At 47.1% G+C, this 143,184-nt stretch overlaps 2 protein-coding genes and 4 non-coding genes across 6 annotated transcripts; 2 read left to right on the top strand and 4 right to left on the bottom strand.

Moving 5' to 3' along the window:
* Positions 1-2,911: 2,911 nt before the first annotated feature.
* Positions 2,912-32,330, top strand: LOC124516102 (neuroblastoma breakpoint family member 6-like). Its single transcript, XM_047085258.1, is given in 17 exon segments — positions 2,912-3,043; positions 3,045-3,206; positions 9,027-9,074; positions 9,175-9,385; positions 11,645-11,741; positions 16,184-16,398; positions 17,398-17,458; positions 18,294-18,508; positions 19,498-19,549; positions 20,452-20,510; positions 21,570-21,621; positions 22,463-22,638; positions 23,698-23,749; positions 24,531-24,712; positions 26,295-26,534; positions 28,742-28,956; positions 32,091-32,330. Coding segments are annotated over 16 exon segments (2,160 nt in total). The 3' UTR covers positions 28,948-28,956; positions 32,091-32,330.
* A 7,694-nt stretch (positions 32,331-40,024) lies between these two features.
* LOC124516867 (U1 spliceosomal RNA) lies at positions 40,025-40,188 on the bottom strand. Its single transcript, XR_006963253.1, has one exon. It is a non-coding gene; the product is annotated as a U1 spliceosomal RNA (small nuclear RNA).
* Positions 40,189-45,630: 5,442 nt separating this feature from the next.
* LOC124514262 (myomegalin-like) lies at positions 45,631-105,030 on the bottom strand. The gene is made up of 23 exons (XM_047082292.1): positions 105,013-105,030; positions 84,948-85,157; positions 79,651-79,883; positions 76,021-76,456; positions 75,002-75,194; positions 73,552-73,668; positions 72,477-72,951; positions 70,114-70,349; positions 69,076-69,127; positions 67,806-68,029; positions 67,008-67,160; positions 61,097-61,348; positions 59,342-59,473; positions 58,539-58,658; positions 56,971-57,160; positions 56,279-56,403; positions 52,717-52,938; positions 50,533-50,649; positions 49,495-49,721; positions 48,222-48,365; positions 47,021-47,159; positions 46,677-46,723; positions 45,631-46,435 (listed from the first exon to the last, which is right to left on the bottom strand). The coding sequence occupies exons 1-23, from the start codon at positions 105,028-105,030 to the stop codon at positions 46,400-46,402; spliced, it is 4,098 nt and encodes a 1,365-aa protein (XP_046938248.1). The 3' UTR covers positions 45,631-46,399.
* A 2,540-nt stretch (positions 105,031-107,570) lies between these two features.
* TRNAQ-CUG (transfer RNA glutamine (anticodon CUG)) lies at positions 107,571-107,642 on the top strand. Its single transcript has one exon. It is a non-coding gene; the product is annotated as a tRNA-Gln (tRNA).
* A 3,949-nt stretch (positions 107,643-111,591) lies between these two features.
* TRNAN-GUU (transfer RNA asparagine (anticodon GUU)) lies at positions 111,592-111,665 on the bottom strand. Its single transcript has one exon. It is a non-coding gene; the product is annotated as a tRNA-Asn (tRNA).
* A 5,077-nt stretch (positions 111,666-116,742) lies between these two features.
* On the bottom strand, positions 116,743-116,814 carry TRNAQ-CUG (transfer RNA glutamine (anticodon CUG)). Its single transcript has one exon. It is a non-coding gene; the product is annotated as a tRNA-Gln (tRNA).
* Positions 116,815-143,184: the final 26,370 nt, after the last annotated feature.

Raw genomic sequence — 143,184 nt, 5'->3', positions numbered from 1 at the left:
CATCCGAACTTCCCCATTGCTGCATATTACCAAATGACAAAACAGTGGTTTCTGACAACAAACATTTGTTATCTCCCAGTCCTGCAGATCAGAAGTCTGGATGACGAGGCTGCTTCTCTGCTCACAAAATTGATGAGTATGTTGCCCCCACCTGAACAGGTCTGACAGTGACCTTGTTGTGGTTGTCTCTCCCATGAGGGGCCACCCTCACCATCTCCCTCCTCTGGGGTCCTCTTCCCTGATCTGATTTCCATCTGTCATGATTGTTTCCACTTACCCAGATGGCTTAGGAGGAGCCTAGATCTTTGGAGTCCCAGAACTGATCTCTGCCATCTCCTCCAGGAAGAGAATAAAAGGACAGAGGTCTTCATGAAGAAATGACCTCCATGAGGGAAGACATCCCCCAGTGAATGGAGTAGAGGAGGAAACTATAGGGCAGTGGAGGTGCTAAAAGCCCAGATCACGGAAGCAGGACCCACTTCCCAGAAATGTCCCCATTTCCCATTGAAAGCCATCTTGAATGAGGGACTTGATCTCAATGCTGAATCAGTCTGGTGAGCACTGGGGCTTTCAGAGTCTGCATCCTATGCTCATTGTTTACTAATGGGCTTCTTCCTTACCTGGGAATCTCCTTGGAATTTTTGTCTGAGATGCAGCTTCTTATCCCCATGGGATTTGAACAGGCACCACAGTGACTCTGATGTAGGTGACCTTCAGCCCCACAGCTGGTGCCCAGGGTCTGGAGTCCTGTCTGCTGCACGATGTCACATTTCACATCCAACACCCGAGTGGTTGATGCTGCCTTCTATTTACAGTATACGTTCTCTATTTTACATGAGGAAAAGGTGCTCTAAAAGATAATAAATAAAATCATCCACCAAAGTGTATGTGACGTGTGGTAAAGCTGGTTTTGGAATCCTGGAATGCTTTTTTAAAGTTGTGCTTTTATTGCTTTGTCACAGATCTGGGATAGGGTTTGTTTGGAATTGTGGTTGGGACTAGAGATCAGTAAAAGGCAGTTGTTCCTGATAACTGTTATTTATCTGCTTGACAAGTATTTACTGAACATTTTCCCTGGCAGGCTCTTAATGGAGGCGCTGTGGAGACAGGATGAACAAGGCAGACAGAGTGCCCGCTGTTAGGAAGATGATTTCCCAGCCCAGGAGATCGGTGTCTTATACATAACCACATCAATACATTTTAATTTCTGCTGTGATGAATTTTACTTAATTGTTGAGTACCTTGGGCTCATTGTGTGAAGCAGGCTTGAAAATCAAATGAATATAAACAACAGGACTGTAGAAGTGTGACAAGGAAGTGTCCCAGGAAAGTTCCTTGCGACATTTTTGTTTTAACAGGGGGGCAGGGGGGGTACTGATGTTTGATCAGTGTCCTCTGAAATTCAGATGTGGGTTCCTGGAGGGTGTGATAGGAGAGTCCAAGAGAAGCTTGCGGCCAAGACACCTGTTGGTGTGTCTGCTGCCATCAAGCGATGAGGGAGTTTGGGAAAATCTCCTCATCGCTCTGGGCCTCAGTTTCCTCATCTGTAACATAAGGTTGTTATTCAACTTCTCCAAAGTCCCTTGCCGCTCAGTCTCTCTGAGAGCACGAGGGACTGAGGTGCCTGTTAAATGTGTCCTGGGGACTGCGGCTGAGACCTGACTTGGTCCCTTGTCTGTGTGTCTCCTGCAGGAGCCCGGCTGAGCCCACACTGGAAACAGAGGACCGAGGGAGCCGATGGAAGACAGAAAATCAGCAGGTGTGGAGCATGAGAATAACCCGGAGAAGGACAAAGGTAATGGTGGAACAGTGGTTGCCCAAGGACCTGAGGATACGGGCAAGTTGAGCTCAGAACAATCTGGAGAAACTGAGGAATGCATACAGTAGCATCCAACTCTGCAAGGAGCAGCCTGAGGCGAGCAGTGAGGACTGGGGGTGTAACGCACTCCACAGTGAACGGTGCACCTGCCAGGGAGCCCCACAGGACGGACGGGGGTTGGTTTGCACTGCCGGGAAGGACCGTTGCTAAGGGTAGGATGGTGTGACCATGAGGCTCTGCCCCAGTCCCCGAGCTTCGACGTTGGAGCTGCCCTGACAGTGGATGGCCTCTAAGGAAGTGTGGGTTTGGAGGGATCAATGGCGTTTGGATCAGATTTGGAGATGTCCATTCCTACCACAAATCGTTTTGCCCTAAGGCCAGGAGGGGCCAGGGAAGCGGACCCTTGGATCTGAAGTCGTAATGGTAATAATATTCTTCTGAATTTCTGGTCAGGAGTGTGGAAGGCTTTACACATAATATCTGTTGACCAGTGATTTTCTTGACTATTGGTTGAGTGCTTCATTTTCCTGAGGCTGTGTTCAGAACTTGGAAATCAGTACGATTTCCCGAGGAGGACAAAGCAGTGGGAGAACGATGCAAATACAATGTGGTAGCTCTCCTACACTGGGGTGTTGTGTTGTGACAGAGCAGAGGATTGGAGTGGGGGGCCAGGCCCAGGACATCTCTTCCCAATGACAGAGTGAGCCATCGAGAGGAATCCCCGAGGAGAACCCCGTCTTCATCAGAGCTCACCACAGGGCAGTGTCCTGGGACATGGAGAGGGTAGGGCAGGTTCCTCTCTGAGGGAGGGGATTCGCTACCTCTTGGGAGAAAGCAGGGGACCCCTGAGTGGACATTTGTGACTGGAATGGAGTTGAGATGGTCAGAGATTGGCAGCAACTTGTATTTGATCAGTGAAAGGAAGTCCCTGAGGGCCTCCTCAGTGCTTGGCTCGGTGCTAGGAACCCCGAATACAGTGGTGAATAACACATTCTCCCAACTGTCCTGGGGATCTCAGTCTGGTAAACAGGAAGTCATGAGAAGTGTAGTGGTGGTGGGTTCCTTGGAGGAAATGGCCAAAGCTGCCTGGCGATGACCTCGGTGATTGTCCTGGTCTGCCTGTGTGTTTTCCAACAGCTGGGTGACCTGCCTTGGCCCAACATCCCTGGAGCCTCAGCCAGATTTCAGCCTTTTAGGACACAACTGACACCCGGGGTGCATGGTGGCTCCAACCAGTCAACACTGCCAAGGTGTCCAGAGGAAACGGCTGGCATCTGTAGCTACTACCCACTATGTCTTGGCCAGCTGGAGAAACAGAGGCAACTTCACTAAATCTCACAGGGTCATCCTCTCCATAATGACCAGTGATGATCTGTCTTCCTCTCTGGTAAGTTAAATGCTTTCTGGTCTTCCATATTCTCTCGCCACATAAAAACTAATATAAATATTGGCCAAATTTCAGAACAAGGAATTCACGTACAAAGGGAGTAGAGCAACTTCCAAGCTTCAGTGAGAACGTACAGAAGCTCTTACAACTGAATAATAATAGGATACATCACTCCGAAATTGCGTAAAAGATGTGTATGGCCATTCTGGAACAGGCACTTGAGTCATCCACCATTCTTCTTCTTTTTAAAATCACTGTGATAATTCAAGATCCTTTCCATTTCCATATGAAGTGTTGGATCAGCTTAGAAATGTTTCCTAGCATGTCTGCTGGAATTTTGATTGGCCTTGTATCAGATCTGTAGATCAATTTGGGAAGAATTGACATGTAAACCATATTGAGGTCTTCCAATCCACAGCAAATTTTACCTCTCCATGTGTTTAGTTCATTAATTTCTCAAGGTAATGCTGTGTAGTGTTCAGTGTACTGTTCTGACACGTATTTTGTGTGATAAGACAGTGCAAGAAGAGATTTGGTCAAGACTCTTTTATTTTTATGTATTCTGAGAGGGCTATAGAGAGCAAGCAGGCAAGGGTCAGAGAGAGAGGGAGACAGAATCCCAAGCAGGCTCCACACAGTGAGCACAAACCCTGAAGTGGGGCTCGATCTCAGGAACTGTGGGAGCATGACCAGAACCAAAATCACCAGTCGGACACTTAACCAGCTGAGCCACCCAGGCGCTCCTGGTCAAAAGTCTCGAAGAAGAAATACCTCACAAAACACGATGTACAAATGGCCACAAAGCACTTGAAAAGATGCTCCACTTGAAACCACTTAAAGTTGAAGAAAAACCAAAATGGCTTCCCTGATGTTTCCGCAGCGTTCGATTTTAAACTAAGTAACCTTTTTCTTGTCTTCTGCAAAGCTCCCCTCCTCCCTTCTTAGCCTTGTGTATCAGGAAGCAGGTACACCCCAGGACATGAGGAAGGAGGGTAGCAGCATGTGCACAGTTGCCGTCACCACTGGCCACACCTTGATTTTCCCGATAAGACCCCCAACCCCTTCCTCCAGGGGGCAGGGGGCAGGAGCTGGCAGTTTTTGAAGGCCCTAGGCTGCTGTCGTCCTCTTTGCCTGGGAAAGCAAGAAAGCTGTTAGTGTTCCTCCTTATCTCAGACTCTGTCTTTGTGGTATATTTTGGCTCCAAAGCACGGAGGTCAGTTTTCCAGAACACACTCGGTCATCAGGAGGAACACAAGTTAATGCTGCCGTGAGTTAGCATTACACGTCCATCGCCATGGGCTAAAATGAAGAAGACCGGAAATGTATGTGGTGAGGATGTGAAGTCACTAGAAGTTTCCAACACTTGTGGGAATGAAAACTGGTCCAGTCCTGTAGAGAGGCTGAACCATAGTTAAACATTGACCACTCACATGAACAGCCATTTCACTTCTAAGTATTTACACAATATGTCCACACACCGATCTGTACGTGAAAAGTCCCCATCGCTTTCTTCACAGTGGCTAAACCCTGGAGACCACACAGAGGTCACTAGTAGGTGACTGTATAAATCGACAGGATGTAGCCATTCGGAGGAATACTACTTAGCGATAAAAAAGCACGAACTGGCGATACGCGCGGTAATATGGATGGATTTCAGAATCCTTATGCTGCACCAAGGAATGTAGGCACCAAAGCGTTCCACCTACCTAGAGTTGTTAAAAAATGCAAACCCACCTGTAGGGTCAGTGGTTGCCTGGGGCTGAGGCGGAGACAGTGATGGACTGCAAAGGGCCGCAAGGGAAGTTGTGAGCTGGAAGAAATGCCGTGTCTTGATGGTAGCTGGAGTTTGATTTTGCTGTGCATTGAATTGTACGCCTTATTTACTTTTTTAATGTTTATTTATTTATTCTGAGATTGAGCAGGGAAGGGGTATAGAGAGAGGGAGAGCAAGACAATCCCTAGCAGGTTCCACACTGTCAGCACAGCACCCGATGTGTGGGCTTGAATCACTAGCCGTGAGATCATGGCCTGAGCCAAAGTCCAGAGAGTCAGATGCCTAACTAACTGGGCCACCCATATCCCACATGGTACACTTTAAAAATGCCGTCTAACGTACCCAAAGTATCCCTCGGTAGCATTCGTGTGATAATCTAGTGTATTTCTCCATACCAACCGTGAGCATTTAGAAAATGAAATTTAAAAACAAAATAAAATTAAACTCAATAAACACAATAGAGATGCACATCCACACAATCATTAAATGCATAAGAACACATATAAGGAAGACTCCAGACAACTATTGCTGAGGGAAATTAAAGGAGATCTAGATACATATAAAAGTGTATACAGCACCTTCATAGGTGAGAAGATTCAATATTGTTGGAATACCAAATCAGTATTACCCTGATTCCTATTGGAGCAGGCATTTTGGGGGGAAGTTACCAACGAATTCTAAAATGTATGTGGAAGGGTGCCTGGATGGCTTGGTCAGGTCCGCGTCGGCACTGGATTCTGGCTCAGGTCATGATCTCACACTTCACAGGTTTGAGCCCCGGGGGCATTGGGCTCCATACTGACAGTGTGGAGCCTGCCTGGGAATCTCTCTCCCTCCCCCTCTCTCTCTGCCCCTCCCCTACTCACTCTCTCTATCAACATAAAGAACTTAGAAAAAAAGTATAAAAACCTGGATTTCATAAAGTATTAAATCCTTCGTTGATCATAAATCACTACACACCCTCTCCCTCTCTCTGCCCCTCCCCCTCTCAAAATACGTAAAATTTAAAAAGTAATCATAAAATACACAGTGAAAACACAATCCACAGTCCAGGAATAATTCCTTGCAATACCTCATATATGGCAACGACCTTATCCAAAATACAGAAAGAACTTACACACATCACAAAGAAAATTACAGAGAACCGAGCTTATTGATGAGGAAAAGATCTCAAAAGGCGCTTCATAAAAGAAGATATCCAAATGACCAAGAGCATTCGAAAACTAAACCGAGCACTAACAGCTAGCAGAATGGCTAAAATCAAAAGGACCGAGAACACCAGGTATGTGGGAATGTACAGAAACTGGGACTGCCTACCTTTGGGCGGAAATCTAAAAGGAGACAAAGCCTTTGCGAAAGTGTGTGTCAGTTTCTCTGCTTTCCCCGAGCATTTTATTCCTAGGATGTATACCTGGGAGGAACCAGTGGGTGTCTCCACAAAACACAATTTGTACATGATTATTCGTCCTTACTCTATGAGTGATAACCAAAACTAGATCTGTCCAACAGGAACACAGATAGTCAAATTGTGCTATAATCCCCAAGCAGAGTATTTCTCGGCAGCATCAGAACCAATGGCTGACACACAGCTAATCAGGACGAAATCTCAAAACCAGACACCAAGTGAGAGAACACAGAACATAGGAGAACATACGACATCATTGCAGTTATATGAAGTGTAAGAACAAGCAAAAGTCGTCTAGGGTGAGAATTCAGAATGTGTTTGTGTTTGGAAATGGGTATTGACCGGCAAGGAGCAGAAGAGAACTTTGCGCCTCGGAGGAAAGTGTTCTATATCTCGATCTGGGTGGTGACAGGATGCATACGTACGTTAAATTCATTGAGCTGTGTGCTTGCGGTTTGTGCATTTTGCTCTAGGTCAATTCGACCCCAATAAAGAACTGTTAGAATTGAAAAAGAGAGAGATGACCGAGCCGAAAAGAGAATGACAAATGACAGGAAATCGGTAACAAATATGGAACATGCACATCACAATAAGAATGTCTTGAGGAGAAACCCAAAGCGATTCAACAGAACAAACACTAAAAAGTATAATTTCATGAAAAAAAAGGATAGTGAGAATGACAAGTTCAAATAAGATTAGAATGGCATGTTGCTGCCTTAGGAAAGTCACTCTAGAGCAATACACACTGAGACGTATTCCAGCAAAAGTACTGTCAGTCGCTTTGATATGGGGTACAAGGTTGGCTTTCGAGGTCATCCAAGATTCCTTTGGCTCTTTGGGGTCTTTTCTGGTTCCATACAAAGTTGAAGATTGCTTGTTGTAGCTCTGTGGAAAAGGTTGGTGGTATTTTGATAGGGATTGCAGTCAGTGTGTGGATTGCTTTGGTTAGCATCAACATTTTAACGATATCTGTTCTTCTAATCCATGAGCATGGGAAGTTTTTCCATTTCTTTCTGCCCTCTTCAGTGTCTTTCGTAAGGGTTCTCTAGTTTTCAGAGTGCAGACCTTTTACGTCTTTGGTTGGGTTCATTCCTAAGTATCTTACGGTTTTAGGTGCAATTGTACATGGTTTCAGCTCCTCGATTTCTCTTTCTGCTGCTTCATTATCGACGTGTGGGAACGCAAGAGATTTCTGTATGTTGATTTTGTGTCCTGGGACTTTACTGAATTCGTGTATCAGTTCTAGCAGTGACGTGGATGGAGCGAGAGTGTGTTATGCTAAGTGAAGTCAGTCAGCCAGAGAAGGACACATATCATATGATGTCACTCATCTGTGGAATTTAAGAAACTCAATAGATGAACAATGGGGGGTTGGTAAAGAGAGAGGCAAACCATGAAACAGACTCTTAAGTATAGAGAGCAAACTGAGGGTTTGTTAACCTCCGTTCTCTTAAATATGAGGGTAGGCCAAATGAACGTAATCAAATAGCCTCAAGTTTATAGATGTTTCCAAAGTAGGTGGTCACTACGTGTATTCAAGGACATACGTATAACTTAACATTTTCACAGTTCGAAAGAGATCTTGTGAGAGACACATGAAATCCGTAAGTGACAAGCATGAAATATGGTTGTTTAGTGACATTATAAAAACAACAAAAAAAGCAACTCACACGTAGAGAAGGAGTCGAGGATATAGGGATATCCAACATCAGTTTAATGGAAGGCCAACATGGTGCCCCAAGAGGGGATAAGGAAGCCTCATAACACAGGAAAACAGCCAGAAGAACAGTGAGAGTTGGGACAAAACATTTTTCTCAAGTAAATATTTATTCACTTAGTATTATACTCTGCCTCGTGTCTTACACTTTTTAATGGATAGAGGACAAACTAGAGAGACCCAGAGAAGAACATCATGACAGTCTAAGACTTTGGAATCTTTCACTCACTGGAAAAGCCTGAAGGTCTGTTTGACCTTAAAGAGAAGTGGGGTGGCTTCATGACAGCCCTTTAGTAAAACCTGGGAAACTATTTCTGCCTTGATGTTTTTATGCACACACAAGAATGAACAGTGAGAACGATGCTGAGATGTGTTTGGAAAGAGATGGGGTCTGTGGCACCTGGGTGGCTCATTGGGTTGAGTGTCTGATTCTTGATTTTGGCTCAGGTCATGATCTCACGGTTCATGAGATCAAGCCTCCTGTACGGTACTGTGCAGATAGTACAGAGTCTGCTTGGGATTCTCTCTCTCTCCCTCTCCCTCCACCCCGTCCCGCTCACGTGCTCGTGCTTTCTCTCAAAATAAGTAAATAAACTTAAAACAGAGATAGACAGAGAGAGATATAGGATCTGTGGTATGAGCACAAGGGTAGACAACTGCTGAGAGTGGCCGCTGAGGGGTGGTCCCCATCAGTGGTGACCTTCAGGGGAGACTAGGCAGCCTTGGGTATCCGCGTAGCCTTGGCACCTGGTAGGCAGTGGGTCCCAAGGTTCCATGACACCCCCCCGCGTTCCAATTCTGTTATTGCAACTGCAGACCGTCACGTGGCGTGCCGGGTGCTCGGTCTGTCATTCCGGTTGGAGTCTGAGCTACAGGCAGTGCCTTGGGCTCTCGACTCTGGCATCTCGAACCTTCTTTTTGTAGCTGCTGACTCTCCAGTGCTGTGGGGTGTTGTTCAAGTTGTTCCCAATAGTAAGTAAAGAATTCCTGTATCCTCGCCCCTCAGTCCTGATTGAACCTACTTGATTTCACTTGTTTTTAACCCGTCATGTGTTTGGTTTCTTCTCCCCAGTCCCCAGCTCTACCTCTTCTGCCACATGTCACCATGGCAGCACCTCTTGACCCGGTGTCTGACCCAGGGACAGAAATGAGCCTCTTGGAACTCAACCAGGAGCTTCAATCCAAGCTGGAAGCAAGCCAGCAGGACATCCGAGACCTCAGAGAGAAATTCCTTGTATCCGAAGCTACTGCCTACTCCCTGGCCAACCAGCTGCAGAAATATAGTAAGTCCTACAAGGTCAGGGTCACCAAAATGATGACTGTCCGTATTCCTGGAGACAGGAATTGGCTTTGTGTGGAGAGAAAACGAAAGCCCTCTGCGGACTTTGGCTTCTCTATTTCCATCGTCACGATAAATTCCATTGTGACCACAATCCAGGAAAAGTAGCAGTGGGTATTTTTCTTAATGTATGTTTGTTGGTTTTGAGAGAGACAGTGTTAGTCGGGGTGGAGCAGAGAGAGTGGGAGATAGAGGATCCCAAGCAGGCTCGGTGCTGTCAGCACAGAGGCTGACGTGGGGCTCGATCTCAGGAATGTGAGATCATGATCTGAGCCAAAATCAAGAGTTGGGCGCTTAACAGACTAAAGCTCCCGGGCGACCCAGTAGAAGTGGGTGTCTTACCCTCATTTTGCTAAGGATGGGAAGAATGGGGAAAGCGAGACTAGCAGTTTCTCCAGGTTGGTTTGCAGTGCTGTATAGGGCGGGGTTCGAGTTAACTTTCTAGTGATTGATTCCTGACGCAGACCCGGAAATGCCTGGTCCTCTCAGGATCCTCTGTGTGTGTGTGTGTCACATCCTGCATCACCGTTGGCCTTCGTGTCTCGGACTAATGAACTCCATCACGTCACACTTCTCTGAGGTTCCATTGGCAAAGCAGCGAGCTGGCTCACTGGGGAAACTTGCTGATGGTGCACACGGGGCGCGGGTGGGGACCAGGGGACACGGCCAGCTTGCAAGGAGCTGGAAGATGGGTCTGCTTTCCCTGAAACTGCGGTATCCACGAGCGATGCCGTCCAGACAGTGGCTCCCCTGATGAGAGGGAAGCCGTGCTTCGTGGGGCACAGGCTCTGCTTCCTGAGTCCTCGGTAGCCATTGACACCCTGTGGCGAGGTAGAGGGCATTTCAAGGCCCATCAGACAATCTGTGCTCCCTCCTGTGTGTCTCCCTGAGCTGGGGAACCTTCAAGGATGCAGGATGGCCAGCAGGGCCAGGCCTGGGCCAGGAGTCAAGTGGCCCGGTGAGAATGAGGGTGAGCGGGGGAGACCACCGCCCCGGTGACCGCCCAAGCCAGTGTGTGGAGCTGGCCCTCCCCCACAGTCAGCCTGGAATGGGGAGGCCAGCTGCCTGCTCATTCAGAGGGGGCTGCCACGGCGGGAGGAATCCTGAGTTAGGGGCATGTGTGCAGCGGGGCAACGGGAAGGAATCCTGACGACTCTGAGCCCGAACTGTTGCCGTTTCCTTACCAAGAGTTTTCCATGAAACGAGGGGAGGTGGGATTACAAATGACTGATGGGGAGAAAAGTAATGTTGGAAGCGGCTCTTTAGCAAGGTGAAGAGATGATGAGCTTTGGGGAAAGGACAAGCAAAGTTTTCTTTGCATCTTTCCTGATAACCATGACACAAGTGCGGGAAACCACTTGTGAAGACGACGAAGGAAGACATCACCCAGGAGCTTGGGGTGGAGGGAACACAGTATGGCTCTGGGCCAGTCTTCCTGTGCTCCCCCCCATGCTGCCCTGTCCCGATTTCTGTGCCTCACATTCCTCCTCTGTGATCCTGCTGCTGTCATAGTCCCTGCTGCTTTGAGTGGAGGGGACGGGCAGTGAGAGAGGGACACAGGATCCGAGAAGTGGGCTCTGCACTGAGAGCAGTGAGCCTGCTGCAGGGGCTTGCACTCAGAAACCACGAGGTCATGACCCGAGCCCAAGTCGAAGCTCGCCTGACTGAGCCACTCAGGCGCCCCACCCCGTCTGCTGCTTCTGACACCACAAGCTTTGTTAGTGTTTGGCCGTATCGCTTTCAGGTCCTTCTGGTTTTACGCACCATAGTGCACACAAGAGTATGCGGGTGAACTTTTTGCCTTTGAGATATGTGCTCATTATCCAACTCAAGGGAACCATGAGTCAGTCCTGTGGTCCTAAGGGCCTCAGTTCATGTCCCTGCTTAGTGTCCTACCTGAGAGGCTGCAAGCTCGGGTGAGTGGCCATGATCAGGGTGAGTGTCAGGGGGTGTGGATTCTGATTCTGCCAAATACCAGTCATTCACCTTGTCTAGTTCCTGTCCACGCCTTGGAGCTGCTCTTCCCTCAGCTCTAAAACAGGGAGGTATCAAATACTGTGTAGCTGGGGGGCTGAGGAATGAGATGCTCCGAGCCCGATGCTGGGCTTACATTGTCCTGGGGTACACCCCGCCCCCTCCCTGGAGGCAGCGAGCACAGCGGCCCGTGTAGCTTGTCCACTGAGGCCGGTGTCTGTGTTCTCAGAGTGTGAAGAGTTGAAAGACATCATCGAATCCGTGCTGGGGGAGACGCTGCAGTGTAAGCAGGGGAAGTTGGCAGAGACCTTGACCGAGAAGCTCAGGTAAGGAGGGCTCCGTGGCTGGTGGGAGGCCGTAGGCATCTCTGACTCCTGTCAGCGACAGGTCTGGGCCAGGAGAAGGGCAGAAACTTGCCTGGCACACAGGTGCACACACACATCTGTCAAACAGTGAAGATAGCAGTATCTGGTGTATTGCGGACTCCAATTATTCGGGGCCTCGCTCAATGTTTGTATTTTTTTTTTTTAATTTATTTAAATCCAAATGAGTTCACATACAGTGTATAAATGGTTTCCGGAGGAGATTTTAGGGTATCATCTCTTACAAGTGACACCCGGTGCTCATCCCGAAAACTGCCCCCCTAATGCCCATCTCCCATTTAGCCCATCTCCCACCCAAAACCCCTCCAGCAAGTCTCAGGTTATTCTTTGCATTTAAATGTGTCGCTTCTGTCTCTGTTTTTATCTTAATTTTCCTTCCTTTCCCCTCGTGCATCTGGTTTGTGTCTTAAATTCCACATATGAGTGAAATCATGTGATCTTTATCTTTCTCTGATTGACTTATTCGGCTTAGCATAATACACTCTAGTTCTATCCACAGTGTTGCAAAGGGTAGATCCATTCTTTTTCATCACCAAGGAATGTTCCCTTGTATCAGTTTATGTACCATGTCTTCTCAATCCATTCATCCGTCGATGGACATCTGGGCTCTTTCCATCCTTTGGCTATTGTTGATAACAGTACTATAACATTGGGGTGCAGGTGCCCCTTCGAATCAGCATTTTTGAATCCTTTGGATAACTACCTAGTAGTGCCATTGCCGGGTTGTAGGGTAGCTCTTCTCTTAATTTTTTGAGGAACCTCCGCACTGTCTTCCAGAGTGGCTGCACCAGTTTGCATTTCTACCAGCAAAAGTGCCAAAGTGGTCCCCTTTCTCCACATCCTCACCATCTGTTATTCATTTTAGCCATTCTGACAGATAGGAGTGGTATCTCATTGTGGTTTTACTTTCCTTTTCCCCTGATGATGAATGATGTTGAGCAAGTTTTCATGTGTCTGTTACCACCTTGGATGTCTTCTTTGGAGAAGTGTCTGTTTCTGTCTTTTGCCCATTTCTTTACGGGATCATTTGCTTTTTGGGTGTTGAGTTTTGAGTTTGATCAAGGTTGTTTCATAGATTTTGAATAGTAACTCTTTATCCGATATGTTGTTTGTAAATATATTCTCCCATTGCTTCGATTGCCTTTGAGCTTGTTGTTTGTTGAAGCTTTTTATCTTGATGAGATCCCAGTGGGTCATGTTTGCTTTTCTTTCCATTGCCTCAGGAGACGTGTAGGAAGAAGTTGCTGCGGCCAAGGTCAAAGAGGTTGCCACCTGTCTTCTCTTCCAGGATTTTGATGGTTTCCTGTCCTACAGTTAAGTCTTTCATCCATTTTGAGTTTATTTTTGTGTACGGTGTAAGAACGTTCTCCAGGTTCATTCTTCCACACGTCTCTGTCCAGTTTTGCCAACCCCATTTGCCGAAGAGACCGTCTTTTTTCCATTGGATAATCTTTCATGTGTTGTCGAAGCTTATTTGGCCATACATTTGTGGATCCATTTCTGAGTTCTCTCTTCTGTCCCCTTGTTCTATGTGTCTGTATTTGTGCTGATACCATACTGTCTTGATGATTACAGCTTTATAATGTGGCTTGAAGTCCAGAAATGTTAGGATTACTTGTTCTAGGTCTGTGAAGAATGCTTGTGTTCTTTTAATAGGGATTGCATTGACTCTGTAGATTGCTTTGGGTAGTATTGAAATTAAAAACATTTTTTTTTTTTAGTATTTCTTTTATCTTGGGAGACAGAGAGACAGAGTGTAAACAGGGGAGGGACAGAGAGAGAGAGAGAGAGATCCAGAATTTGAAGGAGGCTCCAGGCTCCGAGCGGTCAGCACAGAGCCCGACGTGGGGCTCGAACGCACGAAGCGCGGGACCATGACCTGGGCTGAGGTCAGATGCTTAACCGACTGAGCCTCCCAGGCGCCCCAGTGATGACATTTTAACAATATTTGTTCCTCAGATCCAGGAGCATGGATTGTTTTTCCATTTTGTGTGTGTGTCTTCAATTTCTTTCATAAGTTTTCTACAGTTTACAGCTTTTTATAGTTACAGCAAATCTTTTACCTCTTTGGTAGGTTCATTCCCATGTATTTTGTGGTTTTCAGGACCCTAGGAAATGGGATCAGTTCCTTGATTTCTCTTTCTGCTGCTTCATTATCGGTATACAGAAATGCAAGCAATTTCTGTACGTTGATCATATTCCAGCGAATTTGCTGAATCCATGCATCAGTTCTAGCAGTGTTTTGGGGAGTCTTTCCGGTTTTCCATGTGGAGTATCATGTTGTCTACAAAGAGTGAAAGTTTGACTTTTTCCTTGCTGATTTGGATGCCTTTTCTTTCTTTTGCTGTCTGGTTGCTGAGGCTAGGACTTCCAACACTATGTTCAACAACAGTGGTGAGAGTGGACCTTCTGTCGTGTTCCTGACCTTAGGGACCTCAGGTTTTCCCCACTGAGGTGATATTAGCTGTGGGTCTTTTGTAATCAGTATATATGATCTTGAGGTATGTTCCTTCTATCCCTACTTTCTTGAGGGTTTTCTCAAGAAAGGATGCTGGATTTTGTCAAAAACTTTTTCTGCATCGATTGAGAGGATCATGTGGATCTTATCCATTCTTTTATTCATGTGATGTATCAGGTTGGTTGATGCGCAGATATTAACACAACCTTGCAGTCCAGGAATAAATCCCCCCCTGATTGTGGTGAATAATTCTTTGTTGTTTTTTTTTTTTTTTTTAATTTTCTCTTTATTTTTGAGAGGCAGAGAGAGACAGAGCGCAGGTGGGGGTGGGGCAGAGAGAGTTGGAGACCCAGAATCCAAAGCAGGCTTCAGGCTCTGGACTGTCTGCACAGAGCCCGATGGGGGCCCAAACTCACGAACCTTGAGATCATGACCTGAGCCGAAGTCGGACGCTCAACCGACTGAGCCACCCAGGCACCCCGTGAATAATTCTTTTAATGTATTGTTGGGTGTGGGTGGCTAGTATCTTGTGGAGAATTTTTGCATCCGTGTTCATCAGGGAGATTGGTCTGCAAGTCTCCTTTTTAGTGGGGATTTGGATGGTTTTGGGGTCAAGTTAATGCTGGCCTTGTAGAATGAGTTTGGAAATTTTCCCCCCATTTCTATTTCAAACAGCTTCAGAAGAATAGGTACGGACCCTTCTTTAATGTCAGGTGCAATTCCCCTGGGGAGCCATCTGGCCCTGGACTCTTGTTTTTTGGGAGTTTTTTATTGCTGATTCAGTTTCTCAACTTGTTATGTATCTGTTCAAATTTCCTATTTCTTCCTATTGCAGTTTGGGGAGTTTATATGTTTCTAGGGATTTGTCCTATTCTTCCAGATTGCCCCATTTGTTGGCATGTAATTGCTCATCGTAATGTCTTCCTTTTTCTGTGTATTTCTGCAGTGTTGGTTGTGGTCGCTTCACTTTCACTCCTGAGTTTATTTGTTTCGGCTCTTTCCTTTTTCTTTTGATAAAGCTAGCTAGGGACTTACCGATAATGTTAATTCATTCAGAGAAGCAGCTCTCGGTTTCATCGATGTGTTCCGTTTTATTTTATTTCCATATCATTGACTTCTGATCTCATCTTTATTATTTCCCTTCTTCTGCTGGTTTTGGGCTTCATTTGCTGTTCTTTTTCCAGCTCCTCTAGGTGTAAAGTTAGGTTGTGTATTTGAGACTTTTCTTCCTCTTTTACGAAGGCCTGGATTGCTATATGCTTCCCTCTTATGATCGCCTTTGCTGCATCCCAGAGGTTTTGGACTGTCGTGTTTCATTTTCATTGGCTTCCATGTATCATTCGCTCTGTGGCAAATAAATATCATTTATTGAGCTGAAAGTCACCAAATTCAAGTGAACAATTTGTGGCATTGGCCACATTCACAATGTTGTGAGATCACCGCCTCATTTGCCTGTAACACAGTCACCTCCTGAGGGATGACAGCTTGTCGGTCGTGTTTTCCTTCAGACAATGCTGTCCTCTTGACCCTGCCGTTCTCCTGACCTGTGTAGTCCACACCAGCTGTCCTGTCCACATTTCTGTGGCTGGCGCTGGGTCCATGCACAGCATGATGCACACCGTGTAGGTTCTCAGGAAATGGCCGTGCCGCAGCGAGGGGCTGAAGGGACATCTCTCTGACGGGTGTTGAGGAAGACACCTGGCTTTGTTTACAGAAGAAGGAGCTGCAAAGGAGGTCAAGGAGCCTCCCCGACACAGAGGAGCCTTGTTTTACCTTCTTCTTTCTGTGTCACAGGCAGGGCCCCACACACGTGCCAGAACGTGGCCTTGAGGGCTCCTTGCGGAAATTCTCACAGAAACGTCCGTGAAAGCTCTTAGAGAATCTATTCAACTCTGTGTTTTAAAATTTTCTCTATGTCCCACCTTAGGCAATATCATATCCTGATTAAAGCTCAGGCTGCAGAGCTGACCCAGTTGTGGCAGAAGTTACGGGAAGGGAGAGAAGTTTCTGAGCCAGTCGATCAGCACCTCAAGGACCTCCTCACCCACCATGACCCCGAGCGTTCCCAAGGCCAGGGCTTCCAGGAGCAAGTGGCCGAGAGACACAGGCTGGCAGAGTGCCTTGCCCGCCAGCTCAGCCCCGGTAAGGCGGCCACAGGCCCTGAGTGCACTGAGCTGCTCCGAGGTCCTGGGCTCCCCAGACATCTCCCGCCTCCCCTCACATTGTTGGCAGCCGCTGTCTTGGTTTCCATGTGACACATGGGGCCACCAGAGGACCCGGACTAGCAGGTGGGAAAGGAGAGGAGAAGTGCACAGGGTGGAGGTCACGGTGCTCCACCCATCTGTGTCCTCCCCGAGGGAACTGCCTTTAGGGCAGGAGGCAGCCTCCACCAGTGTCAGAGCCCAGAAGGGAGGACGAGGAAGGAGGCAGCTTGTTCGAGTGTAGGGAGCCCTGAGCTAAGCGGGAAGTTCCAGGCTCCCGCCCAGGAGCTGTCTTTATGAACTGTGGGTGAGAGAGTGATCTTCGCTTTCTCCATAACTGTCTCCTCATCTGTCTATCAAGTAACCTATCATAGCTGTGGTGATCACATGCAGAAAATTCACGAATGCACTTCAGGAAAAATAAAGCCCCTGACTGTGTGGAGTTGAATGAGGTATTGGATGTAGTAGGCCTTGGAGGTGGAACGTCGTTTAGACTGAAACACTTTTCATACAGACGGCCCGTCCGTAACACTGACGTCCACTTGGGAACCCATGAGTCCACACGTGGAGGGACTTGGGACCGGGTGATTGTGCTGTCCTCGGGGCAAGGAGGAGACTCTACGTGAGCACTGGGAGCACACAGGGCCTGCGCCGGTGGCATGACTGTGGCACCTGCAAGACACTGTTCGCAGAAGTCGGATCGAAACTGGACAGGCATCCACGGATCTGGCCAAGAGACAGTTTAAACTTTTGCCCAGTCTCAGTCATGGTGAGCCTCCGAATCAGAGACACTCCCTGCTGGATCTGAAATCCATACCGCAACAGTTCTCAAGGGCAGTGCCCTGGAGCTTCAGAACAAGAGTTAGTCATGCATAGATAATTATGTCGCTAGTGGTGATGTGGGAGCTCGCTCACGGGAGATTTCTGAATTTCTTTGCAGAAGATGAGGAGGAGGAGGAGGAGGAGGAGCATGAACAAGCAGAAGAATCCCTCACCGCCAGGTAACAATGAATACTGGGGACCCGGTAATGTGTGGGTGAAAAAGGATAGGGACTCAGAAAGAACAGTAGGTGAGGTCACAGAGTCCAGGTGGCAGATGCAGGGATCAGCAGAGCTGCGGATGGTAGTGATTGAATTCCCTCAGCGGCAAATGGCCCTGTTCCCTCGGTTGTCTGCTGTCGCGGGGCTGCTTGTCTGGGGGAGCCCCAGATGAACTCAGCCGCCTTAGGATTCCCCGTACGCACAAAGTACCCGTTCTCTCCTGTAAATGAACACCAGGAGGAGACGCATCTCTACACAGTTCTCAAAGGTCCCTGGTAGGAAGGTAACCAGCAAAGGAACTGATAGACAGAGAGCTGGCAAAATTAACACGGAATTACCTAACCAAAACCAAAAAGTTGGGGTGTCATGTGACACTATGAATAGAAAAGTGCCTGGAGGGCACAAGTTTCTGCAGTGCACAGTGACTCAAGAGCTGTAACCGCTTGTTCAGTCTATGTTAAATTCAACATGACTCAGGCACGTGGCGGTTGCCCCTGGCATGGACTCCCATTTGTCCTTCGTCTCGTGACTGTACCATACTGGGATGGTCGAGTCTCATTCCTCATTGCTCGTTATGTGGCCAGGGGACTGAGTATCTATCTGTTGTTGCTTCTCTCCCAGCCCTTCCTGGCCACACTCTGCCTCTTGTAGGATAACCTTTTCTCTCTCAAGGCTATGGTCCCTTTCCTTTCTGCAACCACTCCCTTGCCTCCCATCAACACCAGCTAGGTAGCAAGCCATGGTGTCTGATCCTCCTGGTTTCCTCTTCTGTCGTTCTTGCCCCACCTGGCACAGCATGGAGCTTCCGGAAGCTGAAAAGAAGGAAGTCCTCCAGGACACGCTGAATGAATGTGTTTTGACTCCTTCCATTGGCCAAGAAGGGCGTGACTGCTACCAGCCTTACAGGGATGGCACGTTCCCATCGGATAAACAGGAATTCGGCTCTGCTCTGGATGTAGCCTGTGAATGCTCCCATTCCAAAGGGGATGAAACTCCACCCGGTTCCCCAGGTAGGGTCCATAATCTTTGTTGCACACACCCTGTGTAGACTAAGAGATTTAACCCGCAGAAGTGGACCACGTACTCACAGACAGTTTCTATCCAGGCTCTAGGATTGAGTTTGAAATAAGACATTCCATGAGTCAGTGAGCTTTCTTCGATTCATGTCTAAGCCATGGCACTTTTATGTCTGAGCCGCCGCCCATCGCTGCTCTGAAGGTGGTCCTGCCAGACTCCTATACCTCTCTACCCCAGGCACAGGAGGTCGCTATCCGACCTCCAAATTTTGGATTAATCTCTTATCTCTCTTGCCAGGCTCTGATTTCCATCCTTGAACCATGTTTCTGAATATCTATGGCCACCCAAGGCTGTTGGAAGCCTTTTCTGTATCATGGGAAATGTCACGATCCAGGTTCACTGTCTCTGCCTGTTCTGTCTCTTCCTTTTCTTCTTGTCTCAAGTCAGCTGAGAACCAGGACAGGACTACGTCTATCATACGTTGTATGTTTCTCTGCAGCAAGGCAGGGCCCTGGAACTTCCCGACCTCATGAACGGCCCCTGGTGCTTTGTAGCTTTGAAGATTATTCTGCTTTGATGGTGTGTAGATTCCAATCGTCAGTTTAATCTCAACAGCTGATTGCTCAAAACCATTGGCCTGCGGCGTTTCAAATGGAAAAAGCCTGAATATTGCAGCAATGCTCTAGGAAGCAGCCAGGTCCTTCCCCAAGATCTCTGGGAAAAAGGATAAATTTTCTGTGTGTGTCGACCCGTCTTAGGACACTGTGATCATGGCCTGTCATATCAGGGACATTTCTTTGCTCAAGAAGACAATCCCAGTGATTTTTTTCCAGGGCGCTACTGAATCCCTCCTGAATGATTTCTCTCACAATTGCCTGTTATGACTGTGCTTCTATTTCTGTTTTCTGCTACACGGCACATGGGAGTGAGCATTTGTGGAGGGGAATCTGCCTAATGGAACTTTCTCTTCATTTATTTGCAGACAACCAAATGGGTCACGAGGGGCTGAAAGGGCGAGAGTCAGATGCCCCCAGGTAATTCTGAATACTTGGGGGCTGGGAAATCAGTGGTGGCGTCTGCAGACCTCAGATCCAAGGAAAGGCAGAAAGTGCTGGATAGAACCATGTTATCCATTCGGTCAATGGCCAATTATCCGCTTTCACAATGGTTTCTGTTTTCATTGTGGTACTTGTATCGCTCCCATTTCTTAATTACGACTCAAGTTGAGTAACACACAGTCAGCTGGCCCAGGTGAGCTAAAGGCACAGGGATTCCTGCACTCACCATTCTCCCCAGCATTCGAGAGAAAGGCAATCTACTTTCTGCCCCGTTCGATTTAGCATGTGGGCATGTATTTCAGAGCAAGAATGTACGTAGACTAAAATGTGCCATCATGCCGTGATACTGAGAGAGACAGGCCTTCATGGCATGAGAATTCTGAGACAGTAGCCCGCCCCCGAAGCTGCACGCACTGGGCCACTCCATGCAGGACTCAAGGGCATTTGAACGGAAGGGAGGGAGCCACTGCTGTCCTGTGACTCTGTGTGTTTGAGTCAGGACTGGATGGCACGGTGCTCATTCAGGCTCTTTCCTCATCAGCTTGCTAGGTGGCCAGTGTACAGAGCACTTACTGTCCTTTCTGTCTGCCGCCCCTGTGACAGACACACCTCGTCCCACACAAAAAGAAGAGTTGTTTCTCTCATTAATGAGGCACTCTCTTTGCTTTTGTGAAAATGCCTTTTGCCTTCCATCAAAGCCAGACAGGACGTAGGATTTCAGATCCCTCTTTGGTTAATCTTCAGTTTTGCCCCTGCCTCAGGCTCAGTAGACAGCTGCTAGAGGTGGTGGAGGAGGAAATCACATGGGACTCTCTGGATGAACGCTACTGGACATATTCGGTTCTTCCTGACCTGTCTGACTCCTACTGGCCTTACAGGAGCACCGCCATCTTCTTCCCTGAGGAACTGGAAGTCTCTTACGCTCTGGAAATGGCCAGTGAGTACTCCGCTGTCAGGGTGATCAAGCTCCAGCTGGACTGCCCCGTACATCTCCTGGTCTTTGTGCCCCACACCTGTGCTGTGCTGAGAGAGCTCATCCCTGTGTGCAGGCCCTGTACACACATCTTGATCTGAGCCAGGCTCCAGGATGGATGGAGTTTCAAGCACAGACATCATGTGGGTCAGGGAACTCTTCTCCCTTCCTACTCCCAGGACATGCCCATGTCCCCTGGGCTTCACTGTCAGGTCATTGGACCCAAGGGCGGCATGACACATACAACTCGCCTCAGCAACACGACCATAGAAGGTGTCTGTCAGACCTTGGATGCAATGCCTCTTCTCACCTTTCATGCTCCACATTTCATCTCTGAGCCAGGTCCTTTAAGAACCCATGCCTGCCACAGTCAGTCGGAATCCTTGTCCAGGGTGAAAGATGTAACCTTGGCTTTCCTGTTCTTAGCCTCATTCTCTATCTCTTTGCTTTGGCTTGTCTTCCTAAGCCTCGTGTGAAAACCCACCCTACTAGGTGCCTCTACTGTTAGCTCGTTTGTGTGTTTCCAGGAGTAGAGCTGTGCGTTGGCATTCCCTCATCACAGGAATTGCGCCAAGGTTTCTGTGTAGCTCCAAAGACTCATTTTAATTTGAGGGTTTGTACTTGCATGCTCTCTGTTCCATCTCAGTGTATAAATTCCACTAAGCCGTCACCAACCAGGTATCTCACGAGAGAAGGATGAAAACTGTAGTAATCCTTTTAGAAGGTAGAGAGGCCAGGTCCCCAGAATCTGTGTGAAAAAGAGAACTGAAAGTGTTTGCACAGACTCAAAACAGAGGAAATTGTGATGATGATCTCTTGGAGAGAGCAAATTTCTCCCAATGGCTCAGGCCAGGAAATCAAGCCAGTTGTCACACTATCCGAGGCACCCTGAAATATCCTTCTCACTCAACCTGTGCTCTCATTGAGCATAGCTGAGTCCCCGGGTGGCACCGAATACTGGGTTACTAATGTGCAAGCAGGGATCTGTTTAATGTGACTGGCCCCGTCTGTATTTATTTGCAGAAAATCAGACCCATCAAGAGGAGGAACAAGACCAAGACCTGACATGCGCCAGGTAAGTCTGAAGAATCATGGGATTTTATTTCAGTGGTTCAACTCTACATTTCACAGGAAAAACAGAAACCGCCAAATTTACCTATCTCATCCATTCTCCAGTCTCAGAATATCTTTTTTGGCCATGACGTGTGTCTTCATGTATTATGTGGATAAGTTCCTTTAATGATCCCTCAATTTGGATAACCGGCAGTCAGTTGAAGTAGGTGAATTGTCACTCCCTGAGGTGCTCTGTATTGCCCTGATCTCTCCTTTGGGAAACACCAGAGTGACAGACGTGTCTACTTCTGTCTCTCTGGTGTTACCTCTTTGAGGATCTGCTGTAGCAAATGGAAAACTGCAAAACAATCAAAAAACCTCACATGATGTCACGATAGTAAGAGAAAGAGTCCTTGAGGACGCAAATCTCTCCATGTGGATGATGCCTTTTAACATGTGTTCACTTAGCCACTGAATGTATATCAACAAAATGTATGCAAAAGGGTTGAACTCATGTTTAGGATTCTCCATGTGTGCTGTGAGTCATGACATCCATTCCACAGTAGTTCAGTTTGGTGCACAGAAGTTGGTTCCGTGGCCAGTGCCCTGAACACCTCTGTTCTGTGTGTGTGTGTGTGTGTGTGTGTGTGTGTGTGTGTGTCTCCCTGTCTCTCCCTCTCTGCCTCGACTTCCCCCATAGCATCCCCACTGTGCCCCTGAAACAGGAGGATAGTTTTCCCTGTCAATAATAATGGGGTTGCCCCTACGTTATGACTACACTTCTCGGCTTCCCGTGAAAACCAGTAAGATGCTGTGGTGTCTGCTTTTCCTGTTGTAATCTTCAGACCTCCCCTCCCCACCAGGCTCGGCAGGGAGCTGCCGGAGAGTGCAGAGCAGGATGTCCAACAGGACTCACTGGATGAACGCTATTTGACTTACTCAGCTCTTCCTGACCCATCTGATTCCCCCTGGACACACAGGAGGGCCAACATCAACTCATATGAGGATCTGGATGTCTGTCCTGCTCTGGAAGTAGCTAGTGAGTCCTCCACTGCGAAGGTGATAAAGCTCCAACTGGACTCCCAAGTCGACCCCAGAGTTGGGTATCCCTACTCTGCTTATGTTGGAATTTGTTATCCAGGTGTTTCAGCCCCGTAGACATATGGATCTGAGTCAGGCTCTAGGATAGACTTCTAAGCACAGACATCAGATGCATCAGGGCCCTGCCCTCTGTTCCTCATCTCAAGCCATGCCTGTGGCTCCTGACACAAGTCAGGACATTGGGGTCAGGGCGGGTGTGACAAACTCACACTCATCTGTGAGGCACACGCAGAGGAGTCTGTCTTGTTCCTGATTTCCACACAATGTGTCTCCTCAACTGCCATCCTCTCACTTTCATCCCAAACAGTGTTCCTTGAAGTTTTGTGCCTGTCAAGGCGATGTCAGCCTTACCCATGTCTTTGGGTTTGTTGTTTCCCTGGTTTCACTGCTCTGGTCCCCAGTGTCCGTGTCCTCTGTGTTGGTTGTCTTCCCTAAGTCGTCGTCTGAGTGTCAGGACATAACCACCTCTACCATCAGCTTGCTTGTACGTTTCCCTGAAGCCTAGCTGAGCCCCGGCATGGCCCCACCCCGTGCATGGCCCATGTGCCTGTGTAGCAAAAGGGATCACGGACAAAAGATTTCCTTTGACTTGAGGGTCTGCAGACTCCGTGCATCCGTCTGGCCTCTGTAGAAATTCCCTAAAACCCTGCCACCTAGAGTATCTCATGAGGGAAGCTAGTGAGAGAAGGTTGCAGTAAGTTTTGAGAATGCAGGTAAGCCGTTCACCAGAATCTGCGGTAAAACAGAGGTTGACCTCTGCAGACGGACTGTTGAGATGGGGCTCTACCAGATCAGGGAAATCCTGCCCGATGCTTTAGGAAAGCTAGCCAAGGCACATTCCCAAGACATTGCTTGAGGCCTCTTGGATTATTTCTCTCAATGCCCTGCTGCCCAACTAAGGACATTAGTGCCCGTGTGCTAGTTGCGTGGGACACTTAATTTTCATGTCCAAGTGCTGCTCTGTTTATGTGACTGGCCGGTCTGTATTTACTTGTAGACAATCATAATGATCTTTGCGATGAAGAAGACCAGGACCCGATATGCCCCAGGTAACTCTGAAGAATTTAATTCAGTGGTGACATCTGGGGATCTCAGATCTAGGCCAATCTAGAAAGTGCTAAATGCACCTATTTCATCCCTTCCGACACCCACAAGGTGGTCCTTCAGCAAGGTCCTCTGTGTCATGTGGTACTCGCATAGGCCCCGTTATTAATCCCTCTCAAATGGAGTATCTGCCGTCCACTGACGCAGGTGGACTAAGCAGTCCCAGGATGCCTTGCACTCTCCCGGTCTCTCCTCATATTAGGTCCCGCGTAAGATGCACAGCTCTCTCTGCCGGTTGCCATTACCACATTGGCGGGCATTCACAGCAAGCATGGTTTGAGGAAAACAGTTTTCACGTCTCAGTATTTAGACACGTTGGCCTTGGGCCCACCAGATACCCAGGAGTCTACAATGCTGCCTTAGCCTGGGGTTCTCTTGGTGCTTTGTGTAAATCTCCACACAGTGTATGCCAAAGTGTTGATGCTGCTTTATCCTCCTCTGGTGTGCTGTGGGTCATGACTGTTGTGCCCTGGGGTGGTTCCGACTCCTGCCCCATAAGCTGGCACTCTGGCCATGCCCTGAGCACCTGCCTGTCCCCGCCCTCCCCCCCCCCCCGCACCTATCCCGGGTGCACCCACACTGTGGCCCCAGCTTCAGGCAGACTGCTTCATTTCCCTTTGTGGGGATCCCGCTTGTGTTCTGTGACCAGTCCCTCCGCCCTGCCCTCAAAACTAGCTGGCACTGCATGTTGACTAAACCTTCTTTCTGCATGTCTCGTCCTCCCAGCAACACCAGGCTCTGCAGGGAGCTGCCAGTGGCCCCAGAGGATGAAGTCCCACAGGACTCAGTGGGGGAATGTAATTTGACTCCTTCCGTTGGCCATGACCTGTCAGACACCTATAGGCCTTATAGGAGTGCCTCATTCACCTTTGATAAACAGGAAGTCTTCTTGGGCGTGGATGTAGATGGTGAGTCCTGTTCTTGTGAGGGGCACGAAGTTCCTGCTGGGGCCCCAGGAAGCCTGTCCTCTGGGTCTTCAACAACCTGAATCGGCTGAGAGTTGCATCCCTGCCAACAGGCCCTGTAGGCTCGTACCGGTTTGAACTCTGCTCTCGGATTCACTCTTTAAAAGGCATCCTGTGGCTCAGAGCCCTTTCCTTCCTTCTGTCCCAGGCTGCCCTCTGTCCCCCGGCCCCGTCCAACATGCAGGCTGTTGGTACCAAGTGAGGCTCGAGAGGAGAAATGGAGAAAATGGAAAAAAGGGTTCAGAATCTCAGCCACCGCTATCTTACCCGGAGACAGCTGGGTGACAGTCCTCCTTTGTTTTTTCCTGATTTTGTTTTGTTCCAAAAGGTGACCTCTGCTACTTGTGCAATTCTGCTGCCAATTGTATTTCTTGTGTGGCTTCCTACAAACTCCCTGGCTTTCCACACAGGTTTGTGGTCAGCTCCACATTGGCTGCATCTGTTAAATCGTTGCTGAGATGCTAGTTGTTTCTCCTGGGGCGCCCGCCTCCCTGTGTACCAGAGCACCCAGTTCTACCCAAATGATCTGAAACAGTCGTAAATGCAAAGAGAACAGTTGCTAGACGCCCCAACGACCCCTGTGACCCTGCAGGAGTGCCAGCTCCTACCCTGTCAGTGCACTTTGTGGTGTGAGCAGAGCCAGGGCTCATCCAGCCCCTCCAGGAGCTCAAGGTCTCCAGGAGACGCTCCATGAAAAGCAATCAGGGCTGAGAGGTCCCAGACAATTTCTGTTCTCACTAGGGTTCCCATGGCGGCTCTTCACTTGGCTGCCTGGCACCCTGGTAACCCTGCAGAGCTCTGCGTCAGAGACACTGACAGCCAGGTCTGGGTTTCCATGGGGGCAGGGATGGGACAGGTTAAGACGCGTCTCAGGAGGGTGATGTGTGTGACATGGCCTTGCATTAAGCCTGGGCCATGAGAGGCTATGAGGATGGGCGGAGATGAATGAAGGCAGCGTCTCCATTATGCACAGCCCGTCCCCAGTGCAGGTTCTGGTGGGAACGTGGGAACAGTGTGTGTGGGCTGTGATTGCCGCAGGGGGCGCCCCAGGAGGGCTGCCCTGCCCCAGCCTCCCTGCACTGGGACCAGCCAGGGAGAAACAGGCATCTGAAGCCTTGAGGCCAAATTCTCCCCCTCTTCTTTTTTCTTTTGGGGCACATAGCAGCAATTCTTTCTCGTTGTGCCCTGAGGCCTCTCTAGAACCTTCTCTCTAGGCTGTAGGACGAAGGGTACTACTACAGAATAATAGGCATGAGCCCGCCTCCCATGCAAAGCCGTCTGGACTCCAGGGGGTGACCTTCCCTTCAGGGACTTTGCGTCCTGGACACTTGCCATCTCAGCATGCCCAGGCATAGACACAACGGTGACATCGCCTTCGTATCCATGATGTCTGCCTTTGTACCTGCTCACTGGCTGGTCTCACAGACGGTGGGGGACGAGGCGGGAGGACATCACAAATGGAAGTTCTGGCAGTGCTGAGTTAAGAAAACTGGGGTTTGTCCATTGAAGTGTCTTCTTGCTTCAGCCCCGATGCAGGTGCCCGGTCCCCAAGGGCCATCGAGTGGAAACTTGACTTTCCCAAGGCCGGAGGTGCAAGCTTCACAAGCACCGCCACAGTCAAATACCCAGGTGGCCAATTCTGTGCCAGGGCAGCCGGACCAGCAGTTGGCTTGTGGTGACGGCAGAGCCAGGCTCCGCCCCTCCCCCGCCATCAGGAGACTGGCAGCCACGATGGTTTCTGGGAGCCAACGGCCGCTCTTCCAAGGTGAGAGGTGCGGGGGGAGTAGGAAGCTCCAGTCACAGGGTTGTGGGCGGGGGCAGCAATGGGGCCTCTTGCAGGCTTGCTTTGCCCAGCTCCAAACTCACAACGCTCCAGCTCCAAAGAGCTTGGGGCTGAGGGTCAGCTCTGTCTGCCCAGGTGCCATGGTTTCAGCCTCCTGGCTGTTTACTGGCCAAGTTATTCATCATCTCATGTATGTCCCCCTCGGTCCCTTCATCTGAAACCATTGAAAATGGGATCTCCATCTCGTCAATGCTGGGAGCATGAAGCTACATAATTTCCAGGGACCCGAGTGAGCAAAATGGCTTGAGAACATCGATGAATCTGTCATGCGTAATTCTTGTGTCTTTGTGGCGTCTGAACACTTGGAAAATGGTTCCGTGGCATTGTTTCACGTGTGCTAGAGCTGTTCTTACCTGGCTCCGCTTTCGCTGGACCCCATCTTCCCGGACTCTCTCAGCAAGGCTTGTGGGCCAGCGTTTGCTCTCCTTCAACATCCATCAGGCAGCCAATATTCCCTGTTAGGCGCTCACAGTAACAGTGGAAATAGTGGCTCCACGACAGTTTCCCATGCATTTGCCTGGTTTCCCTTCTCTGCAACTATAAGGGGCCAGTTTCCTAAAGTGCACACTCCGTTCTCCAATACTTCATCTAGTTCCTCTTGTCCCCCCTCATCTCCACGAGCACGTCCCCAGCTTCGTTGTCATCAGGATCCGCGTCAGCTCACATTTCATGAAGACCGAGCGTTTCAGCGTTCCCCTGGGTTGTGTTGTCTTTACCCCCCCCCCCCACCCTTGGTGTCCCCTCCTGGAGCCTGGGTCTCCTCCTACAGGCACCGACTTCATCTGTGAAAAGAGGAGACACAGTTCCCAAGTGAGGTGATGAGGGCGCAGCCCTGTCGCCCCGTCGAGATGCTCGAGAGGACGCCTCAGTGGGAGTTCAGGGAAGCACAGCCCTGACAGGTGGCTTAGGACGGGAGGTTCTTACTGTCTTCCCCTCTTGCCTCTCTGCCACTTCTCCCTGACTCCCGTGGTCCCGGCCCAGACTCTCCTGCTGGCTCAGTCCCTCTCTGTGGCTCACCTTCCCCCCAGGCCTCAGCAGGAAACGGGGCTCCATGCCAGACTTTTGTCCAAGGAGGGTTTCTTAGTCCATTCAGGCTTTGATAACAAAAATGCCATAGACCGGGTGACTTAGAGCAGAGATTTGTGTCTCCCGTTCCGGAGGCTGAGTAGAACCAAAATCGAACAGTGGCACATTGGGCGCCTGGTGGTACCTCCTTCCTGGTGATGTGTGGCCGCCTTCTTGCTCTGTCCTCACAGGGTGGAGGGGTGAGGGAGCTCTGTGGGGTCAATTTCATAGGGCACAGATCCCTTTCATGGGGGGATCTGCCTCCCATAGGCCCACCCCACCCACCATCACGTTGGGAATTGGGTTTCCACAGATGAATTTGGGGGAAGACAAACTATCGCTCTGGGACAGGTGGTTTTACTCTGTTTGATTCTCAGCCTGTAATTCTTCCCTGGTGCTTAAAAGGTCACCTGTTTCTTGCCACAACTCTTCTCATCCTTCTCAAATTTGTATATATTTTCCACTTGCAACTGACCAAAGAGTGTTTAGAACTTTATGCTCAATGTCCCCCAACCCTTAACTGCCCATTTACTCAATTAGATAAGAATGTGCTCATAGACACACATATTTACGTCTTATGTCACACACATTACGTATATTCGGTGTGTATGCTCTGCATAGTGTACATATATGAAATATATCAAATATTGGGGCGTGTTCTGTAAATTCCCCAGCTTTGGTTTCCCCGGTGACTCTCAAAAGGCTTGCCTTCAACTTTGACTCCTCCCTTGAATAGGACAGCCTCTTTCGAGCACCATCTCCTGGCCTTTGTCTCTTCTTTGTCAGAACTGTGTGTTTTGACCAATTCTACTTTTCTCAATTTCACTTTTGGCACCGGGGGCATGTTGCCCTCCCCGCACTCTTATCCTTACAGGGTAGCTGAGAGAGGTCAACAACACAGGCGGTAATCAAAGCGTGTCCCTCGGCGCCCCTCACACGTGAACTTCCCGATGGCCTTTCTCGTCCTGCCCACCGTCCTTATTCGATGTCACCGTAGGTAGGGGATTTAGTCACAGGAAGACCATGACTAGCAGTGGATCCTGTTGATGTGCTTTTATTTTCAGAGCAGGGTTTGGAAGCTTCCATGGGTGTGAAGAACCCTCCCAAGCTGGAGGGTGATGCTGCTGAGGGCTTGGTGGCCAACCAGTGTGCAGGTCAAGTCTTTGGCCACGTTAATGCCCTGGGTGTGATGAAACAGAAGATGATCAAGAGAAAAGTGCAGTTCGGCGAGGGCAGACTCGCGTGCAGATTCCGTGGCCTTCAAGCATAGGGCACAGAGGTAATGGTGTCCGGGGCTCTTGGAGTATGGATTCCTGTTGCTCTGTTAGATTATAGCTCCGCCCACACCCCAAACTGTTTTTCTCTTCCTCGTTTGGTCCCTCCGCCAGCTGCCGCTGCCTCTGTCTGTTCCTGCCTCTGACTGGTCCTGCCTCTGTCTGGTCCTGCCTCTGTTTGCCATGGGGACTGCCACCCTGGGGGCCCTCCCATCTCCATCAGCTGTGGCATGTGAGCTGTGCTGTGTCCCCACGGGGGCTGTCCTGGCATTCCCTCTCCCATGTCCTCACGGCCGCGGGGAATTAGGCCCCACGGCCCCCCTCAGCAGACCGGCATCATTTACACGTGTCGCCAAACACATGGCACTTTGGCACAAGGCACACACTTTCGTGGCTTCTTTGACTTCCTTCCTTGCTTCCCCAGCTCCATGACCTCTTTCTCCCAGAGCATTGTCTTTTTTTTTTCCTTAATTATTCTTTTAAAGTCATTTATTTTCAGAGAGACAGAGACAGCACGAGTCGGGGAGGGGCAGTGAGAGAGGGAGAGGGAGGGAATCCCAAGCAGGCTCTAGGCTCTGAACTGTCAGCACAGAGCCAGATGCAGGGCTTGAACCCTCAAACTGTGGGCTTGTGACCTGCGCCAAAACCAGGAGTCAGACGCTTAACCGACTGAACCACCTAGATGCCGCATCAGGAACATCGTCTTAATGTCTCTTGCACATGGCTTCTCCTCCGGGGTGTTTCCGGGAACACGACCTAGAATGACACTTACCCCTCAGCTTCTCCATGTGAATTAAGAAGTGTTAAAACTGAGGAGAAAGAGCACCCCGACAAAAACTGCACGACAACATGGGTCACCTCTGGGACTGCCACACGGCCTGCCTGGGGTCAGGTTTGTCCTCGGCCCCAGGTGAGCAGGCCTGTGCTAATGTGTGTGGGGTTTCCAGGACTCAGTGTCCACCCACACCTTGGGACCTCAAGAGAGCTGGCATCAGGTGGAGGACAGTCATGGCACTCTACAGGGACACTGGCCAAACAGATGCAGAGGCCAGGTTTCCAACCTGCACAGACATGAGATGTTCAGGCATCCACCTGTCTTCCCTTTTCACTGCCGTTACCGTGTCTACATGCTCAGCTGGTTCATAAAAGGATCCACCGAAAGGAACTGAGTTGAGTCTCAGGCCAGAGCACATACGCGAGCATTGACTGAATTAACTTTGGGCAGCTCTGTGAAGTCCCCGCGAGATCCAGGGGAACACGAGACAATCTGTGCCTCATACAAGTCCGGCTCAGAACGGGGATTCATGGGAGGGTGTCCGAAGGAAGACCAAAATCTTTAGGGCCGGTATGGTCATGGTGGCAGAGATGAGGACAAGAACACCGTGGTCTGAAACAGAGTAGCTTAGCTAATAGTTCTAAATCACGCTGTCGTGAAAGAAACACTGACTGAGCTTTGAACTCACGTGAATGCCGTCACCCAATCCCTTGAGATTTTGATTTCAACATTCTGGGCTGGGGTGTGGGTAACGGGAGATGTTTTAAAGCTCTGCAGGTATGCACCTAGGAATCAGAAGGACTATGGATCTATAGGATGTTCATCAGCCATATAGAAGGGTCCCGTGTGTGTGTCACTCATTTTGTGGACAAGCTGAGTACCAGCCCCTGATGGAGTTGACATTCCTCCCTCAACAGAGCCCAGAGAAAGAAGAGGACAAAGACACATGAATGAATTCGATGAGTACTCCCTCTTCTGGATCCAAGTGTCTCACAATTTTTATACTATAGGATGCAGTAAGAAAGAAATGTTGCCTAGAAACCCAGTGTAAGAACAACTATCCGTTCCCTGATTACCAGTAATGGAATTCAGGGCTCTTTTTCCTCCTCATGCAATGAAAATCACGGTTGACTCTTCACTAAATGCGTTTCCCAGCCTCCTGACAGGTGCACTGCAGATGGAAAGGAAATGTTTTAATCAAACTTTCTCCTTATATAAAACCTCAGTAAAGAAGCTTAGGTCTCCCTCTGCCCTTTGCAGGCCCTCGTTTACATTAGTGTCAACACCGAGAGACTCTCTCCTCAGGGAAGTTTGGGAAACGTGCGAGGAGAACCTAGACAACTAAAAGGAAGGCTCTTCCGTTTTCTCTGCAGAGTTCCGAGTGTCTCCACTGAGAATATTCCTAGATGTTCCCTCAGGTGTATCCTGGCGTGAGGTGCCCTGCAGGGGCTGTTGGGGTCCCTGAGCAAAAAGGGGTGAGGCCGTGGGTACTACACTCCCTGCTCTTTTTGTCATTCCCCTTGGAGTTTCTCCCTTTGGGGTTCTTTTCAGCCCCTTTGGGGCAGGATTTCTGTGCAAAGCCTTATTTCCGTCCAGCCAAGCGGCCAACAGCATCTACTGCCTGCCCACACCCCCAGATCAGAGGCTTTCGTCTCCCGACCCCCACACAGATGGGAAGGGCCCGAAGCCTGGGTTTCAGTTCCAGGATGTCAGGCACAGGTCACACGGCTACAGGTGGTCCTTATCAGCCCCTTGGCCCACGGTTCCTCATCTGCACACGGCAGGACTGAACTGGGACATCGTCTGAGGCCCCTGTTGCATCTCACATCCTGGGGCTCGTTCCATAGCCTGGCCTCCCCCTTCAGAAGACCAGGGCAGGGTGAGAAGGGGTGTGTTTGTCTGCAGAGGGGCCCCTCCTTCCTTCGGCAGTCTGTCTCTGAACGTGTGTGTCGGGGGCTAAGCACATCCCTCCGTGGGACACATGAGAAAGCCATCACTTTGCTTCTGATGAAGGGGGTTCCAGGGTGAGGTGGCTGCTGAGGGAGGGATGGTCGGGACCTGGCAACAGCTCAGGGCAGCCTTGAGCTGGGATGCCACCAGGCGCCTGCTGCAGGGAGCACAGGGGTCCCTGCATCCTACAGTGTAGGCTGGATGCAATTGAGGGGGCTATTGCTTCAGACTTGTGGCTCTCACTCTCCCCCTCAGCCTGCCTGCAGACCCCCCTTCAGCTCCTTCTCTGCACGGGGGCTCAGCTCGCCCCTGGCCTCTGTCACCACGGAGCCATCCCTCCAGGCTCAGCCGTCAGCAGGACCTGAACAAGACTCATATTTGATTCCTCTGTCTCTCTCTGTCTCTCTGTCTCAGATACCAAGGACTCCAGGAACTAAGAAAAGATACTCCTCATTTAAACGAAACCCCATCATAAAACCCCATCATTCTGCACTTACTGAAAAGAACTCTAAAGCAGCAAATCAAGCTAAAGCCCAAACAGAACATGCGAGGGATCCTTTGCTGAGAATCGACATCTCGATCACAAGCCACTCTCTGGGATTTTTACTCCAAAAGTCTGGTTTGATGAGAGGAATGCTCGCTCTTCTGACTCCAGTCGTGATAAGTCGCCGAGGCAACCAATGCCCAGACCACACGCCCTTGTGAGACACCTTCAGTCTGGCTCCTCTCCATTCCATCCTGCAGATAAGCGGAGGCTGGAGCAACGTGACAATAGACCCCATGTCAAACTGGACATTCTGGGCCACCTGCTGGGCTGTGCCAGGAGCAGACAGCATTAAGTACGCAGCGTTCTTGCTGAAGAGGCTTAGCCTGAATCTGAGCACGAGGTAGGGATCAGACAACTGCAGAATTTCGTCCATCGAACAAGACAGCGGGCCTGTCTTTCTTCAAACAGCCAGTGTCCACAGCACAAATAAGACGACAAAAAGGAGAAGAGATATCTTGGGTTCCAAAGGACTCAGAAGATTGTGCTATCGTAATTTTGTAGTCCTTTCGAACCCCAAACATCTCCTCACCTTTCTGTGGCTGTCTCTGGTGGTGGTGACACTTCCTTGTCTGTAGGGGACAGGCCAGATGTCTGGCTTGATGGTCTACATCCTGAAGGTGTCTGATCACTTCCTCCTGATTAAATTCAGGCTAACCTTTTTCCCGGGCGTTCCCTCGTGAATGCTGTGTGTCCCAGCCCCGCCCACCCAGAGACCCAGAGCCTCCAGTGTGCCATCACCATCATTGTGAGAGCAGCACTGGTTGCCTTCTATGGGGGGCCTATCAGATGGTTCATGGTCTTCTGTTTGGGTGTGACATCTGAGAATGTGCGAAGATGCTGTCTCTAAAGTCTGTCTCTACAATGTTACCATCTTTTAGTGATCCCTGCAGTGTGTCACAACCGTATCTGTTTGTATGTTGGAAAAACTCTAGTTGTATCATCCTTGTGTATGTGTATTTGCTGGCATTGTGCTGTGGAAAAGAACACTCCCTCCCCGTTCTATATCATTAAAGTGTTTATTTTGACAATCACTGGGGACTGGTGAATTGCGTTTCCTTCAGGGCTCCAGTCCATCACCATTGTGATGTAAATGTTCTTGGTTCTCTTCTGGTATTTACTGCTGAGTGTCTGTATCTTTTAGGCTATATTTCCCCTACGGGCAAGAGTACGTATGTGTGTCTGAATGTGCACCTGTTGTTTAGAAAGGTTGTATATGTAGGACTGAACACTGCATCACAAGTGTGGGACATGTTTGGTTCTGTATTAACTTGTCAAACTTGTCACATTGCCATTCTAAGATTTAAACGATCTCGGGGTGACTGGGTGGCTCAGCAGGTTGAGTGTCCAACTTTGGCTCAGGTCATGGCCTAGCGGTTCATGAGTTTGAGCCCCGCATCTAGCTCTCTGCTGTCAGCACAGAACCACCTTCAGATTCTCCGTCCTCCCCCCTGTCTGCCCTTCTCCCGCTTGCATGCTCTCTCTCTTAAAAATAAATAACCACAGCGTCACCTGGGTGGCTCAACTGGTTGAGTGTCCGACTTCAGCTCAAGTCATGATCTCACGGTTCGTGAATTCGAGCCCCGCATCGGCCTCTGAGCCTGGAGCCTGCTTCAGATTCTGTCTCCCTCTCTCTCTCTCTGCCTTGCCCCCACACTCACTCACTCTCCCTTTCTCTCTCTCTCTCTCTCTCTCTCTCAAAAATAAATGAAAACAACACAAGTTTTAAGTGATCTCCCAAACTCAGACTTCTGACATTATTCTATTTTCTCTTCTGTCTCCACCTGCCACTTCTTATAGTATTGTTCCCGCCCGGTGAAACGGATGCCATTTACATCCTATTATTCCCACTGGTTCCACTCCCAGACTTTTGTCTCAGATCTACAATGAAGTGTATTCAGTGACAATCAGTTGTACAAAAGTCAAAACTTCTCTTATTGGGCAGAGTTCGTCTTTAAATGACTCCTAGTGACGGAATCAGGACTCCCTGAGTGTTGCATATTTAGGACTCTTTATCTACTGCCTTTGTACATGGACATCTTAGGTGAATAGAAAGTGCTTGTACAATGAGTTTTTGCTGCGGTATTAAAATATATGGCCTTGCTTTGTATGTTTAGTGGGGATATAGACTATAGATTGATTTTTCTCTCCATGCGATATAAATTGGCTTCTTTGGGTGGTGGGGAAGGTGTATGCAGCATCAGAGGTTTTCTCCTTTTTCTGGAAAATCTATTAGTTCTAGGGGTACCTGGGTGGCTCAGTCAGTTAAGCGTCCACCTTCAGCTCAGGTCACGATCTCACATTTCGTGAGTTCAATACTCAAGGTGGGGTATCTACTGCCAGCACAGGGCCCACTTAGCACAGAGCCCACTTTATATCCTCTGTCCCCCTCTCTCTTCTTACTTGACACATCTCCAAAGGCAAGGGAAATACAGGCAGAAATGAACTATTGGGACCTCATCAAGATAAAAAGCTTCTGCACTGCAAAGGAAACAATCATCAAAACTGAAAGGTTACCGATGAAGTGGGAGAAGATATTTGCAAATGATAGATCGGATAAAGGGCTGGTATCCAAAATCTATAAAGAACTTACCAAACGCAACACCCCAAAAAAACAAAAACTCCAGTGAGGAAATGGGCAGAAGACACGAATAGACACTTTTCCAAAGAAGACATCCAGGTGGCTAACAGACACGTGAAAAGATGCTCCACATTGCTCATCATCAGGGAAATACAAATCAAAACCACACTGAGATACCACCTCACGCCAGTCAGAGTGGCTAAAACGAACAACTCAGGAAACAACAGATGCTGGCGAGGATGTGGAGAATCGGGAATCTCTTGCAGTGTTGGTGGGAATGCAAACCGGTGCAGCCGTTCTGGAAAACAGTGTGGAGGTTCCTCAAAAAGTTAAAAATAGAACTACCCTATGACCCAGCAAGAGCACTACTAGGCATTTATCCAAAGGATACAAGAGTGCTGATGCAGAAGGGCACGTATACCCCTATGTTTTCAGCAGTGCTTTCAATAATAGCCAACTTATGGAAACAGCCTAAATCCATCCATCAACTGACGAACGGATAGAGATGTGGGTTATATATACAATGGAACACTACTTGACAATGAGAAAGAATGAAATCCTGCCATTTGCAACAAGGTGGATGGAACTGGAGGGTATTATGTTAAGTGAAGTAAGTGTCACAGAAAGACAGATACCATATGTTTTCACTCACATGTGGAACTGAAGACACTTAACAGAAGACCATGGGGGAAGGGAAGGGGAAAACATAGTTTCAAACAGACAGGGAGGCAAACCAGAAGAGACTCTTAAATACAGAGAACAAACTGAGGGTTGATGGTGGAGTTGGGGAGAGGGGAAATTTCGTGATGAGCATTGAGGAGGGCACTTGTTGGGTTGAGCACTGGGTGTTGTATGTAAGCGATGAATCATGGGAACCCCGTCCCGAAGCCCAGAGCACACTGTTTTGACTGTATGTTAGCTAACTTGACAATAAAGTATATTTGGAAAACAAAACAACAAAAAAAGAATGAGGCAGATGATAAAAATGCTGACGGCAGAGGACCGAGCAGAGCTAATATGTGCTGAGTATTTACTCCCTGCCAGGCACTGGGCTCAGTGCTTCACCTGCACCTCTCCTGTAACACCGGGGACGACTCGTGTAGAAGAAACCCCATTGGCCCCATTTTGAAATGAGACACTGAGCCACAGAAAGGAAAATTCAAAAGTCACACTGTAACTCAGCCAGGCTCGCACCTACAGCTTGTGAGCCCAGAGTGCTCTCTTTCTTGACCTCTAGGTTAGGGATTTCCAGGGAGAAAGAACAAGTCCAGCCTCTGATGTCCTGAATGGCCCTGCTGACATCCCGGCCTGACTGTTTTGTTCTCACGCTGGGAATAAACAGTCTCAGATACAGGATCTCAACCTCAAAGAGACTCTGAACCCTGAGACAATGAGACACAACAAGACTACCTGATTATTCCAAGCAGGCCCCACAAACACCAGGTCACCGTGCAAACTACAACGCCCCGAACACCCTCCTCTTTTCGTAAGGAAATGACTGCTGACTCTCACCGCAGTCAAGACGGGCCCGTGCAGACTACCAGTGTTCAAGGTAGAGCAGACCCTGCTTCCTTCCAGCCTCCCCGCCATCAACCAACCACAGCCCTAATCCTGTCATGTGTGGTTCTTTCTACCACTCTCTTACTGAGACCGTGGGGTGAGATCTTTCCGGCTGCAATGATTATAAACCCCCACTTGTTTCATGGGATGTACGTTCCTGCTGATTTGGCTGAAGAGAAATCCGAAATTTCTCCTAAGGTTACGTTTCTCTAAGATTATGCCAGGGGAGACAGGGAACAATTTTTCACTCGTGGTGTGGCAGATTTCCCCAAGGTCGATGTACCTCCTCAAGGTAAGAGTGCTCACTGTACTTGATATTCTCTTATCTCTGCTCCTTTCCTAATATGGGAAATTAACATTTACTAAGGGACAGAGAGTTACAATATATGGGCTTTCTCCTGTGTGGGATTTAATGAGAGCTGTCATCATCCTGAACTTGTAGGGAACTGAGGACAAGGACTACAGGGTGGCAGGGAAAGGTGGCTCTGGGCTTTGGGAGTCACAAATGGGCACACGCAAAAAGAACAATACGTGATTTTGGAAGACGTGCCAGCAAGAAATGTGGCCATAAAGCCCGCTACGTATTTGATCCATGATCCACCAGTCACTTTGCTCACAGATTATCCCTGTTTATCTTGGTCATGATGACTCTTTTTTTTTTTTTTTCAACGTTTATTTATTTTTGGGACAGAGAGAGACAGAGCATGAACGGGGGAGGGGCAGAGAGAGAGGGAGACACAGAATCGGAAACAGGCTCCAGGCTCTGAGCCATCAGCCCAGAGCCCGACGCGGGGCTCGAACTAACGGACCGTGAGATCGTGACCTGGCTGAAGTCGGACGCTTAACCGACTGCGCCACCCAGGCGCCCCCATGATGACTCTTTTAAGAACAGTCAGAGAATTGCATCAGAGCACATCCATCTGAAAAGGACACACATAAAATACTGCATGGCCAAATCAGACCCACCAAACCCACAAATCTTCTCTGGTATCAAGTTTGACGTACATTTTCAAGGATAAAATTAACTGTGTGAGGCGCAAGCAAAGCAACAAGAAATCTCGGACAACCAACACTAACTGCAAGAAACTTCTTCCCACCTTAGGACGTGTTCTGGCCCCGAGTTAACATACGTGCTCTCTAAGTGCTGCATGAAGTCGTCACTTGTACCCAATGAATCTGGTTGAAGTCGATGAACCTGGTAGAAGTCACCTGCTAGGCTGATACTCACCTAACTGATGCGACAGTTTCCAGGACACTAAGCTACATAAATCCACGGGCATATGTTTGAGTCCCTACAGGGTTCTGCTCACACGAGATCCCTCCCACTTACAGGCATGTCGTAGGTCAGGACTCTCCCTACAGTAACTACCATGAGTGTGTTTGCCAAGAGGTTCCTCACTCGATGGTTATGCGGAAAGTTGACTGGGGTACCTTTCTTTCTTTCCAGGCCAGCGTCACTGAAGGAACTGAGCAACTGCAAGGAACCCAGTTCCTGTTCTTCTGTCCAAATTGTCTGGGTGGAGTTTTTAGGCTGAGCTTATAAATCAGCAGGAATCCAATTTTCTTCCTCCGAGAAGAGATACAATGGTTTCTCCCAGCATTGCTCATTGGGCAGTGCAAGTTTGCAGAGAGAGACAGAGAGAGAGAGAGAGAGAGAGAGCGAGTGAGAGAGATATCGCCAGGCATGTTATTTTAGCATTGCCATAGTCCTCCCACATTGTCCATCCCACTCATGACAATGCCTGGTTTAAGCATCCTCTCTCCATTTCCCTTTATTACCTGCTTGACCTACATCCTTCCCCCAGTGAGGGAGCCAGCTCAGAGGGTCTGCTTAACCTAGACTAGAGGTGGGGCCAAGGAGAAGTGTGCCTGTGGCTAGAATGGGCTGCCTTCAGAGTGAGCCATAACGTGGCTACAAGCAGTTAGAAACCAGCCTAAAACACCGTTAGGAATAAGCAGGGCCAAACGCAATGGTATGGATTTTACGTTTCGTATTGATAGCAGCTTTCTTGTACAAATACATTTAGACTTACTCACGGGAGCAGGGCATCAGACAAAATGAAAGAAAACTGTGTCAAGTGTGAAAGATACTAAGTTACCAAAGTTACATTGAGTTGTAGAATTGTTTTTTATCCTTTAGCCCCTCATTTCCACACTCAGAACCTAGAAAACGTTCTTCACTGCCCATGGAATTCAATGTGGACACAACAATGTAAACTATTAACCCAAACTTTCCATTTTTTTTTTTTTCCACAAACCTCGTTGAATACCACGTATTGAAACGCCCACTCCCATGTTCAGTGAGACTAGTGAGGGCGGTAAGTAATGTGGTATATCCAGGTAATATTCTGTTTCTTGGCCTACTTCTGTACTCCGCGTGTCAACTGTTCTCCGCCAGGGGACCTCTGGCCACACACGGGAAACCCAACAAACTTAAAATTGTAGGGTCTCTGCGTTGATCTTGAATTGGAATGTCGGTCAACATGTAAGATTCTCTCAGGGCTCAGAATGGCTCTGGATCTGCAAGGACAAAGGTAGTTGCCCCATCCTTTCCTCAGGGAGAGTACCTCCAGATTTCCTGATTCAGGCACCTTATGACGGCCAAGCACATACCACGATTTCCACGTGAGGCAAAATGTTTACAGATGTGTGAAATGCCTTCCATATGCTCCAATCCCTGTGTGCATGTTTCCTGAGTTCCTGTTGTGTGCGAGTCCCCTTTCCCCCAACCCATGGGGACCCTGTGGGAACCCAACCAAATCCCCCTGTGATCCTTTTTGTCTTTTCCATATAATCCCCTCCTTTCAGAGTGTTTTTCTTCTCTTTTTTTTAATGGTTGTTATTTATTTTTTGAAAGAGAGAGCGCGCGCAGTGCAGAGAGGGAGACACGTAATGCAAAGCAGGCTCCAGGCTCAGAGCTGTCAGCCCAGAGCAGGAGGTGGGTCTTAAACTCAGGAACCCTGAGATCATGACCTGGGCCAGAGTCGGACGCTCAACCACTCAGCTACCCAGGCAGCCCTGGAGTGATTTTCTTTTTTCTTTTTTTTTTTCCCCCAAAGACACCTCTGAGCAGCACTGGCCTTAGGCTCCTGGGAGCTCCCTTGCACCTGCTGGCAGAAAACGGGGAGGCCAGGCAATGGTTGACCACTGCAGCCCCACTTCCCTCCCCTCCCCTCCTCTCCTGCAGAGAAAGCACTGAGGCCATCCCTAGGAAATACGAACACGTGGAGCGCCTAGGAGGCTCCGTTGGTTAAGCATCAAGACTGCAAGCATCCCAAGCATCTGACTTGGGCTCCAGCTCATAACCCAGCTGAGGTGAGGTCCTGAGCTCCCACTTGCAGTCCTGACGCCACACGTGTGGTGAGAGGTCAGAGCCCTCCCGCCCTTTTGACAAAGGCAAAACCCGTAAAGAAGCCTTTGTATGAGGATCAGGGTGACAGTAAGGAACAGTTCGAACCCCCCCAAGGGACATTGCTCCCACCGCCCAAAGTGAGAAACAACCAACCACACAGGAGACCAACACCGAAGATAGGACAAGTAAAGAACCGCCTACAACAGCAGCAATTTACTCTGCTGTGAAGAGACACATCGAAGTAAGAAGAGAAAGAGGAAAAACAAGGCAAGGAAGCTCGCAGACACATCTGACTTTGAAAGGCCACTGACCAGGGGAGAGCGCGAACGCAGTCCCCCACTACCACAAATTATGCAGTCGAGTTTCCCACATTTGGGGAAATCGCAGGGGTCAGCACGCCCGCAGTGCAATGGGCAAGCCTCGCCCTGGGAAAACCACCTTCCTGATCATGGTGTCGCCCCTGCCAGGTAAGTATGACTTCCTCCCCCTCCGCCCCAACCCAGCCTCACACGCACCACACTGTACACACACGGTCACTGGCCTCCCCGCACCCCAAAACCCTCCGCACCCACTCCCGTCTCAACCATCCTCACCCCACACACGTCGTCCTCAGACAAGCCGAGCCACAGCTCGGCCACTTCCACAGCCCGGGGAATTCTACCGCCCGGTGGAATTCTACCGCGCCCACCGCGGCCTCATTTCCATAAGGCCACGCCCCGGTCAGGACGCAACGGCCCCGCCTCACTCCCCGCCCCTCCCCGCGTCACCCGGCTCCACGCGCACGCCGTCTCCCTGCCCCCAGCTCCGCTCCCGCCGGGGTCTCAGCGCTGAGGCGTCTCCTCTTCCTCCCGCCCCCCGCCTCCTTCCTCTCCTTGCGGGTCTCCTCCGTCTTCTCCCCTCCACACTGATTTGCTTCCCGCTCGTCTTCCCTCTCCATGCAGCTCCCGCAACGGCCCCTGCGCCCGTCGTGGCGCCCACGCGGCGGGCAGCACCGGGCCGACTGCGCCCGCCTGAGAGGAACACGAGGGAGGACGTCCCCCAGCCGGAGAAGCGCCCACACACCTCGCTCGCTCTGTCTCTCGCTCTGTCTCTGCCCAGAGCCCGGTTTGAAGGAGACACACTGCGATGGCTCCACCTGAGGGGCTCAGCCGCCAAGCCAGTCCCCCCGCACCAGGGCTGGACACCAGAGCGGGGGGACCGAACGTCTGGCAGCTCGGGGCGCGCGAACCCACACCTGTCGTTTGAGAACTGCCGCGTGCCTGCTGCTTTACAGGTGCGTTCGCGGGGCGGGGCGGGGCCGCGGCGCCCCCTGGTGGACGCCCGGGGGGGGGCGCACCAGGATCCCCGCGTTGAGGCGGGGGCGGGTCCACGGACACCTGCCTTGAGCTCACTTAGACCCTCCCCCCACTGCCAGAGGTCACAGCAGGGGTTAGTGGGGTCCCGGGCGCCCCACTCTGCCTCTGCCGTCCCTTCCTCCCCCGCTGCGCGCTTCCCCTTGGAGGAGATTTCCGCCAGCAAAGTCCCCCTTCCGTGGGGAAAAGCCAGGTCTGGAAAGCCAAGCAGCACCTACTCGGAAGAGACTAGTCCTGGGGCAATTTCCTGGTCCTGTCCCTCGCGTTCTGGTTTCTGATTTGCCTTTGTCTCCCTTGGGCCTTGACGTGTGCTTGACTTTTACTAGACTGCTGAAATTAGAAGAGACCTGGGGGGGGGGGGCGGGCGTCTGACATTAGTTGTCACCTGAGTCAATACTGTGGTGGTCCGCGGAAGGATGCCCCCTGCCTGGGAGGTCCCCAGCCTCATCCCGGATCCTGTGAAAATGATCCATCACACAGCAAACGGGCCTCTGCGAAGGTGCTTAGGTCAAGGACCCTGAGATGGGGAGATCGTCCTGGAATATCCGGGCGGCCCCCTGGAATTACAGGGGTGCCTTCAACCTGGAGGAGGCAGAGGAGGAGATGTCTGCCTGCTGTAGCTGGTGGTGCGGAAGATGGAGACAAGAGGAAACCAGGGCGGGTGGGACACAGGCGCTCCCTTGCCAAAACCTCCCGACTGCACTGTAGTGAGGTTTCCCTGGATTAAATTGCTCGGTCTCCCTGAGCCTCCAGAAGGGGCGGTGGCTCTGTTGACATCTCCATCTGAGTCTGGTGAGATCCTTTTTGGGACTTGTCACCCACAGAACTGTCAGGTAACAAACGTGTGTCCTTTTAAGCCTCTAAGTTCGCGGTGAGTCGGTACCCCCGGCCACAGACAACCCATGTCAGGTGTCTGGCTCATCACGTCAGCGGTAGTTAGCTCTGCGGGATGGAACCAATCCTGTATAAATGCTGCAGGTCGTGAGTCTTAGGTGGTCCGGCCAAGCGCTGCTTTTCCACGGTGAAGTGTTAGGTTAGGTACCTGCCGATGTGAGGTGCGCCAGGAGTGAAAGGTTCAGAAAGAATTCTCGGGGCACCTGGGTGGCTCTGTGGCTTCAGCATCTGACTCTTGCTCTTGGCTCAGGTCCTGATCTCACAGGTTTGTGAGATTGAGCCCAAAGTCAGGCTTTGTGCTGACAGCAGGGAGACTGTTGGGGATTTTCTCTCTCTCTCTCTCTCCCTGTATCTCTCTCAAAATAAATAAACTAAAAAACAAAACAAAACAAAGACTTTGTGAGACGTTCTCGGTGCAAAAAGGTGTTTCTAAAAAGCGTGAGGACGGGACAGGACAGGGGGACAGGAAGAGCTGCACTGGGATTGGGAGGTGTGACTGGTTATAAAGTTTTAATTTGGGGGTGGGGGAGGATGGGGGCGTAGAGCCCAATGAAGTTTCCGTCAGGAGTTCCATACGTTCCAGAAGGCTTACAGGACCCTGGAGGTCTGGTTAGCCTCAAGCCGAGGTTGGTTTTTGCGTCCAGCAGAGCGTTAACATTAAGGCAGTTGTGAGTTCCTTGAGGAGGTCCTGTGTCAGCTGTTGACCAGTGGGCTGCAAGGTGTAAGGAAATTGAATTGCATCTACATTTCTTTTGCCTTTCTTCACCTCATCACCCGCCATCTTTTTTCTTTCCCTTCTTTTCTGTAACATTCAAAGTCTGTTCCCTGCACACAGGCTCAGCACGTTCTTATGCAAAGTGGAAGCCACTGGTGGTCACACACATTGACTGTTCACTTTTCAAGAGTGGGCTGTGCTCCTTTCCCAAGGAGGGCAAGGACATAACTTACAAAAGGAAAAATACGGGAGAACCCCCTCCTCTCACAGCTACGTTTCTGTTGCGCGAGTTCTCTTAAGGCACAGAGCTACTTTTCAGCATGTCACAGAGAGCGAACATGCAAGCATGGCGTTTACGGCTTTCCCCCAAAAGTGATCTGTGACTGGATCCCGAGCAGACCTGAGCTTTATAGGGCGTCATAGGCTGTTGCTTTCGTAAATGTCACGGACATAAAACGAACTTTGTGGAAGCACCGAGTTCTCATGAGTACTGATTCTGCGACCAGGCCCGGCAGCACAGGGATGGGGGAGGAATTGTCCGGATCCTGGAATAATCACGGGGCAGCACAGCCTCGCTCTGGGCTTCTGTGTCCTACTTGTTTACAGACTCGTCATCCGTTCTGCGGATTGGGCCAGCGAGTTGCTCTGTTGACAGCCAAAGGCACTCATGGGAAGACTTAAACAACCAAGTGTGACAGCACACGTGGGGTCACTCCATCTACCGTGAAAGTAGGACCCGTGTCTGCCTCGGGTGTGAGTCTTTGGATGGATCTATTTGTTACTGGAGGTGGTGGGGAGGATGGTGTTTGAGGGTTTTGTGGTTGCTGCTGTCTGTGTTGTTGAACTCTTTCTAGGAAATCATTGTGGAGCGATAGCTTTGTGTTAGTTCCTGGAAGGACGTGACTAAGGACACTTGCCGAGGAATAGTTGCAGATCTCGGTGCCACATTTGTGGAAGGACTTCCACGCTTTGCAGTTAAAGATGCTCCCTTAAAGGAAACCAACTTCATTCATACCTTTGGGTCAATGTTAGAGAGCAATATGTTGGAATTGGTCTGCAGCCCACTTGCATCAGAATCACCTGGGTTTGATGTAAGAAATGCAGATTCTGGGGCCTCACACCAACTACATCTCTTGGGGTTAGAGCCCAGGTGGTAGCTTCTGTGACCTCCATTGCTGACTCTAAGGCTTTCCCAACCTAAGAACCACTCTCTTTTACTTTTAGATTGGGGATTCTTACACAATGATCAAAGAAGCCCAAACTTTTTCCTTTACTCCAAAGACTTTAAACACTGGACCGTGACCTTCTTAGGGACAGTGTGACTTTGGTCCTCTCTCACACTCAGCCTAGAGACGGTGCCCAGATCGGAAATAAAGCAGCTGAAGAAAAATGTTTGATTTCTTTATACACGTTTTACTTTCATAGCCATCGAAAAGACTGTGTTTCATTTCCTCTAACAGACTCTGTCCACCAGTTATGTTGCCCAAAACATATCGCTATAGCGACAGATAGAAATATCTATGGTACATTTATACACACAGACACGCGTTCTAAAGCACTGCGAAGATACAGACGAGGCTTTCACACAACTGGGGGCCTCTCAGGTGCCACTTAAGTATGATCACTGGGTTGTCTTACAGAGGACTCTCGATGGGCTTGGTCTGGCCACGAGTCCCAGGTCCCCAGAGAGGACTTATTTAAAAGGGGACAGCGTAACTAGGCCGCGGTCATCGCCACACTTTGGAGGCCATAAATGGAAATAGGAGGCGCCAGGCTAAGCGGGACATTGCACGTGGGAAGCCACCACTTTCGCCACGTGGATTCAAAGCACTCGGGTGCTGCAGTGTAGACGGACGCCCAGCCCACGCTGGCCGGGCTGAGCTGGCCCCGAGCAAGCGTACATCTGGGAGTAGTGCCGGCTGAGCCCCACTGTCCCTCAGGGCACCGCTGTCACTCGTGTGCTTTAGAACTTCTGAGGAGCTCCCGTGTGGGGACCGCGTGTCCCATCCGTAGGGAGCAGGGTCCTGTTTCCCCTGGGTGACCACGTGAGGAAGGGCACTGAAGCGAGAAGTGGCCATTGCGAGTTCCCAGGCCAGTGTGGCGTTTAGAAGCAGGGTCACAAGGCCCTGTACAAACCATGCCTGTTCTGCTCAGGGCTAGGCCCAGGGCACCCTGGCTGGTGGTTCTCTTGATGGTGCTCCTTAACCGCAGGACAGGCTCTCTACCTTCCGCCCTCCTGCACTGGGCCACGTGTCTGGCTCCTCCTGCACCCTCCAACAGGTGTGCAGGAGTGGGGCCCAGGTCTCATCAGCAGGTGGGAGTTGCACCAAGGGGGGGGTGGGCCCATCCTTCTTGCTGCTTGATGGATCTCTGCAGGCTCCTCTTCTTGCGTGACTCCTGGAAGGCAAGGGTCACAAGACTGGGGTGCCTGGCAGAGCCCTCAGGCACTTCACCTGGAGACAAAAGTGCAACAGGGTGAGTCCATTGTCAGGCCCTGCTGGTGGCTCCCTGAGCTGCAGTGAGCACTGGGCGGTGGCAGGGCCATGGGCTCAGTGACAGCCTAGGGGAAGGGCTGCCATCCTGAGGAACCTCTGGTGCCACCGGGTTAGAGGGAAAGCTTCCCACCACCTCGGGTGGTGATGGCCCTGCTCAGAGCCGCTGCCCGGATCCCACACTCCCTCTTTGGGACCCAGTTCACTCCCCAGTTCACTTGGAGCAAAATGATGGCTTCTGTGACCTCCCAGGAATAGAAGCGCCTAGCATGAAACATGCATGTGTAGAAATAGCCTGTTGCAGGATGGATAGCACACGGTGCAGGGAAGTCCCCTGTGAAGTTCATGTCTAGCACTTAATGAGGAGAGGGAGGGGCAAGGCAGCTGGGAGCTTAGAGATCCCCTAAGTCTAGTGTCACCTCCTACAGAAGCACGGTGGTGGACTCACAGAGACTGAGGGGCCAGCCAAAGCCACAGGGCTGGTTGGTGACAATCCCAGGATTAGAACCCAGCCCTGGGCCCTTTCCATTGTCTCTCGGAAGTGTGGAGGAAACTTCCATACAAGGGGAAGCCAGTGGGTATGTGGGGCTGTTGGGTTACCTTTGCTGGGACAGGAATAAGGCTTTACAGAGGCCATCTTGTAAGTGTTCTTCTAAAGAGGCTCAGGAAAGAAAGGAATTATCAGAGAAAAAGGAAAGGGAATTAGCCAAAAAAGAAAAAAAAAAGGAGGGTGACGTCATGGCCCGACCCATTTTCACACTGTGGGATCAGCTTTCTCTCAGGTTATAGTTAGGGAACATTCCTAGGAATAGGCCCAACTGCTTCTGGCAAAGCTTTGAGGTCCAAGTGAAAGGTATAGTTTCTGATTTACAAGCCATTTCCTACACTTCACGTGTTTGGTGGGCATATTTGCTAGGGAAGGTGTTAGTATTTTAAGTAAACCTACAGAATGTCTGCCATATAGATAAAATGTTTCCCTTCAAGTTCCATTTTTATTTATCATCAAATTCTCTTTTAGGTGGATAGGACCCAATGGTTTTCTTTGGGATGAGATATATCAAAGTCGAATTGCTGTCCTCAGCGCAATAGGGGGTGGGATGGACTCAATCAATTAGATGGCATCTTGGCTTTACTTTTCATGAGGTGGAAAGTGCTCCAGGAAACAGCAGAACGGGCCCCAGCACCCTCTCCCAGAAGCTCATTCAGAGGCGGACTCCCCTCTGACCTTGAGAATCAACTCACTTGCTTTCCTCGGACTCCTGACTTGGCCTACAGGAAGGAAGAAGTGGGGTGAGGAAACAAGAGGGTGACAATGTGACAGGGAACAGAGATGGCAGTGGAGGGGTTGGGAGGGGAGCTAGAAGGACACTTATTGAGGACCTGAGTCCTACAAGTGGATGGGAAATCTGGAAGGTCAGAGCAGGTCAGGGATCACCTGCGGACTCTGAAGACACATGGAGATGGGTGTGGGCTGGGCTCTGTGGCTCTGACTGGTCAGTGTCCCCCTTACCTCCAAATTTGTCCTTGCCTTCTTCAACACGTCATGTGTCCTGGTCACTGAAAACAACAAAACAGCCCAACAAGGCAGGGATCACCAGCTGGGCCCATACCTGCCTTGGGTGTGTGTTCTGAAGCGTATCCTTCTGGCCACTCAGCTCAGGGTCTCCTGCTGTCCCCACGTGCCCCTCCCTCCACATCCACAATCACTGGTGGCACGGGAGGTTTGGGGATGTCACATCAGTGTGCCCCCTCCCCAAGTCTGTGTGGTCACCGTCTATCCGCAGCACAAGTGGGTAGGCTGGAAGCCCCCCCACCCCAAATTCCTCTCCCGTCCCTCGGCTTGGGGGCACTCACACTGGCTGAAGATGAACCGCTCCATGGTCTCCTTCTGCTGGTTGGCGGTCTTCAGACGCTCAGCTGTGCTCTGAAGGAGATTCTCCTGTGCGGACAGTTTGGTTCTCAGTTCCAGAAGTTCCCTTTTCAGGGACTGTCCCTGAGGAAGAGAAACAGGCTCTCTGTCAGTGGTCAGAAGGCCTAAGCACCCCATGCTTTGTGGCTCTTGAAAATCGAAATTGGGATTCTATGATCTTCTCAATTATTTCTGGCCCGGGTTCCCTCCCTGAAAGCCTCTAAAACCCTCCAGCGGAGGCCCGCCTAGGGTGGTCTGGAACGGTAGGATTAGGAAGCCTCCCTGAAAACCTGGGAGCCCCACACAGAGGAGGCCTCCAGTCCTGTTGCTGAAGAGAACCTGACTCCGGGCAGTGCCAGAAGTCCTGGTGGTTGAACAAGAAAGAACCCACGTTTGGTGCTGACGTCATGTCTGGTACCCTGGCATCACAAATATGACTTGCTAGTTGGGAATGTGACACCCAGAGAGAGAGGGCTGGCCTGAGAGAGTCTGAGATTTTGTAGATATTTGTGCCAACTTCAAGATGGCAAAACACCCCCTCCCTTGGTGCTGGCATACTTAGGTCTCCTAAGGTGTCAGTGACATTAATCTGGCTTCAGAATCCCGGGGTGGGGGGCAGACGGAGAAACCTTCCTGTCCAAGGTCCCAGCAAGCAGAGCCCAGGCCTCGGGTCTGAGGGCACCTGGCGGAGGTGGGGGCAGGGCTGACTCTCTGGGGCCTGGCCCAGGGATGCAGAGGTAAGCTGTGTGTTGGGATGCGGTAGGTGGCTTCTAGAGGCTGGTCCTCTCATGGTGATATTCTGTGGGGTGGCACAGGGACACGAATGTTGACACGTTCACATGCCCCTAAACTCTCAGCTCAGCCAAGTTTAGAAAGTGAAAGAAAGCGAACACTCCTGGGCCACCAGGGCTCTGCTGCGCGCCCTCTCCACAGCCTCCTCTTCCGTCTTCACAGGGGGAGGAAGGAGAAGGGATGTCGTCAGAGCTGTACTGCATGCAGCCAGCACAGATGACAGGTCTCCCTCGGGGACACTCCTCTGAGGAGCCTCTGTCCCAACTCAGTGTCTGGCTCCTGACCTTCAGGACCTGCGGGACGGAGGAGAGGGGTGACATCTGGGGCAGAAGCAGGGAAGGATGTGCCACTCACCGAGTTGCCAGCCGGTGCAGGGCTGGGGGGGCTTGGCAGGGCTGCTCGCCAGAACATGGTGAGGAGGGAGGCTGACTCCTCCAGTGCGTGCTGCAGGGCCTGTGCGCTGCTCCCGAGTTCATGGATGCCTTTGCTGCCTGGCACCTGGGAGAGTGGGTGAGACGGGCGCGGACATCACTGGGGCCGAGCGATCCCTCTCTCCCATCCCTCCCCACCCCAGCACTCAGGGCTCAGGCTTCCTTTGTGAGTGAGGCACAGACATGGGCCTGCTTGACCCTGTGAAACCGTTTTCTAACCTGGAAGCCCAGGGTCTCCACCTCAGCAGTGACCTCCAACTTGCAAGGATCATCAGATTCCGGCTTCCCTCATACTCTCTGTAAGCTTCTAGTCCTGATCCGAGCTCTCAAGTCTAAGGTCCTTGGTTTTTGCACTGGCACCACTGGGCAAAACCCTAAATCACACTTTCCGCTTCAACTGGGAAGCAATTGTAGCTCCAAGGACTGAGGTGCCGGTCCCTTTACCTGGAACGCCACCCTCTATCCCCCAGAGGATCTGTGTTCCCCCTAGTGGTTCCTCTAGGACCATGTGACTTTCCTTGCCTGGCACAGTGGCCCCTTCTGTGTTCATGCCCTCACAACTCAGAGGACGGCTTCTGACACTGAGCCCAGACCCGCTGTTGTACTTATCTACACGGATGTGTGGCTCCCTCTCTGGGGCGGAGCCTCCTGTGGACCGGGCTGCCCCCCATGTCCCTGCATCTCCTGTGACTCGGACAGCACAGGAGCTGGTGCCTGTTCCCCAAACCAGGAGGCACTGTGAGATGGCTCCTGCCTGCTTCCCTCCCCTGCTCAGTCTGTACGGAGAAATCCCATGGCTGCCCGGCTTCTCGCCCCTTCCACAACATGCGGCCCATCTAGATGCAAATCTGGAATTTCCAGCCATCTGATTAAATGATTTTACTCTGCCCATGGATGGCCATGTGCCAGCATGACTGGACCAGATACCAAGCGACCAAAGGGTGCTCAGGACAGCACCCCATGTATGCCAACACCCAGCAAGTACTCTACAGATGAGGATGGTAATGTTGCACAGGCATTTCTGTGGTTCTGAGAGGAAACATTGGTCAGAGCAGAGTTTATAGCAAAAATAGGGGATGGAGAAAAAAGGCTTGGCCGGGTGTAAGTAGATGTGTCCTCAGCTGTGGGGCGTGTACAGCATGGGAGAAGGGGCGAAGATCAGAAGGAGGAGCACCTAAGACCTACAACGTGATTACCTCTGTGCCCTGAGCTTCAAGGCCAGGGAAGGTGCAGGCTGATCTCACAAATGCTGCTATCTTTTTGACCAGCAGTGTGCCCTCCCCAATCTGCTGTCTTAGGGCACTATAGTCATCAACGTGGCCAATTACGTGGCGGCCATGCTTATTGGCAAAGGAACCATCAGTAGCTTCACCCTCTAGCTTGGCGGGGTTCTTCATTACTGGAGAAGCGTCCAAACCCAGCTCTGAAAAACAAAACCACAACAACATAGAATCCACAGTGAGGAGCATATCCTCAGGCCACTTCCCTCTAGAAGAGTCATCAAATAGTGTGAAAGAGGCCAGAACAGGAAAGGCACTCTGGGAAAGTACAAGCAAGGTGTGAAGTCCATAGATTTCTGGGCTCTGTATTTTTATAATCTTTCTTACATTATCTCATAATGATAAAACTGCCATGGGGCCAATTTTATCCTCATTGACAAATGAATATTCAGGGAAAATATGATTTTAATAAAAAAGATTTTAATTTCTGGTTAAAAAGACATATAAAAAACGTTTAAGCTGGACACAGAAAGCACTTTCAAGAGAGGAGGGATCACAGTGCAATGAGGCACAACAGAGCAATAGGCAAACCACAGGGGGAAGAATTATGACAAGAAAGGTGGCCACAGGGGCACCTGGGTGGCTCAGTTGATTAAGTGCCTGACTTCGCTTAGGTCATGATCTCACAGTTTGTGAGTTCAAGCCCCTCGTCAGGCTCTGTGCTGACAGCTTGGAGCCTGGAGCCTGCTTCAGATTCTGTGTCTCCCTCTCTCTCTGCCCCTCACCTGCTCACACTCTGTCTCTCTCTCTCTCTCTCTCAAAAATAAACATTAAAAAAATTAAAAAAAAAAAAAAAGGTGGCCACAGAAGGTGCAATGAGTAGGGCTAAAGACCTTGGGACCCAGGGAGAAAAATCTCTGTAATCAGATAATGTGTCCATTAGCAACCAAAGGTTACTTGCATTAATAAAATTTTCCATCATCAGTCCCTGAATCCTTCAGCTGCCATATTTACCATTTGTCCTATTGAAGATGGCAGTCTCCGAGCCAGGAGCAGCAGGAGAAGAGCTAGGGAACACGAGAGCTGGAGAATTCATGCCAACATCTCGGACTGGAGGGGAAGCAACTGGATCTAGGGTGTGAAGACAAGAACAGTTCTCAGGGACCCTGGAACGCACCGCTCAACAAGCACACACACAGCCTGGTCTTCGCCAGTGGAGATCTAAGGCAGCGAGGCTCACCGCTTACACAATCATCACCCACAGACCATGATCGTAAGTAATAGCAAACAAATCCCTTAGTTTGGAACAAGAACGTGTTCTCTTCATGGAAGCGTGTTCCATGAGAAGCAACTTCTGGTTTGAAAAGTTCTTAGGTACATTTTTCTAACCTGTGTTTTGCATATAACTTTGTATGCAATGTCTAATACAATGTCTTGTAACTACACATAACTAGGCATATGTATATATATATATATATATACACACACACACACATATATATATACATACACACATATATGTGTATATATATATACATGTATGTGTATATATATATATATATATATGTAGCATATGTGTTAAAAAATACTGAATCAAAGAATGAATGGAGTTGTGGGTGATTAAACTCAGCATTCCAATCCCCATTCTGATGCATCAGTGCTGGGAACAGTGTAGTAGGATGAGAAGAGGAGAGACAGAAGTCATGATGGGTTAGAGATGCCCTCCCGGAGACCAGGCAGCAATCCTGCGGTGGAGGAACTGGAAGATATCACAGAGAAGACAGGCACAATCCTGCTCAGGCTTAGAGCCTGCTCTCCAGCTCAGGCCTCTGTGGTGGGTGAGGAGCAGGAGCAGTGGCTGAGCCAGTGGCACTGCATCCAGGCTGGTGTTGTGGGGACACAGTGAGAGGGGAAAGCCCAGTAGGAGGGCAGAGGGGGAGATATAACTGAACACTACAAGCATCGTGACAGCCTGACTGGAGCCAGACAGCCACCTACTGTAGCCGAGCTGTTTCTATGGGCCGTGCACAATGCTCGTGGTCGACATAATTAACAGCCGCCACACGTGATCTTGGAAGCGTCACCTTCATTTGACAGATGAGGTCATTGTCTAATCAATGAAAATCTAGCAGGACCAGGGTGGGGGGCAGGGGAATGAGGATTAACATGCCCCAGGAAGAGCAGGCATGAAAGTTTGAAAGCTCAGCTTTAGATAATCCTGAGCAGAAATGGCTCCTATAAGAATACAATTGAAAATACACCATGGAGGGGAGAGGAGATGATGAATTAAGTGGTGTGTCACAAGGAAAGAAAGAAGAAGAAGATAAAATAATGTGTTCAGATGGGGAGGGGCAGTATTAACACTCAGATTGAAGCTGGGGGAAGAGAGATGTATGAAGGGCATTGAGAAGAGGGAGACAGCTGGTGAGATGTATCTGGTAGGGCAGACATGGCGGACAGGAGAGGCGGTTGACAACCACTTTCCCACAGCCAGGACTGCCTCAGGGACAGGAACGTTTTCCACACCCTGAATTCCTCTAAAACTAGGGAATGGGAAACCAGGCTAGGGATCTGGGAAGGCCAACGATACCAAGAGGGAGTATATGTAGCGAGGAGGAAGGACAGAGGCTGGAAATCAAAACATCTGGTTTGAATCCTACGTCGGTCTCCGCTCCTGCCAACCTTAGTGTGCCAGTTAATGTCTCAATGCCGGAGTTTCTCCGCGTGAAATACAGAGAGTAAGGCCGCCCCTACCTCGGATGAAATTATTTGAAAAATTGTTTGAAAACTCATGGTAAGTTTTAAAGCACTCCACAGATACAAGGAATCGATGTCATCTGTTGACTGATTCTTACTCCGCCAGGCACTTGTAAGTTATTTCATTTAATGCTCCAAATGATCATACAATTTATATATGACCATCATCCTCATCCTGAAGATGAGGAAACTAAGGCTTAAGTACCTGGGGACTTAAAACACTTTGCCTAAGGCAAGCAACCTATATGTGGCAAACTTGGGAATCTGAGCCAGGTGTGAGCCTAAATCCCATGCCCTCACCCAAGGCTATAGATCGAAGCACCTCGGATTTCACCCTGACTCTAAGGGGTGTGGAAGTGGTAAGATGGTCCCTTCCACCACAGACATCCTGGCAACCGGCCCCACCAGCTGCCCGCCTCCTGGTCCCCTTTTCCTTCCTACCTTGGAAGAGTGGCTGCTTGTTTCCAGGGTCCTCCTGGTTGGCAGAAGGACTGAGGCGGGCTGTGCTCCCCCCGCCATCCAGCTGGTGTTCCAGCTGCAGCCGCAGACAGTTATTCACCTGGATGCTCTGCTCCAGCTGCCCTCGCAAAGCTCGGATCTCTGCCACCAGGTGGCTGAGGTCACTGTTCATAGGGACCTGGTGACAGGCATCCCAGGTGGAAGCTGAGAGAAGAGAGAGGAGGGGTCTGGTGGCACCGATCCAAGCATTTCCAAGCGTTTGTCAGAACGCTACTCTGGGACGTTCCTTTCTGCTCAGGGTCCCAGGCAACATATCTGTGAGGGAGCTGCCACTCTTCCTCTGTGGGGCCTGGCACACGCTAGAATACCACGCACTGGGATCTCCCCAAGGCTCATGTGGCCCATGCCCCATGTACATCTACAGAGCCTCTGATGGGCAGATGAGGTCAAGACTGGTTTTTCACCTCGATAGTGACTGTAGCCCTGCAGGCCAGAGAGGCAGGGTCTTCCAAGATAGGGCGTCAACACTGGACTAGAGATTCAGTCACAATTCACTGAACTGTTCGGCTTCTCCATGTGTTTTTCAACCTCCGTTTACCACGCATAGTCTGTTTCTTCATACTGGGGATGAAGAGAGCTGAGAAATATTCTATAACACCACAATCTCTTATCTGAAACTTTGAATCCAAATATATTTCAAAAAGTAGAATTCGTTTTGGTGTTTAGGAAGGCAGTAGGATTCATATACCATATATCATATAGCACACGCACCCAGTTGCATGGGTCACGGGCGGGCCTTAGTCAAACACATTCCTATTTCTGCGATGAGCTAGGTGAATATTCTCACTGAGTGGGATAAGTAAAAGCTATGAATACCCTTTTGGTCAGTTCAGACATTTCATGACCAAATGAGTAAATGAGAAAGAGTTCAATTCACAGCCCTCATTGGATTGCAGAATTAAGGATAAGAACTTATGGGGCCTTAGTAGTAGTGGCTTTGAAATGACTCCTGAAACACCCACAAAAAGGGAAAAAGGCGTGAAACTGGATGGGGTCAGGATGAAGTGGTTTCCAGATACTAACTCTGAAGTTCCATGAAGCTCCTTCCTGTCTTTCTTTCCCTAATTCCTAATTCTCACAAAGTTTTGCTTCTTTTTAAAAAACGTCATCCATCTATCCATTCCTCTTTATCTTCCCCACAGCACCTTAGATCAGACTCTCATCAGTTATGTGCCCAGACAATCCCTGCACCCATTCAGGAGGTTTCCCTGATTCTACTGTCTCCCGACTCCAGCGTGTCCCACCAGTCCTACCATCTAAGAGTTCTGTTCCCATCCACTACCTACCTATTTTGCTTGCCTCATTTTCTATCACCTGCTACACAGGATGTAAACTTCCACTCTACCCTGTAGGTATCCTATATACCGGCAGCTCTCACGTCAACTGACCTGACTTCTCACACTCCCTGATACAAAGCTCTCCATAGGCAGGTTGGACCCAATGCTCCCGTGGGTGCACACAAGCTATTCTCTCAGCCTGCAGTGCCCCTGATATGTCTACAAGTGCTGGTTCACCTTCTCATCAACAAACTAGGAAATCCAATCAGGTTTGATGAAAATTCAGATTTGGCTGAATATTGAAAATTTCATATTGCTTAAGAAATTTTTTACACAGGAAAAAATTTAGAATTGAAAGGCTTAGAAAGCCAACATTCCATCCAAAGCAAGAGCTGCTTCTATAGGATCCTTGACAAATCATCCCTTTCTTGGGAAGCTTATTCCTTCACAAACTAGCAATTCCATCACTGGAAGGCTCTAGGGGTAAGGAACGCATAATTATGTAAGTCCGAATTCCACTGCCTTTGACCCTTTGACCCTTGTTAAGCCCTCTGAAGGGACACCAAACACATCAGCTCTTTTTCATCTGATAGTTCTTCAAATATTTAAAGCCAGTTTTCATCTCCTTGTGATCTCTTCAGGCCTAAAATTGTTTTGTTTCTTCAACCAGTTTGAGATTTCTGGTCCCTTGGTATGGTGGCCCCTGTCTTCACTGTGCTCCCTGGTTTGTCAATGTCCCTTTTACAAGATGGCACCCCATTATTTATTTATTAAATTTTTAATTTTCTTTTTAAAAATTTACATCCAAATTAGTTAGCATATAGTGCCACAATGACTTCAGGAGTAGATTCCTTAAGTGCCCCTTACCCATTTAGCCCATGCCCCCTCCCACAACCCCTCCAGTAACCCTCAGTTTGTTCTCCGTATTTGCTGGGTCGTAGGGTAGTTCTGTTTTTAGTTTTTTGAGGAACCTCCATACTGTTTTCTAGAGTGGCTGCACCAGCTTGCATTCCCAGATGGCACCCCATAATTTAGCACTATTTCTCACACGGTGTCTCCATATTGACTCTTATGTACTCCTACAGTACTCTTACAGTACAGTACCACAGTACAATACTGTGGTCTCAGGTTGAGTTGGCTTTTGTTAGCAACCTTGACCTATGAGTTCCTTGTCTAGATGGGTTTCTACCTAACTCCCTATCTTCAAGCTCACGAATGGCTAAAGAGCCAGGCTTCCCCATCCTGAACTTCTACCACTGATATTTTTAATCAATCTCAGGTTCATTTTTTTTTTTTTAAATCTTTTCCAAATTTCATCATATTGACATTAGTCCTCTGTTCCAGCCTGGTTGGATTTATTAACTTGATGTTTAAATTTTTTTTAAATTTTATTTATTTTTCAGAGAGAGACAGAGCACAAGTGGGGGAGGGGCAGAGAGAGGGAGGCATAGAATTTGAAGCAGTCTCCAGGCTCTGAGCTGTTAGCACAGAGCCTGACGTGGGGCTCGAACTCACAAACCGTGAGATCATGACCTGAGCCGAAGTCAGACGCTTAACCAACTGAGCCACCCAGGCGCCCCTTAACTTGATGTTTAGAATACCCTGTCCCATTTGAAGAGCAATGGGGAAATAGAAAAAGATTCTTAAGCAATAGATTAGTATTTTAGCAGGTGGCAAAATTCCTCAATAAAACAGTTTAAAACTTAAATCCAGGCTTGAAGTTCAGGTCCTACTAGTGGTATTTCTATAAATGTTTTTTTGCATCTTTTAATCTTCTCCCTGGGGAATGGGTCAGGGTGGGAGCAGGTGCCCCCTGTACTAACTGCATGGGTGGTTAGTATGTATTATTCACGCTATTCAAGACCTCACATGATAGTGCCATCAGGACAGTTCTTTGAATTAAAAAAAATCAGTATATAATCTGGACTTCGATCAACTTTTCTCTGGCCATCTAGGTGGGTAGAGTTGGACTCTTGTGGCCTACTTTTAAGGATGTCTCTGCTGGATCTTGTTCATGTTACCGACCTCTGGACTTTGTGCATGAGAAATGCCCTCTCTTCTTACTAGGCACTCCGGCCTGGCTGGGAGTTTCTGAGGCAGAACCCAGTAGCTTTCCAGAGCTCTGCAACTCCCAGGGTGAAGACCTCACTGGGGTTCTGAGCAAGGGCAGGAAGCTTGTGGGGTTGGGGGAGTAGATGGACACATACCTTTCAGCCCCTTCTTGGAGTTGCCATAAAGTGCCTCGTAGATCTGTAGCTCTGACTGGAGGGACTGAGAGAGCTGCTGTTTCTCTTCGCACTGTTGCTGCAAGAGGGCCAGCTTGTGCTGCAGCCTACAGGGGAGAGACGAGAGGGCCCACTGAGTTGCCAGCCAGCCTCTGCATCAGAGTGTTTTAGCCCTAGATACCAACCCCAGTGTCATGAAGACCATCACTTCACTTTACAGATGTGGAAACAGAGGCTCTGAGAGGTGAAGTGGCTTTGCTTGAAGTCCCATTGGTGAGGAGCAGACACACAAGCTGGGTATTGTCACTGCCCCCCACTGGTGCTCTTTCCACGGTGACGGGCAGTTATGGGGCCCCCAGCATGATGGCTAGTGCAGATGCTTCCTACATTATGGTGAAACTAATACCCTTCAACTAACTGGAAGGATGAGAACATTCTTTCTCCAGGATCTGATATGCTGATGAGCCTTCTAAAACAGGGTTTTACTCTCCCAACTTTGGAGTGAAAAAGGCATTCCCAGAGAAGTCCTTCCCTCTGCTCACGGTCACCCATAAATCAGGAAGAGCAGAGGGGAAACTGAGGGTTCCAAAAGGCACCAGTGCCTGTCTTGCCAATATCCTTTCTTCTACATTGGAAAATGGGGCCACCTTCTGTATCACTGGGCTCCCTCTTACCTGGAGTCTTTCTCTTGGAGGGAGAGTCGTTCCTCCTGGAAACGCAAGATCTCCTGCTGCTTCTCTTTTAAGTCTTCCAAAAGCTGCTGCCGTTCCCCCTTTTGGTGCTCCAGCTCCACCTCCAGCTCTTGAAGCCGGGACCGAGAGGACAGCAGGGCCTCCCTCAGGCACTCCGTCTCCTGGGAGCGCTCTGTACACCATGGGGCCAGAAGTCAGCGGGAAGGCGAGCCCAAGTTCATCTATCCCTACACGCAGCACCCAGGCAACAGGGAGGCCAGCGTGTGCCGCAGCTGCCCAGGGAGGCAGAGGGCATCGGCTCACCACATCCACGCACCCTGGGGAACGTGGAGCCCCCGCCCTGCAATGCCCTTGATCTTCTCATTCCATAAGGTCTCCCTTGTTCTTAGACCAAATGCTCCTGTTTCTAACGCTATTTCCTAAGTTCCCATGCCCTCCGCACTATAACCCATTCTTGAATTTTGCCTAAGATCAGCATCAAGATTCCTTGTCTATAGTTTTTAGAATCTATTATATTCATCAATTTGAAAATGGGGACATCTGGTCTCTTCTGGGCTTGTGGTATCTCTCTGATCTGCAGGATTTCTCAGGGACTGTTGGCACAGACTCAGCACCAGGCTGCAGGTTCTGTCAGTCCTCTTGGGGGACGTCCCCAGGCCTGGCAGACTATACTTGCTCACATCTTAGCATCTTCCCCGCTGTGAGGTCTGTGCTAGCCTGTCCCAGCATGTGAAGGTGGCTTGGTAGTTGTGCCTCCTCTCTTATCTGTGAAGTCTTGTTCCTGCCCCATCTATGACCTTTCCCCTCACATCTTCCCGCTCTGAAGAGGCAAATTTAGAAATATCACTTGATGTGTCTTCCCGTTCTACAAGCATTCTTTCATTCTGGGCTTAATCCTTTCCGAAACGATTAGTCTTGTATGGCTTTTAAATAAATATTTGCAAATAAACATAATTTGTTATCAATAACATATTGATTTGATCAAGTCAATTAAGACTAAGGTCAGCTCCACCTCCCCCCCAAGTTACAGAGGAAATGACCCCCTTGGATGCCCACTGAATAGTGTTGGGAAAGCTCTGAACAACATTTTGCTGGTGCTTCCAGACACTGAGTCCTGAGGATTACTAACCAGAGAGAAACCCTAAGTGTGTGCGTGAGGGGAGGTGGTGAGGAGATAGCATGGCAGATCAGTACCGGGAGGGACACCCAGGGCTGCAGAAAGGTCTGGACAGGTAGAACAGGCCTAACTGGTATCCATTTCATAACCACTGATTGACTGAGTATTTATGGGTTGCACAGAGGTGGTGGAGATCCGAGAGCTCTGTGAGAGCTCTATGTGTCTCTGGAGCCTAGGAGTGTGAGGGCCCACGGCTGGGATCTCTCAGGAAGTAGCCCTTCCTAGACTGAGAATAGCCATGGGACTTTGGGTTGGTGGATCTGATTAGCAGTGATGTCTACCTTCTTCTCTTGGCTTCTCCAGTTGGTGATTGGTATGGCCAGGGAGGAAAGGGACGCGGGAATGAGCACGGTTGGTGGCTTTTACCACCTACCTCTGGAAACATGACTCAGCTGAGCCTGAAGGCTCCGGTTTTCTTCCTTAAGGACTCTGTTCTCGTTGTAGAGCTGAGGTGTGGGTTCCAGGCTGGGACTGTAGAAATTAGACGTGGATCCTGTCCCGGAAAGTATAAGCAGACAAGTTACACACTTGGGTAACAGATGCGTTCAGAAGTTACCCGTTCTGTATCTCCAGAAATGCTGTCCCAACCCAGCAGGAATGCCTGGGGACTCGAGGCCTGGACCCAACGTCTGATGGGCCAAATGCCTGGTTTCGGTGTGCCTCCTTTCAGTCACCACGTGACCTGGCTGCGGTTGTTCAGGAAGCTCTTGCCCCTAATGGCTGCTGCTGTGCTGTGGGCAGGACAAGAGTGTGTGGAAGGAACGGCCTCCAAGTGACAAGAGCCTGGAGGAGACTGTGGGGAGAAAGGCCACTGTGCTAAGTGTCTGGGGGCATCCCCCGCTGACTTGGCTCTACCACTGGCAGAGACAAGACACAGAGAGGTCAGCAGGCAGTTCTGGGAGCAGATTAAGGATGGGACGGGAAAAAGTAGGACACTCTGTGGACACGATTTGTTAGTGCTGCCATGAGGAAAGTTCTCTCTTAGCTCGGGTCTATCTACAAAGGGAGGATAATAGTATCTGGCCCACCTGCCTTGCTGGACCATCTGGAAAGAGCAAGTGGAGTTGAAGCCCAGCACGGTGCTTTGAAAGTGTGAGGCTCAGCCTCAGGGCCCTCCCTTCGGAAGCTCCCCAATTGCGACCAGAGCTGGGCGGCTGGGCTCAGGGCCTCACCTACCGTTCCCGCGGGCCGCACAGCTAAGCCTGTGCTCCAACTGCTCCCGCAGGCGGTCGTTGATGCAGATGGACTCTTCCAGGCGCTGGCGCAGGTTCCGGATCTCACCAAGATGTTCCTCAAGCAGGTCAGCCCCTGCAGCCGTCCCGCCAGGACAGGAAAGAAGTGGGAGATGGAGAACGTTGGTCACTAGTGGCACCCAGGTCGGGGAGGGGCTAGGCCAGGGGCCTCTCTGCAGGATCCCTGAACAGCCCCATCCTTCCGCCAACTGCATTGTCTCTTGCAGGGGCACTCAGGAGTACAGTGACTTTGCTTAAACAGGAAACCGGCTTTCATACCCAGGACAGTGTGGCCCTAAGCATGCCCCATGGGCCTCCTCCACACGGGGGTAAGTGTGAGGAAGTTTCAAGTGATCAAGTGATCAGTGTAACTGGTAAGTATAAGGGAGTTCCACATGGTTTAGAAAACCAGCTGAAGGTGGCTCAGTCAGTTTAGCATCTGACTCTTGATATCGGCTCAGGTCATGATCTCATGGTCATGAGTTCAAGCCCCACGTTGCAGGGGGGCGGGGCTGTCAGCACAGAGCCTGCTTGGGATTCTGTCTCCCTCAGTCCCTGCCCCTCCCCTGCTTGCTCTCTCTCTCTCAAAATAAATAAATATTTAAAAAAAGAAAGTGGAAGCATCAAGAAAAGTGTGGCGACCTCCTGAGTGTGAGTTTCTCTCCTGAATGTGATAGGGAGGGCCTCACTCCACCCTGAGACCGTTCCTTTTCCTGATTCTCGACTGAACATTCTTTAACAAGGCATTGAGCCCTTCTTCCAGCCTTAGAGAGAAAGCCTAAGGTAAAAGTACATGGATACAAACTCATCCTGTGTGGTTAATGACCTGAACGTGACAGCACAAGGGTGTCCCTGACTCTCCCAGTCCCTGGCATGGCACAGGGGCTGAAGGGATGCACTTAGAAAGGCCCAACACTGGGGCATCTGGGTGGCTCAGTTGGTTAAGCGACCGACTTGGGCTCAGGTCATGATCCCATGGTTCGTGGGTTCAAGCCCTGCATGGGGCTCTGTGCTGGCAGCTCGGAGCCTGCAGCCTGCCTCAGATTCTGTGTCTTCCCTCTCTCTCTGCCCCTCCCCTGCTCACGCTCTCTCTCTCAAAAATGAATGAACATTAAAAAAAGAAAGAAAGAGGGGCACCTGGGTGGCTCAGTCGGTTAAGTGCCCGACTTCAACTCAGGTCATGATCTCGCAGTTTGTGAGTTCAAGCCCTGCATCAGGCTCTGTGCTAACAGCTCAGAGCCTAGAGCCTGCTTCGGATTCTGTGTCTCCCTCTCTCTCTGCCCCTCCCCAGCTTGCACTCTGTCTCTCTCAAAAATAAATACACACACACAAAAAAAAAAAAAAGAAAAGAAAAGAAAGAAAGGTTCAGCACTGAGACCTTTAAAAAAATCCATTCATTCATTCACTTATTTATTTAGAGAGTGTGCAGGTGACTGAGGGGCAGAAAGAGAGAATCCCACAAGGTGCAGAGAGAGGAGGAGAGAGAGGAAGAGAGAGAGGGAGACAGAGTACAGAGCCCAGAGCGGGGCTTGAGCTCACCTAATGTGGGGCTGAGCTGAGAGGGCCCTTTCATTTCCTCCCAACTCTGTGAGCCAGGGACTAGAGGAGAAATAAAAAATGCCCCTGGCCCAGGTAAGAGAGCGGTAGACTCTAAATGAGAGTTCATTTCATAGGCCGACCTGCTCAGCTTTGTGTTTACCTGTGGGTTTGGAGTTCAGCTGGCACACGGATGAGCCTGAGGACAGGTCGCCTGCCACGCTCCCTTTCTGAGGCCTCATCACATCCCACGGGCTGCCGCTGCCAAGGTAGCCAGGGGACAGGATTCTGCCCAGTTCTGTACTGCCTCTCAGAGGTGAGTGGGGCTGGGCAGGGTTGAGGTAGCGGGAGGAGCTGGCCTCTACATGGTTGCTCGGCAGCACAGCTGGGGAAGCAGGATGGACGGTGCTGATGCCTGGGCAGAAAGAAACATGAGTGAGGAACAGAGTATGGGAAGGGCAGGACCAGCAAGGAAGTGTGGGATTGTTAAGAATGGACACTAAAGGGGACACGTGTGGTGTTGGAGATCCCAGTCTGTTGCAGAATACCAGTCAGATGAAGACCATATCCTAGAGGCTATACCTTCCACCCCATGTATTTGCTGGCCTGAGACACCAAGAGGCAGAGAGGATGGATAAAGTATCCGAAAGTCACCAGTGTACACAAATGAAAAGTCCAGGGGCCCCACTCCTGGCTTCTACTGTAAGTCCTCATGGTAGAGTCCAGGGAAGTTCCAGCAGAACTCAGTCCCAAAGTCAGGGCATATGGCACATTCCTGCTCATGGGTGTGCTCAATGCTAGCGTCCACGGGGGGATGTAGGACCTTCCATTTAATAGGCTGATGCTTTCCTAGATCTTAGGAAATCATGGGCCTGCCCCTGCACCTAATCATCTCTGCTTCTATGTAAAAGGAAGCCCAGCCTGTGGGAGAGACAGAGAGAGGTGGGTAGGGCTGTAGTTTTAGGGTATTCATGTCCAGAAGGCTGCTTTCTTTCAGGGTTTATCAGCATGGGCAGCAGAGTAAGAAGGTAGCTCCACCCAAGCAAAGAGGAACCAACCTCTTTCCCTCCAACCAAGCCAAACTCCGCTGAGGGGTTAATGCAACTGGCACTTGTCAATTTTTATCTCCATTTGTAACTGGTTCTGAAATTTGGCTACACACTAGAGTCACCTCGGAAATGTAAACAAATATATCCTGAGGCCTAGACCTCCCGGAGATTTTTGCCTTAACCGGTACAGCCTGGGCACTGGATGTTTTAAAATCATCGCAGGTGATTCTAATGGGCAGCAAAGTTTGAGAAGTACTGTCAGGGGTCTCTCCTTCCCCGATTTGCAAAATACCACATGTTCCTGAGGATCACTGGGAGTTAAAGAGGGGGATGAACATATCAGCATCTAAATCTTACTTGGGATTCAGTAAAGATGTGGTTTCCTACCTCTTTCACCCCCTTTCCGCCCCAGCCCAACACAAGGCAAAAGGGGAAATCAGGGGTTGTTGACAGCTTCTTTTTAACCAAGGTCATGGAAGGTTCCAAGTCTATGAGTACCAGTGATCAGTATTCTCATGTTTCAGTTTCCTCTGGCCACACAACACAGAGCACATGCCCTAAACCATGCAAAGACACCAGACAGGTTCTAGCACAAGGAGATTTTTGCCCCATAGTGACCTGCGAAGCCGCCATGCACCACTGTCCACATGGAAGCTCGGTTTAAGGCAAACAAGGAACACTGGTAAGTTGTGGGCCATCAGAGAGGACTGTGCGTCAGGACGAAAAAGAAAGGGCTACAGTCTTCCTCACCAAAGCTGGTGGGGAAGCTTCCTCACCAAACTCTGGTAAATGGTTCAGATGAGACATGACTTCAACCTGTAACAGCAGACCCTTTTTCATGCACAGATGTCTCCTATCTTTCCTTTTGGACAAAGACAAACTGACAAATATGGAAAGGCAAAGGAAAAGAAAAGGAAGCCTGGGAACACTCTTGCCACTTTGACATGAGACAAGTTTGTTATTCATCAATTGTTGGTTTCAGAACTGCTAAAATAACACGTTCTAGGTCAGAGACATCAGAACTTTCCATGGATCTCTGAAGAGAAAAAGAAAAGATGGCCACAAGGGGCTTCGAGAATTTAAGTTTAGCTCAGCCACATGCTCTGAGTGGGACGGTAACAAAACCATCCTATGGGGTGCCTGGGTGGCTCAGTTGGTTAAGCTTCTGACTCTTGACTTCAGCTCAGGTCATGATCTCACGGTTTGTGGGTTCGAGCTCTGCGTCGGGCTCTGCGTTGACAGTGCGGAGCCTGCTTGGGATTCTCTCTCTCCTCTCTCTGCCCCCCCTGTCTCTATCAGAACAAATAAATAAACTTCAAAACCATCGTAGGCAGAGAAGTTATACTGGAAATATGGGACTAGGAGCAGAAGACAAGGACTCAAGCCCATCTCAACCACTTACGAGTAACCTTAAACAAGCACCTTGACTTCCCCGAGCTTCACCTAGTTCCCTGCTCTGGTTCTTCCTATCACACAAGTCATGTGGGGCTCAGGTAAGCTCAAGAAAGCCCAGGCGCATGTTGCTGGGTAAGCCTAGAGTGCTACACCTGTGCAAAGCTGTAATAAGCAGGGGGCAATCTTTGAGACTTCACTGGCTGTAAAAAGGGAGATGTACGAACCCTCCTAAAAATGATCTTATCTAGTTGGTTCTGGGAATCAAACTGAGACACAGTAGACAGTGAATTCATTTTCAGGGTTGACAAAAGAAATAAGCAAGCGTAAACGACATTTGGGGGTTCAGATATATGTATTCTTGGCTGTGGTCTTAGGTCACTGGACGCTGTGCGTGGTGACCCTTACCATCAATGTCTGGCTCACCTGAGGTGTTTTGTTTGTTTGTTTGTTTACAGGCACATAATGTGGTTTTAAGGAAACTTCAGTGTGATTTCTAGTTTTTTTTAAAAGCATTACTAGAAGGCAAATTCCTCACATGAAGGTTTTTCTTATTTTTTTAAGCTATAAGTGATCGCACACAAAATTTTTTGTGATGCGGCATCCAGCCCATACATGTATCAAAGTCTTTCCAAAAAGATACTATACACAGTCTCTAACTGATAAAATCAATTATCTCTGGGAGTCAGAGAGCAGAATTCACAATCAGATGTCACAGCCTGTGCTTCGGGTTCTGGCCGCCCACCTGTCACCTGTCCAGGGGTAGAAATGAACCTTGTGCAATAGGAAGATGGGCTTTGTCACTTCTTCTGAATCCCTCCATTACTACCTTTTTTGCCCTCAACCTGATGGTGTCAGGATCTGAACTTGATTAAAAGCATTTCACAGCAGGAGAATATAATAGGCACGGAAAGGGTCCCCCTGAGAGTGGCCATCTTCTTCATGGCTGCTGTGTCTTGCGTAGGCACGGCACACAAGCTGTCTCCCGTGCCCCGACAATAAACACATCACCAGGCTCCAGCATACTTGGTGGGGCCCCACACTGTCAGCAGGGCGACAGGGCCAGGTCTAGGGCCTGAGGAACCAATGAGACACACGCACCAGAAAGATAACAGTAAACACATCTCCAAAACAAGCAGGCAGAGCCGTCCCTCAGCCATCCGCTGGTGAAGCCCATGCCCTATGCTGTTTTCTAAGACTCCGCTCTCGAAGCCAAAGCCATGCAGAGCCACACAGGGCGAGGCTGCAGTTGCCAAGCACACAAATGCAGCAGTAAGTGCTCACTTTCTCCCAACTGTTTCTGCAGCATCTGCAGTTCCTGCTGAGCCTGTGCCAAGGAGACCACGGGTGTCTCACAGCAGCCAAGGAGGGGAGGGCCAGTGGAGCTGAAGGGCAGGAAGCTGGGTGGAGCTGAGGGCAGTGGTGCCTGGGCAAGGCTAGCCAGCGAGGGTATGGAGGGAAAATGAAGGCCTAGAAAGTTGGGGAGAAAGGAGACACGTCATTAGAAAGAAAGTGAGAGAAAGGAATGGGTGAAAGATTGAGAAGATGAGACTGTGCCCTGACCAGATGTCTCCTTGGGGGGCGGCTATCATTCAACGTGGTGCAGGCTGGTGAAGGGCGAGCATTGCTACCCAAGAGGCAGGCCTGGCCGATCCGCCTTCTCCCCTGCCAGCGGTATCCTGCATACATATCCTATGCCCTCTTAGAAACTACTGGCTACAGAAGGCAAGGTGGTGCCACTGTAGCCCCGGCAGCTACGAGAGCCCATCCCAGCCATCCGAGGCATGGACGGGTCAGCATAGCCAGGCCTCAATGCTCTCAAGCATCCCTGCCGACCCTTGCCCCTGTGACAAGACTCTCCCTACACCTCGAACTCTTCTGAAAGCATGAGGGCTCACCCCAAGGAGGGCAGGAGCGTGCCCGGACTGTGGGGAATGTGCCTTCCTAATGCATGTAATTCAAGACTCTAGCAGAAACAAACCTCAGAATCTCAAATCAACATGTTCATTCACCAAATGAAAAATAAAGGTCTTGCTGAAGTGACTTAGGCACAATAGCTTGCATGTCTGTCTGCGTGTTCACACCACTTAAGAAAAGTTCTTGGGGCGCCTGGGTGGCGCAGTCGGTTAAGCGTCCGACTTCAGCCAGGTCACGATCTCGCGGTCCGTGAGTTCGAGCCCCGCGTCGGGCTCTGGGCTGATGGCTCAGAGCCTGGAGCCTGTTTCCGATTCTGTGTCTCCCTCTCTCTCTGCCCCTCGCCCGCTCATGCTCTGTCTCTCTCTGTCCCAAAAATAAAATAAAACGTTGAAAAAAAAAAATTAAAAAAAATAAAAAAAAATAAAAATAAAAAAAAAAGAAAAGTTCTTAATGCATGCAGATTCTTCAGGCCCTGATCTACTAAGTCATAAACTTTGGGAGTCTGGCTTAGAAATTTGCATTTAAAAACATCTTCACAGATGACCATTATACAGCCCAGCTACAGACAGGTCTTTAGGAACCCTGGGATGTTCTGCTGTTTGACTCTGTCTCCTCTTTCCTAAAAACAGTTATATGGCAGGTAGCCCACGAAGTGAGTAGAAACCAACCAAGACTGACCTGCGGAGAATGTCTCCCGTGGAAGATGATTATATTCTAAATCACATCCCTTGCCCCAGGGTGCTGACACACTATCAGGGCGACACTGCAAAGACACCCCCATTGCCAAGTGACAGAGGCCAGGCATCCTTCAGGGAGGCATTCCGATTTTGAAACCCCTGGCCTTCTGTTCTGCTTGACCCCAAAGCATTTACACAGATGTCCATGGTGCTAGGCAGACAGCTTTTCCCCATTGACTTCCTGGGCCAGCTGCTGCCTATTCGGCCTGAGAAACTTGGGAGCCCAGGCTCAGAGTCAGACACATCCCTTTCTTAAGCTTTTGGCTGACTTGTTCTCAGGAGAGATGGGGCAGTAGAAGGAAGCACTGTGCTCTCTGGGGGCACCTTACACAAACCAGCCAGTCATGGCAGGAGGGAGGAGGCGAGGACAAGCCTTGCCCTTCCCGACCATCACTGGTGCGAAGCTGTAAATGAACAGCACACCCCTGGCAAGTAGGCTGGGGCAGGTAAATGAAATGTACCCCTCGAACTGGTTCCAGGATATGCATCATGTACACAGCAAGGGCTAAATCCACGGATGGTCACGTGACGTGAAAAGACCCTTGGCTGAGGACGCTGAAGCATCCTGAGCAGCTGTTGAGGCCCACAGTGCGGATAAAATGGGTATTGCTTATAGGCAAGCAATAGCTGTGAATTTCTTTCTGTGCTCTGGCTACTGTAATCCTGGGAGAAACACTTGGCCTCTTTGCTCCCCAGGGCGAAGTGAAGGAAAGAAATGAAAATGTTTAGCTTTAAAATGATTGGCCAACTGCTGGTCAAAATGGGTACACAGGTCAAAGTCTGTTGTAGATTTCTGATTTTTCTAAAATATTTAAGACAAAACTCAGACACAATTAGCGAACTAGGATGGTCCCTTGGTTTCGTCTAGGATTTGATGCATACCAGCCCCTTACAGTGGACACACTGGTCCCTGACAAAGAGTCAAAGAGGCAGCTGAGGGAGAGGAGACAAAGCTCCTGCCATGTTGGCTGTCGCATACCTGGATGGGCCTGGCTGGCCTCCTGGGGGGGGTTCTGGGGAGCTGGCAAGCTGATGGGGTTGCTGCTGGGTTCGGCCTTAACCCCCTGAGGTGCACTGGTTGCTGATGGTTTAGAAGACAGTACAGCAGAATGACTCGAATGGTGGATGGAATCTACAAAACCCATGAATGAAAGAAAATGTTTGGTGGTCCACAAAGAACGGGAATCTGGCCTTATATTTAACCAGGGGTACCAGGGCAGAGCCTTGCTTTCTGGGAAAGCACCAAGCACAAGCCCTGTGCGCAGCGTTCATTTTCTTGCTTGCAGATAGCTGCCTTAGTGAGGCAGGCTGCCTTAGAGGTGAAAGTGGGGCCCAGACCATGAAAATGGCGCCTCCCAAAATACCAGGCAGGCCCGACAGCATCTGTGAACACTGACAGATACTCGGGGGGTACCGTTCAGGAAATGCAGCTAGCAAGATCACTGCAGGAGGGATGAGATATCCCATTTTAAGAGGGAGGTCAGTCAGACAGCCCATGCTCAAGAGACAGTGGGGAAGAAAAGTCTGCCAGGATCCTCTCCCTCTTCCCACTGTGGTTCACCTTGGGTCTACCAGCATGCACATCCAGGGGAGACCCAGTGACAACTCCAGAGTCATGAGCAGAGCAAAGATCCTGAGCCACTGGGGCCTATGCTTGGCGCTTGGTCCCGCAGCCATGTTCAGCCCGATACACACCAAGGTGGATTTATAAGGCCTGGTTATGGACGTCTCCTCTCAGACTAGGTAAAAGCGGTACCACTCAGAAAGTGGAGGCTACCTGAGTGACTGGGCGGAGCCTTCTTCTCTTCGTAATGTGTGTACTCGCTGGCTACGTCCATGTCAGAGCAGGCCTCCAGCTCATCAGACAGGAAGGAGGAGCTGCTGGGAGAGCGCTGGGGGTCTGACAAGGCGTGGCTGCTGCAGGGCGTGAGGGACCGGGCATCCAGCTTGGCCTGCAGGACTTCAATCACCTTCTCCTTCTCCTGAAGCTCCCTGCTGAGCCTGTGGGGTGAAGCAACAAGAGGTGAAGCCGAGGTCACCGGACCAGCTAGTCCTGATGAAGGCACATGGGAAAGCCACAGAAGTCAAGGGAACCATTCCTGCAAAGAACCACTGAAATAACCCATCTCTGATTAGGAGCAGAGAATAGGTGGGGTGAGGGGGTGGAGGAACAACAGCCACCCACTGCACTGGCCGCGTGATACTCTGGGGACTGGCAGACACTCGGCCACCCCTCTAAGGCACTGCTGCTCCAAATGTGGCCCCAGCAGAGCTGTGGGCTGACACCTGTTGGTTACCAGTCTCCAAGAAGAGAAGCACAGAAATTGGAGGTAAGCATTGCCATTGGCAACCAAGAGCAGTATAAGTGGAATCATCTCGTTGGTTGAGGGTACAGCGCATATGTGTGAAAACAAAAATAAAACACTTTATTCTTCACCACACGTATCTTAAAAAGCACTATGTGGTCTCAAAGCACACTTCTGACACAAAGGGGCCTGAACTAGTGGCTACAATGGATTTTGAGTCCATATTTTACCATACATTTTAAGACTATATGCAGTGACTTGTGGAAAACTGGTTCCTAAGGCACTGTAGCCTCGCAGGGATCTGCAACATCTAGGCCTTTCCCCTATGAATGGATTCTTTGATTCTTTTTTTTTTCTTTTCCCTGAGGAGATTGGACGGTTATCAAGCTAGCTGTCAACTCAACTCGGGGTAAGCCAACTCAGCACTGCACATCTCGTCTTTAAACACACAGGAGGAGAGCCGGGGAGGGGCTTCGGAGTGCTAAGGGCCCCTGAAACCTGGTTAGTTTACTTTTGGGTCAGACCGACTCTGGGTCTGGAGAATAAAGATGCAAATGGAAATCAACAGAATTATATCAAAAGAGAGTAAAGACTTAGGCTAAGCACAACAGTAAGATGTTTCATGAATGAATGAAGTCATTACAACCAGCATTTCCCACCCCCTGATTTGTGAAGCTGCACTCACCCTGGACCCCCTGGGCCTTGTTCCTGATTCCTTCACCAGATCCTATCTCAAATTACCTGAGAGCCAGCGGTTCGAGTCCAGCTTGATCTTTCTCACTTTTGTGATCTTCTGCAAGCCAAATTCAGAAAGAAATGGTAAGAAATTAAACAGGTCCCACTTCCCCCATTACAGGAGGAGCCTCTGTGGGTACAGAATGGTGACTCCTCTGTGCATGTCCAGGATGCTTAGGAGGATTGCTCGGAGAGGCTTCAGATTGTGCCCTCAGAGGGGAGACCTGTAGGCTCTCCTGAGCTCACCAGGCAGACCTCCCCGACCTGGTATCAGCATCGTGACTTCCTCTGCCCTAAATCAATGCAGAGAAGTTTAAAAGGCACTTGCCCAGCTTCTCTCTGGAACATTCTAACTTCCAAGCCTGCCATAGATGGATTGCCAGATGTATGCTCTGTGTCCCATCATAGCATTCATATAGAACCCACTCTTGCCCTGAGGAGATGACAGACAGCCCTGTCCCACCTCTGTACCTGCCACCAGCATGTGGATGATTGGCCCCCAAGACTGATCCTGCTATATTCCCTTGGGTGCTCTCAGGAAATTTTTTTGAAGTAAAGGGCTCCAATAATAACCAATATTCCCAGCCTTTGCACTATGACATTTGGTGCCTAGACCATGTCCAAAGGGCAAGGTGCTTTATCTATATTTGAATTATACTCATGGATGATACCATGCAATAAACAAAGAAACAGAGACACTGAAAGGCTAAGCCATTGCCCAAAGCAAGTTAATGGCAGCATCTGGGCCACAGCGTGGGTCTTGCAATTCTCAGGTCAGGCTCTTTTCAGTATGATGAAGTCCTCCGATCTCTTAGCACTGGGTGGACACAGCCTACTTCCCTAAAGGTCACTTGCCACCAGTGCTCAAGCTTCTGCAGTTGCAGTCATGGCCTCTCCAACCCATTGAGATGTGTTCCACCTCAATGCCCCCCACCAACCAGTTCTGATCCTGTAATGGCCCCAGGAAAGGAAGTGGAAGCAGGACATGGGTTAAAAGGCTGTGGGAGTGACTGAGAGTGTGCCAAAGCCCTGTGGCCAACTTACTGGTGCTGAGTTTGCTGGTAAGCCTCTCTGTCAGCTGGCTTCCTTGGGCAAGTTGCTCCCTGAAGCTCTGCCCCAGGTAGTAGTCAATGTCATTGCTCCTAAGAAGGTCCTCAAAAGATTTTACCGTATCTTTTGCATGCTGGGTGAGAAGATAACAGATACCTCTCCCTTCTCTTATCTTCTGGCGTAGGTAGGATAGTTCTCGGGCCTGATCCTGAATCAGGGAATCATATTTCCTAATGCAGGAGAGAAGAGGAAAAAGAATGAAAAAGAGTGAGTATTAAATCCTGGGGCCTCTGTAGAGATTTCTGTGAGAATATCTCTAAGGAGCTCCCACAAGCTGAATTCTGGCACATAAACCAAAGATGGTATTTAAAAAAAAAATTTTTTTTAATGTTTATTTCATTTTTGAGACAGAGAGAGACACAGCATGAGCAGGAAAGGGGCAGAGAGAGAGAGGGAGACACAGAATGTGAAGCAGGCTCCAGGCTCTGAGCTGTCAGCACTAGAGCCCGACGCAGGGCTCGAACTCACGAACTGTGAGATCATGACCTGAGCCGAAGTCGGATGCCTAACCGACTGAGCCACCCAGGCGCCCCTCAAAGATGGTATTTAAGAGTAAATCCTGCTCTGACAAATGACGACAACAACTTAGTATGCCATTGTTCTGACACTGTTTTATACATATTAGTCGTATGTCCAAACAGATCCTAAGTTCTAAGGTCAAGACAGTGCCAAAGTTTATACTGCTTCCAGGACTAGTAGAGTGTAGACTCACAGTTGGTACTCAGTAAACACTAAATAGATACCCAATAAATACTAAAAAATAAATTCAGTGATTAGAATGACTTAGTCCTGAGTCTGGGTAGAATCTTTCATGCCTTCTGTTTCAAAGACCATCTACAGATGGCCATTACACAAGTTCCGGTTCCACACAGTGTCTGGCAACATGCCTTTGCCTCTTCTTTCATTAGCAGGTAGAGGCTATTCTCCACCTCCTTAAATGTGGGCAAGCTCTGTGACCACTATGACCAAGATACTATAGTGGAAGTGATATGGTGCCAAGACTAGCTCTTAACTGTCCTGGCAACGACCATTTCCGGTCTGTTGGAAGCCAGCTGCCATGCAGAAGGGCAACTACCCCGAGACCACCATACTATGAGAGGCCACCACCAGGAAGAAAGACCCCAGAAGACAAGAAGCCACATGGAGAAAGAGAGAAGCCAAGGAGCACCGCATCACTAGATGTGTGATTGAAGAAGCCACGCCCAGCCCACTCAGGACTTTCAGATGACTCCAGCCCCAGCCACCATCTGATGGCAACTGCATGAGAGATGCCCCCAGTGAAAACCACCCTGCTGAGCCCAATCCACATAAACTATTGTTTGAGGCCACTAAGCTTTTTAAGTGGTTTGACACTCAGTGCAGATAGCAAGGACAGATACCGAGATGGAAGTTTACCCAGTGTTTTCAACACAAAGTACCAATACCAATAATAGTTCTGGTAAATAGTATTGAGGACTTAGTATGTGTTATGTAATTATAAGTGCTTCTACTAATTCTGTTTTTCAAATGTTTACTCACTTATTTTTGAGAGAGAGAGAGAGTGTGTGTGTGTGTGTGTGTGTGTGTGTGTACAAGTGGGGAAGGGGTAGACAGAGGGAGAGACAGAATCTCTCTCAAGCAGGCTCTGAGCTGCCAGTGCAGAGCTCAACATGGAGCTTGAACTCACGAACTGTGAAATCATGCCCTGAGCCGAAACCAAGAGTCGGAGGCCCAACTGACTGAGCCACCCAGGCACCCCTGTACTAATTCTTTTAAACCTAACAACCAGGCTTTGAGATAGGTTCTCTTACTATCCTCATTTAATAGGTAAAGAAATAAGCCCAGACTTTGTGCTGACAGCTCAGAGCCTGAAGCCTGCTTCAGATTCTGTGTCTCCCTGTCTCTCAGCCCCTCCCATGCTTGTGCTCTGTCTCTCTGTCTCTCAATAATAAATAACCACTAAAAAAAAATTTTTTTTTTAAGAAAAGAAAAAGAAGTAGCCCCAGAAAGTCCAAGTAAGTGGTATGGCTAGAAAGTGCCAGAGCTAGGATTCGAACCCAGGGAGTCTGACGCCGGTCTTACTACTACACCACATATCCTGTCACTTTACTAACAGGTTCCTGAGATGAAATGCCGGAGAGCTGCTGTCTCCCAGCAGGGCCCACCTGTCCTTCCTTCAGATCTAGGCCTAGCCTGTTAACAGGTGCTCTGCTGATTGCCCCGGCTGGTTCTCTCTTCCACCCGCCCGGGCTACCCAGCCTGAAACACAAACTTAGCCAGCATCAGTTAAACAAGGGTCCAAAGAGTGCCCTCCTTACCCAGGCCACGAGGCTGACCTCAGCTCCTCGGCCAGCTTCCCTTCCGTTCCAGTTTTCGGGAGCTGGGCCTCTAGCTGGGACACTCTCTGGATCAGACTCTCCAGATCCTTTTTAGCCTGAAGCCCTGGGGGGTAGAAAGCCCCAGTGCCATCGGACAGCCACCCCTCATCCTCGTCAGTGACACTATGAGGGGAGGATCCCTCGAGGGCGCCAACGGCCTTCAGCTTTCGAGGTCTCTCCAGACTAGATGAATAATCGCTTGTCACTGAGAGGGACCGCACCCGGCTCTTGAGGTTCTGAATGATCTTGTTGGCGTTCTGCAGCTGGGTCTTCAGGTCTCTGATGTCCTTATGGAGGACAGAGATGTCTTCTGACTTTCCACACGCCTGGAACTCCTGCTTCCCTCGATGGCTCTCCAAGGGCTTTTTCCCAGGGGGGCTGGCCAGCGGTGAGCCCATCAGGTGCTCCTCACACTCTGAGAAAAGACAAAGACATCTTCCTGAGAAGAGCTGCACATCCTGCGGTAGCTGAAAACCGCTCTGTGGCTGGGCTAATCATTACTAGAGCAAAAGTTGAAGCAGAACTTCATTCGGCCCTGCACTCTCCTAGCATTCAAACACCGTATTTCTTACCCACCCAACGGCCCTGCAGGTCAGGTCTGGTCACCTTCTGTTGTACTGAGCATTTTTCTTCTCTTCACGATTTCTGTTTGGTGGGTGTGCCTACAGTCAAAGCACTTTTATTGTGGACAATTTTTTAAACTTAGGGTTAGCACGTCCCCAACAGCTCATCTTGTCTTTTCATTAAAAAGTAAGCTTTTTCTAATAATCTGTTGGATGGAACTTTTTTTTTCCTTTTAATTAACGGCAGTATGTTGAAAACTAATTATAGAAATTCAAACTCATGCTCAGCCTCATTTGGGGCAAGAGTTCTCTGCCAGACTCTCCTGTCCCTCTCTGGTCCTGTGTCCCCTTCAGTCCTCAACACCACCCCCAACCTCAGCCCATCAGGGGCGGGACAGGCCAACATCTCCCAGATGTGGGTGGACAGGTAAGCCCCGCCCTCATGCTCCTACCAGGACTGGTGCTCTCCTCCCGCTCGGCCTCATTCTCGCTTCGGCCACATGTCTCATAGCCCAGATCCTGGAGGTCCACCTGCACCTGCTTGCTGTCCTGCTTCACCAGGGATTCACCTGCTCGGGAAGAGACAGAGGGTGTTACAGAGGATCTGAATTTCCCACATACACCCTCAACCTCAGTGGCACACGCCCTAGCCCTCAGGGGGTAGGAGGTCAGGGCCAGAGTGGGATGGGTGCTTCTTTGGACTCAAGTGGGAGAAGAGACCACCCACTCCAGGCAGGACTTCCTTCCACGGGGTTGAGCCTATGTCTGCTGCCAATGATCTCACCTACAACAACTGAGGCTTTGTAGGGACCAGACATCTCTAAGTTGGGCATTGTATATTATCATCCTTAGAAGCCCCAGTGAAACTAGCAAGCGCTTTACCCACAGAGGTTCAGTAAATACATGAATGGAGCTGAACTAATACACAGTCCTAAAGCATCTAAATCCTCACTGTTCAGTAAGATTGCTACTAGCCACATGGGACTACTTCATATTAGATTAATTAACATTAAATGAAATTTCCCAAGTTGAATGAGCATGACTCCTAAGCAGATGTGATGTAGATACAGAACATTTGTATCACTGCAGGAAGTTCTATCAGAAAGACTCTAATTTTTTTTAATGTTTATTCATTTTTGAGAGAGAGACAGAGAGTGGATGGGGGAGGGGCAGGGGAAGGGAGACACAGAATCTGAAGCAGGCTCCGGACTCTGAGCTGTCACCACAGAGCCCGATGCAGGGCTTGGACCCATGAATCATGAGGTCGTGTTGAGCCAAAGCTGGATGTCCAACTGGCTGAGCCACCCAGGCACCCCTGGAAAGCATGGATTCTAGACCAAAGATGATGATGTATTTTTGAAGAATATGATTTGGTGCCAAGAGAAGGAGAGAAACTATCAGTTTATGTTGAGAGAGGTAAGACATTTTGCTGACTATACCAAAAATCAGCAAATCTAGGGACACCTGGGTGGCTCAGTCAGTTGAGTGTCCCAACTTCAGTTCAGGTCGTGATCTCACGGCTCGTGACTTCGAGCCCTACATCGGACTCTCTGCTGTCAGCACAGAGCCTGCTTCAGATTCTCTGTCCCCCTCTCTCTCAGCTCCTCCCCCGCTCATGCACATATACTCTCTCTCACTCTCTCTTTCAAAAATAAACATAAAAAAATCAGTAAACCTAGATGTTAGCCCATTTCCTCCTTAAATGCTCACTGCAAACTTGCTTTGTTCTTTATTCTTCTCTGCCACGTGCAGACTGAAGTTACATGTCTACCTTCCACAGTTCTAGGGCCGGGGTCAGGATGACACTGGTTTCGAGTCTGGGGAAGAAAAGTGAAGTCTGCAGAGCACACAGCTTCTCGGGGAGAAGACAGATGCCTTGGTGACGATGGGCCTAAGACTTACTAAGCATGACTCGGTATTTCTCCAGCTGATTGGCCTGGGCAAAGACCGTGGCTTCGGAGATCAGCAGCTTCTCCTGGAGATCCTGATAGCGCTGTCTGCATTGTGCCAGCTGGGAGCGCAGGTGCTTGGTGGATCCAGGAAGGCCACATTCTGACTGAGGCCCGGCGTCTCTGGCCTGGGGCTGGTTATCCAGCTGTGAAAAGAGCCAGCACAGGGACCAGGGTGGTCTGAGGTCACGCACTGTGCAGCAACTGCCGCTGCCCCTTCGGAGCCTTGTGGACTCTCTGCTTGGGTCTGTCACAACGTGCCTCATGCCACTGGCAGTTGCTTGCTTTCCTGACCGAGCTCCCGCAGACCTGGGATAATGTTTCATTCATCTCTGTGTCTACAGCGCATAGCACGTCGCCAGTAGAGTCTACTGGGAGCTCTGTGCGAATGTTCGTGCAATGGTTAGAAGGAGAAGGGGTAGAAACCTCTGCTCGTCTCTCCCTGCTCTCAGAATCCTCTACATTCTCCATTTACTGACCCCTCAGCAAAGCCCCTCCCCTTAAGAGGACCCCACTAGGCCCTCCTGAGCCTCAGGAGCAGACACCTGTGATGAGCTGTGACGAAACTGGCAGTGATAAGGGAGAGATGTCATTACACACCACTTGTCTGGGCTGCCTTAACTCCAGGCATCCCTAGACCGCATCCTATGAAATAATCTGTTCCGCGCCTTCCCTCCCCACTGTTCTGAGTACTAAAAGGGCAGAGACCAGCTCCTACTGCCTGCTGCCAATGCCTACTGTGTTATCTGGAAAAGTAAGCACTCCAGAAATACGTAGGAGAAATTAATTACTCAAGTAATGTTTATGAGATGATGTTGTAAAAGCCTTTCTAAAGGCTGAATGCGTGAGGAACATTGCTGCTGCTCGTGGTGCAAAGCTGCCCTTCCCTCAGTCCCTCCTGACCCACAGGACGGAAGTGTTGCCTCCAGCCCTTCTCCAAGGGTCTTTCATTCCATCTATTTCCGCACTTACTTGATGGGCAGCCCCTGTGAGGGCAGCCCCAAGGTTGAGGCTCTGGGGCCTGGGGCAGGGCTTCGTGGTCACGTGCTCCTCTTCTTGGCATCGGGACTTCTCAGGAAAACAGCCCGGCTCTGCATTCATCCTGTCGATCTCCTGGGCCAGGCGCACGAGGAGCTCTGGACTAAGTGGACTATCCCTGTCCCTGCTGCTCAGTACCAGCTGCTCTTTGAGGAGGTTGATGATGCTGTGGGCATTCTTCAGTTTTCCCTGGAGCTTTCTGAACTCGGCCTGAAGGCTACTCTCATTCAGACCCCCCTTGGTTGCCACAGTTCCCAGCGTCACCTCGCCCTTCTCCTTGTCTTCCTCTATCTCCCATCCGTCAGACATTGCTTCTCCTATCTGCTCCTTCAGCTCTGCATTCTCAAGGCAAAGGCTCAGCATGGCATTCCTGCAGAAAGCACACACAGTCAGGGGCTGCTTCTGGTCTCTGCCTCAGGTCCCGACAGTACCCCCCGTCTCAGTACAGCAGAGACTCAGAGACATCCCAAAGCGTGAAGCCACCTCAGAGGCCTACAGCTGCTCCCTTATACCGTAGACAAGGGAACCAAGGCTCAGGAAGAGAGCGAGCCTTGCCCACACTACCACCGCTCCTTGGTGGCAACACAATTACTAAAAGCCTTGGGCTTAACACACTCCGTCTTTACCCATGTCGTGGAGCCCTCCTATTCTAATTTTAAGTGGCCTCTGGAATAAACAAGGTTAAGAAAAAAAAAAAAAAAGAAAGATCTTGCCGAGGGCAAATTTATTATTAATTATCATCAGTTTCCAACCACTGGATGAGAGATGGGGACCTAGGAAAACACGAAATAAATAATACTAGTCAGAACTGCAACCAAATGTACTTCTTTAAAAAAAAATTTTTTTTTTAAATGTTTATTTATTTTTGAGGGAGAGAAACAGGCAGAGTGTGAGCAGGGGAGGGGCAGAGAGAGAGGGAAACACGGAAACTGAAGCAGGCTTCAGGCTCTGAGCTGTTAGCACAGAGCCCGACGGGGGGCTCGAACCCACGGACCGTGAGATCATGACCTGAGCCAAAGTCGGACACTTTACCGACTGAACCACCCAGGTGCCCCTCAAATGTACTTCTGTAATTATTTGCTTTATGCCTGACTCTTGTGATAGATCATCTTTAGGAGGGTGGGGACTCCTTCTGTCCTGTTCACTCTGTATCCCCAGAGCCTCTACAGTGCCTGCCACAGACAACATTCATATTTATGGAAGAAATAAAACAGATAAACAACTAATTTTCACTAAGACATTCTAGGCCCCATCCTTTCTTCACACTAAACCCTTCAGCAGGGTTGGATGGAAGCAATAAAAAACATGGCTTTAGCAAGGCAATGCATTTAAATAGGCATTTTGCTTAACCTCTTTGAGCCTCAGTTTCCTTTTGCATAAAATAAGGATCACTCATACCTACTGAAGTAATTGGATGCTGAGATGAAATTGCATATATGGTATGGTTAACTCAGGGTCTGAAACAGAGAAGTCATTTAATCCTGCTGTACTAGCTGCAAACCTGAAAAACACTAACACAGAATCCTATGAGGTGCTTGTTAAAAAAAAAAAAACACCCAAAACTTTAGAGCTAAGGCCTATCAATCTACTTTTTACTTAAGTTCTGCAGGTGATTCTTAAGCACACTAAATTGAGAACCACTGACTAGAAGGGGCAAAGGAAACAAGTAATTCACACCCAGAAGGATTAGCAGTTGGATAACCCCCCTCAACTGGGTTTCTTAGAATCCTGAAGTCTTGGAATCAAGAGCAGGGCTTGTCTAGTGAGAATCAAGGAAGAGAATCCTTTAGGACATAGGAATCAGACAGGCTCTCCATGACACAGTTTCCTCAATGGAGAAGAAGAGGGATAGGGCTTTTGCCAAAACAGAGGTGTAAGAGGGAGAGAAGGGAATGCATGTATAGTATGGAAAACAATGCTTGATATTATGTTATAGCTTCATGTTTTGGGGGGAAATTCCTTTGTTTTCATGATAGTAACTGATGAAGTCTCAAAAGATGGATAGATCCTAGCTTCTACAGTATCTGTGATTGTTAAGGTTGGGTGAAGAACTAAACCAGAGTTTCAGGTTAGTAACTCCAGGGAAAAAAAGAAAATAATCCATGAAGGTATTGACATGTGGCTCGAGTGTATATTCAGCTGTAGTATCAAAAGAGATGTACTGTTCTTACCCATGAGCTTAACCAAGTTTACATATGAAAAAGGCTAGGGAAAAATTATGTTTGGGGCAGCTGGCTGGCTCAGTCGGTAGAGGGTGCGTCTCTTGATCTCAAGGTTGTGAGTTCAAGCCCCACATTGGGCAGAGAGCTTACTTTAAAAAAATAAACAGGGGCGCCTGGGTGGCTCAGTCAGTTAAGCGTCCAACTTCGGCTCAGGTCATGATCTCACAGTCCATGAGTTCGAGCCCCGCATCGGGCTCTGTGCTGACAGCTCAGAGCCTGGAGCCTGCTTCGGATTCTGTGTCTCCCTCTCTCTCTGCCCCTCCCCTGCTCATGTTCTGTCTCTCTCTGTCTCAAAAATAAATAGAAACATTAAATAAATTAAAAAATAAAAAAACCCAAAAACTGAAGAAAAGTATGCTTTCACTTAAGTAGAAATAAATATCATAATAATTCAGAGTAAAAGAACCAGCATGAAGGAGGCTCACAAGATTATTTCCAAAATTGTTTGGCAAAGTATACAACATAGAAGAAAAGGCTCAGATATTAAAAATTGGAAGGCAGGGGTCTAGCCATGGACTATTATGCAACTTTGAGTAAGTTACTAGAACTTTTTAGACCGGAGTTTCCTTGGCTATGAAATAAGGATTAATCTAGATGCCAAGGTCCTCTTCAACACTAATATCATTTGAGGACTCAGGGACGTTTAAGTGGCACATAATAGGGAAACAGTAGGGCATGAATTAGATTTGCACCGCTGTGTTCTAAACAACAGGACACGAGGATTATGACCCTCAGGGGTGAATGAATGAAAGGATTAGCCGTACATCATTGGCACGATCCTGGAGCATCTTTTGAAAAAACACCATTAAAAACAGAGTGGCCCATCTAGCCAGTGAATCAGCTATCTGCCACTTTGGTAAATCTAACAAAACAGCAGAGATGATTAAAATTGCTATTCCATGATTTAAGGATTTACACTGCTGAGGGAGAGCTGCGTGGGGATGAAGGGGCCCCCTGTACAAACTCTCCTCCACAGACCATTCTGCCCTGCATGTAATAGTGAAGCATCGTGGGTAGCAGGAGATTCCTCATATGATCCAGTCAGTTCCAAAGGGCAATGCCTGTCATACAACTGGGAGGTTTTCACTTGTGACTGTATGGCTAATAATGGGCATTATTATAGTGAACTAAGACCACATTTAAATAATTTGAATGGTAATTATTGATAATCACTATTATCCAATATTATTAACTTTTCCATAAAGAATTTGAGCCATTCGTGCATGGAGCTTGGGCTGTGGGCCCAAAAGCCCTAAGCACAAATGCGTGGCTGCAGAAGGTGAGTTCCTTGGCTCTGGTGGCCTCTCCACCGCAGGCTCTCCTTCTCTGGGGGGTGTCCTACCTGATGTGGGCCACAGAGGAGAATCCTGCTTCCTCAATTTGAGCCTTTAGCTCTTTCAGTTCCCCCTCAGCTCTTCTCTTCTCCTCTAAGTGCTGGTGGATCTCAGCCCTCAGGTGGAGCATTTCCTCCTGAAGACCCCTGTTACCATCCCCTCCTGTCGAGGAAGGAGGGGGAAGACATATGTTCTGGGTCTCTGCAGCTGCCAGGCTTTTCTCCAAAGCCACCTTGATGAGCTGAAAGGAAAGCATAATTTAAAGAAGTTAGGTCATGAAGGGGGGTCCCAAAGGAACATCAGATTGCAAAGGCAGCCTTTGGTGGGAACAAAAAAGACGGCCCTAAAACAAGCTCCCCCTAAGGACTTCCTCAGCCATAAGGGTCCTGGGCACTGGTTTGGGTGGGCAAGACACCAGGAGAGTGGGGAGAATTACTGCCATGGGCAGGAAGAGCAGCATCCAGAGGTAGGTGAGGAAAAGACACAAGCACTTCATAACTAAAAGCAAGCGCCAACACATGAGGTGTAAACAGGACTGGAGAGCGTGGATGCTGTGACTGTTCCCTCCCCGTGGGACAGAGGAGGAGAGTTTTCTCACAAGTCAGGAAGCTTCCCTGACTTCCCAACATTGGAGTCCTCAACTGCAAAGAGCACAGCTTGAGACACCAGCACGCAAAGCCGAAGGCCATGTCTGTACCTAAGACTCTAAAAAGGATGACTAAGACGGAAAGCACTCAGCTACAGGTAAAACAGAAGTTTAATTTCACGAGCAGCAGGAGAACCACGCCCTCCGACGACGGAGAAGTTGGTGAGGCCACCTGCCCAGCAGCCAGTGTCACGTGCTATTATCCTGGTGCTGATGCTGCCAGCCAAACTCTCTACAAATCTAAGCTCGTGAGAAGAAAACAAGGTGGAAATAATTTCAGCACACCTTTCTATTTAAAAAAAATTTTTTTTAATGTTTATTTACTTTTGAGAGGCAGACAGACAGAGCATGAGCAGGGGAAGGGCAGAGAGAGAGAGGGAGACACAGAATCCAAAGCAGGCTCCAGGCTCTGAGCTGTCAGCACAGAGCCCGATGCGGGGCTTGAACCCACGAACCGCGAGATCGTGCCCTGAGCCAAAGTCGGACGCTCCATTGACTGAGTCACCCAGGCACCCCAACAACTTTCTGTTTTTTGAGGATCTTTTTGAAGTTACTCTTCAGTGTGTCAACTCAAGCAGGTTATATAGTTTTTCCTCAAAGGAGAATTGTTTTAACTTGCAGGCTTTCTTATTGTTCCTCTCCAGTTTTCCCTAGGCTTTTAAAAGTGTAGAAACCAAAACCCGAGTATGACAACCTACTCAGTGTATGACTAGTTTAGTGCAAGGATTTCTCATACATTTGTCCAATATTAATACATCCCAATGTCATGCTGCTTCATTTTCCTCTCTGTGACTGCACTCTGGGATTCTACTCAGCTTCAGGTCTATTGTTATCTCCCAGTTTCCCACCTCTCTCCCACAGCTGTTTCTGGGTCATGTTGTTTCCTCTATGTGTGTCAATAGTGTGACTTACACTTGTCACTTGTAAATTCATTCTGGCTATACAGAATCATTTCTCAAGGGTCAAAGTCCTCAAAATATTTGATGTGCGTCTCCAGAGATGAAGGAGTAGCCACTTGACCGGGGATGATTTGTGGAGTTAATCATATGCTTTATACCTTCATTCAGGTCACAAATATATTGAACAGAACAGAGCCCAGAGCAGCTTAAGTGGATCAATGATTGAGCTGCTTGGCTTGGCACAGAGCCATTGACTTTGGCCGGTAACCGAACATGGTGAAATCTAGGCTGTGAGTGTGGGGTGGGGCTGATTCACAGCGTGCATGTGCAATGGCGGTGAGCAGCACGGCAGTTGAGGTTGCAAAGGAAAAGAAAGAAGAAACATGCATGGACACAGTTGCTCATTTCCTAGGCATTCCTAGGGTTCTGAGCCTGGCATTTGTCTCTACGGTCTGCTGCTGGGCTTAGTCAGACTGGCCTATCTCTGCGTGTGCCACCAAGCATTTGGGACAAAAATCAGGAAAGGGGGACTGGATAAAAACCACTTTTGAAAATTTAGGATCTCAATCCCTCATTTAAACTATGTGATATTACCTTTCTATATAAACCCTTTCCAACTAACTTCAATAAACACTGCCATCGGCTTTGAATATGGGCACATTTATTCTTTTCTAAAACTTAAGGGTTCCTGCCGCTTGAAAATAACGTCTCCCTGTAATGTCTCACCTATTCTTAAAGTACCTTTCTGGATGTATGTTATCTTCTACTGACTGAAATATGCCTAGTTTCCTTAAAAAGAAAGTTAAGAACCATGGAATGTCAGTACCAGGAGGGACCTGAAGGCCCACCTGGTCTAATTTCCCCCTTAAAAATGAGAAAATAGAGAGACGATTTGTTCCCAGGCTAATTTGGGTTTTCTTATTTTCACGTTAAAGGGAGCTTACTTTGGCTAACTTGTCTGTAAAACTGAAATACAAATGCATGAAAAATGACTCAGAATCTAGCCTTTTCAACAGTTTTTCTTTCCCATCTATGGAAAGTTACTATTTCTATATTTCTCCCAAATAAACCCCCAGGGCTTCCAGTCTGTAGGGTGGTAGTATGGATCCTTTAGGCCTACTGTTAGTTGTATCTAACAGGTTCCTCCTCCACCACCCCGCACCATTTCCTAACTCATCTGTTGTAATGCTTCCATGGTATAAACTTTGTTGTATGCGCGGTTTCCTTTTACCCCAGAGAAGTCTACATGCATGTCTGATCTCTCGTTTGCAATGAGTTGTTTTTTGCCCAATTACATTATGTCTCACCATGTAAATCAGTTCTCACACAGCATGGAGGGCATTCAAAATAATTGTTCCTCACATTCTTCACACTAAGTCCACTGACTTTTTTCTCCTTCGTCACATTTGAATCTCGATTCTTGATTCGCTTTTTTCTACTGCAAAAGTTAAAATGAAGGAAGGCACTGCTTGATTCCTTTCACAGGTGCTTCCCAGGTATTTATAGCCTTACATTTGCTTGAGAATGGGATTTTGTGGGAGATACCTGGGGAAAATTACCAATATAGCTAGACCTGAGACTTCCTGGGGTGAGTGAGTCTAACAATAAGAACGAAGCAACTTGCTGTGGCCAAAAGATAGCTCTTGCCTTGGAAGGAACACCAAGTTGGATGTGCTTGTTAGGGGAAGATGTGTATGCCTGAGGTAGAAAGGTAGCCTGGTGCTGAGTAAAGTCTACCTTCCAAGGACACAGCAGGGAGGAACTCAGAGACTAATTATAAGGGACCATTTCCCTGGAAAGCAGCAAACACAGTTTTGAGAATCTTGACACAGAACAGTTATGACAAAAGAAGCTTTATTTGTTTGGTAGCAGGAGAGTCACACCCTCAAAACTCCAGAAAAGTTGAAGTGAATTTACAATGATTTCATACACCAAGGTTCCTCCTACCCCAAACTGGAGACAGATTTTCAAGGACAGATGATGGAAAGAAAATGATGCTTACCCAAGACATTCTTCATCCAGCAGGTATAAAACTTTGTCTATCATGAGTCAAGCCCTAATCTAAATGTCTGTTAACTAATAATTTATTAAGTATTGCTGCCAAGTAATAGGGCAGACGTTGCAAGGGAAATATACATGCTCCAGTGTAAAGGTTTATTCCAGGGTTGAACTGACCTCCTCAAAATGTGGTCTGGTCATTTGCTGCGTGCTAGGCTATAGGAAGGAAGGTTCGGGAAGAACAACTCTACAAACCAGTTTGCCCACAGCTGAGAATGAGAGCAAGGGGCTTGTGCTACCACACATAGGTTAGACCGTGTTAGTCAGAATCTGGCTTTCTTGTTCACTTATTCTGGAATTAATCGGGTCCACAGCAGCAATAACCACCAGTGACCGGCAGACATCCCAATCGAACTGTCTTAGAGTGGACATCTGCTTATCTTGCAGATCCCCCTTTTCTCCCCAAAGCTCCTCAGGGACATCAGGGCATGGGAAGCAGAGGAATCTGTCTGGAGGGGCAGTAGTATACATCCTTCAGGTCACAAGCATTGGTTAGGGGGACTCAGAAGAAGCTGTTCAAGCAAAAGGAGAAGAGGAACTCATGCAGGATCTCGAGGGAGACGTGAGGGTCAGGTACAGCTCAAGCAACAAAAAGGGGAGCTTGGTGGAAGGTAAAGAAACTGTGTTGAGGATGTGAGGGATCTCAGACAACTGCCTACTTGAGGACTACTCGTGTCCTCAAGAACCGAAGACTGTGACAAGTTCCGTGAGATGTGAGGAATGCTCGTGTGGGCTGTTTTTCTCATACAGGAGGTATAGAGGCCAACCCAGAAAGCCTCATTTCCCCTGAAGTTTTCCTAATAGCTCCAAGGAAGCCATCACTGGAAAAGCCCAGCTACTTCTGCAGAAGGACAGATACCAATGTTCCACTTTCTCCTCAACAACTCAGAGGCATGGTCCATCTAGGAGACGTGATTGCTAAATGTCACTGGGCAAGGTGGAGACACAGAGGAGTGCCAGTGAGTGCCATGGGGTCACTGTTGGTGACTTAATCTCTGAGGTCCAGGACATTCAACTCTTGAGCTTGAGAACATGCTGGTTTACACCTTCACTGATGGTTGGTGGGAACAGTGTTTCAGCCTTGGGTACCAAGTTCTGAGGTTTGATGGGGGCTTGCTCTTGAAGTGTCACCTGCTGGTCACTGGCATGTCACAACCTGCATGGTCTGTTGGTCGCCCAACAGACTTCTCTTTTGCACAACAAGATTTCACCAGGACAGATCCCTACTTTGGAAGCATTCTGATCCTCTCGGAGGTTCTCAGAGAGCACTCTCCTGAAGCAGGTCTTAGGCCTGCACCTCCCCGATCAGCCCTCCGATGACTCCCTGTCTTCTGTGGTGTTTCAGATACAAAAACCCAAGAGGGGAACTGTCCAAGGCCTTGTTGTATGTAAAGATTCTTCTGACGCTAAAGCTATAGATGGTACATGGGGGCAAGGGTGGGAAGGAGGGGGCAGGGAGCGGGAGCAAGAGATAGAAGGAGTAAAAAATAAAAAATAAAAGTAGATTGGAGAGAAAAGTGGAGTGAGGACGGGGGTTGGCAAGGTGGCTGGGAAGCTTGGGGGGGCAGAAGACTGGAAACTGGTTTTTAGTAAAAGATAGCTTCTTACTTTAGGTTCGCAGGCAGGGGCTGCAGGAGACCACCAGACCCCAAAGGGCTATGAGCCTTCCACCCTGGGAACCCAGAACCTGACTTGGACTTACCTGCTGGTGGCTGTTGTGTGCAGCCTCCTCCTCGATGCTGTCGGTGAACTCGGTACTAGCATCTTCAGTATCGTCCCCTGCAGCTGCACCTGGAAGTGAGTCCAGAAGAAAAAGGTGACTCCTTTCACAGGTGGCTTTCAGATAGCAGCTACAATTACACTTTTTTTGCACCTGCCTCTGATTTCTTTCTTTCTCCGTATGCGTGACCCCCTAGCCAGCAGGGCTGAAGGCAGGACCAGTGTGCCAGATGTGTAGAAAAGCCTTTTTTGCTATCACTATTAGTATAGCATTGGACTAACATACAACTTAAGTCTTAAAACCTTCTCTGGCTTTGACTGCACAGACCTGTACCTGAGAAGCTGGCTGTTAGATAGGGTGATCATCCCTCTCACCTATTTCCAGAAAGCCTGAATTATTCTCTGTCCTGCCAGTCTGGCAATGTAATGACTTTCTCTTCTGAGATATGGGCCCAACATGACTAATCTTTTCCCCCACTAATGAGTGCTCAGAGGGTCTGTATTTACTCGGGATTAAGGGCGCCTGACTTTTCTCATACTTTCCCATCTCTGGGATCAGTTGTGCATGGGGTGACAATCTCTCTGAAGAACACCCCTCTAGGGGCTTTGTGTCCTACAGAAGCTCAAGTCCAGTCAAGACTCAAGGCACAGAATGATTTGGGTGCTTCCTAATTCCTTCCTTTAACCTCCCTATCTCTCTCAAACTCTTGTTCAATGCCAACATCTTTTGCCTGAAGGGTTTCTTATACGTCTTTGTCCAAGTGGGTTTTAATACGTTTTTTTTTTTTTAGTTTATTTAGACAGAGAGAGAGAGAGAGAGAGAGAGCAAGCAGGGAAGGAGCAGAGAGAGAGGAAGAGACAGAATCCCAAGCAGGCTCCATGCTGTCAGTGGAGCACAATCTCACAAACGTTGAGATCATGACCTGAATAGAAATTAGGAGTTGGATGATCAACAGACTGAGCCACCCAGGCGCCCCATAATACATTCTTTTATCCCTTAAAGATGAACACCGTCACCCTAGAACACAAACATCTATGCCTTGCAATAAGGGACAAGTAGCTGAAATTCATGGTCTGGGCAAAGGTCTTAGTGTCGATCAACAGAACTTTCTACAGTTCTATGGATGTGCTGCCCAATACAGCAGACATATGTGGCTACTGAGCACTTGCAATGTGGCTAGAATGATTAAGGAACTAAATTTTTAATTTAATTTAAAATAAAATTCAACTAGCCATACATGGCTAGTGGCTGCCATATTGGACAGAACAGAGCTAGGGCCTTTCCTCCTCTCCACATCTGTCCAATAAGAGACTGTCCATCCAATTTTAGATTAAGACCTGTGGCCCACATTACTCATTTCTTCTAAAAATGGAGGATTTATGATGGTTAATTCATTTTAACACCAAGGAAAATCTACCCTGATACTTCCTGGGTCTGTAGAACAGGTCTTACAGAACCTACCCAAGTTAGAGAAGCTTGAGATCTAGTTCTCACCTCCGCAACCAACCTATTAAAACTCCTCTTCTGACCACTGAGTAACCTGGGCCTGAAAGAGATTAGACGGTGGGTCCATGGTTATACAGCTGGTCCTGACAAGAGCTATGCCAAGAAGTCATGTCTTTGGACTTTCAGACAGAGGCAACTCACTATTCCTTCTGGTGACAGATTAGATCTTTGTTTCTTCTTCCAAGACCAAAGAACCTGCTTCTGAGCTCAGACCTCCATGGATGAAAGGCTCTGCACGAACAGTGACCATTCACTACCCTCGCTGCAGATAAGGTGAACAGGAGCAGTTCACACCTACATTCCATCTCTTGTCATCTGCAAGTTCAGGCCAGAGTGCTTGCCACGACCCAGGCCGATCTCGTTAAAGTATTAAAAGGTAGTAAGCATGCTGCCCTAACAACTTAATCTTATGACTCATTCCATGAATGTTGCGTTAACTTTGGACCGAGTTCCTGTACCCTGTACCATAAAGTCTGACCTACAAAGAGGTATATCCACCACTCAGCACTTTTGGAGATTCCCTGCCAGACAGGGTACAATAGGCATTTCCAATACTCCATCTTTCAAACCAGCCCCAGAACCGTGTCATCCACAATACTGGTTGTGGAAGAACACGCCCCCTACGCTTTGGCGACTCACTGAATCCGGGATGCTGATTCACTTGAGGACATCCCAATCCTATCATGCTTATTTTGGAAAATATTCCCTGTACCACAGTAGAGATCAGAATCTTTTTTTTCCCTGCAAAGAGAAGGAATGTCCCACTCAACGACAGATTAAGAAAATATAGTTTTCACACTGTTTTCACATTGAGCTTTGGGCCAGAGAATGATCCTGTGGTTGAAGAAAGCTCAGCTGTAGGAGTTCAGGTCCTCCTTTCCATATTGTTCTTGGTGGCTTGGATGGCCATGCTGCCTCACATCCCCAGAGGATTCCTGTGCTAGGTTCCAGGAGTAAGGTAAGGGAGGACTAGAAAAAGTGACTGTCCCTGGTCTTAAAGGCTGTTATCTCACACTTTCTTCCCTCCACTTACCTTTGTCAGCCTTTCTGATGCCACATCTGCATTTTTAGGTAATCTTCTCTTTCATTCATTCAGGGACAGAATACCACAGTTTTGACTTCATCAGGAGTTAGATGGAGACAAAGTAAGAATGCCCATTTCATCCCAACATTCCATTACATAGGTGTTTTCCTTTTCTTATTCTTAGCTAGCTCAGCCTGCTCTAGCTCCGTTGGGGGAACTTCAATGGTTGCTCAGCCTTTTACCAATTTGAGTTAGAATGCTGAAAGCTTTGGGGGGGGGGGGGCTGGAATAAAGGTGAAAAAAATTTATAGAAAATATTGGAATAAGTTATCCTACGTAGAGCCCTGTAAGTTTACCCTAAACACCTTTCTTTCTGTTTTTTGTTTTTCGATCAATGATGATAAAAGAACTTCTCTTTTGTGAGGGAACACACTTTCCTAAGCTTTTACAATGCAACAAAATACTATCTTCCAAACTAACTTGGAATGCTCTAAATTTCTAACTTAAAGGCACTATACCTTATATTCACGAGCATACTGCTAATTATTTTACATACCCTGAAAACTAAGAGTCTGTCACTTCAAATTTAATTTTCTTCTCCAGGTTTTATCTCCAGGTTAAGTTTTATATGTTAGACTAGAAATTTTATTAAACATTTTTTTATTGGAGGCTTTGATGGTGGCTCTGAAATTTGAGAAATTGCAAATTTCTCTCTGTATTTCACATATATAATGGACGTGGTACCTAAAACTCCCCGTTAGGTTTAGAAAAGTATTTTCTCCCAGCTATCTGGCTTGATACAGTACACAGAAATAAAAGCCTCTAAAATACTTTAAATCCTTAAGTGAAAATTTGTTATGCATACGTATTCTTTTAATCATTGAAACAACAATTGAAATTTTTGTGGAACTTTGTAAGTTGAGGATGGCATAATTAATAAGAATATGGACTCTGGAGCCTGATTATCTAGATTAGATTTCTGCTTCTGTCCTTAGTTATGTGACTTTAGGCAAGTCACAACTTTCTGTAACTGCTTCACCTCTTCCTTAGGGTTAATGGTGATATCCACTCCATACAGTGTAGTGAACTTCAAAGGATTTGCTGCTTTTGAAGTGCTTAGAACAGTGCTTGGCATACAGGGTGTGCCCAATAAATATGGCCTTGAATCAATATTAGTATCATTGTTGGTAAACTGACATGGATCCATGGGCTGAAAAAAGGTGGCCCCAGAACATAAATGTAATCAGCAGAGAGAAATTTTATACCTAATGTTATTAACTGGAAGATCTTGATGGAGTCTATTCTGCACTTCCTTACTTCTGCTTCCCGTAACAGGAGGTTTGAAATAATACTTTTTGGTCTCTCTGCATCATAGGAGAGTTGCAAGAACAGAACTTGCAGCAAGGTAGGATGCATTCTTTTGAACAGGTCTTTTATAAATAGGACTCATCGTTATTACATTATAACTGCCTTACAACGCCATCATGTATGAATAAGCCTTAGGGGAAAGGTCACATAGTGTTATTTTCATTCTTCAGTAAAGGAGCCTAAACTGGGTTGTCCCCAAATTCTACTCTACAGTCATTATTGTTTCCCCTTTTAGCCATTTATATTCAACCAACAGAAAAGGAGTAATATTTCCCATATAGTTACTCAGAACATAGCAGGAGTCACATCTGATTTTGGAAGGGGACGGAAAGAGCAAGAACCGTACAGAAGAAGCAGGCGTGTGGTGCTAAGCCCTGGGGTGGTGTTGCCCTCAGTGCCAGGCCCTCGGACCAGATCCTCTGGGCCATCACACTTGCACTCTTAGGCACTCTGCCCTGCGCTCACCGCGAGAACTCTCGCATGTTCACATCACGAACCAGCTAAAATATCCCTGACTTAAATATTACGATGCTGTGTGACAAAAAAGGTCTCCTGTCAAACTGCCATTTCACCTGCATCCATTCCATTCTGAACCATAAAAAAAATTGTAAGATTTCACATAGTCCTCCATCAGCTTCTGCTGAGAAAATGCTTGGACTAGACAGATTCCGGATCTGATCTTGGAACAGAAGTAGCTAGAAAAGGAAACTGCCATCTGCGGTCAAGCTCCTTTAAGACATAACTTTGTCGTTTATCTGCAACATCTCTCAAGCAGCTTTCCAGCTTGTAATTTATTCAGAAAGCATTTTCCAGTGACTTAAAATTCTGTAACATTAAGGAATTCCGCCTGCTCATGGCCTCTTTTTTGCCCCTTCAAAGAACACAAGAAGCGGGAATTCCCCGAACATTTGTGGGAATAGCACCACCCATCACGACAACTGGTTCCTCAAATCTCCATCCTGCTTGCTACTGCTCTCCTTCAGCAAGGAGACAAGAAAGAGTTTTTAAGGTAAAGTAGTTCACTTCACATTTCTGGGGGAAGCGTAATGCTGTTTCTTTTGTCTCACTTCCTTGAGAGAGAATAATCCAGGTTTCTTCCTCTTCCTTCCTTTAAATAAATACAAAAGCATTCACTGATCCCAGAGCCTTAACTTTGGCTTGGAATTTAAGTATAATAATGATCAAGGGACGGATTGTCCTATAAGGAAACAAACAAAAAAAGACATGAGCTTTCTCTACTTCTTCTCATAAATCTTCTCAAGAATGAAACCAAATAGTGACTGTTTGGCCTTTGATACTTTTATTGGATCGGTAACAATTTTCTGTGTCTCAACTAAAGTAGCTAAATTCTAACACTTACGTATTTAAAATGTACACTCTCCATTTCAGCACAAATGTTAACACAGTTGAACACAGCACAGTGCCATGAATAAATGAACTTCCAGAGGAAAATGTACAGCTTGTTTTGGTGAAAAAATAGTCCTGTGAATAATCTACTGCCAAGTTATTGGATTGTTTAACATGCCACTTCCTTCTTCATTTAAACTGTTACGAGATCACTTCAGTTTTTCTCAACAGCCCTAGGATCAAAATTTTGTGTGATCAAAGTAAAGCTGTTTTTATTATCAAACTGAATACTTCATGGAAACAGATAGAAATTCATGATTTATAAAACATATTTGTACACACACACAGCTCTTAAAGTTTACAGATTGAGAGGTTGGTATTTTAGAGCAATGATTTTGTTAACTGCAAAAGGTAAGCACTACATATTAATGTTACACTAAAGGCAAAGCTAGCTACATGCATGTGCTAGACAATTCTGAGTTTTTAAAGGGAACAAGGAAGCCAATTTAGTTCATCTACTTAACACCCCTATTCTTCATATTATTTCCTAGCAAACATTTTCTTACTGAACTTTCTATATTTTATCCTTCTAGCTTTAGCAAAAGGAAAACAGTACGATAAATAAAAATTTTTATTTCTGGAATCTGACTTTAAACAACATGTTAAAGGGAAAGTAATGCCAAAAGAATTAGTACATCACTTTATAAGTTTAATCATTCTTTTTTGAAACCTGGTAAAATTCCCATTGTCCACTCTACGTGTTGTGATTCCCTACCACTACCCAACTTCCACTGGAAGCAAATTACAAGCAAAATTTTTATTTGGGAAACTCGTCCTGGCTCATGTGATTATATAGAAAGAAGTTGAGGACTTACCTTTTGTCAACACTCAGACTACTTAAAAGCAACATGTCTTCTAATTATAATAAAATTACTTAACAAAGTTATTACTCTAAATGTCTAGTGAGAGGGTATCTTAAATCCATATTCCAAAATGTTTTAAGACTCAGAAACTATTATCCTACAGAAATCACCCTGATGTATTTTCCCATGGACTCATTCCTCTGATTTCTTATTACCAGGTTACCCCACACAAGCTCCATATTCCTAGCTCCTCTTTCTATAGTCAAAATGGTTCTTTACTACTAAAGGGAGAAGAAAAGCTAAGTTTTAACTTGAAGAGAAAAGAGAGAAAATACTCGAGATGTTTGTATTTCACAGGATGTTAGTATCTGAAAAAGAAAGCTAATTGCACTTATTCCACCTCTGGTACCATTTCCACGAGCCAAGATGGATGATGGACTTTAAGGGCATGGGTCTCTAATATTTCATCCCAGCTTCCTAGGCAGTTTGTCACATTTCTGCCCAAACAGAACATGCGAGGGATCCTTTGCTGAGAATCGACATCTCGATCACAAGCCACTCTCTGGGATTTTTACTCCAAAAGTCTGGTTTGATGAGAGGAATGCTCGCTCTTCTGACTCCAGTCGTGATAAGTCGCCGAGGCAACCAATGCCCAGACCACACGCCCTTGTGAGACACCTTCATTCTGGCTCCTCTCCATTCCATCCTGCGGATAAGCGGAGGCTGGAGCAACGTGACAATAGACCCCATGTCAAACTGGACATTCTGGGCCACCCGCTGGGCTGTGCCAGGAGCAGACAGCATTAAGTACGCAGCGTTCTTGCTGAAGAGGCTTAGCCTGAATCTGAGCACGAGGTAGGGATCAGACAACTGCAGAATTTCGTCCATCGAACAAGACAGCGGGCCTGTCTTTCTTCAAACAGCCAGTGTCCACAGCACAAATAAGACGACAAAAAGGAGAAGAGATATCTTGGGTTCCAAAGGACTCAGAAGATTGTGCTATCGTAATTTTGTAGTCCTTTCGAACCCCAAACATCTCCTCACCTTTCTGTGGCTGTCTCTGGTGGTGGTGACACTTCCTTGTCTGTAGGGGACAGGCCAGATGTCTGGCTTGATGGTCTACATCCTGAAGGTGTCTGATCACTTCCTCCTGATTAAATTCAGGCTAACCTTTTTCCCGGGCGTTCCTTCGTGAATGCTGTGTGTCCCAGCCCCGCCCACCCAAAGACCCAGAGCCTCCAGTGTGCCATCACCATCATTGTGAGAGCAGCACTGGTTGCCTTCTATGGGGGGCCTATCAGATGGTTCATGGTCTTCTGTTTGGGTGTGACATCTGAGAATGTGCGAAGATGCTGTCTCTAAAGTCTGTCTCTACAATGTTACCATCTTTTAGTGATCCCTGCAGTGTGTCACAACCGTATCTGTTTGTATGTTGGAAAAACTCTAGTTGTATCATCCTTGTGTATGTGTATTTGCTGGCATTGTGCTGTGGAAAAGAACACTCCCTCCCTGTTCTATATCATTGAAGTGTTTATTTTGACAATCACTGGGGACTGGTGAATTGCGTTTCCTTCAGGGCTCCAATCCATCACCATTGTGATGTAAATGTTCTTGGTTCTCTTCTGGTATTTAAGGCTGAGTCTCTGTATCTTTTAGGCTAAATTTCTTTCCCCTCCGGGCAAGAGTACATATGTGTGTCTGGATGTGCATTAAAATATATTGCCTTGCTTTGTATGTTTGGTCGGGATGTAGACTGTAAATTGGTTTTCTCTCCATGGGATATAAATTGGCTTCTTTTGGTGGTGGGGAAGGTGTATGCAGCATCAGAGATTTTGCTCTTTTTCTCGAAAATCTATTAGTTCTAGGGGTGCCTGGGTGGCTCAGTCAGTTAAGCGTCCACCTTTGGCTCAGTTAACGATCTCGCCATTCGTGATTCGAACCTCGATTCGAGGCGTCTACTGCCAGCACAGAGCCTGCTTAGCACAAAGCCCACTTCATATCCTCTGTCCTCCTCCCTCTGGCCTTCCCCCATGCACGTTCTCATTCTCCCTCAAAAATAAACATTAAAAAATAAACAAAATTTATATCTGTGAGGGTGGGTCTTAGCATTGTCTCTTCCCCTCTGCCTCTCCCAGGTATCTATGACTCCCTCTCTGCTCCTCTCTCAATATCTTTTATTCATTTCCATTCTGTTTGATGCTTTCATTTCTATACTCAGTGTTTCCTATGATTTGGGACAAATGTTGCCCTTATGACCCTTGTCGATCAGCCTCTTTATCAGAGAATTTCCTTTCTTCAGGGTTTTCCTAGTTCTACTAATTCTGGTTTCTCATTTCTTATTTCTTGCCCATTTCTCTTTTAAGTTGTGTTTTTTTTAAAGAAGAACTTTTTTTTTTTTTGTTTTTAAATGTTTTACTTATTTTAGAGAGAGTACAGGTGGGGAAGGGCCAGGGAGAAGAAGACAGAGGATCCAAAGCAGGCTCTGTGCTGACAGCTGCGAGCCCGATGTGGGGCTTGACCTCATGAACCATGATATCATGACCTCAGCCCAAGTCAGACACTCAACTGACTTAGCCAACCCAGGTGCCCCTTGAGTTGTGTGTTTCTTAAGTGACGGTTCATATTCTTCATATCTACAAATGCTTCGTTAGGTACATTAAATTCAGGCCAGAATGTCATTTTTTATAGTTTTCCTGGGTTTTGTGATGGCTGTAAGCTGAAATCTTTGACTGTTTCTGTTTCTGTTACCTTGGAATACATGTCTGCTATGCCACTTTCCCTTTCACGTGTCTGGGCTTTCTGGAAGGAGCAACAAAGTTCCCTGTAGGAACGAGTGAGTGCTCTGAGTGGCTTAGTGGACACCAGTGTCTGGATCTCTCTCTTTGGTGCAGTCATTCTAACAGATGTAAAGGTCTGAGGAGAGGCGGGGTGTGCCTTCTGCTCTTAGGATCCTGGCTTCTCCCAGTAGTACCTTTCACATCTACCAGTCGCTTCATTCTTTCTCTTCACCACAAGCCTCCACAGGATGCTACCTTCACCCAGGTCTGCCCCCTTGCAGTGGTGACTGTGCCTCCCCCAGAGCCCCTCCTCTGGCGCTCCACATCTTGCCACTTTCCTTCCAATCCCAGGAGCCCAAGCTGTCCTCAGCAGGCCTCAGGCACATTCTGAGCTATCCCCACTCTCTTTCTGCCATCATTCACCTGGGTTCCCTCCTGAAAAGCCCTCCCTACTGTCCTCTCCTCTAAGTGCATGGGCTGTGCTGACCCCTCTGAGGCCTCTGGCTCCCACACCTGGCTCAATGCCAACCAGCTGGAGTCCACAGTATTCTCCGGCCCCTGGCTATTTAGGGGCCAGGTAATGAGTGGTGTTACTGACTCTCTAGGTTAATCCCTCAGCTTGGAAGTATGTGTTGAGAGATTCAGCTGTCCTTATCCTGGGAAGGCCTGTGTGATAAAGATCCTTCTTTCTCAGATGCATTTCCCAGTCTCATTGTTATTTTGAATGAAGGTCTAAGAATGTTCAAAATTATCACTCCTAATTTCCTCATGGCATTTTATTGCTCTTTTCTCAACTACCAGGCAGTATTAAATGTATGCTTACAATACTCATGCACTTGCAGGAGAAAAGGGAAAACATTTTATCAAACTTCTGAAGTATTGCCCAATATAATTAGTTTGGCAGGTGGGGAAAATCCCTGGATAAAAGATGAATTTGGAATGTAGGTTGTGATTCAGCTGTTTCTCCAATGCTGGTCCCTGTGCAGGGAGGATGGGGCACGGCAGCACTCCTGCAGCTCCCCTGTGGAAATCACAGCCCACACACACTGATCCCACGTTCCCACCAGAACCTGCACCGGGGACGGGCTGTGCATAATGGAGACGCTGCCTTCATTCATCTCCGCCCATCCTCATAGCCTCTCAAGGCCCAGGCTTAATGCAAGGCCATGTCACACACATCACCCTCCTGAGACGCGTCTTAACCTGTCCCATCCCTGCCCCATGGAAACCCAGACCTGGCTGTCAGTGTCTCTGACACAGAGCTCTGCAGGGTTACCAGGGTGCCAGGCAGCCAAGTGAAGAGCCGCCATGGGAACCCTAGTGAGAACAGAAATTGTCTGGGACCTCTCAGCCCTGATTGCTTTTCATGGAGCGTCTCCTGGAGACCTTGAGCTCCTGGAGGGACTGGATGAGCCCTGGCTCTGCTCACACCACAAAGTGCACTGACAGGGTAGGAGCTGGCAGTCCTGCAGGGTCACAGGGGTCTTTGGGGCATCTCATAACTGTTCTCTTTACATTTATAACTGTTTCAAATAATTTGGTACAAAAGCAAAGAGGAAAGGGTGAGCACCATCCCTATTTAGTCCCTGATAGGACCGAGTGGAGAGCAGAGGACAGAGCCTGAGCTGATGAGGGTCTGATGTCCCACTGCGCACTGGCCGGGGGTCTTGGGAAAGTGGAGTGACCTTGCTGAGTCTCAGCACTCTCTGCTCTCATAGGACATGCACACCTGTGGGGAGTGTCCCTGTGAGGACTGAATGGATTCCCACACACAGCTTGCTGGTAAGCACCTTGTGATCAATTTTGTTTTCTGCAAATAAGGTGGAGAAAGAGTTCCATTAAGCAGATTCCTCTCCACAAATGCTCACTCATGTAGCACAGGACAGAAATATAAGCAGAGTAATAACAGGTAATTGTGAGAGAAGTCATTCAGGACGGATTCAGTAGAGCCCTGGAAAAAATCACTGGGATTGCTTTCTTGAGCAAATAAATCTCCCTGATATGACAGGCCATCATCACAATATCCTAAGACAGATCTACACACACAGAAAATGTATCCCTTTTCCCAGAGATCCTGGGGAAGGACCTGGCTGCTTCCTAGAGCATTGCTGCAATGTTCAGGCTTTTTGCATCTGAATTGCCGAAGGTTAATGGTTTTGAGGAATCAGCCATTGAGATTAAACTGACGATTGGAATCTACACACCATCAAATCAAAATAATCTTCAAAGCTGCAGAGAACCTGGGGCTGTTCATGGGGTCGGGAAGTTCCAGGGCCCTGCCTTGCTGCAGAGAAACATACAACGTATGATAGACGTAGTCCTGTCCTGGTTCTCAGCTGACTTGAGACAAGAAGAAAAGGAAGAGACAGACCAGGTAGAGACAGTGAACCTCGATTGTGACACTTCCTATGATATAGAAAAGGCTTCCAACAGCCTTAGGTGGCCATAGATATTCAGAAACATGGTTCAAGGATGGAAATCAGAGCCTGGCAAGAGAGATAAGAGATTAATTCAAAATTTGGGGGTCTGATAGCGAACTCCTGTGCTTGGGGTAGAGAGGTATAGGAGTCTGGCAGGACCACCTTCAGAGCAGTGATGGGTGGTGGCTCAGACATAAAAGTGCCATGGCTTAGACATGAATCGAACAAAGCTCACTGACTCATGGAATGTCTTACTTCAAACTCAATCCTAGAGCCTGGATGGAAACTGTCTGTGAGTACATGGTCCACTTCTGCAGATTAAATCTCTTGGTCTACACAGGGTGTGTGCAAGAAAGATTATGGACACTACCTGGGGAACCGGGTGGAGTTTCATCCCCTTTGGAATGGGAGCATTCACAGGCTACATCCAGAGCAGAGCTGAATTCCTGTTCATCAGATGGGAATGTGCCATCCCTGTAAGGCTGGTAGCAGCCACGCCCTTCTTGGCCAATGGAAGGAGTCAAAACACATTCATTCAGCGTGTCCTGGAGGACTTCCTTCTTTTCAGCTTCCGGAAGCTCCATGCTGTGCCAGGTGGAGCAAGAATGACAAAAGATGAAACCAGGAGGGTCAGACACCATGGTTGCTTCCTAGCTGGTGTTGATGGGAGGCAAGGGAGTGGTCGCAGAAAGCAAAGTAGCTGTCCCCTTGGAGGGAAAAATCTTTCCTCCTGTATGAGGAGTAGAGAGAGACAGAACAGCAGATACTCTGTGTACCGGCCTCAGAAGCAGGTGACGGAGGAGGAGACTAACCTCTCCCTGTGTGTGAAAGTCATGACTCCCAGGACATAGCATATAGTGGCTTCAATCCTTCTGTTTACATTGCATTGACTTTCACATGGAGTGTCCAAGTAAATAAAGTTCCTGAGGCCTTACGGACTCTTAGATATTCTGACTACAGGGACCATTTTCTCAACATGTGATATAACATGAATTTATTCTTCAATTTCCACTCTTGCTATCAAAAAACCTGCCAGCATGATGATGCCAAACAGACATAATGCTGATATGCATCTCACCTGGGTCTTACCCACGCAGGAGAGAACACCTGATTACAAGAATCCCTGGGTGGGTCAGTTCATGTGTGTCCACTGTCTGTATTTCTTACTCTCTCTCCTGTTGAGTAACCTAGAGACCTACACAACTACCACGTGAACATAGATGATATGTTTCAAAGGGATATTCTGCCATTGCTGAATGGATGGAATAGTTGTATGCAGTACTTTCTGTTTCTCCCTGGATCTAAGGTCTCCAGGTGCCACTAGAAAAATTCACAGCCCAGAAATCCTCAAGAGTTACCTGGGGCATATTGGGGGTTGTCCATTTCCTTCCTCAAGACCATTTTGATTTTCTGCAAGTAAGTTCAGAGATAGCAGGTCACATATAGATGTTCTCATCTACAGATAACCAGGGCTACCTGGGAATAGTCATCTTTAGGTTCTCTTTCGGAAGGGTTTGTATAACTTCCCTCTGGAGCCCCCAGTGTAATTGGCTTTGCCGTCAGGGGCACTGTAAGTGCACTCATGGAGCTCACCTAATTTAGGTGCCAAGTTGTCTGGATAAGCAGATTTGTTATAGAAGAGAGAAATGAATGGGGTACATAGAGGAGCAAAACAGAGGTACTATTTTATTGTTTCTAAGAGTATAAAAGTCATTGTGTTCATCAACCACAAGGAACCAGAAAGCAAGGAATTTAGCCCCAGGCCCCTTCCTTCTCCTCATAAACTTGCTTTACTCCCTCCTACTTTAGTTCTTGATCTACAATTTGAGGATAAAATTGCCCACTTCTACAATTGTAGGAACATGGGCAATATTTACATTATTTTTGATGAGAAGAAAGAATATTGAAATCTGGAAAGCATTTAACTTAGAGGAGATGGGTCATCACTGGTCATTATGGAGAGGATGACCCTGTAAGACTTAGGGAAGTTGCCTCTGTTTCTCCAGCTGGCCAAGACATAGTGGGTAGCAGCTACAGATACCAGCCGTTTCCTCTGGAGACCTTGGCAGTGTTGACTTCTTTGGACCAACACAGAACCCAGGTGTCTGTTGTATCCCAGGAGGCTGAAATCTGGCTGAGGCCCTGGGTCATTGGGCAGGACAGGTCACCCAGCTGTTGGAAAACACAGAGGCAGACCAGGACAATCACCGAGGTCATCGCCAGGCAGCTTTGGCCATTTCCTCCAAGGAACCCACCACCACTACACTTCTCATGACTTCCTGTTGACTAGACTGAGAGCCCCAGGACAGTTGGGAGAATGTGTTATTCACCACTGTATTCAGGGTTCCTAGCACCGAGCCAAGCACTGAGGAGGCCCTCAGGGACTTCCTTTCACTGATCAAATACAAGTTGCTGCCAATCTCTGACCATCTCAACTCCATTCCAGTCACAAATGTCCACTCAGGGGTCCCCTGCTTTCTCCCAAGAGGTAGCGAATCCCCTCCCTCAGAGAGGAACCTGCCCTACCCTCTCCATGTCCCAGGACACTGCCCTGTGGTGAGCTCTGATGAAGACGGGGTTCTCCTCGGGGATTCCTCTCAATGGCTCACTCTGTCATTGGGAAGAGATGTCCTGGGCCTGGACCCCCACTCCAATCCTCTGCTCTGTCACAACACAACACTCCAGTTTAGGAGAGCTACCACATTGTATTTGCATCGTTCTCCCACTGCTTTGTCCTCCTCGGGAAATCGTACTGATTTCCAAGTTCTGAACACAGCCTCAGGAAAATGAAGCACTCAACCAATAGTCAAGAAAATCACTGGTCAACAGATATTATGTGTAAAGCCTTCCACACTCCTGACCAGAAATTCAGAAGAATATTATTACCATTACGACTTCAGATCCAAGGGTCCGCTTCCCTGGCCCCTCCTGGCCTTAGGGCAAAACGATTTGTGGTAGGAATGGACATCTCCAAATCTGATCCAAACGCCATTGATCCCTCCAAACCCACACTTCCTTAGAGGCCATCCACTGTCAGGGCAGCTCCAACGTCGAAGCTCGGGGACTGGGGCAGAGCCTCATGGTCACACCATCCTACCCTTAGCAACGGTGCTTCCCGGCAGTGCAAACCAACCCCCGTCCGTCCTGTGGGGCTCCCTGGCAGGTGCACCGTTCACTGTGGAGTACGTTACACCCCCAGTCCTCACTGCTCGCCTCAGGCTGCTCCTTGCAGGGTTGGATGCTATTGTACGCATTCCTCAGTTTCTCCAGATTGTTCTGAGCTCAACTTGCCCGTATCCTCAGGTCCTTGGGCAACCACTGTTCCACCATTACCTTTGTCCTTCTCCGGGTTATTCTCATGCTCCACACCTGCTGATTTTCTGTCTTCCATTGGCTCCCTCGGTCCTCTGTTTCCAGTGTGGGCTCAGCCGGGCTCCTGCAGGAGACACACAGACAAGGGACCAAGTCAGGTCTCAGCCACAGTCCCCAGGACACGTTTAACAGGCACCTCAGTCCCTCGTGCTCTCAGAGAGACTGAGCGGCAAGGGACTTTGGAGAAGTTGAATAACAACCTTATGTTGCAGACGAAGAAACTGAGGCCCAGAGAGATGAGATTTTCCCAAACTCCCTCATCGCTTGATGGCAGCAGACACACCACACAGGCCTTGGTTACAAGCTTCCCTGTGGAGTCATACCCTCCAGGAACCCACATCTGAAATTCAGGGGACACTGAAATTAAAAGTTCAACTTACAGGGGCACCTGGGTGGCCCAGGTGGTTAAGGGTCCACCTTCTGGTTTCAACTCAGGTCATGATCTCATGGTTTGTGAGTTTGGGCCCCACATCTGGATCTGCACTGACAGCTTGGAGCCTGCTTGGGATTCTCTCTCTCCCCATCTCTCTCTGCCCCTCCCCTGCTCATGCTCTCTCTCTCTCAAAATAATTAAATAAAAGTTTTAAAAAATGTTTTAAAAGCTCAACTTAAAAATAAATTAATTAGTAAATTTCAGAGGACTTTGGATCAAATGTAGATATTTCCACTGTTAAAAATACCAGAAGGGCCTTTCTGGGGACAAATCTTTTATCCCAGTTCTATAGTTCTGTTATTTACATTCACTTTAGTTTTTTTAAAAATGTTTATTTATTCATTTTTGAGAGAGAGCACAAGCGAGGGAGGGGCAGAGAGAAAGAACGAGACAGAGAATTCCAAGAAGGGTTCAGGCTCTGAGCTGTGAGCACAGGGCCTGACATGGGGAGCCTGATGAGGGGAGCCAGACGCAGGGCTTGAACCCACGAGCCGTGAGATCATGACCTAAGTCAAAGTTGTATGCTCAAGTGACTGAGCCACCCAGACACCCCTATATTCTCTTTTAAATCTCTGGCTCATAGATTAGGATCACAGAACACAAAAAGTATTAAATAATACTTATCATAATCACAAATAAAATGTACTTATGTGATTATCTATAAAAACCTGTCTCCTGGGGTGCCTGGGTGGCTCAGTCAGTTAAGCCCCTGACTCTTGATTTAGGCTCAGGTCATGATCTCATTTTTCTTGAGACCAAGCCCCGAGCTAGGCTCTGTGCTGACAGTGAGGGGCCTGCTTGAGATTCTCTCTCTCCCTCTCTCTCATATGCACGCTCATATGCACACATGTATGAGAGCTTTCTCTCTCTCTCTCTCAAACATTAAAAAGTATCCAGATATATATATCTAAAGATAGATAGACAGATAGATAGATCTGGCTCTTGTGCGGTTTTATTTTCCTGACAGCGGGCGCTCTGTCTGCCTTGTTCACCCCATCTCTGCAGCGCCTCCATTAAGAACCTGCCAGGGAAAACGTTCAGTAAATACTTGTCAAGCTGATAAATAACATTTACCAGGAATAACTACCTTTTACCGATCTCTAGTTCCAAACACATTTCCAAAGAAACCCTATCCCGGATCTGTGCCAAAGCAATAAAAGTACAGAATTAAAAAAGCATTCCAGGATTCCAAAACCAGCTTTACCACACGTCACATACACTTTGGTGGATGATTTTATTTATTATCTTTTAGAGCACCTTTTCCTCATGTAAAATAGAGAACGTATACTGTAAATAGAAGGCAGCATCAACCACTCGGGTGCTGGATGTGAAATGTGACATCGTGCAGCAGACAGGGCTCCAGTCCTTGGGCACCAGCTGTGGGGCTGAAGATCACCTACATCAGAGTCACTGTGGTGCCTGTTCAAATCCCATGGGGATAAGAAGCTGCATCTCAGACAAAAATTCCAAGGAGATTCCCAGGTAAGGAAGAAGCCCATTAGTAAACAATGAGCATAAGATGCAGACTCTGAAAGCCCCAGTGCTCACCAGGGGCTGACTCAGCTTTGAGCAGATCAAGTCCCTCATTCAAGATGGCTTTCAATGGGAAATGGGGACATTTCTGGGAAGTGGGTCCTGCTTCCGTGATCTGGGCTTTTAGCACCTCCACTGCCCTATAGTTTCCTCCTCTGTTCCATTCGCTGGGGGATGTCAGCCCTCATGGAGGTCATTTCTTTATGAAGACCTCTGTCCTTTTATGCTCTTCCTGGAGTAGGAGACAGCAGAGATCAGTTCTGGGACCCCACAGATCTAGGCTTCCTCCTAAGCCACCTGGGTAAGTGGAAACAATCATGACAGATGGAAATCAGATCAGGGAAGAGGACCCCAGAGGAGGGAGATGGTGAGGGCAGCCCCTCACGAGAGACAGAGCCAACATTTCGTCTACGAAATCACATCACAGCAAGCTGACGCCTGGATTTCAGACTTGGGAGATTCTGAGCACAGAACCCACACACATTATTCTAGACTTCGGAATCTACAGGACTGCGATATAACAAATGTATGTTGTTTTAAACCACTCTTTCTGTAATCTGCTCACATGCATCAATAACCAACTAATTCAGACGTCTATCTCTATATCTCTATTTTCCTGATTTTTTTTAATTTTCAGAAACATGTATGCTAATTCCTATAAGAGAAAAAAATCAAAGAAGTGCAGTAAAAATCTTATGCTCACTTTCACATGACTCTTCCCAAGCCCTTTTAAAATAAAGGACACTGTGAAGGGCATTTCGGGTGCTGGAGAAATGTCTCTCCAATGTTACTAACCAAACTTCTTTACGAATAAAGATGGTATAATACTTAGCTTCAGGTAACATTATCTGTGATTTCAGCATTTATCACCATTTCCGCAGCACATAGTTTTTGTTATTGTTGTTTTGTTTTGCTTTTTTAGTTCTTGTTCTCCTGATCTACCAGACAAGATTTTATAGCAAGTACCACTTACTCGAACAGGCAAACCATTTCAAGGAGAGCAGTAGAACAGCTAATAGGTTAAGTTCCCCCAAACAAAGTCCCTATGATGCAATCTCTCTTCTAGTTATCACCAAAGAAAATGATCCATTGTATAAAGTCGCAATATAATAAACATTTAAATTTAATGATGTCTGTTTTCCAAATTGTTCTTGTGTTTAGGTATAGGCATGGTGAGTAGGGATTAGGGACTGACTGCAAAGAGGCTGGAAGGGATTTGGGGAGGCAAAGAAATTGTTCTAAAACTGGACTCTGGTGACAGACAACCTTATAAATATACTAAAATCATTGAATTGTACATTTACAATTTTGTAATATTGTGTAAGGGTTCTCCAGAAAAACACAACCAATAGAGATGTATTATGAGGAACTGGTTTGTGCAGTTAGGAAGGCTAAGAGCCCCCATGATCTGCCATTTGCAAGCTTGAGACCCAGAAAGCCAGTGGTGTACTTTCAGTCTGTCCAAATGCCTGAGAACCAAGGGAGTCAATGGTATAGATCCCAATCTAGGGGCAGGAGAAGCTGATGTGCCAGCTCAAGCAGAAAGGCAAAATGGAAAAAGGATCAATCTTTCCACTTTTTGTTTCGTTCAGGTCCTCAAATAATTGGATGATGCCACCCATATGATAGGAGGCAACACTGAGTCCATTGATTCAAATGCCAGTCTCATCCCAAACACCCTCACAAACACACCCAGAAATAGTGTTTAATCTGAGCACCCCTTGACTCAGCCAAGTTGACAAATAATATTAACCATCACATATATGTTATTTACTCAAAAAAAAAAAATCAAACTAGGTTTCTACTCCAACATGAAAAGAAGTTGGAAGTCACCACTCTCATCCTTACAATAAAAAATGCACATGAAACTGAAAATTAACAACTCTTCTTAGACCAGAGAAGTGAGGTCATAGGGTACGTGACCCCAAAAACTAGAGGGACAAGCTAATTCAGGAAATCACAGCTTATTGGAACAGCTTACTGGAGTCAGCAACTGATAGAAATCTTCAAGTTGCTGGAAGCTGAGTGTGGAATAGCTTGAGAGTTTAAAACTCCCAGGGCTCCACATTTTGTGAGGTTTTACCTCCATGAACCTATGCAGGTTCTTGTGCTGAAGTAGAAAAATCCCCAAAGGATCGACACTACCAACTTCAAGTCTTGCTATAAATCTACAGTAATCAAAACAGTATGGAATTGGTGAAAACGCAGACAAACAAATCCATAGAACACAATCAGAAGTAGGTCTACGTAAATAGAGTCAACTGATCTTGGACAAAGGAGAAAAAGCAATTTGATGGAGAATGTATAGTGATAGCCTTTTCAATAAATGGTGCTGGAGAAACTGGACATCTACATGCTAGGGGGAAAAAAAGAATCTAGACAGAAACCTTACACTTTTCACAAAATAGATCATAGACCTAAATGTAAGGTGTAAAACTATAAAACTTCTAGAATACAGCATTGGAGAAAATCTAAGTGGCTTTAGGTTTGGTGATGACTTTTTAGCTGTAACACCAAAGGCTCAATCCATGAAACAAGAACTTGATTAAGTTGGATTTCAATAAAATCAAAATTTTCCACTCTATGAAAGACACCATCCAGCTAATTAAAGACAAGACATAGACTGTGATAAAATCTTTACAAAATGTGTATCTGATGAAGGACTGGTATCCAAAACATACAAAGAACTCTTAAAACTCAACAGTAAGAAAGCAAATGACTCAATTAAAAATGGGCAATGGATCTAAGCAGATACCTCATCAGAAAAGATATACAGATGGCAAAGAAGCCTATGAAAGATTCTCAGAATCATCTGTCATTAGAGAATTTAAATTAAAACAACAATGAAGGGCACCTGGGTGACTCAGTTGGTTAAGTGTCTGACTCTTGATTTTGGCACAGATCATGATCTCAGGGTTGATAGGATGGAGCCTCCTCAGAGGGCTCCTTGCTGACAGCGTGGATCTGCTTGGGATCCTCTCTCCCTCTCTCTGCCCCTCCCCCCACCCTCAAAATAAGTAAATTAATTAAAAAAAAAATAAAACAACAATGAGATACCACTACACACTTATTAGAATATCTAAAATCCAGGGCAGCTGGGTGGCTCAGTTGGTTAAGCATCCGACTTCAGCTCAGGTCATGATCTCACAGTCTGTGAGATTGGGCTCTGTCGAGCTCTGTGCTGACAGCTCAGAGCCTGGAGCCTGTTTTGGATTCTGTGTCTCCCTCTCTCTCTGCCCCTCCCCTGTTCTGTCTCTCTCTGTCTCAAAAATAAATAAAAACATTAAAAAAAATTTTTTAAAAACCAGCTCGAGAAGCTCTGATAAGTTCTGAGAACTGAAAGCCAGAGGAAAATAAGGGTCAGTGAAGACTAGAACTTTCCACGATGAGCTGGAACCACCAACCTTTCCACTGCCAGCCATACCCGCTCATTATACTCCTGAGACCGGGTATTACAAAATCTCAGCGTTGCCATGGGTGAGAACTTGCTCCCCATCCCCTCCATCCTCTGCCAAAAACACACTCAAAGCCAGCTGGTGCTGGAGACGCTGAGTCTTAATATCGGGCGTTATTTGGGCACTGACACTAGCAAGTGGCCACTAGATGCCGCATGCCAGGCCCTGGGTCCTCCCAGCCTGCCCCTTGCCTCCCCCACAAGAGGACCCGCTCCACGTGACGACCACAGCTTCTTGGGCCAAAGTCATCCATTTGCCATTCTTCGCTGCACGCCACCCGTCGCGCTCACCGCGAGTCCCTCGGCCTGGACCCGGACTGTGGAAGGACAAGCCGGCCTGTGTCGCACAACGCGCTGCCGCCTCTCAGTGCCTCCGCACCAGACCTCCATCGGGCAGGACCTGGGATCTGCCCACCATGCAGCCCCTTGCGCACTGCAGGGTCTGGTACCTAGTAGGCGCCCAATAAATGCTCGGTGAAGGATATATTCTGCGTCAGGGTGCTGGGAGGGACCAAAAATGTCACTGTGGACTATTAGGTTTTAGTCCTAAAAGGGACCCCAGAATGGGAGGATGTGAAAGACTTTAAAAGTGATTGTTGTTTAAAACTTTTACACTGGTAGCTGAATCCTGCAAATGTCCTGATAGTGGAAATGTCTAGAAGGCACCACCTGTAATCGCACTGAGCCCTCCATCCGGGACCTTGCGGCGGCCTCGAGTCTGCGCGGACACCTGCGGGTTGGAAGGAGGGGTGAACCCCAAAAGTTGAAGAAGAGGAAGGTGAAGGTGGGATGACCAAGTGAGGGGAGGGAGAGACAGGGAGAGAGAGGGAGAGAAAGAGAGAGGGAGAGAGAGGGGGAGAGAGAGAGAGAGAGAGAGAGAGAGAGATGCAAATACAGCCACCGAGGAATGAGCCAGGGGAAAATGCCGTCACCTACTTACACCTGACCACACCACCGCAGGTCGTGGGTGGCGAACCTTGCTCATGGGGTGGTGTACAGGGTCCCTGGCAGCTTCCGTTTGAATCCGATTCATAATAGAGAGAGGACCCTGTCCTCGAATGAAGCCGGCAACGCCGTCTGATTTGACTCTTTGGACCCTGGAGCTCTCCCTGGGGCGAGGCTGCGCTGGGCGCACCACACACAGAAGATAAAGTGTTGCGCGGCGCTGGGACTCGGCCCGAAGCCCTCGTGCGGGCACTCGGCAGCAGCTCCACGACGGAGGCCAAGAGTGGCCGGCTCTGCGGCTACCGACCCCTCCAGGAGAATAGGCGGGGACGGTTGCTTGGTAAGGGCTCGGTTCGAGTGGACCTTCTACGTCTAACTGAGAAGCTTGGATTCGTTTTCTTCCGACAAGATACTGCAGCATCCTAGGTGATGCCAACCCCAGGTCCCCCTGAAGAGACCACAAGGAGGTGCCGTGTTCCTTTCACTTAAAACGGGTGGCAAAGAGGGTGCCTGGGTGGCTCAGTCGGTTAAGCGTCCGGCTTCGGCTGGGGCCATGATCTCACAGCTCCATGGGTTCGAGCCCCGTGTCGGGCTGTGCTTCGGATTCTGTCTCCCTCTGCCTGCCCCTCCCTCGTGCTCTGTCTCTCAAAAATAAATAGACATTGATGGGAAAAGAAAAAAAAAACTTTTTTAACGGCTGGCAAAGGACGAGGTCGCCCGGAGGTCTCCATTCCCTGGACATGGGAGGTCAGAGGTAGCCTTGCTTATTTTGGGTCGCCCCCGGCAGCGAGTCGCCTTCGATCAGCCCGTCCTGCCCAGGCCCTGGAGGACCGGCTGCGGACCCTCACCATTCCGCTGGGACCACCTCACTCCGCCTCCCCAGCACAGACCCCCATAAAGTCCTGACCAGAGAGAACTGCCTTCCTCATCGTCCTCTCAGGCCGGGCAGCCCATTCCTACGTTGGCCTGGGCCAGGGTGGTTTGGGGAAGGGGGGAGCGAAGAGAAGGAAACGGAGCAGTGGCCAAGGAGGAAGGAAAGGAGACTGAGAGAGCTGGAGAAAGGAGAACTGAGAGAGCTGGTGAGGAAAGACAGCGAGAAAAACGGGAAGGAAATAGGATCCGGAGTGGAAGGGGAGGTGTTGGAACCCCAGGACGCCCCACGTCGGGTTCGAGGAGCACCGGGGTTCCCGGGGCAGTGGGAAGAAGACAACGGACAAAGCAAAAGAAGGGAACACTTTTTTCTGACGGGAAACTGGTAATCCAGGCAGAGCAGGTGCACTCGGGGGAGGCCCCCAAAGCCCATCCGTCTCGCTGATTCCACCCGCTTCCCCGCCCCCCTCCCCCCCCCCCCCCCACACACACACCAAGGGACCCGATCTCGGTCCCCTACACGCCAGCCGACAGAGCGGCCGCAGAACGTGGCCCGGGGCGACCCCTGGCGGGCGGGGGAGCAGAGCTCGGACCCTCGAGGCGAGCAGAGCCCGGTAGGAGGCGCGGCCGGGAACGCCGGTCGGAGGAAGGGCCTCCGCACACCTCGGAGAGGCAGCCGGTCGCGTCCCCGGCGGTTCCATGGTGTAATGGTGAGCACTCTGGACTCTGAATCCAGCGATCCGAGTTCAAGTCTCGGTGGAACCTGTCCCTTTGGGCCGAGCCGCGGCCACCTTTTACTCTCCGCTCCAAGGCCCCGCGAGGAGGAGCACGAGCCTTCCCGCTCCCGCTGCCCTCGGGCCGGGGAGGGAAACTCCGGGGACCACGCGCGCCGCTCCCGCTCCCGCCGCCGCGTCCCCCGCGCTCCGCCGCCGCCTCCCCCGCGCTCCGCCGCCGCCTCCCCCGCGCTCCGCCGCCGCCTCCGGACTCGGGGACCAGCGAGCCCGGTTCCCAGAGCGGCGCGCCCGGCACAAGCGGTGCAACCACGGCGAGGAGACCCGGCCAGCGCCGCCCCTCGTCGGGCTCACCCTCGGGCCTCGGGGTGAAAGCCACCGGCCGCGGCCACTGAATCCTGCACCGCGACGCACGTCGCGCGGCGCGTCCCGTACTGGCACCGATCGGCCTGCACCCGTAGAGGGCAACTTACCTGCGAGACGGCGGGTCTTACCTCAGCCGGGCGGTGGTGACACTGAAGTTTCGGGTCGTGGGTTCTAGCAGAAGGTCGGGTGCCATTTCATTTCAGTTTCCGCGGCTCCTTTCCTACCAGCTACCAGAAGAGTCCAGAGTCTCTGCTGAGGCCAGTGGGGGTCGCAGTTGTCCTGAAATACGTGCTTCAGTCCGTGGCCCTCGTGCGGAAAACCCTCAACTCTGTCCAAAAGGGAGATTCTGGCCGGGGATTCTTGGTCCCTGACCCGCCGCCTCCCACGGGGCTCCTGCGCGGGACAAAAGTGACAGGAGCCGGACCAGCTCCGAGTTCTGCCCCTCCGTCCTGCTGCGACTCTGCTCCACGGACTGAAGGCGCCTTAGGATGATACCGGATGGAAACACGCTCGTTCTCCTCTACTCGGTAGAAAAAATCTGGGATTTCTGAAGGACGTCATAGTTAGTGAAAGTGTAAGCCGCCAGATCTCTCTTAGTTTTGGGGATTCCACCGGTTTACAAAGGACTGTAAAATGCTACTGTTTTTCAAGGGCTCGCTTTGAGGGTCTGAAAGGCAAGGGGGTGAGGGCCCGAGGGCGGGTGGGGAGAAACGGGAAAGCGTAGACGAGAAAAGTAAGGAGGTAGGAAACAGAAGGGGCGCCCTCCGAGGGCGAGTTCACGCACTGGTTCGGTTGCCCCTTCCGGCTCCCTCTACAGTGCTCCCACGTGGGGGGGAGAGACTTTCGGCTCTACCTGGAAAACCCGAACCTGCTTGGCTGGCGTTTGTCCTTGCAGTTTCTTTTCATTAATTGTGGGGGTCAGAGTAGGAGGGTAAATAGACCTGCAAGTTATTGGGAACCAAATCAGGACCTTGTTGGATTCCTTGGCATTAACTGGCAAGTAGACTTTCCCTCCCTTTTCTCGCCTTGCAAGACGACTGCTGGCAATAGCGGGCCTAGAGAGGGTCATGGCACCCAAGACCATGAAGATTGCCAGGGAACAGTCCTTGCTGGACATGTGGTGGCTGAGCAGACTGTGCCCTTCCAGAACAGGGAGTCTGAGGGCCTGGCCAGGAGACTAGGCAAGGGGACCAGAGTCACGGTTACTCAATGGGCTTTCTCCATAGGATCGCAGACATTCCTTTTAGATCCCCTCCTCCTTTACTAGAGCGATTCTTTTAATGGAACTGCATTTACAGATAGATTTTAGTACCCTTATCTGACCAACCATAGCCTCACTCCCTACCAAGATCTGAGCTCCAGACTTTTCTTCAAGGAGAAGATGCCCTTCCCTTTCTTTTCCCACCTGAACTGTTCTAACTCAAGCTGAGTGACCAGGACAGCCCCTCACCAGTCTCCTTGGGTTAGGACGGGCAGATGCTCCTCAGCTCCCCGCCCCTCGGCAGCCCCACATAGGTGTGTGTGACTTCAGTCCATACAGCATACCCAAGGCTTACATCTCTCAAAACTCCTTCCCCTCACCCTGGATCTGTATTCTGCTACATATACCCATTGCAGAGTGATACAGTTTTCTTCTTGTCTTTGCTGTTGCCTACCCAGCACCCCAGCATTTTTCTTCTTTTGTTCTTGGAATTATTGCTCTTTCTTTGGGTAACGTCTTCCTGGTACTGTTCATGAGGGTCCTCTGCCTTCGTTTGCTCCAGGAGAGGGCATTGACCCAAGCTGAGCCAATCAGACCTAGATCCTGTACTTCCCTGGAATATGAAAAGGGGGGGCGGGGAGGGTGCTTGACCAAAGAGCAAATAAACTTCAGCTTAATCCACTAAAAAAAGAGTCCTTGAGGTCCCTGAGTGGCTCAGTCCCATTAAGTTTGGGACCCTTGGTTTCAGCTCAGGTCATGATCTCTTGGTTGGTGAGTTCCAGCCTCATGTTGGGCTCTGCCCTGACAGTGCAGAACCTAGTTGAGATTCTCTCTCTCTCCCTCTCTCTCTGCCCCTCCCCTGTTTGTGCTCTCTCTCTCTCTCTCTCTCTCTCAAAATAAGTAAGTAAACATGGAAAAGGTTGAAAGAAAAAGAGCCCCTGAAGACACTGGTCTTTTGTTCCTGCTATTTGTATCCTACGTGGCTCAACTGAATATAGAGTTTACACAGTTTAAATAATATAATAATTGACCTATCAAATTATGATACAAATATATTGGAGGATAAGGCCAGGGGAGGTGTGTTGGGTGTGTGGGTGTTGATGGAGGAGTATGTGAAAGAGAGATAACGTCTACAATTTAAAAGTCAAAGAGTAGTAAAGGAGGATTGCTGTTTTTCTAAATAAACTTATGAGTATATATAACTTTGATAAAGCTATGTCCCAAACACAAAATAATTCTTTTGCCACATATGTACATGTATGTAAATTTAAAGTTTATTGTTTGTACCCTGAATATAAGTGTATATATAGTCATATTAATAGCTCTTTTCATGGAAGTATTCTGGGTTTGGTGTCATGCACAGAACGCCTTCCCACTCGAGGTCTATAAAAATGTTAGCAAAAATAGGTTCAAAAGAAATGGTAGGTAAGTACTATCCAATTTTGGCAAAACAGTGGAGAAAAGAATGTTCTCATAAAACATGGGGAATATGACCGACTACATTTTCTCTTCAGGGTAACTAGGCAGGAATTAGCAAAATTAGAAATGTGCAAATATTTTGATCTGGCAGTTCCATTTCTGGAACTCTGTAGAGAGGAAAACAAGTGATGACATATTTGTGTAACGCTGTTTCCTGCAGTAGCATTTTTTTTTTACATTTATTTATTTTTTGAGAGACAGAGCACAAGTTAGGGGGGTGGCAAAGAAGGAGTCATAGAATCCAAAGCAGGTTCCAGGCTCCGAGCTGTCAGCACAGAGACTGACGCCGGGCTCCAACTCACAAACCATGAGATCACGACCTGAGCGAAGTCGGACACTTAACCTACTGAGCCACCCAGATGCCCCTCCCTGCAGTAGTATTTGTGATAATAAGTGTTAGAACCAATTGCATGACCATCAGTTAGAGACTGTTTGAGTAATGACTCATTTACATCAAGAAGGATATTAACTAAAATGAACAGTGTGGGTAACAAAAACACTGATGGCAATGGCACTAGTAAGAGCTAATCTGTACTGAAACATTTGCTACGTGAGAGTAACTGGCTACCTGCTTTCCCTACACATCTAAACTTTGGACCACCCAAGTACTCCATTTGGCTCATTTTACATGTAAAAATGGAGGCACAGAAAAGTCAAGTAACTTTTTTGCACAAGTTAGGTTTCCCATCCAGATCATGCGCCTCAGGTTCTCTTGTTCTTCATTTGAGGGATTTATAATATTCCAAATATGCTAAGCTGTAAAAACCAGCCTCAGAAAAGTAGGGAAGATGGATTGCCGGTGTAGATTAGGTATGCTCTGGAGCCCCAAAACTTTGCTCCCAAAGGGGCACTCTTTGCTTGTGGTGCGTGAGGACCAGGGCCATAAATTCAACATCCTGAGTAGAAAGAGGAAAGGCAATGTCGCCAGAAACACAAGCGTCCCTGGGTGGGCTCGAACCACCAACCTTTCGGTTAACAGCCGAACGCACTAACCGATTGCGCCACAGAGACACCCGGTGGAGGCGGCTGTGGGTTGTTGTAAGTCAATTGTATTATATACATAATAGTCTGACGCTCGTGGTCAGACTCTTAGGATTTCCAATCATCAGATAAATGAATAGATATAATGCACATGATATCTCTAGTTAACCCTGTTGTATGGTATACTTGAAAGTTCTTATTAAATAGTTAAGAGTTCTTATCAAAAGGAAAAAATACATTTAAAAAATTTTGTATCTGTATGAGATGATAGATGTTCACCAAATTTCACAATATATGGAAGTCAGGTCATTATGCTGTACACCTTAAACTTCTACAGAACTGTATCTCATTTCAATCTCAATAAAACCGGGGAGGGGGGCGCCTGGGTGGCTCAGTTGGTTGAGCGGCCAACTTCAGCTAGGGTCATGATCTCGTGGTTTGTGAGTTCAAGCCCAGCATGGGGCTCTGTGCTGACCTCGCAGCCCGGAACCTGCTTCGGATTCGCGTCTCCTCTCCCCACCCCACTTGTGCTCTGTCAAAAATAAATAAATGTAAGGGGCGCCTGGGTGGCGCAGTCGGTTAAGCGTCCGACTTCAGCCAGGTCACGATCTCGCGGTCCGTGAGTTCGAGCCCCGCGTCGGGCCCTGGGCTGATGGCTCAGAGCCTGGAGCCTGTTTCCGATTCTGTGTCTCCCTCTCTCTCTGCCCCTCCCCCGTTCATGCTCTGTCTCTGTCTGTCCCAAAAATAAATAAATGTTAAAAAAATAAATAAATAAATGTAAAAAAGGGTTTTTATTTTTAAATATTCAAGCCCCGCATGGGGCTCTGTGCTGACCTCGGAGCCTGGAACCTGCTTCGGATTCGCGTCTCCTCTCCCTGCCCCACTTGTGCTCTGTCAAAAATAAATAAATGTTGGGGCGCCTGGGTGGCTCAGTCGGTTAAGCGTCCGACTTCAGCCAGGTCACGATCTCGCGGTCCGTGAGTTCGAGCCCCGCGTCAGGCTCTGGGCTGATGGCTCGGAGCCTGGAGCCTGCTTCCGATTCTGTGTCTCCCTCTCTCTCTGCCCCTCCCCCGTTCATGCTCTGTCTCTCTCTGTCTCAAACATAAATAAACATTAAAAAAAAATAAATAAATGTAAAAAAGGATGGTTTTTTTAAAATAAAAAACTGGGGGGGGGGGAGGAGTATATTATACATAATCACCTCATTGTACAAACTTACAGAGAAGTGTTCTTTATCCCCGAGCTAGGGCACAGAAGCCTGAGGGCGCAGGCACATTGAGGCCTGGAGTCGTGTGACCAGTTAAATGTGGGTATACTGACATGGAGCTCCGAATGAGTGCAGAACTCCGACGGTCGAACAACAGGCCCCCAGGTGACAACCGCAGCCTCTCGGTCTGACGTCATCCATTTTCCAGTTCTTTGCTCCACTTCATCTGTCCACGAATCGCCCCGGATCCTGACCGGCGGGCGCGCTCGCGAAGCACCAGAATCGGCGGTGCCTCCACCGCGCTGCGCACCCCCTGCCCCCCCGGGATGCCCCTGATGTAGACTCCATGGGGCAGGGACCTTGGGTTTGCTCACGGTGCAGTCCCTCGCTTACAACATTGCCTGGCACTTAGTAGGAGCCCAATAAATGCTCGGTGAAGGAGTCCATTCCGCCGCAGGGGCCTGGAGGGGACACGAAAGGCACCAAGAATTTCACCTTGCACTGTCAGTTTTAGTTTTGGAGAATACCCCGAATGGGAAGACGTGAAAGGCGGCCATTCTTTAAAATCTTTATACTCGAAGCTGTTTTAGAACCAGGTCAAGGTCCCGATCGTGGAAACGTCTAGAGGACACAACCTAGAATGTCACTGAGTTCCCCACCCTGGAAGGTGCGGCGGCCTCAGCCTAGGGGACGCCGGTGGGCGCAGGGAGAAAGGTGAACGAGGAAAGCTGAAGAGAAGAAAGCGGGTGGCAGTCTGGAGAGCAAGGAAGAAAGGGCAAAGGGAGGACAGGAGTGAAAAGAAAGCTGAGAGGCACCAACACTAGCGGCTGAAAGAAAAACCAGTTAGAAAACGTTGCGGCTATTGAGGTCAATTAATAGCCCTCAACCACAGCACACCCAGTCGGTGGCGTGCGGTGATGGTTAGTGGTTAGTTCTCCACGATGCGACCCTAGTAACCTTGGCTTGAATCCGAGTTGTGATGTTGTCTAACTCGCTATTTTCCTCTTTAAACAAACCCCCGGTAAAGCCGGAGATATGGTGCGATTTCCCGCTTTGAAACTGGTGACCGTCGGCAGTTAGATCGGGCTCTCGAGGTCCCCCGTGGCGGTGCTCCCAGCCTGAGCCCTCCACCCGCCTAACCTGGGGTAAGGCCGCAGGTCGCCGCGAGCCAAAGTCTGCAGCGCCCGCATTCCGCACCCCTTATCCCGGCTCCCGCCCTCGCCCCCCAAGGGGCAAGGCAAAGACTGCAAAAGGGCCTGACGGGCTGTGAGAAAGGAAAAAGCGTGCATCTGGAACCACTAACTTTAATTTATGCGTCAGACTCTGAAGAAAAGCATCCAGCATGGTTGGGAAACGAATTCTTAGGAGAAGTTTAGGCAACCGACCTACTATTAAGTAGAAGACATCCCAGCTTTTCATCATCTAGTTTGTTCAGTCCGTAATGTATGGCTTCTGCTGTCTCAATTATCATACAGTGAAACTGACTTTTTCTTTTGGTACAAATTCTCCATAATTAGAATACATAAGTTTCATCTCACCAAAAATCTTAGTGCTATCTTGTTACAGTGTTACAGTCACATCTCCCCCGCAAACATAAGCCCTTGGGATCACTGATCTGTTCATCACTATAGTTCTGTCTTTTTGAGAATGTCCTAAGAATGGAAGTATATAGTATGTAGCCGTTTGAGACTGGCTTCTTTTACTCAGCACAGTGACTTAGGGATTTCTTTAAGTTGTTGTATACATCAAGAATTCCTTTTTATCGTTGGGTATTCCATCCAGTGGGTGAACCACTGTTTTGTCTATCAATTAATCCCTTGAAAGATATTCGATGATTGTACTTTCAGCTCTTACAAATAAAGCCTATGAGAATTCCTGTACAGGTTTTTCTGTGAACATAAATTTTCATTTCTTCAAGGCAGATTGCTGGGATTGTGTTTACTAGATTATATAGTACTTATATGCTTAACTTTATGAGAAACTGCCAAATCTTTTCCAGGGTAGCTGTGCCATTTTGTATTCTCACAAGCAGCGTATGAAAATTCTGCTTACTTCTTATCTTAGACACTTGGTACTGTCATTCTAGCAGGTGTATATTGGTATCTCATTATGTTTTAATTTGCATTTCCCTAATGTCTAATGATGTTCATGTGCTTATATCCTCTAGGGAAGTGTCTGTTCCTATCTTTTGCCTTTTTGTTGTTGTTGTTGTTGTTATTGTTGTTGTTTCCTTGTTAATTTTAAGATTTTTTTTAATATATGAAATTTATTGTCAAATTGGTTTCCATACAACACCCAGTGCTCATCCCAAAAGGTGCCCTCCTCAATACCCATCACCCACCCTCCCCTCCCTCCCACCCCCCATCAACCCTCAGTTTGTTCTCAGTTTTTAACAGTCTCTTATGCTTTGGCTCTCTCCCACTCTAACCTCTTTTTTTTTTTTCCTTCCCCAAGATTTCTTTATACATCTTGTCACCAACCTTTTTGTCATCTTTGTGATTTGTTGATTTTTATTCTCTCAATCTGTAACTGTCCATTCTCTCAGCTATTTTTTTAAACAAACATTATAATTTCAATGAAATACAATTTATTGATTTTTTTTTCTTTTACTGGATAGAATTTTTGGTGACATATCTAAGAACACTGCCTAACCCCAGGTCATGAAGACTTCCTTCTATAAATTTTCGAGTTTTACATTTTACATTTAGTCTGTGCTCCATTGTGAGTTAGTTCTTGTATAAACTGTAGTGTAGGTGGAAGTTTCATTCATCTAGATGTCCAATTATTCCAACACAATTTGTTGAAAAGAAAAAAGTCTTCATCAAATTGCTTTTACACCTTCATCAACAATCAATTGGACATATTTCTGTAGTCCTATTTCTGGACTCTCCATTCTATTTAATTGGTCTGTTTGTCTATGCCTTTGCTTATTCACAATATATCCCTAACTGTAGCTTTATAGTAAGTCTTAAAGTTGGGTAGTGTTATTCCTATACCTTTATGCTACTTTTACAAAAGTATTTTTAGTTCTTTTAAGGTCTCTCTCTCTCTCTCGGCCATTCCAGGCCACCAAAATGAGAATCTGTTTATATCTACAAAAAACTTTAAAACTACAAAGACTCTGGATAGAATGAAAACACAACGGCCTTCTTTTCCTACGGTGTCTTCTTGGAGTAGATCCAGGCAGGAAGAAGGGGGAGCCCCGTGGGAGGCGGCGGGTCAGGGACCAAGAATCCCCGGCCAGAATCTCCCTTTTGGGCAGAGTTGAGGGTTTTCCGCACGAGGGCCACGGACTGAAGCACATATTTCAGGACAACTGCGACCCCCACTGGCCTCAGCAGAGACTCTGGACTCTTCTGGTAGCTGGTAGGAAAGGAGCCGCGGAAACTGAAATGAAATGGCACCCGACCTTCTGCTAGAACCCACGACCCGAAACTTCAGTGTCACCACCGCCCGGCTGAGGTAAGACCCGCCGTCTCGCACGTAAGTTGCCCTCTACGGGTGCAGGCCGATCGGTGCCAGTACGGGACGCGCCGCGCGACGTGCGTCGCGGTGCAGGATTCAGTGGCCGCGGCCGGTGGCTTTCACCCCGAGGCCCGAGGGTGAGCCCGACGAGGGGCGGCGCTGGCCGGGTCTCCTCGCCGTGGTTGCACCGCTTGTGCCGGGCGCGCCGCTCTGGGAACCGGGCTCGCTGGTCCCCGAGTCCGGAGGCGGCGGCGGAGCGCGGGGGAGGCGGCGGCGGAGCGCGGGGGACGCGGCGGCGGGAGCGGGAGCGGCGCGCGTGGTCCCCGGAGTTTCCCTCCCCGGCCCGAGGGCAGCGGGAGCGGGAAGGCTCGTGCTCCTCCTCGCGGCGCCTTGGAGCGGAGAGTAAAAGGTGGCCGCGGCTCGGCCCAAAGGGACAGGTTCCACCGAGACTTGAACTCGGATCGCTGGATTCAGAGTCCAGAGTGCTCACCATTACACCATGGAACCGCCGGGGACGCGACCGGCTGCCTCTCCGAGGTGTGCGGAGGCCCTTCCTCCGACCGGCGTTCCCGGCCGCGCCTCCTACCGGGCTCTGCTCGCCTCGAGGGTCCGAGCTCTGCTCCCCCGCCCGCCAGGGGTCGCCCCGGGCCACGTTCTGCGGCCGCTCTGTCGGCTGGCGTGTAGGGGACCGAGATCGGGGGTCCCTTGGGGGGGGGGGCGGGGAAGCGGGTGGAATCAGCGAGACGGATGGGCTTTGGGGGCCTCCCCCGAGTGCACCTGCTCTGCCTGGATTACCAGTTTCCCGCCAGAAAAAAGTGTTCCCTTCTTTTGCTTTGTCCGTTGTCTTCTTCCCACTGCCCCGGGAACCCCGGTGCTCCTCGAACCGGACGTGGGGCGTCCTGGGGCTCCAACCCCTGATTCTGTTCCTGATCCCCTCTCCTCCCCGCGTTCCTCGCTGTCTTCTCAGCTTTCCCTCTTGCTTCACCTCCTTCTCTACCACCCCCTCACTTTCCCCACTCCCGCCCCGGCACACAGAGCCGGCTATCGGAACACTGGGAAGGGTTGCCACGGTCTGACAGGAAGCAGAGGGTACGTTTTCCATGGACGCCAGAAGCTCGACTGCTTCTCGGCTCAGGACACTTTAGCGTCTTTGCCGGACACCCCGAGCAGTGGAGCGTCCCCAGCCAGCGCTCTAGGTCTGGGCAGCGTGGGCCTTCAGCCGGCTCGAGACCATCCCGGGGCTGGGGCGACTCCAAAGCAAAGAACCTGGGTCCGGCGCAGCTCACGGCTGGCTGATCAAATCCCGCCAAGATGAACCTGGAGCACGGGTTCTCTATGGCGCGGGCGGGGGAAAGCCATGGGTCGTCGTATCGCCCCCGTGTGGCCACAGAGCTTCACGCCGGGCCGGAAGCTGCCGGGGCCAGAGATGCCAGAAAATTCACAGAACGAGGCTACTCAGGACCTCGAAAATAAAAAGTCCGACAAACCACCGACTAAAATAGATGTATAGAGAAGAAAACAGGTATGTTTCTCTCTCCTGGCTACAAGCGGGTTAAAAAAAAAAAACACTTAGATAGTGTTTAGGACCGGATAGTCCCCCCAGTTGGAACCCGGGGATCATTGCCAGGCAGAAGACTGAATCATAGAACCCCCAGCCTTCCGCAGCCAGCCCTCCACTTTTTAAATTTCCTGTGGCCCAGAGACTCGGCCAAAGCCCTCCTGCCACCATCTTTGCGCGACCTAACATCTGAGAACCCGGACATTTATCACCCTTGAGCGAGGGAGGGGAGGGTGGACGCTTTGTGTGAGAAAAGAGAAAAAAGGTTTCACCCCTTAGACTGAATGAAGTATGCTAGTCAGATTCAGTGGGGGAATTATAAATGAGCCAGAACTGTAGTGTGTATCCTGTTACCAGTAGTTATTCTTGGGGAAATTAGTGTGGAGGAGACGAATTGAATTTTTCCCCTATGCATTCTTTTATCATGTCACTTAAAGATAATATATCAATGTGTTGCTTAGGTTTAGAAAAGAAAGGATGAAAATAAGAAAAAATGAAAGAAAGACGCCTCAGATGCCCATGCAGAGGCAGTGTAATTGGGGAGGGAGAAATGAGAGCCTCTTTGGGGAGAGAACTCTGGCCCAGAGTTGTTAGAGATCCCAGGGGATAAAGCTGGAGCCTCCCCCAAGCCAGTTGGGGCAGAGGGCCTTGGACTGAGCAGCATTATCCTATAGGCGTGTTGTTTGGGGTTTATCCCCACCCTCTTACTTTCCTCTAAATGGTTCGCAAAACCACCTTCCCCCCCTAAGGCTTGTCTGTGTTTCTAAATATAATTTTCCAGGAATGTAAACTCCTTGTCTGATTTGAGGTTGGGAGAATCAAAGGACAAAGTGAGCCTGGAATATTTTGTGCTCAAAGATTAGTCGAGACAAGTCAAAAGAAGCCAGCTTGAGGAGCTCCCCTGTCAAATTGAAGACCGTCACAAATTTAGAACAGCAAAGGGAATAATGACTATAATGGATTATAACATATTGAATAAGAAAGGAATCCATACAATATGCATGCAGTAATCACAGAGTATAATCCGTGTAGAATACTTGAAAGATGGAGGAGGGAAGGCTGTACTTTATAGAATAGCAGCTAGTAAATGTGAAAGGAATAATGAGGTTGTTTCCATTAGAGAGTCCAGGCTTATGAGAAATGTTTAACTTTTTTATCTTTTGGGGAGGATCAAAGCTAAATAGGATGACCCTGTTCTTTTGTGTTTACCTCGGGTTTTAGATGTGTTTATATTCTTGACTGAGGAGCATGGTGTAAGTTTTTATTCATAATGGTAAAAAGGCAAAATGTCAGTTGTACCTCACTTCCTCCCTGTAGACAAATTTTCCACCGTAAGTCATGGTTTCATTCTCCTGAGTGCTTAGAAATTTTCTGATTCCATACAATTGTTTTACATTTTTATCTTATTTGACAAGTTTTGTTTGCCTAGCTGTGAAAAAAAAATGTTAACTAATGCTCAGAAACATTCTTATTAATATATAGTAATATATAGTTAATATAACAAGATACTAGTTGTAAGTAAGCCTGGGAGTTAACTTCTTTCTGGAAGCTTTATAAAACCTCCGGGGTTGTAATTTATTTTTAGGGGTACACAAAGTCTTTTATTTTCTTAGCTTTAAGGAGATAAGGATTAATAATTATCCAAACCACGCCCACCAAGATTTACCTGCTACACCTAAAACTGTATGGTCCTCTTTCCCAGAGAGCCCCCTATTTGTCAGGGTTGCTGGCCTGTAGGAAGGGACGCCTTTCAGTATGTGTAAGTCTGGGATTCCATAAGCTATCCACCAGGTAAGAGGCCATTTTCCTGAGAGGACTTCATAGGCATCATTTCTATAGGTGAAGCATGGCTCTTATTCTGTAGAGTGGGGCTGCACACCAAATTTAACAAGATTTGTGGTAAGATCAAGGTTACAATATTATATATTTAATTATGTTCTGGTAGGAAGAGTAAAGATTCTAATTGAATATTTATAAGTAACTACAAGATCATGAAAGTAAAGGAACTTAATAAAGGCACTTCCCAGTATGTTTAACCCTTGTTACCTTATGCTGAGTAGTTTTATAGGCCATTCAATCTGTATTATTTTATGTAGAATCATTCTTAAACTTTTTTGGTGATGAATTCATTTATAATCTGTAGTGAGATTTCCACAGAATGTTTTTTCACTAATGCAAAGATTTAGTTGATGCAAAATGCATTTAAACAATGTTTCATTCCAGTTTGTATACATAGACTCTGTTAAATTGAGGAGGCAGGGTATAATAAAAAGAAAAGGGGTTTTCTCATGTGGACACTAAAAAGAGAATATTAACCGCGATTTGACGGTTGTTTCGGTCCATTTGTGTTTTGTTGATTTGGGGGTACATAATCTACTTCTGCAAAGTCATCTGCTTCTGGGTAAGAGTCCTGAAAATCCTTGCAGGAATCTTACTACAAGTTGCATTCACTTGTACAGCCTGACAAATGTCCACCTGAGACACTGTGTTAACTTACACTGGGAAGTTGTACCCATGAGTCTGTTTCCTGTACTATTAATAGTTAAGAATACTAGATACAGTCTATTACTGAGGCTCTTGATGTTTCTTTCAGAAGCCTCAATTTCTAATTCATAGTTTGTAGAAAGGCATTGTGTAAGGAAAAGCAGAATCACCGTATAGGATAAGAGTAAAAGGCTCTGGATAATTCTCCATCATAACCAACAATCTCAGCATGGCCAAGAAATACACATAAAACAAATGGATGTGATCAGTGATTACCCTGAAACTTGTACCAGTTAAGCCATTATGTGTACGTCATCCTTGCTAACATAGGGAGTTTGAAAGCATTCATCCTTGGGGTCATACAGATAAAATGGCATTAAATCATTCATTCATTCCTTCTCTCTCTCACTCTCCCCCTCCCTTTTACCACCCCCCCACACAACTGCCTCATTCACAGAGCATTAGGCAGTTAGTAAGTTATAGGCCAATAAACTCAACTAATTAGTTGTGAAATCTAATGTGCACTAGCTTTTGAAACCTTAAGAATGAGTGATCCACAATGTTTCCAACATGTCTTCCACTGGTTAAGGAGAGTAGAGTTGACCTTTGAACTGCATGGATCTATGTATGTGTAATTTTTTCTGATACATGCAGTAAAGTACTATAAATGTATTTTCTCTTCCTTATGAGTTACTTAATACCATTTTATTTTCTCTAGCTTATTTTATTGTAAGAATATAGTATATAATACATTTAACATACAAAATATGTGTTGACTATTGATGTTACTGGTACGGCTTTCTTGCCAATAGTCGGCTTTTAGAGGTTAAGTTTTGGGGAGTCAAAGGTTATACACAGATTTTTGACTGTGTGTGTGTGTGGAGTCAGTGTTCCTAACCCCCTAGTTGTTCAAGGATCAGCTGTATTTGATTTCCTCCTTATTTCAGCCTTCAAACTAATAAACTCTGTTATTTGACTAGCTGACCAATGAACATATTTCAAGTCGTCTTTTTCCATTTTTATGCTTGCTTTGGGATCAGAAGCAACATGATTTGCATACACTTAAGCCCAGACAAAGCTTTCATGTTTCTGTTGAACAGTTTCAATTCCTGTGCAAAATACTCTCCCAAAAGGTCAAGATTTTTGACTCTGCCTTGGTTATATTTAACTTCAGCATCCTATTGACAGCATCCCTGGATCTGACAAGGTAAATGTGTGGATTTGTCACCATGAGCTCCTGTGAACAAAAGGCTTCTCTGCATAGTTGTGGTCACTGACATACAGTTCTGCAAGTTCAGGCCATGCTCCTTGGTTCCCAACACACTGCTATACCTACTCATTCGTGGTAATCTTCAACAGCTTCTATATTTCTCCTAGGGCTTTAAAAAATTTTTTTTGTTATTAGTTTTCTTTATTTTTGACAGGCAGAGAGAGACAGAGCGTGGTGGGGGGGGAGGGCAGAGAGAGAGGGAGACACAGAATCCGAAGCAGGCTCCAGGCTCTGAGCTATCAGCACAGAGCCCGATGCAGGGCTTGAACTCACGAACCGTCAGATCATGACCTGAGCCGAAGTAGGTCACTCAAGAGACTGAGCCACCCGGGCGCCCCTCTCCTAGGGCTTTTTGAATGTCAATTTTACGTTTTCTTGCAGTAGTTGAATCTTCTCATAAAATTGGGTTACATGGCTATAGTATAGCATTGTTATGTCTTTCCATGGCTTCAGATTTCACTTGTCTCTGTGACTTTCAGGACATTTCCAGGAAAATTCAACACCTGAAGGTCAAAACAATGCCAAGCCATACTGACCATAGCCTCGGGCTGCTATCATCTGACCTGTTCACACATTATCCAAATATCATCCCCAAGCTTAGAAGCATAGTCATGAATTAACTCTTCAAATTCTACCATTTGATCACTATTTCAAGATTTTTCTTCTTTCCTTTTTCTCATTTTACTCACATTTCTTCCCAAGTGACATTGTAAAGCTCTGAGACCTTTGCTGTTTTTCCAGAATCTAGAGGCAGCCAGGGGGGAGGATGAGGCAACTCATTTGTTTTTCAGTGCCAGGGACCAGATATTGAAAATTTAACAATTATGAAGATGGCTTTTTGTTGGTACACAGCACTGGAGGTGCTCTAACCTCTACTTCTGTGCTCTGTTGTCTCACTGCCTGGCATGAATTGCTTAAACTTCATGAAACCACAGGATAATTCTGGGTTAAAAGAAACTTAGAGGTCATTTACTTACTATCCTCATTTTATAGCTGAGAAAATTGAGGTAAAGTGACTGATCAAATTTGCACAATGTCTATGGCAGAAATAATGCTAGAACCCTGGACTCTCAGTGCACAAAGCTGACATTGCTTTCCCCTGTGGCATGTGTTTTCTCTGGAGGGTTAAAAAAATTATAATTTTATGATCATTTTTTTTTTCATGTCATAATTCCTAATGCTAGTCCTTTTATCCTGAATCATCACAAAATGGCTTGCCTGGCTTAAGCTCCTAACAAACTTAGGTGGGTGATACTTTGGGCAAGTAAAATGTAGCTTTGTTCTCACATTCAAACCTACAATTGAACCATATCAAGATATTACGATGGATTATTTTCTCTATTTCCCAGAGTTACTGACCTGAAATGCCCATTTGTTTAATTTTTCCCATGGCCTTGACACTCTCTGATAATGCAAAAGATAGAACCTTCCCAATGCACAGCCTTCCCTGTCAAGGAGCTGTCATTGAACTTTTCTTTTCTATAGTCTGTGTCATGAAAGTAGTGAGGTTTTGTTAAACATAAAATTATAATAATGAATATCTTTTCTCAAACAATACGTGTGCCTCTTTTTCTCCCTCCTCCAGCCCCTTGTTATTTCAACAGCTATCATTTCTTCTTTCTTATTAAGAAACCTTGTACTAGTTATTCTCTTCCCCATTCCCATGTTTCAAAGAATTTTTCCTTGATGTCAAGGAAGGGGCTGAGCCATCCACTGACCATCTAAGAGGTGATTCTTCAGATTTTCAACTACCTATTTACTTTGCTTCTTCAGTGATTGTGTAAGAGTGACCCAGGAAATTGTGGGGAAAAGGGGGATTCCTGTGCTTTATCCCTATGCCCTGAGATTCTTAACAAGTTCTCTGTGTGATTTTGGTGTAAGTGATTCCTATGTCTGCAACCAGTGCACAAAGGCTTGGAGAACGAGGAATTCACATTAACTGAGTGACTTAGACACTGAGGTTACTCTCCCTCTCTCTCTTTCTGTCTCTCACACACATAATCATCCAAATGTGTACTGTTATATTCTCCATTTTGTAAAATTAGATAATGAGGCTTCAAAAGATTAAAGATGTTATCTACTATTCCATATTTAGGTTAAAATTTTTTTTTAATGTTTATTATTCATTTTTGAGAGAGAGAGAGACAGAGTGCGAGTGGGGGGGGGGGCAAAGAGAGAGGGAGACACAGAATCCGAAGCAGGCTCCAGGCTCCCAGCTGTCAGCAGCACAGAGCCCAAGGTGGGGCTCGAACCCACAAACCACGAGATCATGATCTGAGCCAAAGTCGGACGCTCAGCCGAATCACCCAGGCGCCCCTCCATATTTAGTTAAGTGGTGGATCTGGTATTCAAATCCAATAATGTCTTTTCCCAATCCATGGTTTTATTGCTTTACTCCAGCTTCAGTAAAGGATTGGGTGAAGAATACACTTAGAACTAAGGAATATTGGTAAAAATTAGTTGTTTAATAATGTAAATAATGACTTTATTTATTCAACAAATATTTATTGACTATGTGGCAGGGGGACAAGACAAGTCCTGCTCACATGAAGATTATCTCTAACAGCCAAACATTATACATATAATTACTAAAAACATTATAATTGCGATGAGTGTTAATTATTACTTAATGTATTCCTTGGTTCAGTATCATCAGCTAAGGATTGAAAGTTCACCGAGCATAAAAAGTAGACCTATAGAGACGATGAGAATATATTGTTCCCGGGCAAGAATCTTCTGATTTATTTGTCTTAAAAGTGAGAAAACACTGTTTATTCTGCAGGCCCCTGACATTCTAATATGAGGTTGTGTGGCACCGCGTGAAGAGCACTGACTAGGGAGTCTCGAAGCTCCTGGATTTATAAAGGTAGCTCTCCCACCAACCACCTGTGGGAGCTCTAGCAAGTTCATCTTTGTTAACCTTTGCAAGTCTCAGTTTCTTCATCTATAAAATTAGGTTATTATCCTAATTTTTCCAGGTTTCCAAGTTTCTTATAGAGGAACGGCTCCACCATGGTACCCTGGAGACCTTATATGTTTTCACATAGTCACATAGGCACAGGCTTGAATCAGTCCTGGTAGAATATCTTTTCATCCACTAGAGCATGAGAGGATGGGAGGCTTATGAGAAGTTGCCCTGAAGATTTCACTCACCTCTCTATTTCTCCTTATAAGCTGTCATGCGAGAGGCTATCAATACCTACCAAGTTTTGGTGAGATATAATGCTTTGCCTGCCCCTTCCCCACCTCAAGGTATGGCTGAGACCATAAAACCATTCAGCTGCAGTCCAGAACTGGCTCCTTAGCAATGGGTGTTCTGCAGCTCCCATTGTGATTATCAGCCGCCGCCCCCCCCCCCCACTTTTTTTGGTGTTGTATGTTTTGGTATATAGGACAGTGGCCCAGGAGGATGGCACATTTGGCTACTCTCCCTTTCACTGTCTATGAAAGTAATAAAGTGAAGCTAAAAGTGGCTCATTGTATTTTTGCCAGACAAATCAGGCAGGCCTTGGCCTTATCTTGTATACTAGACAGTTCCTTCCTGCTCCAGTGTTCTCTGTGTTTATGATGAACTGAGGTGTGTGTTAAAGGGGTCATTAGGAACTGCAACCAAGACCAGGTGATAGTCCCTGGTATGTGTGTTTGCTGAATAAACTTTGTGCTTAGCCTATGCCCTGAGAACACATAGATAAGAGAGTAGTTCGAAGAGTGTCTACAGGTTTAGAGAATGAGAACAGCATTCAGAAGGGTATGCTGATGGTGTCTTGATAGCCAAAGGGAATGAGAATGAAGTTCAGGCTAGCATCAGAAAGCTTGAGGGGAAACTGAGGAGTGCCTACAACAACATCCAACACCTTAAGGAGGAGCCTGGGCTGAGCAGTGAAGACTGGAAGAGTAACTCACCTGACAGTGAACTTGTGTACTTGGCCAAGAAGAGCTACAGGTGGACCCAGGGTTCTATACTGCTGGGCATAATCAACTCCGAGGGGAGGAGGATATACTATTAGGCTCTGCTGCACATCCCAGCGCTTGACCTTGGAGCCGCCTTCACAGTGATGCCCACTACATAACTGTTGGATTAACAGGAATGAAATGCTTGAAGTGTTAGAGAATTTTATCTTGATGGTTCTCTTAGGAGGGGCTAAGGAAAAAGGACCATTGCACGTAAATAAATAGGAATAATTATATTTTTCTGTACTTTCAGTTTACAAAGGTTTTTCTGTACTTTCAGTTTACAAAGGTTTTTATACACATCATATCATGAATACTTAATTGAGTAACTAATTTTCCTGACACCATTCTAGGCACTGGAGGCATAGAGGTCAGTCGCCTTCTCTTTGAAGACTTTAAATTGGTAGGGAGTAAGTACTCAAAAACAGATGGTTTTGTCAGAATGTGGCAACTGTCCTAACCTTTGGATATTATAGCAGCATAGAGGAGGGGCATGTAGTTCAGGACAAGAACATCTCTTGCTAATGAAAAGGTAAAACAGTGAGAATTTTCAACGACGATCTAATTCTTATCAGAGCTCACCACAGGAGAATGTCCCAGAGAATGGATGGTATAAGGCAGGGTCTTCCCTAAAGAAAGATCTTTGCTGCATCTTTGGAGAGTGCCTAGAATCCATCCCTCAGAGGATTCGTGGAATAAGAATGCAAGTAGCTAAAAGACATCCAAATTGGAAAGGAAGAAGTAAAATTACCTCTGTTCACAGATGACGTGATCTTATATGTAGAAAACTCGATAAAGATTTTACACACAAAAAATCTGTTAGAACCAATAAATGAATTCAGCAAAGTAGCGGGATATAAGATCGATGTACAAAAATCATTTGTATTTCTATACCCTAACAATGAACAATTGAAAAAGGAAATTAGGATAACATTTCCATTTGCTTCAGAAAGAATAAAATACTTAGGAATTAACCAAGGAGGTAAAAGACTTGTACAATGAAAACCACAAAACACTGCTGAAAGAAATTAAAGAAGACATAAACAAATGAAAAGACATCCTATGTTCATGGATTGGAAGACTTAATATTGCTAAGATGTCCACACTGCTCAAAATGATCTACAGATCCAATGCAATCCCTGTCAAAATCCCAACGTTTTTTGCAAAAGTAGAAAAACCCATCCTTAAATTCATATGGAATCTCAAGAGACCCCAATTAGCCAAAACAGTATTGAAAAAGAACAAAGCTGGAAGACTCCACACATTTTCTGCTTTCAAAACTTATCACAAAGCTACACTAGTCAAATACGGTGTGGTACTGGCATAAAGACAGATAGATATATAGAGTAGTGGAATAGAATAGATAGCCCAGAAATAAACTCTCACATATATCATCAAATGATTTTCTCTAAGGGTGCCAAGACCATTCAGTGGGTGAAAGGACAGTTTTTTCAACAAATGGTTCTAGGAAACATGGATATTCACCTGCAATAGAATGAAGTTGAACCCTTATTTAACACCATATACAAAAAGGTAGTTCAAAATGGATCAGAGACCTAAACGTAAGATGTAAAACTACAAAACTCTTAGGGGGAAAGCTTCATGATATTGGATTTGGCAGTGATTTCTTGACTATGACACTAAAGGCACAGGCAACAAAAGAAAAAAATAGATAAATTAGACTCCATCAACATGAAAAACTTTGTGAATCAAAGGACTTTATATCATAAAAGTAAAAAAAAAGTGAAAAAAGTAGGAAGTATTTGTAAATCATATATCTAATAAGGGATTAATATCCAAAAGATTAGAGAATTCCTAAAACTTGATAACAAAAAACAACCCATTTAAAAAATGGACTCAGGGGTTGAATAGACATTTCTCCAAAGAAGATAAACAAATGGCCAATGAGCACATGAAAAGATGCTCAACATGACTAATCATTAGGGAAATACAAATCAAAACCACAATGAGACACCACTTCACACCCATTAGACTGGCTGTTATAAAAAAAATTTAAACCACCAAAACAGAAAACCACCAGAAAATGACAAGTATTGATGAAGATGTGGAAACATTGGAACCCTTGTGCGCTATTGATGGGAATCTAAAACAGTGTAGTCACTATGAAAAATACTATGGAAGTTCCTCAAAAATTAAAAATAGAATTACCAGGGGCGCCTGGGTGGCTCAGTTGGTTAAGCGTCCGGCTTCGGCTCAGGTCATGATCTCATGGTTCAGGATTTAGAGCCCCGTATCTGGCTCTGTGCTGACAGCTCAGAGCCTGGAGCCTGCTTCAGATTCTGTGTCTCCCTCTCTCTCTGCCCCTCCCCTGCTCATGCTCTGTCTCTCTCTCTCAAAAATAAACATTAAAAAAAATTTTTTTTAAATAGAATTACCGTATAATCCAGCAATTCCACTTCTGGGTATATACCCAAAAGAATTAAAAGCAGGGACACAAACAGATACTTGTACATCCATGTTTAGAGCAACAATATTCACAGTAGCCAAATGATGAAAGCAGCCCCAGTGTCCATTGATGGGTGAGTGGTTAAACAAATGTGGTGTTTACATACAATGGAACATTGTTCAGCTTTAAAAAGGAAGGAAAGGATGATACATACTACAATGTGTGTGCATATTGAAGGCGTTATGCTAAGTGAAATAAGCTGGTCACAAAAGGACGAATACTGTATGATTCCTTTTGTACTTAGAGTACTGAAATTCATAGAGACAGAGAATAGAATGGTGGTTGCAGGGGATTGGCGGTTAGGGAAGGGGGAAATGAAGCATTGTTTAATGGGAACAGAGCTTCAGTTTTGCAAGGTGAAAAAAGTTCTGGAGATGGATGGGGTGATGATTGCATTCAATGAATTCATAAATGAATGAATGGCATGAATGCCATTGAACTGCATCCTTAAAATTGTTCAAATAGTTTTATGTATAATTGAGTAATTTAAAAAGAGGGGGAAAGCGAGTTACACCTTTTGAAACAAAACAAAAGAAGAACCAGTGTTATCCCAGCTCTTGAGGAGCCCTTTTTCTTGGAGCCATTATTTGCCAAATGGCATGAAGAGTGCTGTTACAGCAACATGGATAAAAAATGCAGAGTGTGAAAGGAGAAGTGCCCAGTATTGATCTCCTAATCTCCATACCTGCTTCTTCTAATAGCTGAATGATTTGTCTCAAGCCAGTGACTGGGTCTCAGGAGGATTTCAGCCTCTGTAGATTCCCCCAGTACTTGAGCTCCTGGCTGGTTCAGTGTAGACAAGATTGCCAAGATCTTCAGAAGCTGCTGAAAATAAAACTAATGTACCTGTCCTAGCCAATCAGTTGAAGGGAAAAAGGCATATTTAGTGAGTCATGTAATTTGAGCATTCCCACAGTGATGAGTGATAATGTATCTCCTTTCTGACAAGCTGCTTTCCAGATTTCATTCTCATATTCCCAATATCAAGTAATTGCAATCTTCACCATTTTCCTAAAATAGATCTGTTTTCAGTTTAAAAAAAAAAAAAAAAAAGCCTAGAGTCACCTGAGTGGCTCAATTGGTTAAGCTGCCTACTCTTGATTTCAGCTCAAGTCGTGATCTCACGTTATGTGAGATAGAGCCCCACGTAGGCCTCGCGCTGACAGCATGGAGCCTGCTTAGGACTCTCTCTCTCTCTCTCTCTCTCTCTCTCTCTCTCTCTCTCTCTCTCCCCCCTCCTCCTCTCTCTGCCCCTCCCCCACTTGTGCACATGCGCTCTGTCTCGCTCTCTCTCTTTTTCTCTCTCAAAATAAATAAAGTTAAGAAAAAAAACCTGAGTTTGCATGCAACAACGTGGATGGAGCTAGTATAATGCTAAGCAAAATAAGTTAGAGAAAGACAAGTACAATATGATCTCACTAATATGTGGAATTTAAGAAATGAAACAAGGGGCGCCTGGGTGGCTCAGTCGGTTTAAGCGGTCAACTTCGGCTCAGGTCATGATTTCGCGATCCGTGAGTTCGAGCCCCGCGGCAGGCTCTGTGCTGACAGCTCAGAGCCTGGAGCCTGCTGACAGCTCAGAGCCTGGAGCCTGTTTCAGATTCTGTGTCTCCCTCTCTCTGACCCTCCCCTGTTCATGCTCTGTCTCTCTCTGTCTCAAAAATAAATAAACGTTAAAAAAAAAATTAAAAAAAAAAGAAATGAAACAAAAGAGCAAAGGAAAAAAAAAAAGACAAACCAAGAAACAGACTCTTAATTGTCAACAACAAACTGATGGTTACCAGAAGGGAGAGGGGTGGGGGGATGAGGGAAATAGGGGATAAGGATTAAAGAGTACACTTACTGATGAGGGAGCATGAGGCAAACTGATGGGCTGCAAACACCCCCCCCCCCCCCCCCCGCCTCCAGGTGGGGGCGGGACATGTGTGATACTCCTGGGCACTCCTGGCTGCCCAAGAACAAAGGAATGGGGGAAAAGAAATGGTTAACTGATAGAGATCATAGTCCTGCAGGACCTAAGTCTCCATCACCCCTCCATAGAGATGCAGGGAAACAAAACAAAGGCAGATGGAAATGACAGATAGAACTAAATTTCCTTATATCCTGCAGTCCACTGACAAATACTTGAGGCCAGCAGAGAAGTTTTTCCAGGAACTCCCTGCTGTCTTAATGCTAATGCTTTGCTAGAGGGAAAACAACCCTAGCTTGACAATAGCTAGGCCTCTACTATGCTGTGAGTCTTTAGCATATGAAAATCTCACTGGAAACTTCCCCTGTACTTTACCTGCCCGCCACCTCTCCGCAACTCTATAGTATATAACAGGTCTCTCCTCATGGTCCCGCACAGTTCTTCCTGCCCACGGGTCCTGCTTTAATAAAACCACCTCTTTTGCACCAAAGACGTCTTCAAGAATTCTTTCTTGGCCGTCGGCTCTGGATCCCGCTAACCCTGTCATCCCCAAAAACCTCATCACTTACCAGGATGAAAAATAAAAATAAAATGAAAAAAAAAAAGAATACAAGTTAAACAAGTGTTTAAAAGGCCTGAGATACAAAGGAATAAAGTACTGTAGGGTAGAAGTGGAGTCAAAATCCAAGGATACTGATTTCTACTACAGACGCTCAACCGCCTTCTAAGGAACGTGATTAAACTCATCACCTGTCTTTCTGTTCTTCTATGTACTGCATTTGATTCTGCAAACATAGCATTTCTGATGGTCTAGATGTCTTAGGACTCTACCTTAGAACTCATTTCAGGCGTTTACTGAGATCCAGTGGGTAAAGTACTGTTCTGGTTACATCCGGGGACACAGAGGTGACCTTATACAATGCATGACTTAAGGGATCTTAAAAGTGTTGTCAACTGTATTTGAGAACAGCAATGTCAGGCAGAGACCAGCTTATCCTGCTGGAGGGAAAATAAGATATCTGGAGAAAATTATCTCTTCTCTCACAAAAGTCAATCTAACATTCTCTGGGTCTGACACTCTCCTGTTTCTCATATGGATCAGGGTTTGTGCTTCTGAGCTTGCGAATGTTGCTGGGAAAATAAAATACTCTATTAATAGCTTCTATGTCTCTTCCTGAGCATGTATATGAAGTTATTTTCATATATAATAGCCTTCAAACTAAACACAAATCCTTATGTTCTCAAGGACAGGGTTTTTGCTTAGCTAGTCTGCCAATCTTAATATTTTACTTGAAGATTTTAGTTCATTGAAATTTAATGTAATTACTATTATAGGTGGGTTTATATCTACCACGTTACTACTTGGTTTCTATATACACCATCTATTTCTCCTCCTTCTCTGCTTTCTTTTGGATTAGACAAATATTTTATGTTATCACATTGTTCTATTAACCTGCTAACAATTACGATTCTTTAAGAGCTTACCTTAGAAATATCAACATGTATCCTTGATTTATTACATTTTTATACAAATGATCACTTTCACAGTACTGCTACAATCTTAGAAAACTGTAACTCCCTATACCCACTTCTACCTTTTGCATTGTTGTTGACAAGCTATTGTTGTAAAGTCCTGAAGTCATTAAACTTTTTATATCCATGTATCGACCTTTTCCAATATTCTTCATTCCATTCTGCAGTGCTGTGTTTTCAACTAGGATTTCATCTTTTCATTCTTTCATAAAAATTGCTTAAAACTTTTTTTTAACATTTATTCATTTTTTGAGAGACAGAGAGAGACAGAGCATGAGCAGGAAAGGGGCAGAGAGAAGGAGACACAGAATCAGAAGCAGGCTCCAAGCTCTGAGCTGTCAGCACAGAGCCCTACGGCGGGGCTCCAACTCACGAACTGTGAGATCATGACCTGAGATGAAGCTGGACACTCAACCAACTGAGCCACCCAGGCGCCCCCATAAAAATTACTTTTTATATATTTGTAACATCCTCTGCTGGTGTTGAATTTCCTTAATTTCTGTTGGTCTAAAAACATTTATTTCACCATCTTTTTTTTACTTTTTAAGTTTTTTTCGGCTTTCCTGAGGTATAATTGACATGTAATTAACTACATATATTTAAAGTACACACTTGATGTTTTGATGTATGTATATATGTGTGTGGAAACATCACCATAATCAAGATTATGAACATAACTATCTTCCCACAAGTTTCCTCTTGCTCTTTTGTAACCTCACCCTCTCTCCTGTCTCTACCATTCACACCTCCTTCCCCAGGTAGTCACCTGATCTGATTTCTGGATCATATGGTATATGCTCTTTTTCTGTCTGGCTTCTTTTGCTTAGCATAACATTGTTGAGTGTTAACCATGTTATTATGTTGTGATGGTTAATTTTATGTGTCAACTTGACCGAGCTAAGTAAGGGATGCCCAAATAGCTGGTAAAACATTATTTTTGTGCATGTCTGTGAGGGTGTTTATTAGCATTTGATTCGGTAGACTGAGTAGACATCTGCCCTCAACAGTGTGAGTGAGAATCATCCAATCTTGTGATGGTCCAAATGGATCAAAAAGGGCAAAAAGAAGGGAGAATTCACTCTGTTTTCTTGGTCTAGGATGTCTGTCTTTTCCTGTCCTTGAGCATTGGAGCTTCTGGTTCTTGGGCATTTGGACTTGGACTGAATTATATAACCGGCTTTCCTGGCTGGCTCTCCATTATCCAGAGGGCAGATTATGGTACTTCTTGGCCTCCATAATTACATGAGCCAAATCCCACTTTGTATATATGTGTGTGTCATAAACACATATATTTATATTTCCTATTGGTTCTGTTTTTCTGGAGAATCCTCATTAATACTTGTATGTGTCAGAAGTTGTTTGTTTTTCTTGCTGACTAGTATTTAATTGTATGGATATACCACAATTTTTAATCCATTTATTTGTTGGGGACATTTTTTGTTTCCCGTTTGTAGCTATTACCAAAAAAGTTGCTCTGAATAAGTTTTTGTGTGAACATATGCTTTCAATTATTTGCCTTCCATGAATGGAATAGTTCATATAATAGAATATTACATTCTTATTCGTATTTTCCTATTATATGGAATAGCTCATATAATAGTTGAAATTTTAAAGAAATTACCAAACTGTTTTCCAAAGTATCTGTACATCTTACATTCCCACTAGCAGTGTATAAGAGTTCTAGTTGCTTGACACCCTCTTCAATACTTGATGTGGTTAAGTTTTTAAAACTTCAGCTGTTCTAGTGGGCATGTACTGGCGTGTCATTATCCATTTTCTTAATGACTAGTAATATTTTAGCATCTTTCCACATGCTTATTTCCCATTAGTATACTTTCTTTGGTGAAGCATTTGTTCAAATCTGTTGCCCTTTTTGTTTGTGTTACTTGTATTCTTATTATTTAGTTGCAAGAGCTCTTTATATGCTCTCTATATAAGAACTTTGTCAAATACATGTTTCGCAAATATTTTTTCCTAGTCCGTGACTTGTCTTTTATTTTCATAAAAATATCCTTGTAAGGGGCGCCTGGGTGACTCAGTCAGTTAAGTACCTGACTCTTGGTGTCTGCTTAGGTCATGATCTCATTGTTCATGAGTTTGAGTCCCATGTCTCAAAATAAATAAATAAACATTTAAAAAAATATATCCTCTCAAGAGAAAAAGGTTTTAATTTTGTGAAATCTAACTTATTGATTTTTTTTCCTTTATGGTTTATGTTTTTTAATGTCTTATTTAAGATATCTTTACCAAACCCAAAGTCATTAAGTTTTCTCCTCTGTATTTTTCTAGAAATATTGTATTTTTAGCATAATTAAGTCTATGAAAAACTCTTGAGTTAATTTTTGTAATGTGAAGGGTTTTGGGGGGATTTGGTTTATTTAAATGTTCATTTATTTATTTTGAGAGAGACAGAGGAAAGAGTGTGAGTGGGGGAAGGGCAGAGAGAGAGGGAGAGAGAGAATCCTAAGCTGGCTCTGCTCTGTCAGCACAGAGCCCTACATGGGACTTGATCTCACGAACCGTGAGATCATAACCTGAGCTGAAATCAACAGTTGGACTCTTAACTGACTGAGCCACCCAGGTGCCCCTGAGGGGTTTGGTTTTGCTTGTTTTTGTTTCATTTTGTTTTCCATATGGCTACCTAATTGTTTCAGTACCATTTGTTGAATAAATTATCCTTTGCCCCAATTAATTACCTTGGCACCTTTGTTGAAAAGCAACTGATGGTGGATGTGTGGGTCCATTTCTGAATAAATAGAATTATTCTATTCTATTTATCTATTTGTTTATTTTTAGACCAATACCACACTGTTTTCATAACTGAAGCTTAAGTCTTGAAATCAGGTAGTGTTAGTCTTCCAACTTTGTTCTTTTTCAAAGTTGATTCAGCCATTCTAGGTGCGTTGCATTTCCATATAAGCTTTAGAATCAGTTTATCAATTTCTCCAAAAGCCTGCTGTGTTTTTATAAAATGATTAGAAACCCACTTTAAATATAAAGGCGTATATGATTAAAGGTGTGAGAAGCATCAGGGAGATGCAAATAAGAACCACAGTGAGATATCACCGTATACCTGTCAGAATGGTTAAAATAAAAAACACAAATAACAAATGTTGATACGGATGTGGAGAAAAAGGAACACTCAGGTGAATATAAATTGGTACAATCACTGTGGAAAACAGTATGGAGGCTCCCCCAAAAAATTAAAAATAGAAATACCACATGATACAATAATTAATTCCACTACTGGGTATTTACCTAAATAAAATGAAGACACCAATTCAAAACGATATATACACCCCTATGTTTGTTGCAGCATTATTCACAATAGCCAAGATATAGAAGCAACCTAAATATCTGTAGATATACATGAATGGATAAAGAATATGTGATGATGATGATGATGATGTGTGTGTGTGTGTGTAATGGAATACTTATGCGGTCATAAAAAAGGATGAGATCTTTCCATTTATGGCAACATGGATGGACCTAGGAGGTATTATGTTAAGTGAAATAAATCAGACATAGAAAGACAAATACCATATGATTTCACTCTTATGTAGAATCTAAGAAATGAAACAAATGGGGGCACCTGTGTGGCTCAGTTGGTTAAGGGTCCGACTTTGGATCAGGTCATGATCCCACGGTTCATGGGTTCGAGCCCTGAATCGGGCTCTGTGCTGAGAGCTCAGAGCCTGGAGCCTGCTTCCAATTCTGTGTCTCCCTCTCTCTCTGCTCATTGCCTGCTCACACTGTCTCTCTCTCTTTCTCAAAAATAAATAAACATTAAAAAAATTTAGAAATGAATAAACAAGTGAATAAACAAAAAGCGGGATCAGACCTATAAATGTAGAGAACAAACTGATAGTTTCCAGAGGGAAGGGGTGGGGATGGGCAAAATGGGTGAAGGGGAGTAGAAGATACAGGCTTCCAGTTATGGAATGAATAAATCATGAGAATAAAAGGTACAGCATAGGGTATATAGTCCATGACATGGCCATAGTGTTGCATGGTAATAGATGGTAGTTATACTTGTGGTGAACATAGCATAAGGTATAGAGACGTTGAATCACTATGTAGTACATCTGAAACTGATGTCACATTGTTTCTCAGCTATATCCCCCCCCCCCAAAATGAAAAAAAAAGTATAAGGATGGAAAAAGATAAACTATGCTAACATTGCTAAAAAGAAAGCTAGAGTGGCTATATTAAAATCTGACAAAGTAGATTTCAGACCAAAAAATATTACCAGGATTAAAGAGAGTCATTTAAAATTGGCAATGGGGGGGGGGCGCCTGGGTGGCTCCGTCGGTTAAGCGTCCGACTTCAGCTCAGGTCACGATCTCGCGGTCCGTGAGTTCGAGCCCCGCGTCGGGCTCTGGGCTGACAGCTCAGAGCCTGGAGCCTGCTTCGGATTCTGTGTCTCCCTCTCTCTCTGCCCCTCCCCTGTTTATGCTCTCTCTCTCTCTCTCTCTCTCTCTCTCTCAAAAATAAATAAAAACATTAAAAAAATTAAAAAAAAGAAGAATAAAATTGGCAATGGGGTCAATTTATTAAGAGCCCATAAAGTTTATTCGAAATGTTTAGGCACTGAATGATAGAGCTTCAAAATACACAAAATTAAATTGATAGAACTGCACAAAGAGAGAGACAAATCTATAGCCATCATCAGAGATTTCCACAGCCCTCCCTCTGTAACTGGTAGAACAAGCAGACAGAGTATCAGTAGGGATAGAGAAGACTTGCACAAAACTATCAACTGAAATTCCTAATTGACATTTATAGAATATTCCACCCAAAAGAGCAAAGAACGTATTATTTTATTTTATAAAGTTTACTTATTCATTTATTTAGGGAGAGAGAGAGAGTGCACAAGCAGGGGAGGGGCAGAGAGAGAGGGAAGAGAGAATCCCAAGCAGGCTACACACTGTCAGCACTGAGCCTGATGCAGGGCTCAAACTCACCAACTGTGAGATCATGACCTGAGATGAAACCAAGAGCCAGAGGCTTAACCGACTGAGCCACCCAGGTGTCCAGAGAACATATTCTTTTAAAGTACACATGGAGCATTTACCAAGTTCAACCATATTTGGGGCCATGAAACAAGTCTCATTAAATCTAAAAGGATTCAATTCATACAAAGTACATTTTATCAAAGTAAATAAATAAAAATATGTCTTATCACTACAATCGACTTAAATTAGAAATCGATAACAGAAGACATATGACACATGGCAAATTCTCAAATATTTAGAAACTAATAAACACAGCACTTTTAAGTATTCCATGGATCAAAGAAAAATTAGATGGAAAAGTAGAACTTTTTTGAAGTGAACAAAAATGAAAACATAAAATATAAAAGTTTGTGAAATGCAGTATTGTTTTCACTGGATATATGATTCTGGGTTGACAGTTCCTTTCCTTTAGCACTTGAAAAATGTTGTGCTACTTCCTCTGGACTCCATGGTTTTGATGAGAAGTCTTTTGTCATTCGGATTGTTTTCTTTCTCTAGGTAAGGTGTCATTTCTTTCACTGGTTTCAAGTGGTTTTTGATTTTTTTTTTTTGTTTGTTTCCCTTTGGTGTTCAGAAGTTTGGTTATGATGAGTTTCGTGTATTTATTTGGATTTATCCTGTTTAGGGTTTGATCACTTTCTGGAAGCTGCAGATTTATGTCTTTGGGAAGTTTTCAGTCACTACTCCTCTGAGTACTTTTTAAACCCCACACACTTCTTTCCTGGGACTCCGATGATAGGCATGTTAAAAGTTTTTTTTGTTATAGACTCACAGTTCTCTGAGGCTGAATTCATTTCTTTTTGGTTTATTTTCTCCCTGTTGTTCATTCTAAGTTCTGTTGTTCTATTTCCATTTCATTCTTTTGTTTCTTCTGTTCTGCTATTGAGTTAATCTACTGAGATTTTATCTTATTGTATTTCTCAGTTATAAAGTTTCCATTTGTTTCTTCTTTATATCTTCTATTCTTTACTGAGATTTTCTATTTCTTTGATGAGACTTTCTCCTTCATTTGTTTTGAGTGTGTTAGTAGTTGCTCTTTGAAGCATGTTTACGATGACTTTAAAACCCTCGCCAGGTAACTCTGACATCTGCGTCATTTTGTTATCATGTACTAGTTGTCTTTTCTCATTAAGTTGAACTCTTCCTCATCTTGATATGATAGCTGATTTTTTATTGAAATCTGGACAGTTTGGGCATTATATCATGAGACTCTGGATCTTACTTAAATCTATTTTCACTAGCTTCCTCTGACAGTATTGAGATGAGGGTGTTGGTGGGTAGATGTTCAGGTTCCCCACTCAGCCTTACTGATGCCCAAGAAGGGTGCTTGTTAATTTGGCAGGGATGGGAGTTCTACTCCACACTAGGTCCCCCTGATGTCCTCCACCCCAGGCTGGGAGGGGTAGGAGTGCCTCCTTACTGTTCTCTGCATGGCCTCTATGTCTTTCTGGGCTGCCCCTTTGCTGGCCTAGAGAGATCAGGGAACTCATCACTGTCTCATTCCTTGCATCCTGAGGTCCCTAGTCAGCCTGCCTTTTCTACCTCTCAGTGTCTTCTTATGTTTGTTTTATATATAATGTCCAGGGTTTTGGTTGTTCCTAGGGGGAGAAATAGGAAACAGTATGTCTTAGCTGTCCGCCCAGAAGCAGAAGTCACTCTTTCTGCTTTTTAGTATAAGAAAAAGTCCTTATTTCACCTTCATTTTTTGAAGCATATTTTCACTGGGTAAGTAGTTCAAGGTAGCAGGGTTTGGTTTTTTTTCCCTTCTTTTTGGTACTTTAAAAATGTTTCCCCACTGTGTTCTAACTTCCATTATTTTCAATAACAAATCTGCTGCATCCTTATCTTTGTTGCTCTCTTCATAACATCCCCTCCCCCCCCCCCCCGCAAGGTTCTTTTACACTTTTCTCTTTATAACAGGTTTTGAAAGATGTGGTTACTATTTGCCTTAGTTTAGTGTTTTGGGTTTTGTTGTTGTTTCTTGTGCTTGGGTTTACTGAGCTGTTCAGATCTGTACCTTTATGGTTTTCATCAAATTTGGGGAAAATTTGCCACATTTCTTCAAATATTTGTTCTGTTCCTCTTCCTGTTACCTCTATTGGGTACTCTTAAGTTATTATGTCACTTGAAGTTTTTCCACAATTCACTGATGTATTATTCATTGTTATAAGTCTTTCTTCATCCTGTTTTATCTTGTGTAGTTTCTCTTTCTAGGTCTTCAAGTTTGATCTTTCCTTTGCAGTGTCTAATCTAATGCTTATTCCACCCAATGTGTTTTTCCTCTCACAATTTGTGGTTTTCATCTCTAAAGTTCAATATCATATCGGATATGTTCTCTACTTAAAATGTTTAGTCTTTTCTCTGCGTTTTTGAACATGTGGAATAAAGTTATAATAATTGTTCCAGTGTTCATTGTCTGCTATTTCTAACCTCTTGTGTAATTCTGAGTCAATTTGAGTTGATTTTTTTTTCTCATTATGGTTTTGTCTTGTTTGGTACAGGGTTTTTTTTTTGTTTTTTGTTTTTTGTTTTTTTTTTTGTAAATACTCTTTAGCTTTGTTCTGGGATACAGCTAAATTACTTGGGAACAATTTGATCCTATGGCTCTTGCATTTGTGATGTTAGGTGAGACCATCACAGTGTTGTATTAGTTTCCTATTGATGCTGTGACGAATTACAACAAACTTAGCATCTTAAAACATCACAAATTTATTAGTTTACATTCTGTAGTCCAAAATGGACCTCACTGGCCTAAAATAAAGATGTCTCCATGGTTTTGTTTTGTTTTTTCTTTTTTTGTTTTATGGAGGCTCCATAGGAGAATCCATTTACTTGTAACTCCAGAGGCTACCCACATTCCTTAGCTACAGTCTTATTTTTTCTATCTTCAAACCCAGCAACAGTAGGTCAAGTCCTTTTCACATTGCATCACTCTGACCTCCCTCTTGCACTTACTAGATTGGGTCCCTCCACCTTAACAATCCAGAGTTAATCCCCCATCTCAAGGTCAACTGATTAGCAACCTTAATTCCATCTGCAAATTTAGTTCCCCTCTGGCATGTATAATCCAACATACTTATAGATTCCAGGAATTAGGACATAGACATCTTTGGAGGGCCATTATTCTGCCTACCACAAACATTTTGTTTGGGGCTAATTGTTCCCCACAACTAAAGCAAGACTCTTCTGAATACTGTACTCATTATTCCTCAGATTATGAGGTTTACCAGTCTGGCAGGAACAGGGGCTATTTCTGGCCCCGTGTGAGGTCTGGGCACTGTTCTTTTTATTCTGTCTGGTGGTTCTTTATCTAGACTCAGCAAGTTTCCTTTCTCACATGCGTTGGTCAGTATGTTGCTGAAGACCCAAGGGAACCTTCTGCTGATTTAGCTCTATCTGTGTGTAGTCCTCTCCTTAGTACTCTATGCTGTGCTTCTAGCAATGTTGGATTCTGAAGACTCTTAGCTCTGTGTCCTCAACTCAGGCAGTTCACCCCACTGGAAATTTTCAAGAAAGTCAGCTTAGGCAGTTAAAGGGCTTACTTCATTTGTTTCACATATTTCAGGGATCACTGTTCTTCAAACCATTGTTTCATATATTTTGTCTGGCTTGTTAGTTGTGCACCTGGGTGGCTCCGTCTGTTAAGCATCAAGACTTTGGCTCAGGTCATGATCTTGTGGTTCGTGGATTCGAGCCCCGCATGGGGTGCTGTGCTGACAGCTCAGAGCCTGGAGTCTGCTTTGGATTCTGTGTCTCCCTCTCTCTCTCTCTGTCCCTCCCCTGCTCGTGTTCTTTCTCTTTCTCTCTCTCTCAGAAAATAAAGACAAAAAAAAAAAAAAATCTAGTCCCTTTTATTTCATTTTGACCAGAAACAAGTCTCCTGGTAATTTTTGATTGGATATCAAACATTGTGACTGTTTACCTCGTTGAGTGCTGCTTGTTTTTTTTTTTTTTTAATTCTTTTAGGTATTCTTGAATTTTGTTTTTGTAAGCAGTTCTCTGGAAACCATTTATTTTTAATTAAAAATTAAAAAGAGGAGCGCCTGGGTGGCTCAGTCAGTTGGGCATCCGACTTCAGCTCAGGTCATGATCTCACGGTCCATGAGTTCAAGCCCCGTGTCGGGCTCTGTGCTGTCAGTTTGGAGCCTGGAGCTTGCTTCGGATTCTGTGTCTCCCTCTCTCTCTGCCCCTCCCCCACTCATGCTCTGTCTCTATCAAAAAATGAATAAACATTAAAAAAATTTTTTTTAATTTAATTTTTCAAGAATTTTTGATATAGTTCTTTTGTGTCCTACCCCACATCACTCAATACTTGACAAATGTCTTGGGACCATGTTCTTCAGTCAAGCCCACTTGCCATAGTTTATCACCTCAGCACCATGGGACTTTGGGAGATTTCACTCTTTTATAAGCCTTTTGTCTTCACTTTTTTTTTTTAATGTTTATTTTTGAGAGAGACAGAGACAGAACACACGTGGGAGAGGAACAGAGAGAGAGGGAGACACAGAATCTGAAGTAGGCTCCAGGCTCCAAGTTGTCAGCACAGTCTCGGTCATGGGGCTTGAACTCACGAATCGCGAGATCATGACCTGAAGTTGGGTGCTTACCTGACTGAGCCCCCCAGGTGCCCCTGTGCTAGCTCTTAAGCATCCCATGCAGTTCAGCCTCAGTAAGTGTCCTTTGGGGAAAACCAGGCACACGGCTGAAGCCCTTCAAGTTTTCAAGTCAATCCCTTTATGGCCACATGCCACTAAGAGCTTGGTTGGTTTTACTTTACCAACCAACTTCAGGTACCCTCTGCCCAGGCAAAGCTAGGTCCTCAGCCCATTCCCAGAATCAGCAAATGGCTATAGGGAATAAGAGAACAAGTGATCTCAATTCACCTTGGACAGTTCTACCTTGTTTCATGAACTTGAGTTCATCTAGACCTAGTTGCTACTACAGTTCTCTAATAGCTAAAAGTTGCGAGCTCAGATTGGCTCCTTATCTGGTAGATTCCCGGGATTGTCAAATTCTTCTACTCTGCCCCCAGATGTCCTAACTCTAGGCCACTCTCCTAGATGAACTTCTGAACCAGATCTGCTAATTGGGGGAGAAAAAGAAACACCATCTTCGGGGTGGCAGAATATTTCCATTTGTGGATAAAACAGAAGACCCCAAACATCCAAGATGTCCTCAGCCTGACCCCCAGAGATATTTTTCTGAGATCCAATTGGGTGTGCAACACCTCTCCCACTACCCAGTCCCAAAACCTAACTTCTACTTGTGACCCAGAACTACTGTAATCTCTAACAAAGATCCCTGAAAACAAGAACTAAGTTACAGTACAGGTCATAGTTTTGAGGAATCAGTTGGCCTGGGGTAAAGACTTCTCCCATGATCCAGGGGTGCTCTGTATTCTTGCCTGGTGTTCTTATCATAAGCTATCACTAGCAGGTGCACTTTGGAAGCTATAGTGAAAGGAACACTAGTTCAGAAGAAGTTGAGAAGTTTGTGAAAACCTACTTTTGGTTATAAATACCATATAGTGTATGGACTTTAGGCCTTCTGACCTCTGACACAGAGCCCTGCCCTCTTCCCTAGAAGTCAGTGAAAAAGAGAACATTCACAAGACAGGAGTGTCCTTCAGAGCACAACTGAATGCCTGAGGAATTCTAACTGGTGGGAGAGAATGGGGAAATTCATCTTCAGCCGGTGTAAGTGCCCTGGATTCAAAGAATGGGTTTGGGAAAGGGGGGAGGGACTCACATATGTGCGGCTGGATGACCACTGGCCACACAAGCCACGGGTGTAGGGGAGAGATTCATGATGTCTTTGAACAACCTGTGTTATGAGTAACTGTCGGTGCAGAGGAGGGGGATGGGTATCGAAGGGATCCAACAAGACCCTTAGCCAAGTGAGCCAGAGAAATGCTTTAGGAAGCACACACCGATGCAAGTCTGGGCCTTGATAGAATTCTGGTGCCATGCTGTTTCAGTGCCCAGAGGGCATGATGTTTAGGAGAGCATGCTGTCAGAGGCTGAGTCTACATCACATCTGACACTGTACCTTATCTGCAGGTAGTCTTGTGACCTGCTGTGGGGGGGCTGAGGTTGACTTTTGTTGTGTTGCCGCAATCCCCTGTCTTCATCACCTGCCCCACTTCACCCCTTCACATTCACTTCTGTCATCACCTCCCCTACTCTTCTCACCTTCTGGTCACTCCCAGTGGCACTCTCTTCTCTCCCTCAAGGAAGTGTAACTCACTTTAGATGCTTTGGAGTGGCGTGTATAAGGGAGTCTGACTGTGTTGTTTCAAAGTCCAGGGGTCAGCTTTCTAAGAATTCTGTGAAATAAGGGATGGAAGACAAAAATTATCCTGCTACCACCATGACCCTGAACAAAGCCACTTGAGGAGAGTGATTTGCTGTGAGAATGAAGCACATAATCTGCTTCCATAGAAGTATCTAACAGTAAGAATAAGTAGAGAGGATCCTCATCCTTGGATGTGCATTAGACTCCTCTGGTAATGTGGTAAAGTAATTTACTCACCTGGTAAAGTAAATCAAGACAAAGCCCACATTTGAATCCTAGAGGGATTACAGATACCTGGATTCCATACCAGAGATTTCTATTTAAATGGGGATGGAGGTAGTGGATGGGGCACCAATATTTTTATAGAATCTGCATAGGTGATAAATGTACAGACAG

Source organism: Lynx rufus, unplaced genomic scaffold, assembly GCF_022079265.1.
Source record: "Lynx rufus isolate CCGP_SWC_20201006 ecotype Redwood Valley unplaced genomic scaffold, mLynRuf1.p SCAF_2, whole genome shotgun sequence".
Taxonomy (NCBI): domain Eukaryota; kingdom Metazoa; phylum Chordata; class Mammalia; order Carnivora; family Felidae; genus Lynx; species Lynx rufus.
The sequence above is the reverse complement of the archived record's forward strand: the minus strand, read 5'-3'. Positions and strand labels throughout refer to the sequence as shown.

Excerpts from the sequence above, each read along its gene's own strand:
- LOC124514262 (XM_047082292.1), bottom strand. Across the intron at positions 73,669-75,001 it reads GAAATACCGAGTCATGCTTA|GTGAATCCCTGGTGAAGCAG; the intron begins GTAAGTCTTAGG and ends CTTCCCGAGCAG. Across the intron at positions 69,128-70,113 it reads TACCAGCAAACTCAGCACCA|AAGATCACAAAAGTGAGAAA; the intron begins GTAAGTTGGCCA and ends TTTGGCTTGCAG.